A 130,490-nucleotide genomic window follows, 5' to 3' on the forward strand; every position below is an offset into this window, starting at 1 on the left:
CGAGAGCCAAGATATGATTAGATATGAGTTTCCTTTCATGAGACTTACCTACTGAATCACCCAGCCTGGTTCTCATTCTTGGAGTCATCCTCTCTCCCCACTGTCACATCCAATCAGTAGCCCTGTCTCCCCTCCAAACACACTACCTCGACCTGGATCAGTCTCCCATCACCTTTCCTCTGGAGAATCCCAGTGGACTCCCTGCCTCCCGTCCCATCGCCTCTCCAATCTCTCAGCCACACAGCTGCCAAACAGAACTTCCCTCAGAGACCTGATCGGGCACAAAAACTGTCCGTGGTTCCTTATTGCTTCTCAGATAATGCACAAAAGCCTCAGCCTCATAAGGAGGGTCTCCCACAGCCCAATTCCCACCCTTCTTCCTCCAGAAAGATTGCCTATTTCAAGCCCTCACACCCAATTGACTCAGGTGTAGTGAAACTGATCTGTTAGCAGTTCCTCCAAAGCTCCCATCTCTTACCTCTAGATCTGGATATGGACCGACTTCCCCTTTGAAATTCCCTCACTTCCGCCTCACAGTGTTCCCAAAGCTCCCATCTCTTACCTCTAGATCTGGATATGGACCGACTTCCCCTTTGAAATTCCCTCACTTCCGCCTCACAGTGTTCCTAGCTTCCTTTAAGGAACATGTTGCTCAGGTGAAGCCTGTCAGGATTCCTCTCCCTCCTCGATCCCTTGGCGATTCGCGTTCTTTCTCTAGAACCTGCTTCAAGCAGAAACTTAGTATTTGCTCATTCCCACACTCATTGGATTGTCTCTCTATGCCACCTCCATAGATTTTGGATTGATAGTAAGCTTCCTGAAGGTAGGGTGTGTTCTGGTCCCAGCACCAAGCCTTCCTAGCACACGAATGCTAGTTGATTTGAATAGAACCCTTCTGGAGAGTGTTCTTTCCAGCCCAGTCCAACTAGTTCCAAGCAGGTCTTTGCCCCCTGGGGTGCTCTCTTTAGCTCCCTCCTTCTACACAATGAGGAGGTTTAGATGGCTGTTTGCATTGTGACTGAGGACCTATTGCAACCATTCATGCAGTACTGATTAAGAATCTCCAACAGTTTAATCCAGAGTTAAGAGAAAAGACCAGATAGCAATTCCTTGTTTTAACTACTTTTTCTGCATCTGGAAGAGGCAGCTTGAGGTAAGAAGCTGACCTCAGAGCCAGGAAAGACCTGCGTTCTGCAGCTACCCAAGTGGCTATGTGACCCTAGGCGAGTCCCTTAATCTCTCAGCCTTTGAGGCAATTCTCTAAGGCTAGCGATGGCACAGAATGATGATTCCTTTAAAAGGTTTCCTCTGGGATTTCACCTTTGAAACCACAGACTCAGGCCCTATCTCTCAGCCTTTGTGTACATATTATCTCTCCAATTGATTCAGATTGAATACAGCTCCTCTCCCCTAGCCCCAGGGCTTCCTAGTCTTTCCTGGCTATGCCCTTGTCAAAGAAGCTTCAAGTCAACCCTTTTGCCCAGGCTCTCTTTTGACCTTTTTCATCTGTGTATTTTAGGTCTGGCTGAACAAAGCAGAAAGCTTCTACACAGCCTCTAGTTTACCTCTAGGCAGCTAAACATCTTGGTACCTAGGCATCCCGGGTTCTCTCAGGAGGGACCACAGCAGGCCTAGGTACAAGGAAGAAAACTGGGCTGATGTTTAAAACTGTAGTTTAGATACTGTCAACCTTGAAAAACACAGAACCACCAGAGTAGTGAGAAAGAACTAGTCTTTCACCAAGACTAGGAAGACAACGCTCCAATGGCCACCACACAGTCACACCCAGAATACCACACTGAGCCAAGCTCTGGGACTCTGGGAGCAATGCCTCTGGGAAAAAGCACCTCGAAAGAGGATTTTCCCATGAAGCTGTCTTATATAGGACAGGAAGGACACACTGAGTTGGTTACAAGGTTTGGGCAATAACCCAATGCTGAGGTTCCAAGGAATGGCTTGGGAGAGGCTAAGAGGGCAAAAGGGGTACCTGAGGTTTGAGTATTTCTATCATTCCTGTTCTGGGAGCCAAATGGATGCTCGATGGTCCAGGGTTCAGTCTGGGAGTCCCCTGAAGACAAGTTCCCAAGAGACAAAGGTAAATTTGGAGGTTCCATGAAACTCTTTACCAAGTTTCTTTTTAGAAATAGTTCTAAAATCTGGGTGGAAACAGGTAGAAGAAATAGAGGTGAAAAGGGGTACAGCACAAAGGCCTGGCATCTGGAGTCAGGACCCAACTTTGAGTCTTGATCTTACCCCTTTCTACTTGGGTGTCCACAGGCAGGTGACAACGTATCTGATTTTCAGCTCCCTCATCTGTGAAACAGGGTGAGAGGGGTGAGCTCAATCACTCTTGCAGCTCTAAATCTTTGAGCTAGTGAGTAATTTCTCCCAGCCCTTCCAATGAAAGCATCTCCAAGGACAAACATCTCCCCTCTTAGTCACTGGTGGAGCGTTGAAGAATCCTTACACCTGAGTTTTCAGTTCCTTTTCTCAAGGTTTTAAAATCCTTCTGCACCCCTCTACCTCTTCCTGTTTCCCAGCACAGAGCTTTTATTAACCCTTCCCTCACCAATAATAATTGAATTCAACAATTAAATGGAACTATAAAGCTACCCTAGGACAGCTATGTGGCACAGTGAATAGAGTGCAGAGCCTGCTGTGTGACCCTGGGCAAGTCAGTTAACCCTGTGTCTCAGTTTACTCATCTGTAAAATGAGCTGAAGAAAGACATGGCAAACTACTCCAGCGTCTTTGCCAAGAAAACTCCAAATGGGGCCCCAAAGAATGGAACACAACTGAGCAGCAACATCAAACTGTCCTAGCAGAAGAAATAAGGCTGTTGACTATCTGTATGTTTGGAGGGCAAGCCCCTGGCAGGCAGGGCTCTGTCCGTGGTATTAGCTTTCCAACCACTCCACATACACACGTTTAAAAATAAAACACCGTAATGCTGAATCACCACCACATGCTGGCAAACCTTCCAGCAGGTTCCCTCCTCTAAATCAGGTATATGCCCCACTCAATGACAAAAATCCAACCAAAGGCAGGGACAGGCTGTGGCTATAACCATTTATCAGAGGTCCTCCAGGAGGTAGATTTGTCACCTCAGAAGATGTCCCTGGAGAAAAGAGTGGGCATGCCTTAAAGGGGGTAAGGGGTAGAGGACGATTGCCCAGTTAGGGCTGGGAGGAAGAGGAGGAGGCGGAAGGGGGAAAGCATTTCTTAAGAGTCTACTGAGCCTAAGCACTTTACAGACACTCTCTCAGGAGGTAGGTACCTCATTGCCCCCATTTTATGTTTGAGGAAACTGAGGTGGGAGACAGTGCCATGACTTGCCCAAGGTTGAGTTCCAAGTTCACAGGTTCATAAAATGTCACCACTGGAAGGGATTTGGAAGGACTAAGGAGGCAGTGTAATGCACTGAGCTGGAAGAGACCATTGAGGACTCAAGCAGAGAAGAGGGAAACCTTTTGTCCTGGTCACAGAGCTAGCATGTATGGGGGTGAGGGGATTAGAACACAGGTCTTTCCCTGGGCCATGCACCTCTGGAGGCACAGGAACACCAGTCGATGCGGGTGGCTGCTTACTACCTGAGTCAATTCTCTTTCCCACTCTGTACCTCAGTCTCTTCATCTGTAAAAGGAGAAAGTAGGGTCCCCTGACCTGCGAGGTCGATTCCAGTTATAAATGGATAAACTCATGACTTCAGAGAGAATCTAGTCCAAGGGCTTCCTCTGACAGAGGAGGAATTGAAGTCATCCGCGGGGCTGTAACAAGGCCTGGATTCAAATCCCTCCTCTGCTTCTTACAACTTGTGTGGTCTTGGACAAGTCAATTGTCTTGCCTGAACCTCAGTTTCCATGGCTGTAAAAAGAGGGGTTAGGACCAGATGGAGTCTGGAATAAGATCCAGCCTCCAACGGAATGAGTGGCATCAGCATCAAGGCAGCCCAGGCAAGACCTTGGGTTTCCCAGAAGACCCTCCCTCAGGACTCCTGGCCAAACGCCGCAACCCCGCTCCCAACCCCCCAACATTTCCAGGCGGGATTCAGGTCCCCGGGGCCGACCAGTCCCGCGCTGCGGGGGGGCGGCCCACCAAGGCCATTGTGCGGGGGTGGCCGGGGCCGCCCGCCCCCCAGCAGCACCGCCCCGGCGTGGGGGGTGCCGGGACTTGTAGTCCCGGGCCGCCCCCCGCCCCCCGCGCCTGCCAGCGGGAGGACTCCAGGTCCCATCGGGCGGCGCGGCGACGGCTCTGGTCAGAGGGGCGGGGAGGGGAGGGGAGGGGAGGGGAGTGCAGGGACCGGCCCCGGCTCTTTAAATCCTTTAAAGGGCTGTTCAAAGGGACGGCGGCTGAGAGCAGCGCTTGGGGGGTCCTGCAGCCGGTAAGAAGGCAGGCCAGGGCGGGGGAAGCCCAGCCCCTCATGCCAGCCCATCCCGACTCTCTCGCGTTCCCCGCTTTAGCTCTCGGGGTGCAGCCTGGGGAGGTCCCGACGGGAAGGCACTTTGGCGGGGGGTCTGGGGTCCCTCGGGCAGGTTCCTCCGACCCTCATCGCGCAGCCGGCTCGGATCGCCCCTCTGGTCTCCCGCTATCTTGCCCAGCGTCCTTGCTCAGCTCTCGGCGCCGGCCTTCCCGGGCCTTTGTTAGCGGGAGCCCCCTCACCACCGTTGCGGTCCGGAAGGTCTCAGACCAAGTCTCCCTTTGCTCCTGGGCAAGTCCTGGGGATCTGGGGTGTTCCCAGAGGGGCCTTGACCCTGGGCACCAAGGGAGACCCTGTCCAGGTGCCGCGGGCCGCCCGAGGGCTGGAGGGGCGCCGTTAGGGGTGGGGGGCATGGGTGGGGGGCGCTATGGGATGCCAGGAGGCATGTGGGCTCAGGCTATGGCCGAGGCTCAGCCTGTTCCACTGGTCAGGCTACCCCCCCACCTGCTGTTCCGGCACAGTCCCTTGACCTACTTCACCCTTCTCTCCCCCAGGCTGATGCTTGTGGTTGAAGTGTCCTGAAGTAGCTGGGCCCCCTGCTTCACCCACTTCTGATCCTGCCCCCCCACCCCTTCCCCACCCTGGCTCCCCTCCCTCATGACCGCCTGGGTCATCCTCCCTGTCAGCCTCTCAGCTTTCTCCATCACTGGCATATGGATTGTGTGAGTAAAGGGAAGAGAGAGGCAAGGGGGAGGGGAGGAGAAGAGAGAGAGGGGAGTGGGGGAGAGGAGGAGAGGAGGCCGTGTGGCCGGATAGATGGGCCAGAGCCAAGGAGGAACAGGAATGAGGCAGGACAGAAGAACAGCTTGCTCCCACACACAAGGTCCCTTGTCCTGCTGTAGACTGTGGTGTTGGTACTCAGGACTGCTCGGGGTGTCTCCATAGCCTGGCCTAGTGCCTGGGCACAAATTCCCAACTACCCACCATTCTTGGGACCAACTGGCACCATCAGCACTAGGCAGGACAGCACTGCTTTCCCTAAGCTTGATCACCGAAAGGAGCCACTGGAGAGGGAAGACCAGTCAAGGCCAGAGCCCCCGGCTTTCGGGTCATTCCCTGGCCGGTCCTCCCACAGTGTCCAGCCATATGGTATGGGGAGGGTTCACCAAGGCCAGACTCCAGAGAGGCAGGCTAGGGGGGTGAACAAGGTCAGTCAGGTGAAGACGCCAGAGAGCCGGGCGGCTAATGCCCCTCTTCGTTCCTACAGGTATGCCATGGCAGTGATGAACCACCATGTGTGTCCTGTGGAGAACTGGTATGGGGAACAGTCCTGGCACCCTCCTTCTAAAGGCTTCCTCCATCTCTGCTCCTTTTTTGGGCTCAGGGGCTGGCAGGAGTCAGATGGCGACCCTGGGCCTTACTGCTGTCTGATATTGGCATCACCTGCCCCTTCCCCAGGCATGGCATCTTGCCTACCTACCTTCCCTTCCACCAAATCCCACTTCTTTCCCTTGTCCCCCACTGGTTTCTATCTCTTAAGGAGAGTGGAGAGGAAGGGACTCTTCTCTGCTTTTGGTGAGGGAGGGTTCACTGGGGGAGGCCCTGGAGAAGGCATACTCTAACCTGGCCCCAGGTGAAGGAGGCAGGCTGCCCAGAATCCACTTTGCCCCAGTCTACTCCCTGTCCCACCTCCCTACCAGGTCCTACAATGAGTCCTGCCCCACTGACCCCGACATACAGGGTGGTCCCAAGAGCTGCTGCACCCTGGAGGATGTTCCCCTCATCAGGTGAGGCCCCTGAAAGTGGGCAGGATATAGGTGGGGCCCCTCCACCCCAACACATAAGCGCCTACTTCCCCACGGTATGCCCCAGCGTGGTCTTCAGTCCCTTGCCAAGGTCCTAAGGAAAGCTAGACCATCTGGAATCTGAGACTGCTGCCTGCTGCTGCTGCTGCATGACCCCTGGGGCTCTTTCAAAAAACCCTGTATCACAGCTTCAGAGTGGCACGACAAAATACGTGCCAGCCATTGAGGGAGATCGAGGCCTGGACGATAGGAAGACGGGTTTTGGGAGGAATGGGTGAGAGTGGGGAAAGCCACCTGCCACTGCTGACTGCCTTTTCCCCCTGGGCTTCTTGGAACCCTTTTCCAGTAAATGTGGCACCTATCCCCCTGAGAGCTGCCTCTTCAGCCTCATTGGCAACGTGGGTGCTTTCATGGGTAAGTGCCTCCTCAACATTCCTTTCCCACCCATCTACGGCCCCTCTTCCTACCCCCAGCTCCCATGCAGAGAAGGGCCCTGCCCGAGACCTCCTGGCTGGAGGGATCCCCTCCACATTTGCTGCCACTTTGGGGGTCCTGATCAGGTGGCCCAATGCAGCTCAGATGTGTGAGGGGGGAGGTAGGGAAGTATTTCTTTTGCTTCACAAAAGCTAATGTTGCTCATTTACCTCATCCCTCCAGCCTAAGTCCAAGAAAGGGTGGTTTATTATCAACCCTTCAGGAGAGGGTTTATCATTAACCAACCACCCCTGTCCATCGCTATCTAAAAGAACTGATTGGGAACTCTTGGGTGGATCTGGGTCTCCTTGGAGCAGGGACAGCAAGGCCTTTGACCGAGGTGGTCTGGCCTTCCTTGGAGAGCCAAGGTGGATGTTGCCTGTGCAGGTTTGGTGGAGGGAGGGAGGAATTTGGGGATCTGTTGACTATTCTATATATCCATTAGACTCGAGTCCCTTGAGAGCAGAGGCCGTTCTGGCCCTCTCTACCTCCAGAACCTAGCAGGGTGCTGAGCTCACAGGATAATAAATGCTATTGGGCTGTCTGCAGCCCTGGCCCATCAATGCTCTTTGCATCCTCTCCCACAGTGGCACTGGTGTGTCTTCTCCGTTATGGCCAGTTGCTGGAGCAGAGTCACCGGTCCTGGGTTAACACCATGGCCCTCATTACTGGCTGCTTCAATGCTGCTGGCCTGGTTGTGGTTGGCAACTTCCAGGTGAGACTGTTTTCTCTTGAGCATTGATTGGCCCCACCTGCTTGCTCCCCTGCTCCTCTGAACCATCCCCTGAAACCTTGGGAGGGTGCAAATACATCATGGCCCTTAGGTTCTTTTGCCCTGGTCAGCCCTGGAAGAAAAAGCAGCATTTTGTCATGGGTCCCGCCTTTGGTGATGGGTGAAATGGGGTGGAGAAAGGGCAGCTCGGGCTAATGCCTTCTCTTCCACATTTTCTCAGGTGGATCATGCCAAGTCCTTGCACTATATTGGGGCAGGAGTAGCCTTCCCAGCAGGGCTCCTCTTTGTCTGCCTCCACTGTGCCCTCTCCTACCATGGTGCTGTGGCCCCCCTGGACTTCGCCATGGCTCACTTCCGCGCCGTACTTGCCGTTATTGCCTTTGTTGCCCTGGTCCTCAGTATCCTTCATTTGGCTGATCCTCAGAGAATGGGGGAACCCCAAAAGAATCATGGTAGTTAGGAGTTTAGAGGGCTTTGTGGGTCATCCTGATCCTCACAGCAGCCCTAGGACAGATGGGGAAACTGAGGAGAAGTGGCTGGCACCTCGGGTGGGACAGCTGTGGTCCGGGGCAAGATTCAGATGCATCACTGCTACCTGGCTTCTTCTAGGCTCAAGGGGAAATGAGCTTGAGGGGGATGGGTGGGGTAGGGGTGTTCAGCCCCGCAGCCTCAGTGTCTAGGCCATTCCTTAGCCTTGGCCCCAGGTGGCATCTTCTTCATCCACGAAAGCTCCCAGCTCCAGCACGTGGCTGCCCTCTCCGAGTGGGTTTTCGTTATTGACATCCTGGTCTTTTATGGCACCTTCAGCTACGAGTTTGGGGCCGTGTCCACAGACACGCTGGTGGCTGCCTTCCAGTCGGCCTCCAGCCGGGCCTGCAAGTCTTCAGGGAGCAGCAGTACCTCCACTCACCTCAACTGCACGCCAGAGAGTATTGCCATGATATAAAGCCGGACGGACGGCGGGGGACAGCTGAGCGCGCCCCTCTGGCCCCCATCCTCCAGCTTCCTTGGGTTTCTTTTGTACCAAAAAGATTATTTTTTAAAAAGAGAAAGTATTACTGATGGGGTGCATCCTCCCTTTGGGGGAGGACCCATCAGGTCCTCAACTTGACACCTGTGCCATGAAAGAGCAGCGCCCCCTGCTGGCTGCCTGGGGGACAACCCAAAGTCTGCTCAATCCCAGCCTATTGTTCCGAGTCCATTTCTGTGTCCTTGTTTTGTTTTGTTTTTTAAGACACTCCCTGTCCTCATTTATTCACCCATCCAGCCCTTATGGTGCCTTCTGCTCCCCACTGGTTCTGAGGCCAGGCCACTGGAGTCTTTCTGCAGGAATTTTGGGGGCTGGGACAAGGCAAAGGATATAGGAAGGAGGCAGCTAGTGGGCCCCCCTCCCCAGCGCTCAGCACATGCCTATATGGGCTCGGCCCTCCAGACTGCTGAGACTTCCTTCCCTTTGCTCCCTGCTTCCTTTAGGGCAAATAACACAGCAGAACCACACGGATATTTTAGTACTTTTTTATATCTATTAAAAGTCTAACTCTTGAATGTTTTGCCATCTGTTTTGAAGAACTGAGTGTCTAGCCGCACAAAGGACTTTTCCTCAGACCTCAGAATGGGAATAAAGAAACCCCAATGTCTTGGTTTTAGGAAGAACAGCGATCCGCTGAAGGATACTGAGAGCAACCAGGACAGCCAAGGACTCTGAAGATACCACATGAAGGTGGAGGAAAAGGGGCTGGAGATGTTTGGAGATCTCTGAGGCCTGGGGAACTCCAAGAGAGTTGTGTTCGATTAGCAAGGGGAGGAGGGCTCTCTTAGAGGGCAGAGCTAGGAACAATGGGAGGAAGTTGGATGGAGGCAGTTTCAGGCTTAAAGTCAGGAAAAGTAACCATTGGAGCTTTTCAGAAGTGGAATGAGCTGTTTTGGAGGGCGAGGCTTCCTTAGGGTTACCCACACACACTTTGTCTCCATTTCTGCTTGTTCAGGGCCTGGTGGGCCTAGAGATTTCAGCCCCACATCCAACTCTAAAAGTGTTGTGAGCAGGCCCACCCCCCAGCTTTATCTTCTAAGCTGATTGCCTCCTCCTCCTCCCATAAGGGTCATTTTCCTACTCTGAGCCTAGAGAGAGTAGGTACAAAGGTTGTCTGGAGAAGGGAAGTCAGGGATTCCAGACCTTGGCTGGTTCCCCAGTGACTGCTCTTGGAATGGGGCCTTAATCTATGTTTTTTTACTCTCTATCTGGACTGAGTCTTTCATATCTGCAGCTAGCTCTTGAGGAATGGGAGAGAAAAGAGCAACAAGGGGCCCCCAAGCTCCATCCCTCCCTCTGGTAGCAGGGATGGGATGGAATGAAAACTGCCCCCCCCCTCCCTCCAAGGCACAGATCCTCCCAAGCAAAGGTATGGCTGCTTAGGATAAGGAGACAGTTTAATGGACACGAGGAAAAGTATTCGGAGGGGGAAGCTAAGCCCATCATGTATACATTGCTCCATGGAGGTATTCAAGGCGATGCTGCTGCTGCTGCCTTCGAGCCTATGAGGGGAAAAGGAGAAAGTGAGGATGACCCTATATCACAGTAAGGTCTAGAAGGTAAAAAGGGCCTAAGGAATGGAGGCAGGGTTACTTTACCCAGACTCCCTAAGAGGGGTCTGTCGACAAGAAGTACAGCTCTCAGAACTTCCCTAGGAAGCTGAGGACTTGGTGCCTTGACAAGGCATGTTCACTGATCCTCACAAAAGCCCAAGGAAGGACCAAGGTGGACATCTTTATACCCAGGGACTCAGAGGTTCTACAATCTCAGACTCAAGATCTTTTGACTCTTAGATTAGGACTAATTGTAACCCCCACTGCATGCAATACCAGCCTGGTTCTGGCCTTCGCTCCCAATTCCTCTCCCCACAGTCTGTTCTTACTTTGTCTTTCTTATGTTCTTCATATTCTTCATTGTCTGTGGGCAGCTCACATCTGCACAGTGGGCAGGAGTTGGTCTGGGGAAACCGGGGGAGTGACCAATTAGATAAATATTAAATGCCAGGCACTGGGTGTAGGTGTCTGGGCTACAAAGACAAACAGTTCCTGGCCTTAAGGAGTTTGCATTCACTTGAATGAAATAAATACCAAGTGATTAGGAACTGGAAGGATTGGGAAAGCCTATAGCAAGGCAATCTGGGAGCAAGTTAAGGACTCCAAGAGGTGGAGGACAGCTTAGGCAAGCCATATGTACACTTCTGGGTATGATTCTTTTCCCCATCCCCCAATTTCAATTCTTCTGGCTATGGCTCATAAGCTATGGACATTCCAAGGATAAGACTTAGATCTGTGGATGTATGAAGTAAACAAGTGGTGGGTGAAACACATATGAAAGATGGCAGGGGAACAGACTCCAGAAATCTCCAGTACCTTGCCCAGCCAGGGCAGAATGCAGTCTGAATGAAAGAGGTGCTGGCAGGGCATCTCCAGGGCTGTCTGTCCCTCTTCAAACTCCACAAGGCAAACAGGGCACTTCAGGCCTTTGTCTGAGAGGAAAAGTCTTATTAGCTTTGCTACCCCTTCCCTTCCACATGTGCCCAAGCCTTCACCCCGAGCCATTTCGGCACTGTGGCCTCAAAAGCATTCTTCTCTCCTTGCCTTCATGAGACTCCACAGAAATTTCCCGGGGGAGGGGGGTGCAGGCAAGTAGAGGAAGAGGGGGTAGGGCTCTCAACTGGCTTAAGAGGTGGACTGGGAAGCAGAAAGGAATGGGGTGAAGGAGGGCCCTCACCAGCCTGGGCCCCTGTAATGATGGCTTTGGGCAGATTCTGAACAGCTCTCTTGGCAGCAGGAGGAGGCAATCTGTGGTCCCAGTCAGTGAAGTCAGCAGATGCCAACTCAATGTCCATTCCATTGAAAAGTGTCCTGGGGAAAGGATTTGGAGTGGAAAGCGGAAAGCTGTCAGATCGGGGCAACGATCCCTGATGTCTCCCAAAGTTGCCCCTCCATCCAGTACTTTGCACTCCAGTTGCCACTTACCTGATCCCCGGTACCCCTAGGAGGCTCTCGCTAGCCTCTGAAGAACATAGGGATCATCCCTCCTCGATTAACACCTCCTCCACCCCCTCCTCGGAGCCCCGCATAACGTCGGTTCCACCCCACCTCGGAGCCCGGATTAATATTTCCTCCACCCTTCCTCGGAGCCTCTATTAAAGCCTCCATCCCTTCTCGGAGCCCGGATTAATGCCCCCTCCACCACTCCTCCGAAGCCTCGATTAACGCCCCCTCCACCCCTCCGGACCCCGGGATGCCAGCCCCGGCGATGACGCCCCCGCGCACCGCGCCAACTCCAGGAGCGCATTCTGTCGGTACTGCTCTTCGGGCACTCCGGGCTCGCAGTCGTGCTCCTCAAAGTAGGACGTCATGGCAACCAAGAATCCGAGCCGGGCCTGGCCGGGCCCGGGCCTCTGACACAGCGAAGCGGCGCGAAACGATCCCACCCTTCTCTTCTACGCAGACCAATGGGAGACCGATATCCGTCCCAGCGTCCAATAAGTACTGAGAGAAGGCGGGCTCCACGCCAAGTAGGGGTTGCGAGACCCCGGAAATCCCAAGGTTTCTTTTCCATTCGTCGACGTGAATCAGGTGGTCTGAGGCCCCATCCAATGGAAGCAGCCCGCGATTCTAGGCATTCATTGGCTGCTGGCAGCAGGAGGAGGTAGGGCAGGTTTTCCGGTCGAGGCTAGGCCTTCTTTTGCTATCTCACTACTGCCCCCATCTGCTGGATGCCTTCTCCAGCTAATCTCACTGGGGATGGGGCTCGGGTCCATCTCCTTCAGGAAGGCTGCCGGGATTCCTCGTTAATGGCCTTTACGGACAGTGCCATTCCTTTCCTCCCTGTCTTTGGGTCGCACTTAGCCTCCCTCACTTCATGGCATCATAATATTTAGATGGAAAAGGAATTCCAGGGAACATCCAATCCAACCTCTCCATTGCTGGATGAAGAAACAAAGTAGCATGACTGTTATTTGAATTCAGTCCCTCTGACTTTTAAACTCTCCGATCTTTGAGGACTTCGGTAGTCTCTTCTGTAGAATTCCTAGCAGTCTCTGCCGAGTGCTTGGCACATAGGGGGCACTCAATAAATATCGATGAATTGATCTTTCACACCCCACTGACCCCTAAATTTGGCTACGTGGACCTCATCAGGGTAGCCTCTCACTAAAGCAGGAGCTGAGGACACTCTGCTCTAAGCACCTCTATGCCTAGGGTGCCTCGGGGCTCTCAGGGAATAAGAGAGGGAACCAAGAGAAGCCGGGAAGAAACCCTGCAGAAAATCAGATTTCCCATGCCACCTGGCTGAAATCCCAGCCCGCATTTGACATGTATTTGATAGGTGACTAATGCTGGCAGCTCTATTTGCCGCTCATCTCCCAAATATCTTTAGCTGAGGTACTAGCCCGTCATTCTCCACCCAGAGGTTGCCAGAGAAAGATGCCACCCCCACCCCCATCCCCCTGCCTCTTGAAAGACTGCTTTGAGAAGAATTGGGAGAGAAGGAAAGCCTGATGATGAGAACAAAGATAATTGCTTGTTTTTATTCAGTATGCTAAGCTTTTTGTTTGGAGACCAACCCTAGAGTCTCTTCCCTCATTTTTCTGTATCAGGTAAGGAGTAGCTGACTTACACCTCATGCTATTAGTAGTAGCATGTAGTAAGAGGCTCAGAAAAGGGGAAAGATCAGGGTTTAAGAAGGTGGAATGGGATTGCTGTAGGGGCCACAGGCCAAGCCTGAGAACTCTGTGCTCTACACCAGAGGAATCAAACCAGGTAAAAACGTACTTAGAGAATGTTTAACAAAATAAATTAAAATGTATATAATAATACATTTTAAAACTAAGTCAATATGTAGCCCTCAAAGCTCTTTCTATACTGATTAGTTGCCCTCCTTTCTATTTGATTTTGATACCACAGCTGCCCAGTGTGAAGGACCCACCCTCTAAAGCTTCCTTTAGAATAATAAGAGACCTCAGAGGCCATTTAATTCAACCTGCTTGTTTGAGACAAGTGACTTACCCAAGGTCACAAGGGTGATAAGCAATGCAGGTGGGCTTTAAGCCCTGGCCCTCATCTTTCTCCTGAGGAGGCTGTCTCTAAGTATGAGGATTGAGGGGAGAAAACTGGATCTAGAAAGTCAACAATGGAGACTACTGTTTGTCCAAGTTGGAGACCTTTGGGAATGAGAAATAGGTTTCCTAATAAATCTTGTTGCCCCCAAAAAGAACCTTCCAATGGCGCTTCACACAGAATACAGACTTTTATCTTTTACCCAAGAGGGGCTTTTATTCAGCTCTAAGTAGCAAGGGGTGATTTAGCTTGTACCCCTGGGGAGGGAGGGGGTCATCGTGCAAGGTACAGGTGGTGGAGTCAAGTCCACCTCAGAGAGCTCCCCAGGGTTTCTCCAACTCCAGCACCAACCACTGTTCCTTAGTGGGGCCCAATGGTTTGGGTGGGGGTGGCTTCTCTTCCCCTCAGGCTCGTTAGTCTCCAGGCCTTGGATCAAACCCCCAGCCTTTGGCTGTGGCCCCCTGATGCCACGCTGTTGCTGGGTTATGCAGGTTCCCAGGACGCTCTGTGGTGGCCACAATGATCCACTTCAGAAGAGGCAACATTAAGGCCGTGATGATCAGGCCCAAGAAGAGACGGCACCGAATGTTCCCGTCCAAATCTGCCCAAGGCTGCTTAAGGGCCAGGGCCTTGTTTGCCCTGGCAAAAGCATTCTGGAATGGCAGAAGCCAACAAAGGTTTATCAATGTGGATTTGAGAGGTGCTCAGTTCACCCAAACCCTTTCCCCCTGTAGCCACTAGTGCAGCCCTTCAGTCCCCAAAGTTCTCCCCATACACCTAGACTCCACCGTCCTCTTAAAACCCTTGAGGTGGAAGGGACTTCAGAAGGAACCTAGGCCAGCCTGAACTTGAACACAAATCCTCAACATGCCAGATATTTCAGATTGCCATCTCCCAGCATGGGAAACTCACTACCTCACAAAGGAGATGATTCTATCCCCGGAGAGGCCAAATTATTTCATGTTTGTCTTCTGTTGCACATCCTTCCCCCTCCCACCTCACTCCCTATCTTACAAAATTAGACCCAGGGGTCACCTTTCCAACCCATCTGGTTGGATGAGCTATGGGGGTAGACTCTGAGTGCCCTGGGGCTACCAAGCCAATCCCCCTTATCCACAATCAGCAAGCCTCATCCCCTTTTAAGCACTGGCCCTTTTTGATCTTGTACCCCCTACATCCTTAAGAAACCCCAATTTCACAGGCCTTCAGCAGCCTCAGAACTGCTAGATGGGGTGGGCAAAATGCCCAGGTAAGACACTGAGGTTTTTGCCCACCATGTTCACATCTTTGGGATGCCCACCCTGAATGGCTCAACTATTTACTCTAGCGTAGGGATCCCCTCTTCCCTTCTCCCACCCCCACTACTCCACAGTACAGACCTGATCTGAGAGGAGACGCTCCCTCCTTTCAGCTGGATCCAGGCACATCTCGGGATCCTTCCCACTCTGGGCAATAAGGCCCATGTTAGCTCAAGCCCCCACACTCTGCCCCTCACACACATACACACCCCACCCAGATTTACCATGGAGCCCTTTGGGGATTAGACTTCTTGGTGGGGAGGATATGACCAGCCCCCTCCCACTTCCACAGAATCAGAGATCATTAAAAGTGGAGATGAGCAAGCATTTCCCTCCCAAGTCTCGGAGTGAAGAGGTCCTTAGAATCAAGAGTTGTGAAGCACTCAAACCCTGGTCTTCTGACATCTGATCCAGAGACCCTCTTACCACTCCAGGGGGGAAGATTCCACCAGGGTTAGTTGTACTCTCTTGCCTACACTAGTGCTGGGACAAGGCCTGGTGAGTGGGAGAAGGTCATGCCTCTCTGGGGTCTCTCAGGTCTGGTAACAGGGGAGTCCCCCAAGTCTGGCCCTACCTTTTCTCTCCTGTAATCTTCATAGTCCTCATTGTCTGTAGGTAGTTCATATCTGCACAGAGGGCAACTGTTGGTCTGGGAAAACAGAGTGGGAATGAAAATGGCACAGGGTCCATTTCTCTCTCTCCTCTTAGGCCTGTGCCTTATGCTCATTTTTAGAAGAAAGCTTCAGGGAAGCCAGGAGCACCAGCTTAGATTTGGGAGAACTCAGGTTTAAACTGGGCCTCAGACACTTCCTAGTTGTGTGACCCTGGGCAAGATACTTAACCCCAACTGCCTAGCCCTTGCTGCACAGCTAGGTGGCTCAATGGATTGAGAACCAGGCCTAGAGATGGAAGGCCCAGGGTCCAAATTGGACCTCAGATACTTCCTAGCTATGATACTTTGGCCAAGTCACTTAACCTCCATTGCCCAGCTATTACCTTCAGCCTTGGAACCAATACCCAGTAGTGACTCTGTGATGGAAGGTATGGTAAACTCCCCCCTGATACTCATGATCTGTGGATGGACAGTGCCATATGGTAGTAGGGCTGGACACCAGGACAGTATGGAAGGCTGCTTGTGCTTGCCCTGGAAATGGTGGGTACCTTGCCTAGCCAGGGCACGATGCAGTCTGAGTGAAAGAGATGCTCACAGGGCATCTCCAGGGCAGTCTGCTCCTCCTCAAACTCCAGAAGGCACACAGGGCACTTAACACCTGCGTCTGTGAGGGAAAGTCCATCAAATCAGGCCCTGCTTCATCCATCTTCCCACCCCAAATCCTCCCAATGTTGCCTCCTTAAAAGCAGGCCAGTCTCCAGGGGTGTTTGACACCTTCATTTGATTTTTTTTTAAACCCTCCTGGTCTGGAAGATTGAACAGGGAGAGAATTGCATGCTGGGTAGAGGAAGAAGGGGAGGGGTAACATAGGCTAAAACAAGCTGACAGGAAATCGGCATAATTAACAGAGGTCCTTGGGAAAGGGGGCCCCTCACCGGCCTGGGCCCCTGTGATGGTGGTTTTTGGCAGGTTCTCCACGGCTCTCTTGGCAGCAGGGGGAGGAAGTCGATTTTCCCAGCTAAAGAGCTCACCTGTTGGCAACTCAATGCCCATCCCATTGAAAAGTGTCCTGGGCAGAAAGAAAGTCCCCAAATATGCCAATACATTCATAGCACCATTTTGTGTGTTTGTGATAGCAGATGGCTGAATGCAAGGCCCCCTGGGCAGGAACCGACTAAGTAATGTAATGGCTCCAGAGTGAAGCAGTCTATACCGCTTGCTCCAAAAGAAATGACGTCATGAGTATACAGAGAAACATGGGAGGATCCATGGAGAGATACAGAAGGAAGAAAAGCCGGGAAATGATGCACACAGTAATGACAGGAAGGTAAATGAAACCAACTCTAACACAGCTGTGAACTCGGATGGATTTCCATGATCAAGCTAACTCCCAGAAGACTGGTGAAGACACACCTCCCCCTCCTCTCAGTCTGGGAGGGGGAGAGGTGGCCATGGGTATGCAGTGTGGCTGCTACTGTTTCTGCTGGCTTTGCTCAAACAGCCTTCTTGGTGGCAGAGAGTTTAATGGAGGGGTGGGTGCGAATGTAAATTAGGAAATGACCGTGATGTATGAAAAATGACCAAAAAAATGTGCACTGCAAAAAGCAGAAAGGGAGGGCTGAGAGTCACACCAGGGCAGTGGCAGCCCAAACCCAACGATCCCTTGTCCAGCACCCCTTTTCCAGGTAAATCTCAGCCCTGGATCTTCTCGGATACCGGATCCTTCCCCGCCCCAACCCTGCCCTTCAATGCCCTTCTCCGGACATTTCACAAATGTACACCACCCCACCCCTCCCCTCCCCTCCTTCCTGCCCCGGGCAAGCTCCAGGATAATGCAGGGGCCCGGATAATCTTCAACCTGGAGATCACTACTCCCCCAATGAGCTCCCTCCCCAATACCATGGAATTTCCCCCTTCCACAACTCAGCCCCCAAATAATCCTCAGGCCCTAGCTCCCATAAACCTCTCCCTTGACAGAGACACACGCCCAGCCTCTAGACACACCCCCAAAGCACGCTCGGATGCACACTCTCCTCTCTCCTTTCCACACAATTCCCAGCCCGGATTCAATTAATTTCCGGTTTTGCACTAGGCAGCCCGCGCCCCCCGCACCCCCCCCCCCAATAATCTCTAATCTAGAAAAGGTGGCCCCTGGAAAATCCCTCATCCTTGGACACGGAAGCCCTTAACACTAACTAAAGGATAATCCCTAACCCTAAACCAAATGGAACCCCCCCTCCCCCAATAATCCCCAAACCTGAACTAGCCAGCCCCGGATAATCCCTACTTTATCTCTAGGCTGGAAAGGATGGACCCCCCCCCCCCATAATCCCCATCTCTGGATAATCCCTAAAGGATCCTTAGACTGGAAAAGGTGACACCCCTTCCCCCAATAATCCCTCATCTCTGGATAAGTTCCTGAATGATTCCTATCCCTGGTCTAGGCAGCGCCTGGATAATCTCTGGGCTGGAAAAAGTAACCCCCCTCCCCCCCATAACCTAACCCCGGGTCAGGTAACTCCCGCCGGTTCCCCCACCCCATTCCCGGATAACCCACAGCCCGGTTCAGCACCGCCCGCCCCGGATAATCCCCGCCCTGCCGAGGAGGGCCCGGATAATCCCCGCCCCGGATAATCCCCAGGGATGGCCGGCCCCGCCCACCGCGCCAGGTGCAGCAGTTCGTTCTGCCAATACTGCTCTTCATCCATCTCCTCCGGGAAGTTCTCCATGGCGGCGGCGGGCGGTGGGCGGCGGCGGCACCAGCAGCGACCCACCAGTCTGGCCGCGGTCAAGCCCACAGCAGCCCACAACCCCACCCAAGACCACTCTGCAGCAGCTGACTCAGAGCTCCCGCGACCAAACCTCCCTGCCACCCTCCCTCTCCGGCCGATCTGACCAATGGGAGGGCGATATTATAGAGCCAGACCAATAAGTAATGGAGAAGGGCGGGCATAGTGGTCTGTCCAGGCTGCGGATGGAAAAGGAATCCCCAGACGCGCGTTTCCATTGGCTTTTGGAGGTCAGGTGACCGTAGTTTTTTTAAAAGGAAGCCCCGGGGCGGGGCTTCTGGCCAATGGGAGGGCGAGATGAGCCGGACTCTGGTGGGGAGGCAGGGTTTCGGGTTTTGACAGCTGGGGATGGAGGGCACAGCTGCGACCCTCTCGCGGCGCTGCGCTGGGAAGGGCGGGGTACCCACCCGCCCGCCCCGGAAGGCTCCAGTCAGGTTGGCCACCTCTCCCTGGTCCTCCAGGGCAGTCCCCTTTAATGAAAGCATGCAAGCATCCTTGAATCAGTGAAGCAATTAGCCCCAGAATGCACGAGGAATCCATGAAAAAGCATTTAGTGAGCGCTTACGAGGTGCTAATCGCTGCACCACGGTCACTGCACACCCCACGCCCCACTGTAGAGAATCCTGGGGAAGGCGGCGTGGGTGTCCATTTCATATCAGGAAAGAGCTGAGCATGTCTGGTCAGAAGACTCAAAGGGACAGGACATCAGCTTTCAAGATTTTTAAGGGCTGATGGTCACCTAGATTTTGTTCTTCTTGGCTCGAGAGCAGAACTGTCAGACAATTAGCATTTATTGAGTGCTTTCTGTATACCAGGCACCATGCTAAGTAGGTGGGGGTCGGGGGAAGTATCTGGTGGCACAGTGGACAGAGCGGAAGACCTAAGTCTAAATGCACGCTTAAGCACTTACTTGTACTTATGGTACCCTGGGCAAGTCACAACCTCAATTTCCACAGCTGTTCAATAGGGATAATAATAGCACCCACCTCCTACATAGTGATTGGTAAAGAGTAGGCAGTACTGTATAAATGCTTATTCCCTTCCCTTCTCCTTAAGCCTTCCAGAAATATAAAGAAAGGCAAAAGGGGACTTGGTCTCAGGAAACTTACCATCCAAAAAGGGAGACAACAGGAAAACAACTATGATGATGGATAGAGGGAAGGTATTAGCCTGAAAGGCTTCTCATAAAAGATGGGATTTTAGCTGAGACTTGAAGGAAGTCAGGAAGTCCAGGAGGCAGAGATGAAGAGGGAAGAGTCAGGGCAGAGGGAATAATTAGCCAATTCATTAAGCACCTACTGTGTGCTAGGTGTTAGGGATACAAAGACCATAATGAAACACTCCTGCTCAAAGGGCTTACCTCGTATTAGGAGGAATCACTGTAGATTTAGAAGCCTTATAATATGACTTCATTTTACAGGAGATAATACTGACTTTCAGAGAAATAAGGTGACTTTCCTAAGGTCACAGGGTAGTAATCAACAGGAGGATTTCAGCTCTCTCCTCTGATTCTCTTAAAGTATTCTTTACTCTGCATATATTGACATACCCATAGATAAGTTCATATAAAGCATATCCAAAGTTCTATGCTGGGGAAAGCTGGATGGAGGGAATCAGAGAGGCAACCTTGAGAGAAGTGGCCATTCAACTGAGACTTGAAGGAACTAGAATACAAATCAAAGCAGTGGGGCAAGGACAAGTTTGTTTTTAAAGAGGTGGACAGCCTAAGGTATAGAGTGAGGAAATGGGATGGTCAAGAAATTGGGATAGGACATAGATTAAGCAAAGGGGAGTAATGGCTAAAGAGGGACACACTATCCCTACTGCCACCACCCCAGCTGCCACCAATGGAGCTAGCAAACTAGCTTAGCTGAGGCAGCAAGGTGTCCTAAGTGAGAGACAGGAGGAAGCATGCACAAAGTTAGTTAAACACAATCTCAACCACCACTTCCCCAGAGATTCCAGTGGAGTCAGCCCATTTCCATCCCTTTTGTGCCCAGAATCCTGCGAAGAAACAGCCTAGTCCCTTTTGCGTCCCAAATCCCTTGCTTCCAGGCCAACTCCAAGCCTTCATCCAGGAGAACAATCTCAGTAAAGAAGGGGACAGCCATTCCAGCTATCCCTGCCCTGAACTGCCACTACAAGAAGTTAAATTTGGGAAGAGAACACACATACACCTAACATGAGCCTAACATCCAGCCTGCCCTCTGCAGCCATCATTAAAAAAAAAAATAACCCGTGTCAGAGAGGAGACCTGGCAACTTCCTCTGCAGGTGCTGCAACCCCCTGCCTCACCCTACCTCCCCAGAGGGCACAGCAACCAAAGAAACAGGAAACAATGTTCTCATCATCAAAGTCCTTGGTATCTTTATACAGCTCAATGCATGGGGTTTTATCAATGGAAACAATATGCTAGAAGATACATTACCACCTGCCTTGTTACTTCTCCCCAAGGACCTCACTCATCTAAGGACCACATGTGATTTACAGCTGAAACCTGTATGTATGGGGGTGTCTCCCCCATTGGAACACTAGTTTCTTAAGAGGATCAACTGCCTTATTCTTCTATTTGTACTACCAGCTCTTAGCCCAGTGCACTAATTTTTTAAACCTTTATTTTCTGCCTTAGTAAAAACTCTAAAACAGAAGGACAAGGGCTACGCAAATGGGATTAAGTGATTTACCCAGGGTAACATAGCTAGGAAGTGCCAGAAGTCAGATTTGATATCAGATCCTCCAGACTCCAGGCCTGGCACCCTAGTCACAGTGCTACCTACTTGCCTACCCAGTGCACTATTCCTTTTCATTAATTCATGTAATAAGTCTGGAAAGACAGGTTAGAACAATAAAAGGAAACAGAGGGGCAGAATTAGACTTAAGATAAGAACAAGTTATAGTTATTTGGCTGTAATGGAAAACTATTGGGCCATAAGAAATGATGAACAGGATAAGTTCTGAAAAATCTGGAAAGACTTATATGAACTGATGCAAAGGGAAGTGAGCAAAACCAAGAGAGCAGAACATACAGTAACAGAAATGTTATAAGATGACCAACTGTGAAGGATTCAACTATTATCAGCAAAAGAAGGTTCCAAGATAATTCCAAAGAACTCATGATTTAAAAAAAAAACAACAGCACAACTTTATCTCCTACCTTTGTAACCCTGGGAAAGTCACAATCCCAACTGCTGAAGCCCTACCACTCTTCCACTTTGGAACCAATACTTGGAATTGATTCTAAGACAGAAGATAAGGCTTTTAAAAAAACTGTTATCCACAGTCTAAGAGGGATCTGTTGGAATCTGATTGCAGATCAAAGCACACCATCTTCATTTTATTTCCTTCATGAGTTTTTAAAGTGCATATGTGATATGTGTCTTCAGTCGTGACATGGGAAATAGGGAAATATGCACTGTACGAATGCACCAGTATAACCTATATCAAACTATTTACCACCCCAAGGGCATGGGTGGGGGAAAGAGGAAGGGAGTGAGGGAGAGACTCTTGATTGTAAAATGTCAGAAAACAGTTGTCCAAAATTGTTTCTACATGTAATAGATGTAGGGTAAGAAATCTTCCTAACCACAAAAGATATCCAAAATGAGATCTAATCCAAGATACATTTATTAAATGCCTACTGTATACATGGTGATGGAAGTTACAAAGCAGTGATGAAACCCAGTCCTTGACTTCAAGAGGATGAAGTTCTCCTGAGGGATCATCTTTAGGCATAGAAGAGTATGTACATAGAGGCCATATGTTTTAGGAGAAAGAACCCAGGTCTATAGAGTCAGGAGACTTAGGTTTAAATTCTGCTTCTGCTATATTCAAACTTTAGATTACTCCACCCTACTTAGTCTAACAAAATCAGGAATGTCTACACCCATACTTAAGGATTAAGTATCTAGGAGGATGGCCGATGATAGACATGTGCTAGCAAATGACAAATCAGAAACAGCTGACAGACCCCTGGGCTGTCCTAAGTCAAGCTTAAGCTACCATTAGTACAGGTGAGACGCAGGAAAGTGATGTAAAACCATCTATATATTTCATGTCCTGGGCTCTTTTGCAGTGGAGAGGTGGCTGGTGGCAGCTTGCTGAGCGTCTTGGCATCTTGCCACATGGCGGCAGCTATTGTCCGGTATAGCGGTAATACCATACTGGAGGAAGCCTAGTAACCTAGTTCAGGTGAGGCGTCTCCTCTGAGCTCTCTCGGAGTTTAGGCTGATTTTTCCTCCTTTACCTTCCAAACACTATCCACTTAGAAGCCTCTAATCTTCTTCAGAAACCTTGTGGGGGAGGACTTTGAACTCCCCCTGGCACAGGCCAGGCAAGTGAAATCCTATACCCTTTCCCTCTCTCTTCTCCTTGATCTTTTCCCTCTATATTGATTAAACCACCATAGCTTTCCAAACTGACTTGGGTATTTTATTTGGGATATTCCCTGGCGACCAAAAATCAAACTTAGATTAGGTTATGACCCTAAATTATCCTTACATATACCTATGATGTGACCTTCAGCAAGTCATTTAAGTGTCCTAAGCCTCAGTTTTCTCATCTGTAAAATGGGGGCAGGTAAAATCACCACTTAAGTTCATTCTAGCTCTAAATATATGGCCATCAGAGGAGGGAATGAGCACCTATAACCAAGAGAGCTAAGAAATGATCACTCAAGGGGCAATTAGAGAGCCAGACTTAGAGAACAGAGATCCTGGGTTCAAATGTGGTCTCAGACACTTTTAGCTGTGTGACCATGGGCAAGTCATTTAGCCTCACTCTTCCCATTCTTCTGCCTTGGAACTATAATGATGATTAAATTAACTCTCCCTTGATTGTGAAAGTGAAATTAATCCTCCCCTGATTCTGAAGATTAAATTAACTCTCCCCTGATTGTAAAGATTTAATTAACTCTCCCCTGCTCATTTTAAAATTCAATCACCAGAAGTGTAAACACCCTACTCACAATTGGATAGTGGGTGACGAATCAGAATTAATTGACTGTCCCCTGAGCAGTTCTAAGCAAAAGTTTTAGCTATAATTGGTACACATGAAATGAAGGAAGTAACAGGAAGTGATGGAAAGAAATGGTCTTTAAAAATGCCAAGAAACTTCCTGTGAGAGCTCTCTTCTCTCCTTGGTCTTTGACCTGACTTTGGAGGAATTTAGGCTTTGAGATCTCAGACTGCTTCCCTTTGGACTGACACATGGTGAATGAAAAAAGGCTGACTCCTTTCCTTGGATTTTCTGAAGAGTCTACCATCAGGAGAGACCTATCCTCTTGAGAGAGGCTCCCTGCATCCCCAGGTCCTCTGCTCAAGGCTGAGGCCCCTCCTGCTAAGGACTAACTAGCCCTGCCTGGGTTTAGCCAGGGCCAGAGCAAATTACTTAGTGTGTAGGCTAGATATCTTACCCTATCTTCTGTCTGATTTTTCTTACTTTCACTCTTTCTACATTTTATAGATAAATTGTTAAAATAAATCTCTTTGGAATTAATTAAATTCCTGGTGACCCTATTCTTAAATAATCCAGTCTAACCTTTTATAAAACCCCTCACATTTTCTACCCCTTACAGAACCAATACACAGAACTGATTCTAAGAAGGAAGTTAAGGGTTAAAAAAAGAGAGAGAAGAGAAGAAAAACAAAAACAGAAAAGATCTGTCTCTAGGAGCTGCACATGCTCTAAGCCTTGTTAGATTTATTATTGTGGTTGGACTGAATATTTAATTGATGGTCTCCAGGGATTTAATTACTAAATCCCAAAATGAATTACTAAAGTAAATGAAATTTATGGTAGTTTATTTACAATAGAGGGAAGATATTAAGGAAGAGAGTAAAGGGGAGAGAGACAGAGAGAGAGACAGAGAGAGAGAGAGAGAGAGAGAGAGAGAGAGAGAGAGAGAGAGAGAGAGAGCGAGAGCGAGCTCTGGCTTCCTCTGAGCCAGGTAGAAATTCTCAGGCCCCAGCCAGAGAAAAGGAGTCTCAAGACAATGGGCCTTTCTCAGAAGTTCATACCTCCAGAAAGGCAAGGAAACTAAGTCAGCCTTTACACTCATCATGGTGACTGACTAGAAGGAAAGCAGTCTGAGGTCTCCTGCACAAGCTCCTCCAGGGGTCCAGTTGCACAGACAAGTATCTTCACTCCAAGTCTGAGTGTCTCTCTTCCAGTCTCTCCTCAAGTGTATGTCTACCCTCCAACTCTGAGTGACTCTCTTCACTCCAAGCCCAAGTGAGTCTCTTCCAGGCCAACTTTGAGTGACTGAATCCTTCATTTTCCTCTCCATGTGCCTCTGTTTCCTCTATTTAAAGATCTTTTTCTCTTGTGTTACCTCCCCTAAATTTACATCTACCAATCATAGCAGACACTCCTCTCCATGACTGCCCACTCAATGTATGAAATGGGTGTTCACACCTTTTTTGTAGTTAGTTCACACCTTTTTGTAGTTAAAGTGGGTAGATCTACTTTAAATACTGGGTTAACACTTTTGGGGATTAAAATCTAAAAATAGGGGATTACAATTCAATCTTCACAATAAAGGAAGAGCTAAGTACCTTCATTGTTACAATCAGGAGATAGCTAAATCCAATCTTCACAGCCTTGAAGGAAGCTGGGGATTCTAAGAGTCAGATACTTGGAAGGAGTGAATTCTAAGCTGTTTAGACAGCCTGTGAAAGGTCTCAATGCAGAAGACTGGATGATCATTTGCCAGTTACAAGTGTGTATTAGATTAGATCATAACGGGGGCAGCTGGGTGGCTCAGTGGATTGAGAGTCAGGCCTAGAGGCAGGAGGTCCTGGGTTCAAATCTGACCTCAGACACTTCCCAGCTATGTGACCCTGGGCAAGTCACTTGACCCCCATTGCCTAGCCCTTACCACTCTTCTGCCTTGGAGCCAATACACAGTATTGACTCCAAGATGGAAGGTAAAGGTTATTAAAAAAAAAAAGATTAGATCATAACTCACATACCTTCCAGTACTGAAATTCTGGGCTTGCTCCAGGAGGCCTTCCCAAATCTGCTCTTTGGCACTTCATTAACAGAATATATCAACCACTAGGGGGCTCAGGGGATTTGGGAGGTCCTGGGTTCAGATGTAACCACAGACACTTCCTAGCTGTGTGACCCTGGACAAGTCACTTAACCCCAAATTTCCCAGCCCTTAGTGCTCTTCTGCCTTGCTACCAATACTTCATATCTATTCTAAGGGAGAAGGTAAAGTTCTTATTTTAAATAGAATATATCAACCATTTTAACTTGTTTCCCACTCTTCTCTAGTAAGTGTCTCTATCTTCAATTCAATTATATCCAACAAATGATAATAAGCACCCACTTTGTGCCAGGCTCTGGGATAGGCACCACAGGAGCAAAGACAAGAATGAAATGGTCCTTACCCTCAAGTAGTTTACATTCTACTAAAGTGGATATATATATATATATATATATATACATATATATATAATAGCTTTGAATAAATGAAATAAATAAATAAAATCTGATACACTATGCCCAAAGGGCTCCAAAACCATGTTCTCTTTGATCCTGTAACACCACTACTAGGTCTGGATCCCAAAGAGATTAAAAAAGGACAAATACCTACTTGTACAAAAATATTTATTGCAGCCCTCTTTGTAGTAGCAAAGAATTGGAAATCAAGGGAATGTCCATCTATTGGAAAATGGCTGAATAAATTGTGGTACATGACGGTGATGGAATACTATTGTGCTGGATGATTTCAGAAAAAAATGGGAAGACCTCCATGAACTGATGCAGAGTGAAATAAGCAGACCCAGGAGAATGTTGTCCACAGTTACAGCCAGAATTACTCTGAAGGACTATGACAAAGAATGCTTTTCAGTTCCAGAAAAAGAACTGTTAGAGTTGGAATGCAGGTCAAAGAATATGATTTCTCATTTTAGTCTGTGTTTTTATTTGGGGGATTTGGATTTATACAGATATTCTCTTACAACAATGGTCAATATGAAAGTAAATCTTACATGATAATACATGTACAACTCAGATTGAATTGCTTACCATCTCTGGAAGGGGACAAGGAAGGGTGAGAGGAGACAATTTGGATAATTTTGGAAACATGTTGTAGAAAATTGTTATCACATGTAATTGGGAAAATAAAATATCTCAAAAAATAAAATAAAATAAAAAGTTGATACAAAATAATACAAAAAGGGTTTCAAAAGGAAGAGAATTAACAACTGGTGAGATCAGATGAGGCTTCCTGCAGGAGGAGGCATCTAAGTTATCTTGAAACTGGAGAATCCAAGAAATGGAATTTAGAAGGGAGTACATTCCAGACAAAGAGAACCACCTGTGCAAAGGCCGGTTTGTAATAAAATATGCATAAAGAGGGGTCAGCTAGGTGGCACACGGGAGAGAGTGCTGAGTGTAGAGTCAGGATGACTCATCTTCCCAAGTTCAAATCTGGCCTCAGACACTTATTGGCTCTATGACCTGGGCAAGTCACTCAACCCTGTTTACCTCAGTTTCCTCATCTATAAAATGAACTAGAGAAGAAAGTGGCCAACCACTCCAGTAACTTTGCCAAGAAAGCCCCCAAAATGGGGCCACAAAGGGTTGGACATTACCGAGCAACACCATATACAAAGAAGAGTAATGGGAAGCGATACTGGAAGGGTATGTGGGAGCCAGATTGTGGAGGGCCTGAAATGTTCCCTGAAGATTTCAAATGTTATCCTAGAGGTGATGGGAAATGATTATTATCTAAGATTTTTGAGTTTTACAACAATTAGGAAGAATCTGTGTTTTAGGGCAATGAATTGGACAACTTAGTGGAAGATGGAGAGAAGAGAGTCTAGAAGCCTGGAGTCCAATGAGAGGCTATTCAATTAGTCCAGATGAGATGTAATAAGGAGGGCTTGAGCTAGACTAGAAGTAGAGGAAGTAGAGAGAAAGGGACAGACGCAAGAGATATGGAGAAAGAACGAACAAGACAACAATTGATTGGATGCAGGTCTTTGCGAGGGAGAAGAGTCCAATGTGACTCAAAGGCTAAACCTAGGTTACTGGAACGCTAGCTAGTGGTTGCTTCAACACAAAAGGGGACGTTTGAGAACACTATGGGACAGCCAGTTGGAGTTGTCCAGTAGGCAATTAGTAACACGAGACTGGCACGGAGGGAGAGAACTGGTTCTTTCTGATTGTGCAAAACAAAGAACTCAGGATCACAACAGATGAGTAAGCTTGGCTCCCCTTTGGCCTTCCAAGGCCCAGATAGTCATTCTGTCTGATCTGGGGCAGCCACACCTATTCATGGATCTTCTCAGCAAGTCTCAGGAGTGGCCTAAGGAGAAAGGCTTTCTTAGTAACAACTGAAACAGAAGGGCAAAAGCTAGGCAAATGGGGCTACATGGTTTGTTTAGGGTCACCCAGCTGGAAGCGTCTAAGGTCAAATTTGAACCCAGGTCCTCCTGACTCTAGGCCTAGCTATCTATCCACTGGGCCATGGGTCTTTAAGTTTCACTAGACTGCTGCTAAAGGGGACGAGGGTACAAAAATAGGTTTAAGAACCTCTAACTCCACCAAACTACATTGGCTGAGGAAGGTAATGACCACTTGGAGTATTACCACAGGAAATCTGGGTAAAGAGCACCCTTTGTTTGCAGCTACTGAAGGAAATTGGTCAGTTCTGGGATACTTAGTGTCCTCTGGGTTTATGAGCAGTCTCCCAGGGGTCAGAACCCTGAGGGTCTTCTATCCAAACTTGCTCCCCTGTGGCCTCCCAGCCTCACTTTTTCCAAAGAACTGGGAATTGGACTATCCTTTCCTCTGGTGCATTTTTAGGTTCTTTCTTGCCCAAGTAAAGAAGCTGTGTTCCTTGTTCCCAGGAAGAATTTATGGCACCTTCTCCTGCTATTACTCTTTGCAGGATTCTATTGGAGTCCAACTAGATCTGCCCAAACCATTGGCTCAGGAAGGAAATGGAAAAGGAAATGGCAAGTCGCTCCAGTATCTCTGCCAAGAAAACTCGAAATCGGGTCAGGAAGAGTCAGATATGACTGAACAACAACAACTGGACTTCAACTGGATGGATCTGCCCAACCATTGGTTCAGGAAGGCAGTCTTTATTGGGGAAAGGAGTCAACCCACTGATCAGTCCAGTAGAGTCATACTGACCTCTCTGTCCACTGGAATGGGGTTTACTCTCTCAGTCTGGGCTCTAGTCATTTGGTTTACTGAATTCCATTTGGTAGAAGGACTCAACTAGTCGAGTCATTTCAAACTCACTTTGTTCAATTTGCTCCACAGTCTGGAAGTGAAGGAACTAAGGGAAGAACCTCTCTCCTAGCACTGTTAGAGCTTGCTTTGGCATTATACTTACTGGATAGGAGGCTCTATACCTGGAAGGGCTCTTTTCTTTTCCCCAATGAGAGGCATTGCCCATTTGTTGGATTTTAGTTCCAAAGGCCATTAATTCCTAGAGACAATCAGATGCCTTCTCCTCGTCTATCTTCAAGCAGGGTGAACCCATCAGGGCTGGCTTATTTGTCTCCCTAGGATATATGGCTAGTCTTTCTTTAGGTCCTAGGTTCTTCCTGGTCCTTTTCCTTCCACATAGGAGTGAAGAGCAATCCAGAAGAGAGCATTTCAGCCAACCCTGAGGAATTATCACTTGGGAGAGGGAGAGGAGGCTACTTCTGCTTCCTCATTGACTTCCTCCATCCTTCATTCCTTCTCACCTTGGCAGAGAAGGATCTCACAAACTTTGGAGGACCTTAAATTTGGAGTGCTAGTAGCAGTTTCTTCAGGACAGCCTTACCTAGAAACAGAGCCAGCACTGGGAGCCAAGGACAGATTCAAGGCTCTACAGAGAGCCCAGCAGAAAAAGTATACCATACACAAGGGGAATAGCTTAAAAAAATTTTTTTTCCAGCTACGTCAGTGTAATTTTCAAGGACCATTTTCTAACATTTTGCAATCTGTGTTCTCTTTCTCCCTCCTACCCTTCCCCCTTCCCCAAGACAGCGAGTAATATGATACAGGTTGTACATGCGTCATAATATAATATATTTCCATGGACATCATGTTGTGAAAGAAGACACTTGTTTATGCTAGAGAAAAATGCATAGAGAAAATAAAAAAAAAAGAATGGTCTGCTTCAATCTGCATTCAGACTCCATCACCTCCTTCTATGGCAGTGGAGAGCCTTTTTTTTTTTTTAATCACAAGTCCCTTGGAGTTGTTCTGGATTCCTGCATTGCTGAAGTCATTGCATAATGAAGTCATTCACAGTTGATCATCATCTATGATTGCTGTAACTGTGTATAACATTCTCCTGGTTCTGCTCACTTCACTTCACTTCACATCACTTTATATGACTTTTCAGGGTTTTTTTTTTGTAATCATCTTGTTCATCATTTCTTATAGCATGATAATATTGCATTACCATCATATACCATAACTTGTTAAGCCATTTCTTGATGGTGATGGCCATCCAGTTCTTCGTTACCACAAAATGAGCTGAGATAAATATTTCTGTACAAGTAGGTCTTTTTCCCTATCTTTGATCTCTTTGAGACACAGACCCAGTAATGGTATTGCTGGGTAAAAGGGTATGGTGGTAGTAGTCTCTCGGTAACCGAGGATAACAATTGTCTTTGTGCATTTTCATCTATGGTGTATAGATGAGTGCACAAAGACACTTGTGCATGAAGGAGATTTAAGTGGAAAAGTCATTGCACATCAAAGGGTATATGTGCACAGTTTTTTGGCCCTCTGGGCCTGGTTCCAAATTGCTCCTCAGAATGGTTGTATCAATTCACAGTTCTACCAACAATGTATTAATGTCCATATCTCCATTTTTCCACATTCCCTCCAACCTTTGTCATTTCCCTTTTTTGTCATATTAGCTAGTGTCATAATAGATTCTGTTCCAGCCCTTTACCTTTATGCTATGTGTGTCTCCCTGCTTTAAGTGTGTTTTCTATAGATAGTATATTGTGGGATTCTGGTTTTTAATCCACTTTGTTATCCTCTTCTGTTTTATAGGTGAGTTCATCCCATTCACATTCATAATTATGAATACTAATTGTGTGTTTCTCTTTATCTTATTTCCCCCTAAAGCTTCCTCAGAGGGGAGAGAAGCTTTAAGGTAGGAAGATAGAGACAGGATAGAAGTTTTAGATACCACGGGGGGATGACAGAGTCAAATTAGAGATATGAGGTGGCAGGAATGAGTCTTTATTAATTTTCCATGAGCCACAGCTAAGCTCTGATCAAAGGACCCTTCCGAAGGCTTTTACCAGTCCAGAGATCCACATTTAATACCACATAGGTCGGAGAGATGAAAGAGAGATAGAGAAGGTTTAAACCAGGACAGCCATCAGCTAGCCTGAAAGAGAGAGAGAGAGAGAGAGAGAGAGGCGGAGCTTGCTGGGCTATATATAATCTTTGATATGCAAATATACATAGTACATAGGGATGATTCTCATTGGTTAATGACAAGGTATAGGTGTGGTTTCTCTTAACCAGGTGAGCACAAAGAAACCTGTGTTCCCGCCTAACCTGGAGGAAGCTGGGGTCAAGAGTCAAAGGCTTTCCCAGCCATGTGCAATACTGAGCATGCTCAAGACTGAACATGCTCTCTCTTTTTTTTTTTTTAAACCCTTACCTTCCGTCCTGGAGTCAATACTATGTATTGGCTCCAAGGCAGAAGAGTGGTAAGGGCTAGGCAATGGGGGTCAAGTGACTTGCCCAGGGTCACACAGCTGGGAAGTGTCTGAGGCCAGATTTGAACCTAGGACCTCCCATCTCTAGGCCTGGCTCTCAATCCACTGAGCTACCCAGCTGCCCCCAAGTATGCTCTCTTCTAAGACAATCTGTACATACCAACTGTTTCCCTTGCCCATAGCTAGGGGTGGACTGCTACACCCCCCAATTTAGCATTCTTTTCCTCTCCTCTCAGCCTTTCCTTGTTCACAAATATTTTTGTTTCTGACTATCACTTCCCCAAGTTCACCCTCCCTTTTTCGTGTTCCCCTTTTCTTATTCCTCCTCCCCTAATGTGAACATCTTGAGGATTCCAGAAATAGAACATCTAGAAGCTGTGAGTTACCCCTTTGTCACATGTACTCTCTAAAGCTGAGCCCACATTCACCTGGAGGCTACTGTCACTGATTTTGTTTACACCAACTATCTTTACTCCTTTGAAAAAAGCCCTTTTCTGAGGGAAGAAGCTACTTGTACAAAAATATTTATAGCAGCCCTTTTTATGGTGGCAAAAATTGGAAATTGAGGGGCTGTCCATCCATTGGGGAATGGCTGAGCAAAGTGTGACGTATGATGGTGATGGAATACACTTGTGCTGTAAGAAATGTAAGCAGGATGATTTCAGAAAGAGCTAAAAAGACCTAAATGAGCTGATGCAGAATGAAATAAGCAGAACCGGGAGAACAATATATATAATAATAACAATGATCAATTGTGAAAACTTGACTACTCTCAGCGATCCAATGACCCAAAGCATATTCTTTTTCACTTTCATTAACTTTATTTGTGTTTTTACTTGGGGGTTTTGGTTTTTTATGAACAATTTCTTACAAAAGGGACCAACATGGAAACATGATTGGCATTATAATAGCTGTATAATCCAGATCAAATTGTTTATCCTCTCTGGGAGAGGGAAGGCATGAGAAGGACGGAGGCTTCTTATAAGTTTGAAAAATATATGTTGAAAAGTGTTATTGCATGTAATTAGGAAAATAAGATCTTTTTTAAAAAAGAAAAAGAGAAATACCTTTTTCTAAAAGTGAATTGTCTGCTTATCTAATGGATATCAATGGATATCACGGAGGGAATGGCGATGGAGATGGAGGTGGTCAATACTGGTGGGGGCTTATGAGCAAAGAAGATCAACTCCCACCCCTCAGTGCTAACCCTAGAGTCCTTAAGAAATATAGTGGCCATCTCTGTGAACCCGATTTACTAATATGGTTGAGTGTAAACTGGGCTAGCTACCTCAGACCTGGTACTACAGGAAGCAAACCTTTCTTCATTTAAGACTGATTTGCATTGCACTCACTGCTGAACACTTCCAAAGGAGAGCCACCATCTGTCATCTTTGCAATTGGTAGTGGGTGAAGACTGTGTTAAGCTCCCCTCAGAGTTCCTGTGGTTGGCTAGTATAGTCTTTCTTGCCTCTTTTTAATTTTCTGAGGGATGCTATAAAAAGATCACAGATTTAGAAATATAAGAGCTCTTTGAGGTCAACAAGTCTGACTCCCTCATTTTACAGATGAATAAACCAAGGCCAAGAGACAAAAGCTTTGCCTGACATCACCCAGCTAATAATTTTTTTTTGAGGCAATATTCAAGCCCTGGTTTTCCTGACTCCAAATTGAGCAATCTACCTTTGATCCCACTGCCAAGTGTACTGACCTTGCCTTGGTTTCAATGGATGGATTTGCTCTTTTTTTTTTTTTGATTAAATGTCAATTTCAATTTGAAATTTGAAAAAAATCAATTTCAGTTTCAAATTTCAAGTTTCAATTAAATAAGCGTTGAGTATCAGTGGATATATACGATGGTTAATGTAGGGGCTCAGGAATTCATAAACATTTATCTAATCGAAATGAATGGAAATGTTGTGGTTTCAACAAGAGAATTCACCCCAGGAAGCCTTGGTTCTGTTTTTTAAAGAATTAATTACTCTCCTAAGACAGGGAAAGATTGTATTAAATCCTGCCTCCATCTTCCAGGGCTTCCTGTAACCGCGTAGGCCCCTCTCCGGAGAGGAAGAAGGGAGGGATTGAATAACAAACCTGGGTGGGGGGTTCACTTTGGCAAGGTTTACTGTGCATGAATGTTCTTGGTGTCATATTGCTTCCTATTTTTAGCAAACTGTCATCCTGGGAGAGGCGCAGAATAGTGTAATGGAAAGAATGCAAAACGGAGAGTGAAGACCATTTCAGTGCAAATCCTGCCTCTGACACCTGCTAGTTCCTTGTCTCTGGGCAAGTCTGTCAACCATTTTGAGCCCCAATTTCTTCATCCATAAAATGGGGATGATAACAACCTTCATACCTCCATCACAAGGCTGTGGCGAGATGATTTGTACAAAATACTCTCCAAACTTCTAAGTGTTAGTCAAGATCCTGAATAATTCTCAAATAGATGGGTGGTCTTTGGCAGCAGAGGTCTCACATTCACAGCCCCCCGGCAATAATCAGCCTTCAAAACTCCTGAGTGCCTTGAATCGGAATTGGGAAATGTTTGACAAAATAAATAAAAACAATTTAGATCATGTTATTAAATTGTGCTTTTTTTTTTTTTAAAACCTTTACCTTCTGTCTTGGAATCAATACTATGTATTGGTTCCAAGGCAGAAGAGTGGTAAGGGCTAGGCAATGGGGGTGAAGTGACTTGCCCAGGGTCACACAGCTGGGAAGTATCTGAGGCAAGATTTGAACCCAGGACCTCTGTCTCTGGGCCTGGCTCTCCATCCACTGAGCTACCCAGCTGCTCCCTAAATTGTGCTTTTTAAAGTCAAGGCGCCATCTTTATTTGAGTTTGACACCACTGGTCTTAGCAATATAGGATTAAATGGAAGGGGTCACAGGGTTGATCCAATCCAAACTCCCAATTTTATAATTGAGGAAAATGAGATCCAAAGAGATGGAGGGATGCTTAACGTCACACAGCTAGTAAGTGGCAGAACCAAGATTTGCACTTGAGTCTTCTGCTGCCAAACCAGTTAAAAATAATCAGTCCATCATAGGGTTTAGATGAAATGCAGAAAGTACTTGGTACTGGAGGATTTGGATAGACTAAGGAAATTGGGTCAAGTTCTTGGGGTCACCTATACACTAGTGAGTTGAGAAGGGAAAGAAGTTGGAACAAGTCTAGCTTTGTGATAAACCATCTGAGGAGTAACTGCTTGAGGCCAGGGCTTGGGTGGGAAGGACGGGTCTCAGCTTCAGGCTCACTCTACTTCCATTCTACTCCTTCAAAAGATTTATCATGCTTACAAGGTCTGTAAAATATTGGGGGGTTTTTGTTTTTCATTTGTTTCAGGTGTGTTTGACTCCATGACCTCTTTGGCATTTTCTTGGCAGAGATCCTGGAGTAATTGGCCATTTCCTTCTCTGACTCAACTTTACAGATAGGGAAACTGAGGAAAACAGGGTGAAGTGACTTGCCCAGGGTCATACAGCTAGTAACTGAAGCCAGATTTGGACTCAGGAAGACTGATCTTGACAAAGATCTATGCTGTGATTAGTAGCCCTTTCAATAATCTCATCACAGCAGAACTGAAAAGTATAGCCTGGTTTAAACCCTGTGGAACCATTTCAAGATTGCTGGGATAAGAACTCTGAATAGGCTCTTAAAGATTTAGTCAACTGCCTGAAGAATGTACCAGTACTGGTTTATGCAGATCCAAGCAAGTTCTTTGTGACACACCAATGCCAACCTAGAGCGCTGGGGAGCAATTTTATTCCAGGAGAGGGATGGCCAGCAGAAATCTCTTGCGTTTGCCAGTAGACAAATTACTACTAATGAGACTTCTTCTACCATACAGAAAATGGCATTTGGGGCTCTGACATAAGCTGTAATCGATAAGTTCCAGAGCTTTGTATCATGAGTCCCAATTTAGCTACTCCAAGTCCCAGGGACTTTGTGGATCAGAATCATCTTCAGATCATAGCTCACGAGCCCCTACCAATGTGCTCCTTTTTATTGGTTAACCGGAACACACACACTTCACTCACAAGAAAGGCATTTGATGAAACCAAAATGCAGTAAAATAACAACAAAATATTCCTCTTACACACTTTGAGCTCGTTCTCCCAGAAATGCATACATATTCACGGGGATCACGTATGGGGCAGACACATATAATGCCTCCTAAGATAGAAGGAACCTTCCTTTCCATGGCTCTGGTTTTCTCTAACAGCTCCAAGTATTGAGTGGATTTGAGAGCTGAGAGGACCACACCAACATTTTTTAAATGAATGGGATATGGTAAATGAGCCATCTTAATGGGTCATTCTAAAGTGCAGACTAGACTGTATGACCAAAGAGTATAAGAAAATCAGAGAGCCTCACAGCATCACCCTCCCTCCCCCCAAAGACAACCACCACCACCCCAACCCAGATAAACAAAACCAGATAGTTTTTAACCAGGCTACTCTATCAGACTAGGGATCCAGGTCATAAAGAGGGATGTGAACAATACAGTGATATGTGACTCCTCCTATTATCTACTCTGTCTCTCTCTTTCTCTTCCCTTGTTTCTTTCTTTCTTTTTTTATTTCATCAATTTCTAACATTATTCTTTGGTTTCTTCCCTTGTTTCCAAGAACTCATGGATTTGGGGGCTTACAGGTAGGAGCTGCCAGAGGGAAGCTAGGACACCTGGGTTAAGTTGACGGAGAATTCCTAGGGCTTGAGGTGGCTTGGCACCTGGCTGAGTCTGGAGGTCTGTGAGGGGCTCCTGTGTCTTTGCCCTCCAGAATTCATCAGTCGGCCAGCCAGAGATCACCGGCTGCATCCCAGGGGGTGAAAGAGGGCAGCCGTGCTGAGAGAATCCCTTCTCTCCCATCTCTGCTTTTGACTTGGGTAGGCATGGGGAATAAATGATAGTTCTCCTTTGCCAATGGCTTCCTGGAGTGAGTCCTTTGAGGAAGAAAACAGCCTAAACTCCCTCATGGTTCTCTTGGAAACAGAATATGCATTGCAAACTCTATATCAGATTGTTTCCTGGCTCAGGAAGGAGGGAGGAAGGGAAGCTGGGAAGCAGGGAGAGAATTTGGAACTCTATAACTTTAAAAAAGTGAATGTTCCAGGGGGCAGCTGGGTGGCTCAGTAGATGGAGATCCAGGCCTAGAGGCTGGAGGTCCTGGGTTCAAATATGACCTCAGACACTTCTCAGCTGTGTGACCCTGGGCAAGTCACTTAACCCCCATTGCCAGCCTTTACCACTCTTCTGCCTTAGAACCAATACACAGTATTGATTCTAAGATGAAAGGTAAGGCTTTAAAAAAGAAAAGAAAAGAAAAAGAAGCAAGCTGGATGGTGCCTATCTGTATTCATCAAGAATGAGAGGAGAGTGGGGCAGCTCGGTAGCTCAGTGGATTGAGAGCCAGGTCTAGAGACTGGAGGTCCTGGGTTCAAATCTGGCCTCAGACACTTCCCAGCTGTGTGACCCTGGGTAAGTCACTTGACCCCCATTGCCTAGCCCTTACCACTCTTCTGCCTTAGAACCAATACACTGTATTCTAAGATGGAAGGTGGGGGTTTAAAGGAAAGTGAATGTTCCAAAATTGTTTTTACATGTAATTGGGGGGAAAAGAAAACATTTGAAAAAGAAAAAGAAAAAGGGAAGAGAACATGTAAGAACCCAAAGCATCTGTGGCTCAGCTGCTGCTAGGCTTGCAAATGCTTGGCTCTGTTACCTATGTAACAGGCAGCTAGCTTGGGTGGCATCTCAACGCCAAGTTTCTTTTCTTTTCATTTCATACAAAAGAGGTGCTGAAAATTTCCACATGCCTATTGGCAGCTAGGTGGCGCAGTGGGTAGAGCACTGGAAGACCTGAGCTCAAATCCAGCCTCAGACACTTCCCTGGACCCCTGAGCGAATCACTTATACTCTGCTTGCCTCAGTCTCCTCATCTATAAAATGGGAATCATAATAGCACCTGCTTCCCAGGGTTGTTGGAAGGGTCAAATGAATTAGCCTCTGTCACGTACTTCTCAAACCTTAAAAGCACCGTCAAAATTTTTATTGTCTTTCTGAAACATGTCAGAATCTTCATGACCCCATTTGGGGTTTTCTTGGCAAAGATGTTAGAGTGGTTTGTCATTTCCTTCTCCAGCTCATTTTACAGATGAGGAAACCGAGGCAAACAAGGCAAAGTGACTTGCCCAGGGTCACACAGCTAGTGAAGTGTTTGAGGATGGATTGAAACTCAGTCTTCCTGGCTCCAGGAGTGGCACTCTGTTTATTGTGCCACCTAGCTATAAAAGTCCTGATCATTATTTACCTTCATGGTGACTCAAAATGGGGAAAGGGATAAGCATCTTAATGGGCAATGGGCCATAAGAGATACCTGAACTGTATTTCAGAGAATTTCTTGAAGTAAGCCTTCGGGGGGAGGGGGAGAGGAGAAGCTGCATCTGTGCTAGTTTTGAGTTAGGGGGATGGACATCTTCCCTAAGCAGATGAAGACGTCCCCCGGTGGAATGGGCAGATGAGAACAATTTGTTCCCAAGGTCATAGAAGCAGCCAAAGCGGGCACCATGGAGTCCTTAGAGCTTGGTCACGGCACCGAGGAAGATGCCAAGGACAGCCGAAGAGCCCCGGGTCATGGCCAGTCATCCTCTCGTGTGGCCAGTGGACGCTGGCGATTCTGGAAGACGGAGCGAAGCCGAAGACTTGGTGGAACTCCACCTCCCGGAAAGCCGATGCGTTTGCCAATCAAGGCATCATCCTATGCTGTCGTTGGTCCTCTTTGAAAAGAAGGATGAATCCCAGCTTCCCCCCATAGATGGAGAGCAGGAAGGGACCTGAAAAGCCATCTAGTCCAACCCAGAGCTTCTCAATGAGGAAACGGAATGTCCAAAGGGTTAAGTGACTTGTCCAGGGCTACCAAATGGACAGAGTATCAGAGATGGGATTTGAACCCTGTTCCAGGTTCAGCCCAATATCCGCTACACCAGACTTCCTGTCTAGAGAGATGGAACCAAGGGAGAGTCTGAACAATCTGCCATTCTACGATCTAGGAAAGCCCTGCAGAGACAATGCACTCCAGCTTAGCGTGACCCAGTGAGGAGTTGCTTAGATGGTCTGGTCTGATGACCAGGCTAAGAAGAATGATGGAGAGGCTCCTGGAAGCGTTCATCCATCGGCTCCAGCTGGACAGTTAGACTTGGGCAATGACTCATAGGGAGAAGATCCAGCTAGCAATCCAGAGGAAGAAGAAATGGCTCCAGAGGGTTTGGAAAATCAGTTGTGATTCTTCTTCCAAAGGAGAGTGAGACAGGGAGCTGTGTGAGTACTAGACCTGAGGTTAAAATCTAAGTTCAAAACTGGCCTTAGAGACCTACTCGCTATGTGACCCTGGGCAAGCCTCAGTTTCCTCATCTATAAAATGGGTTCATCACGTCCCAGGGGTGTGATGATTAAATGAGATTTTTGTAAAGCTCTTAGGAAATGTTTGAGCACCACGAAAGGGCATGTTGCTGTTGTTGCTGTTAATACCCCAGTTGGGGGCAGCTGGGTGGCTCAGTGGATGGAGAACCAGACCTAAATATGGAAGATCCTGGGTTCAAATTTGGCGTCAGACACTTCCTAGCTGTGTGACCCTGGTCAAGTCACTTTACCCTGTTGACCTCCGTTTCCTCCCCTGTGAAGTGAGCTGGAGAAGGAAATGGCAAACCATTCCAGTGTCTCTGCCAAGAAAACCCTAAATGAGGTTCCTAAGAATTGGACATGACTGAACAAGCACAGCTGGCTTCCTTAGCATGCCACTGATGGATGACAGGAGTACTTTGTGTGTAACCTCTAACACAGTTTGGCATGCATTATATATACTCCATATATCTGGTTTGGTCTGTGCTTTCTTTACTTCACTAAAAATATGCTGTAACTTTGTGGTTTGGTCACACTCAATTCTCTGTCTCCCCATCTTGGCAGAGATACTGGAGGGGTTTGTTGTTTTCCTCTCCAGTTTATTTGGCAGATGAGGAAACTGAGGCCAACAGGGTTAAGTGACATGCCCAGGGTCACACAGCCAGGAAGTATCTGAGGCTATTACCATAGGTGCATCCTATTTTTCCGAGAGCAGAAGAAAAGCTCAATTTTCCTCTCTTTGGGGCCAAGTTCTTCCAGGACTAAACTCCCGTCATATGAGTCCGGAACAGGAACTCCTTTTTTGGAAAAGGATGCTATGAGTGACTTTTTTTTTTAACCAATTACATATAATAACAAATTTCCTCATAAGTTTTTGGAATTTGTATGATCCAAATTGTCTCTCTCTCTCCTCCCCTGTGCTGGCAAGCAATTCAGTCTGGGCGTATTATCCTGCAGAATATATTTCCATATTGTTCATTTTTTCATGAGTAATCTTATAAAGCCAAGACCCAAATAACAAGTGAAAAATCTTCCGTTTTGATCTGCATTCTGACTGCAAGCGCTCTTTCTCGGGAGGCGGAGAGCATTCTTTGTCCAAAGTCCCTCGGGATTGTCCTGGATCTTTGCATTTCCAATAGTAGCTAAGAATGAGTGGCATTAAAAAATGGGGTCCAACAACCAAAGGGGCACTTTGATGTCCTGGGAATGCCAAGCTGTAGATCAGGAGACTAAGAGGGGAGGGAAGGTTTTCCTTTGATTTATCTGAGCAATAGAGCAGCCAGATCCGATATCGTTCCTTAAGTTTGTGCTTTATTTTATATGCAAAAGTATATTATTTGAGGGGGAGCCAAACATTTATTAAGCATCCACTGGGTGCTAGGCACTCTGCTAAGAGCGTAAAAAAAGAAAAAGATCTCATTTGGTCCTAACAACAGTCTTAGGAAGTAGATGCTGTTAGTATCCCCATTTTACAGATGAGGAACTGAGGCAAACAGAGGTTAAGTGACTTGCTCAGGGTCAGACAACTAGTAAGTGTTCATGCAAAATTAGGAAGAAGAATCTTCATGGGCTGGAGGCTCAGGAGACAGTCTTAATGAATTAATAAAATACTCTGTGATCATCTTCACACTTACAATCCCAGAGCAAACCAAGCAGAATCTGGGCAGTTACCAGAAAGCTGGCAGTGCTTCCTAGTGAATCCATCAAATCCAGGCTGCCAGCCTACTTTTGCTCATGTGTGAAAGAGGCCAGGGCTGGCAGCTCAAGCTTCAATTGCCATCTGACGGCTTCAGCAGAAATTGTTCTCTGAATAGCTTCTCCAGGGTACATCCCTGGGAGGCACGTGGATAGACCTGCCATCCGCCTCTGGGATTGCCCCTTTGGTGCCCACCGAAAGGCAGGAGCTTCTGCACAGAGAAAAATTACCCTTAGCTGGCTGGCCTGGCCCTGACGTCCTAATGCAATCTGCAAAGCCTCAGAAGAGGGGATGGCGTGTGCGCTCAGAACTGCTGTCTCTCTTGGTTGAGAAATTGGTTGAAAAATAAACCAACCCCGTCCCTAGTTTCATTCAGAAGAACTCAGAGAGGAACAAGCAAATACGGTGTGATACTGGCGACCACAGTCAGACACTCCAACAAAGGGCCGGTGTCTTGCTAAGAAGGGAAAAAACAAGAGCAAAGGCTGCTAATAATCGGAACTAGCATTTGGAGGACACTTTAAGGTGGCCTAAAGTATCTTTTAAACCTATCAATCTATCTGTGTATCTATTTGTCTGTCTGTCTATCTATCTATCCATCTATCCATCTAACTGTCTATCTATCTATCTATCTGTCTGTCTGTCTGTCTACTTGTCTATGTATCTGTCTGTCCATCTGTATTGATGTATCTATCTATCAATCATCTATCTGCCTATTTACCTATCTATCTACCTATCTGTGTCTGTCTATGTATCTATTCTATGTGTCTATGTATCTATCTGTCTGTCTGTCTATGAATCTATCTATATCTATGTATCTGTCTGTCTGTCAGTGTATTTATTATTCTCTCTATCATTTTATCTATTTATCTATCTGTCTGTATCTATGTATCTGTCTATCTAACTATCTATCTGTGTATCTATTATTCTTTCTTTCTATCATTTTATCTATTTTTCTATCTTTCTATTTTTCTAGCCATCCATCCATCCATCCATCCACCCATCTATCCATCCATCTCTTTCTCTCTCTCTCTCTCTCTATCTGTCTGAATCTATCTGTCCATCTGTATCTATGTATCTGTCTGTCTGCCCATCTATCTACCTATCTGTCTGTCAGTGTATTTATTATTCTCTCTATCATTTTATCTATCTATCTATCTATCTATCTATCTATCTATCTATCTATCTATCTATCTGTCTGTCTGTCTGTCTGTCTGTCTGTCTGTCTGTCTGTCTGTCTACCCATCTATCAAACCTGATACAAGTCTGTGAGATAGTTGCTATTATTAACTCCATTTTATAGATGAGAAAACTAAGGCTGCTAGAAGTTAAATGCCTTCCCTGGCTAGTAGGTATGCGAGGTTGCATTTAAATTCAGGTCTACCAGTGAGGCATCCCCTGGGGTGCCTACTTGCCTCCCATAGATTTAGAGCCGGAAAGGACCTTGGAGGTTATTTGGTCCTATCCCAATCAAATTAGGTAATAATTATAAAGTGCTTAGCACAGTGCCTGCACACAGTAGGTGCTCTCTATCTAAAGAGAGTGGGCCACTGGAGAGCTATGCCCTATGGAATAGTTGAAAGACTAAGGGGCCCTTCCTTACATGTGAGACCCATTTATCAGCTTATTGCATGGAGTCGTGAACGTCAAATGGAACCTGTGCATTTATCATACTATGTGATGTTCTTGGCTTGAATGCTTTGTAATCTACTTCTGCATGTGTTCCTAATTGCAAATACACTTCTAACATGGATGATAGCTGTATTTGTACTGGATAATTAGGACCCACTGCCCAATTTAGCAAATTAAAAAGCTCTTTTAGTGACCCCAAGCTCCCCTATGAAACAAAGACCCACTTTATCAGTACCAATGGCGTCCTCTGAGGTTGTATGAATGTATTATAATCTTGGGCAGCTAGGTGGCTCAGTGGATTGAGAGGGATGTCCTAGGTTCAAATCTGACCTCAGATATTTCTTAGCTGGGTGACCTTGGACAAGTCTAGAATGTTTTCCTAGCCTTACCACTCTTCTGCCTTGGAACCTTTTCCCAATATTGATAGTACGATGGAAGATAAGGGTCTAAAAAAAAGAATGTGTACTAATGAACACTACAACCTCTGAAAAACAAAGTTATTCTGCATGAACAAAATCAATGCAACTAGCATAAGAAAGGAATTTGTCAATTGGGAGAAAAATCTTTGCCTCACTATCTCTGATAGGGGTCTGATAGCTAAGCTATACAGGGCACAAGCATACTATAGTAGAGCCAATTTTCAATGCACATTAGAGGATTGGTGGTGGTGGTGGTCCTTCGTTTGGAAGAGGACTGATGATATCCCTGAGGTGATGCTTAACTTGCTTGTGATTTGGACTTCTGCTAGGCAGTTGCACGAAGTCATCAGCCTCACTCCCTCTTCCAGTCATCAAATTCCAGTGGTAAGACAAGAAGAGAGAGTTTTTCCAAAGAACTGTGAACTATGTGAAAGAGAGCCCCAAATCATTAGGCATAAAATGATCGCCAATCCAAACAACTCTGAGGTTTCCCCTCACACTCAGATGGTGTGATGATGACAAAGACAACAAAAGCTGGGACTAGGGGATGCTGAAGGTGGAACACTAATAGGCTGCTGATGGAGCCACCAATTGGTCTGACCATTCTGGAAAACAATTTGGAATTATGCTTAAAAAGTACCTCAAATGCCCCAGAGATTCCACCACCAAAGAACACCAAGACAGAAAGAATATCCATTGCAACACGCTTTCTGAGATTAAGAACAGAAAGCAAAGTCAACCTACGAAGCCTGAGAAACAGGTCAATAAATGAGAGAATGTGAATGTAACAATATTACTGTGCCACATTGGGGTGTATGGGGTGCTCAGGGAGGGGTAGCATCTCTGGTATGGAGGGCTTGTCGTGCCCTCTTAGGGCAGCTTTCCAGCCTCTGACCCTCACCTGACACCCAGCTCTCACGTGTGGCTCCCAGTAGCTGCTAGCATGCGGCAGTGGCCACACCCCGGGCAATGGCTTTGACAGGTCGGCTAAACCTTGTGAGGGTAGCCATTGGGTCGACGTGGACCCCTGGTGAACCAGGGCTTTGCTCACCCAGCATGTGAAGACTGCTTCGGCTGAACAGACGGAAGAAACCAACAAGAAGGTTCAACGGCTGAGAGGGCGACGCAGCAAAGCACTGTGAAGTGCTTAGGGCGTGTTGGAGCACAAAAGACAACACAGCCATCCAATGCCGCTGAGGAAGTCTCCAGGTGTAACGATTCTTTGTGCCACTGGATCCAGGCTTCCAACGCCGAGAGAGTGGGACTGTCTCTGTGCATCGACTTTTCCACTTAAATCTTCATGCACAAGTGTCTTTGTGCACACTCATCTATACACCATAGATGAAAACGCACAAAGACAATCGTCATCCTCGGTTAACGAGAGACTACCACTATACTACCGTACTACAAGGAATTATGAGCGTGGAGAATTCAGAGAAGTATAGGAAAACTTTTATGAACCGATGCAGATTGAAATAAGCAGAACTAGGAAAATAATAGACATTAGTAAACTAGGAAGACAATAATATACACACCAAGGATGACAGTGGAAATGGAAAGAACAACCAAAAAACATTCCAGAGTGAATTCTGTGGAGTTGTAACGACAAAGCTTGGGTTCGAACAATAGCTTTTAGAATTGACCTCCTCCCCTTTTTGCAGAGGAGGTGGACACTTGATGGGGAATACTGCAAATTATTTCAGTTGTGCTTAGTTTGTCAGTTATTTTGCTGAACTTTTCCCCTGCCCCTGCATTTTTTTATTCTTTGCTATAAGGGTTGGCTTTCTGGAAAGGGATTGGGGGGAATATGTTGAGAATCTAAAGTGATATGAACATTAAATATATTAAGAAAAATTTTATATAAAAAGATGAGCTGGTCATAATATGGTGAGGGCTCATAGACAGTCCTAGTGCTCCACTGATATCCCTAAAATTTTAAGAGGAAGCAAGGACTGTGCCCTTTCTCCCCCTACCCCAATTTATTGGATAAACTCTGTGTCAGACCCGCAGGAAGACCCAGACAAGAGAAACACAGGATGAGTAGGTAGGGATGTGTTGCAGGCTACCCTGTTGGGGACAAACCCTTAAGAGAGCTCAGATCTACTGGAGTATTGGGGAATTTTTGTGGAATAGTTTTTCACTTGGCCACGGTCATCCTGGTAACAAGGAGATGAGTTGGGCTTTAGATCCAGAGCCTTGGACTCCAAACCCTGTGATGCTTCCAGTGTACTAGACTCAGTTCCTTGAAGTCTGGGCTGGAGGTCCTTTGGTGTCACCAGCACGTTCAGTACCAGAGAGCTTGTCTAAGTCCACAATCAATGCTGGTCTTCTCCTAATGCTCACTAGACATCCACCTCCAAAATTTGCTTGAATGGTTGCTAAGGAGGCCCAAGCAAAGGCTCCAGGGCTGGGGATGGGCTTACTAAGCACCTCTCTCCTGGTTTTTCCATTTTTCTCTGCCCTCTGCTTCTGGCTTGCCCTGGCTCATGGATGACTCACAGATTTTGGTGGGAATTCAAGTCGCCCCGAAAGGCCACTTGACACCTTGAATTCTGGTCCCATCAGCTAAATCAGAGGAAAGGTCAAGCTTCCCATACCACCTGGCTGCAAGCTCAGTCTCCCAGCAACCGATATTGGATCTAGGAGCTAATCCTGGGTCATTCTGGCCTTCCACTCCCCCTCCCACCCAACCCCAGCTCATTACCCAGAAGCTGTAAGGGCACAATCCCCTTAAACTGGGCATTCAGCTCCTCCCAGACACTGAGAAAGTAGGATGCCTTTACTCCAGGCCACTCAGGAAATAATGCCTTTTCTGAAGAATTAGAAAGGGGAAAAAGGGCACCTAGGGGGCTCAGTGGATTGAGAGCCAGTCCCAGAGATGGAATGTCATGGGTTCAAATTTTACTTCAGATACTTCCTGGCTGTGTGACCCTGGGCAAGTCACTTGACCCTCATTGCCTAGCCCTTTCCACTCTTCTGCCTTAGCACCAATACACACGGTATTGATTCTAAAACAGAAGCTAAGGGTTTTATTTTTAAGGAGGGGGGATAGGATTTGCTTGATAATAAGGATGCCAATGAAGATAACTTTCTATATTTGTTTTGTTGGTTTTTTGAGCTGGGTCTCCTGTCTTAGCTGGGCTGGACAGACAGTGGGCCATTTAACAGCTGGACTAGATGGCTTCTGAGGTCCTTTCTAGACCTGAGGTCTAGCACTTCCCTATGGAAAAAAGGAGGAAGGAAGTGGCTGCCATTGTCCTTGGGTTCTCAGTAGGAACTTACGCACAGTTATTGAATCTTGGGAGTGGGGAAGAGTCATGTCTTGAGATCCTGGAACGTAGCCTGTTATGGTGCCAGAGAGAACTCTCTCTTGATTCTGTATATCAGGCCAGAGGACACCCTCCAAGTACCATCGAGGCAGGACTGCCTCTGAAGCACAAAGAGGAAAGCTCTGGAGACGAGAGATCAATAACCTGAGGTGGACCATACGTTCATAAATCTAGAGCTGGAAGACACGCTAGAGACTTGTTCTCACAAATGAGGAAAATGAGGCATATTAAGGCATTAAGCATCTCACCCAAACCAGGAAGAAAGTGTGTGAGAAAAGATTTGAACCTCCACTTGTCCTGTCTCCAAGTCCAGTACCTTATCTGCCAGGGTATGCTCTAGGAAAAGGCCATCTAAGTTGGAGAGACACTATGTCCCTTGAGGATGTGGGCTTGGAGGCAGTGGACTTCCTAAGCAGAGGGTGGCCCACCCTGGGGAGAGAACAAGGAGGGAACCTGCTCTGACCCTTTCATACAGAAACCAGACTTTTTACCCAACAGTGGTATTTACTAAACTCTGTACGGCTAGCAAGGGAGCAATATAGCTTGGACCCTGTAGGGCTCAGGGTCATCAAGGCTCAAAGCATCAATGTCTAGTAACCGTGCAAAGCGGTGAAACCAAGTTCACCAACGAAAAGTTCCCAAAGTTTTTCCAACTCCATCGCCATCCATGGTTCTCAGGGCCCTCCCGGCACATGAGGCTTGGCGGTCAGGCTGGGATTGGCCTCTCTTCCCCCGAGTTCTGGCCTTGGATGCCGAGGCTCACGTCTAGACGACATAGATGACCAGCAGCGTGATGAGAATGACTACCAATATGCTACCGATGACCACGCCCAGTATCACTCGCCACTGGATGTTCTCCCAACGCTTCTTCTGGGCCAGGGTCTTGGTGGTCTTGCTGAAGGCAGAGCTCTGGAATGACAAGTAGAGGAAGAAGCTTAATGGAGGGTCCCAGCATGGGAGATTTGGGGCTGGAAGGAGGCCTGTGAGGTTATCTTGGCCAACGCCCTCACGTTTCTCTTTGCAGCTTCCTAGACCACTGTTATTCCCAGGTAGCCCTTTTTTCAAAACTTTCTCTCTCTGTCTCTGTCTCTCTCTCTGTCTGTCTCTCTCTCTCCCTCTCTCTCTGTTTCTCTCTCCCTCCCCCCTCTCCCCCTCTCTCTTTCTCTCTCCCTCTGTCTCTGTGTGTCTCTCTGTCTGTCTCTGTCCCTCTGTCTCTGTCTCTCTCTCCCTCTCTCTCTCCCTGACTCTCTCTCCCCCTCCCTCTGTCTCTGTCTCTCTGTCACTATCTCTCTCTCCTTCTCTCTCTCTCTGTCTCTCTCTGTCTCTCTGTCTCTCTCTCCTTCTCTCTCTGTCTCTCTCTCTCCCCCTCCCTCTCTCTCCCTCTCTCTCTCTGTCTCTCTCTCTCCCTGACTCTCTCTCTTCCTTCCTCCCTCTCTCTGTCACTATCTCTCTCTCCTTCTCTCTCTCTCTGTCTCTCTCTCTCCCTGACTCTCTCTCCTCCTTCCTCCCTCTCTCTGTCTCTCTGTCACTATCTCTCTCTCCTCTCTCTCTCAGTCTCTGTCTGTTTCTCTCTCTGTGTGTCTCTCTCTCTCCCTCCCTCTGTCTCTGTCTCTCTGTCACTATCTCTCTCTCCTTCTCTCTCTCTCTGTCTCTTTCTGTCTCTGTCTCTCTCTCCTTCTCTCTCTCAGTCTCTGTCTGTTTCTCTCTCTCTCTGTCTCTCTCTCCCCCCCTCCCTCTCTCTCTCCCTCTCTCTCTCCCTCTCTCTCTCTGTCTCTCTCTCTCCCTCCCTCTGTCTCTGTCTCTCTGTCACTATCTCTCTCTCTCCTTCTCTCTCTCTCTGTCTCTTTCTGTCTCTCTGTCTCTGTCTCTCTCTCCTTCTCTCTCTCAGTCTCTGTCTGTTTCTCTCTCTCTCTCAATAATTTTTTGTAATTATTTTCTGACATTTTGCAATTCAGATTCTCTCCCTACCCTTCTCCCTTCCCCAAGGTGGTAAATAGTCTATTACAGGTTATATTAATATATTGGCTCTTACTTAACTCCTGAATTCCACCCTCAGAGAGAATCTAAATCTAAGAGGTACCTCAAAAGTTATACCATCCAAGCCCCTCATTTTTCAGGTAAGGAAACTGAGGCAGACACGCAGTTCAGTGCCTTGCCCAGATTCACTCACCTCAGTGACTAAAGCAAGTCACTTTAGATACTAAGGTGTCTAAAGTGAGATTTGAACCGGGTCTTCCTGACTGGGAGCCCAGTACTTTCTCCACAACAATAACATTATTGCACATTGAGCCCTGGCCCAGCGTTTCTTGCAGCCCTCTTGGACTTAAGAGCCAGAGAATCTCCTTTCATGTTTTGTCCACAACTTCCTTTTTCTGCCTTTGGAAAAGCTGAGGGCTGCAGGTACCACTAGTAAAGTGCCTGGAAAAGACACTGGTCAGGGTTCCTTCCCATCATCTTCCCACCTTAGGGACTTCCTCCCCAGCCCAGCCCTGCCCCCGGCCCCTCGCTCAGTTCCCGTCCTGCTCCTGGGTCATTCTCTCAGCTCCATTCCTCTCCCTGGTCCCCCATTCCTCATCATACCATATCTAGGAGCTGGTCAGACCTCTGCTCCAGTTCGGCTAGTTTGCCATCCCGCTCCAGGACCCGCTCAAAGTTGTTCAGCATGATTTCGGTCACTTCATCTGCCTGCCGCTGGCATCTCTCCAGGTCCTTTCCTGCCTGGGTACCAAGGCCAAAGTGAAAGCACGTCCCTTCTCCCACACACACTTCACCTTTGCCACCAAGCCTCAGAGCCCTCCTTCCCCTCCTCCTTCCATTATGGCGGACATAGAAGACAGGGTGGTAGAACCTCCCTTCCCATCTTTCCAGTAAGGAAGCCATGGCCCAGATGGGTTAAGCAACTTGTCCAAGGCCACACGCAAGGAATGGAACCAGCATTCAGACCCATATTCTCTGGCTGAAGTCATCACTCTCTATTGCACTACACTGGACCTCCTCCTCTTCTAGTCCGTCTCCTTAGAGGTCCACGGGAACTTAGAGATTGTCTAATTCAACTCCTTATTGGAGAGATGAAGAGAATAAAGGTCCAAAATGGGGAGTGATATTCCCAAGATCATACAGAAGTATAGCTAGGTGGCTCAGTGGATAGAGAGCCAGCCTAGAGATAAGAGGTCCTGGGTTCAAATCTGGCCTCAGACACATCTTAGCAGTATGGCCCCATTGTCTAGCCCTTACTACTCTTCTGTCTTGGAACCAATATTTAGTATTGATTCCAAGATGGAAGATGAGTTAATAAAAAGATGGCATTGAGAGCTGGAAGAAATCCTCCAGATGGCTGAGTCTAATATTCTCCTTTGATTTCCTCCTGTTCTCTTTCCTTCTTTCTCTTCCACTTCTATTAAAATTTTATCAATGCCTTTTGTTCTTCCATTGAGGTCACTTTCCAATATGTTACTCCGCCTCCACCACCACCAAATCCTTCTTGGCAACAAAGAAAAATGGCTAAACAAAACCAACCAACTTGGTGATCACAACTAACACCACCTACTATTCTGACTCATCTTCCTCCACCTGTCTCCCAAGTGGAAGGAGGAGAGGCTTATTATCTGTTCTCTGGGACCAAGATGAGTCATTATAATCCAACTCCATCATTTCATGGGAGATACTAAGCAGCACTAAAAGGAAATGACTTGCCCAAGATCAGTCCATTAGGCAAAAAGCAGTTATTAGGCACTCACAATGTCCCTGGGCAGCTAAATGGAATAGTAGAGCATTTAGCTTGGAATTAGGAAGACTCAGCATCATGAGTTCAAATCCAGTCTCAGACTCTTAAAACCTGTGTGACCCTAGACAAGTCACTTAACTAATCCTGTTTGCCCCTGACTGTAAACTGAGCTAGAGAAGGAAGTGGCAAACTACCCCGAATGGGCTCTTGAAGAGTCAGACATGATTGAAAAATAACTGAATCACAATTGTCTCTGCCCTTAGGGAGCTCACTTTTTAGTGAAAACAATATGAAAACACCTCTAGACAGGCACATATAAAATACATAGAGTGTAAATGACAGGGAAGTAACTGTAAGTGGGAATTGAGAATAGGTGGGTTGGGAAGGTCTCCTGCAGAAGGTCAGACCTGGAGGGGCAGCTGGGTGGCTCAGTGGATTGAGAGCCAGGCTTAGAAATGGGAGGTCCTGGGTTCAAGGACTCAGTCACTTCCTAGCTGTGTGACCCTGGGCAAGTCACTTGACTCCCATTGCCTAGCCCTTACCACTCTTCTGCCTTGGAACCAAAACACAGTACTGATTCCAAGATGGAAGGTAAGGGTTTAAAAAAAAAACAAAAACCTTCCAAGCTAGGACCAGAGTAGGGAGACCCACCAGCCTCAGGCCATTGCCCAAATCTAGGTGAGGGGGGATGAGGGCCTCCACCAGTGTGTAGCAAATGAAGGAAAGAACAAAGAAATATTCATGAATTAAATATTGTGCCAAGAGCTGTGGGGATCTTTGCTGAGTCATGTTTCAGCCTTGTCCAACCTTTTGTGACCCCATTTGGGGATTTCTTGGCAAAGATACTGGAGTGATTTGTCATTTCCTTTTCCAGCTCAATTTACAGATGAGGAAACTGAGGCGAACAGGGTAAGTGACCTACTCACGGTCCCACAACTAGGAAATGTCTGGGACCAGATTTGAACTCAAGCAGATGAGTCTTCCTGATTCCAAGTCCAGTGCTCTGCTCTCTCTACCTAACTGCCAGGAATACAAATCCAAGAAAAGAAAGGAAATATCTTCCCTCAAGGAGCTTCCTTCCTTCCTTTCTCTCTCTTTCTTTCTCTCTCTCTCTCTCTTTCTTTCTCTCTCTCTCTCTCTTTCTCTCTCTCTCTCTTTCTCTCTCTCTCTCTTTCTTTCTTTCTTTCTTTCTTTCTTTCTTTCTTTCTTTCTTTCTTTCTTTCTTTCTTTCTTTCTTTCTTTCTTTCTTTCTTTCTTTCTTTCTTTCTTTCTTTCTTTCTTTCTTTCTTTCTTTCTTTCTTTCTTTCTTTCTTTCTTTCTTTCTTTCTTTCTTCTTCCTTACCTTCCATCTTGGAGTCAATACTGGGTATTGGTTCCAAGGCAGAAGAGTGGTAAGAGCTAGGCAATGGAGGTGTAGTGACTTGCCTAGGGTCACACAGCTAGGAAGTGTCTGAGTCCAGATTTGAACCCAGGACCTCCCATCTCAACCTGGCTCTCCATCCACTGAGCTACCCAACTGCCCCCACGAGCTCACTTTCTAATGGGAAAATCAACCCATATTCAGGAGTTCAGGAGTGGCAGGATGGAGCCACCGGATAATCCGTTGACAGCTTTTGAGTTTCCCCCTCAGTGGATCAGAGACTAGACCACATGTGTCCATATTCCCAGCCCAGTCGGACCTGGCTAGGCATCCTCCACCCACCTAGGGAGGCTTCCTCTCCTTTGGGAAGTGGAGGGACTTTCTGCGGAGGACAATGGACTACCCTCAGCTTTTATGACAGGGAGCAAAGATGAGGCAAGCCAGAATCCCCCACTGGAATGGTCCGAAGGGATGTGCTGTGTAAGGCTGAGGACAAAGGAAAGCCCAGCTCCCCTTTCCAAGCAAGCTCTGAGACTGGCCAGACCAGTTCTGCCTCCCGACCCACCCACATTCTTAGGGAAGATGAAAGTTTTCCCTTTGCTCTCAGGAAAATCACAGCCTTCGCTTCCCCTGGCAGGGTTCTGCTTGAAGTGGAGCTCACTGAGACCAAAGTAATTTCATTTCAGCTTGAGCTGGCAGCCTGACCCATGGACGCTTGTTGATTTGGGAGACGGAAGCCAGGAGGGACCCAAGACTCCCAAGGCTGAGGGACCAAGCATGGTGTGATGGGAAGAGCCTTGGATTCTGACCTTCCTCTAAAAGGCTGTGTGGCTTGGGCACGTTGCTGAACTTCTCTGGATATTTCCTTATTGGAGCTTAGCACATAGTGGGAGCATAAGAAATGTCAGGGGCAGCTGGGTTGCATAGTGGATAGAGCACTGGGCTTAGAATCAGGAAGACTCATCTTCCTGAGTTCAAATCTAGCCTCAGACACTTACTAGCTGTGTGACCTTGAGCAAGTCACTTAACCCCGATGTTCTAGCATTTGCCCTCTGCCTGGGAGTTGTTACTAAGACAGAATAAGGATTTAAAGAAGAGAAAAGAAAAGAAAGAAGAGGAAAAAGTAGAAATAACTTAAAGATGGAAATGGCAAACCATTATAGTATCTTAAAAAAAATCCTTACTTTCTGCTTTAGAAGCCATCAGTTACAAGGCAGAAGAATGGTATGAAGGAGGCAAGTGGGGTTAAGAGACTTGCCCAGGGTCACCCAGCTAGGTCATATTTGAACCCAGAACTCCCCATCTCCAGGCCTGACTTTCTCTGCCTTGAATCATCTAGCTACCCTCTCCAGGATCTTTACCAAGAAAATCCCAAATGGAAACCCAGAGTCTGACAGGACTGAAACCAACAACCACTTCATCAACTGTTGACTCATTAGTGAAATCAGCATTAAAATACTTTCCCTCCCTTCATCCCTCCCTCCCTGGGTTGTGGGTAGAAAAGTACTTTGTTAGCCTTAAAAAGAAGAGAGATGGTTTCTGGGAAGGGGAGGAAAACCCCCAGCTCTAGAGGGATTGTGAAATAGGAACCATTAGAGGAAAAGGAGGGATGGGGAGAGCTCCAAAGCAAAGATCAGGGTCTGGGAACTTTAACATCCAAATCAGATCAGTTGCAGCCAGCACTGAGCAGATGAGCAGAACACCATCTCTAGCCACTCTCAGCCCCATCATGACGTTCCTCAAGCCTTCCCAACCACACCACTGACCCTTTCCCTTCCTGGCTGACCACCTCTTGTCTGGGCTATGCATATTACTGTGGACTGACTGGTCTTTAAAAAATAACCCTTATCTCCCTTTTTAAAAAGCAGTTAGGACACTTTAATTACATTTTTAACATTTTTTCCAAATCATAAAAACACTTTAATATATTCCTGTACAGTTATATACTTTATATGAAACAGCGAGGGCTGTTCTAGGACCAGGATCCTTTTTTTTTTTTAAACCTTCACCTTCCATCTTAGAATCAATAGTACATATTAGTTCCAAGACAGAAGAATGGTAAGGGCTGGGCAATGGGGGTCAAGTGACTTGCCCAGGGTCACACAGCTAGGAAGTATCTAATGCCAAATTTGAACCCAGGACCTCTCATCTCTAGAGTTGACTCTCCATCCACTGAGCCACCCAGCTGCCCACTGCCCCCAGGATCTTTTTTTAATTCATTAAGGACTTAAAAAATATAAATACTATAATGAACCATTGATTAGATCTAAATACAGTAGTTAAGCGTATATGCTGCTGGAAAGCGAAGCAAGGGCTAGACAATCAGGGTTAAGTGACTTGTTCAGGGTCACATGGCTAGAAAGTGTCTGAGGCCAAGATTTGAACCCAGGATTTCCCATCTCCAGGTCTGTTCCTCTACCCACTGTGTTACTTAGCTGCCCTTGTTGAATGCCTTCTCTTTTTCTTTCTTTTTTTTTAAAACCCTTACCCTCTGTCTTAGAACCAACACTGTCTATTGATTCCAAGGCAGAAAAGCAGTAAGGGCTAGACAATCAGGGTTAAGTGACTTGTCCAGGGTAACACAACTAGGACATATCTGAGGCTAGAGTTGAATCCAGGACTTCTCACCTCTAGGTTTGTCCCTCTATCCACTGGGTTACTTAGCTGCCCCTGTAGATTTCTTCTTCTTCCTTTTTAAACTTTATCTTCTATCTTAGAATCAATACTACATATTAGTTCCAAGACAGAAGAGTAGTAAGGGCTAGGCAATGGGGATTAAATGATCTGCTCAGGGTCACCCAGCTAGGAGGTGTTTGAGGCCAGATTTGAACCCAAGACCCCTTGATTCCAGGCTTAGTTCTCTATCCACAGTGCTGCCTAACTGTCCCTTTTAATTTATTTTCAATTCAATTCAAGAGGGCAACACACTCTTATAGGTTTCAAGCCAGAGAGGTCTGGCTCTAGTGCTAGCCCTCATTTTCACAGATGAGAAATTTCATCTTCACCAAGAGAAGGAAATTGATTTGTCCAAGATCACACAAGGAGGATAATACCAATAACTGGCATTTATGTAGCATTTTAAGGGTTGTAAAGCACTGTAGAAAATGTCTCATTTGATCCTCACAACAATGGGAAGTAACCAAAATTTTTATCATCTCCATTTTACAGATGAGGAAACTGAGGCAGGTTACCTGTCCCCTAGTGTTTGTGATTGGAGTTGATGTCAGGGCTTCCTGACTCCACGTGTGGCATCCTAGCATTGTGCTACCTCAATGTGGCAGATATAAGTGGAAGATGTAAGATTTGAACCCAGGTCATTTAACTACCAGTCTATTTCTCTTTCTTCCATGTCATACTTCTATTCTCATGGTTTCCTGGATGGGAAGTCCAGCATGGGGTTGTAGAAAAAAGTAGAAAGATGGCAGCTAGGTCCTGGGTTCAAATCTGGTCTCAGACACTGCCTAGCTGAATGACCCTGAGCAAGTCAACTAACCCCTATAGCCTAGGCTTTACTGCTCTTCTGCCTTGGAACCAATACATAGTACTGATTCTAAGATGGAAGGTGAAGGTAGAAAAGAAAAAGAAGAACTGTGACTGATTGCGAATATTCCAGAATATGTTTAAGATTCTGAAGTCATTACCCCTAGTGACTCATTTGCTCCTCTGGGAAGTGGGCAGTAGAGACATTATTCCACTGCTGGAGAAGACAGGGTTAACTCTGAGAGGGCCATTGATTCTCAGGTGGAAGGTAAAGGTTTAAAAAGAAAAAAGAAAACCCCATGGATGGACAGTATGGTGTGCGGGGCAACAGAGAGTCAGACAGTCCCAAACCACAACCACCCAGAGCAACGAAGGCTCTGAGTGAGAGACAAACTGCCGGGCTGCATCCAAGGAAGGAATTCCCATTCCAGAAGTCCTCTATAACCATCAATTCTTCACAGAACCAGTTTTTTAAATCCAAGAAACCATTTTAGATACTTTGTTACTGTCTCTGTTTCTCTAGTCCATGAAGACGTCTATATGGGAAGGCCATGGAGTAACAGTAAATAATAAATACTAACAATACTTTAATACTAAAGTATAAGCTATTTTTAAAAGTTGGTCCAGTTTTCCTGGGGTATTCATTTATCTATCATTTATGTATTGTATATACACTATTTTATAGGTTATAATATATAATAAAGATATCTCATTTATATTTATATTTTATTATTATAACAAATATATTATTTATCTAAAATTTATATAATTGTTTTACTATATAAAATATATTCGCATATTATAATAATATAATATATTAAGCATAAGTAAATTATATAATATCTATTTTATGTTATAGTAATATATAATAAATATATAGCATTTACTTATATTTAATATATATCACTTTGTTATAATAAAATATAATAATGCATATATTCTATCATTTATCTATATTTACACACATCATTTTATGTTATAATGATATATGTTATTTATCTAAATTTTATATACATCATTTTGTTATATTAATATATCAAATTATTATAATATAACATGTATATTATAATATAACACATATTAAGTATAGGTAAATCATATAATATATATCTTATGTTATAGAAATATGATAAATATATAGCATTTACCTATATTTAATATGTCACTTATAATAAATTATAATAATGCATATATTCTATCATTTATCTATATTTATATACATCATTTTATGTTATAATATATATTACTTATCTAAATTTTATATGCATCATTTTCTGTTATATTAATATATTGAATTATTATAATATAACATGTTATATTATAATAATATAACACATATTAAGTATAGGTAAATTATATAATATATATCTTATGTTATAGAAATATATGATAAATATATAGCATTTACCTATATTTAATATGTCACTTATAATAAATTATAATAATGCATATATTCTATCATTTATCTATATTTATACACATCATTTTATGTTATAATATATATTACTTATCTAAATTTTATATACATCATTTTCTGTTATATTAATATATTGAATTATTATAACATGTTATATTATAATAATATAACACATATTAAGTATAGGTAAATTATATAATATATATCTTATGTTATAGAAATATATGATAAATATATAGCATTTACCTATATTTAATATGTCACTTATAATAAATTATAATAATGCATATATTCTATCATTTATCTATATTTACACATATCATTTTATGGCATAATGATATATGTTATTTATCTAAATTTTATATACATCATTTTATGTTATATTAATATATCAAGTTATTATAATATAACATGTATATTATAATATAACACATATTAAGTAAAGGTAAATTATATAATATATATTTTATGTTATAGAAATATATGATAAATATATAGCATTTACCTATATTTAATATGTCACTTTGTTATAATAATGAATATATTCTATCATTTATCTATATTTATACACATCATTTTATGTTATAATAATATATGTTATTTATCTAAATTTTATATATATCATTTTATGTTATATTAATATATCAAATTATTATACTATAACATGTTATAGTATAATAATATAATACATATTAAGTATAGGTAAATTATATAATATATATCTTATGTTATAGAAATATATGATAAATATATAGCATTTACCTATATTTAATATGTCACTTTGTTATAATAAAATATAATAATGAATATATTCTATCATTTATCTATATTTTATGTACATCATTTTGTGTTATGATAATATGTAATAAATATGTTGTTTATTTATATATATTTCTATATTATCCCATATGTAATAATGATACCAAATCTCTATTGCTTCATTCGTGTATCTTTTTCAGGGCTTTAGAACTGGAGAATGGAGGCATCCTCAGGGCAGGTTTGGCTGAGCATCAGAGGCCAGAATGGGGAAGTGAGACTATTTTCTGCTTTCTCCTGAGAAAAGGCATTGCTGTCATTTCATTACTCATTTTGGGAATCTACTCTTTGTAACTATTTGTATCAATTTCTTTAAAGTTCTCACCTTCTCTCTCAGAATCAACACTGAGGCTCAAGGGTGGTAAGGGCTAGACAATGGGGGTTCGGTGATTTTTAGGGGGAAATAGTTTAGTTTTGCCCAGGGTCCCACAGCTAGGAAGTGTCTGAGGCCAGATTTGAAACCAGGACCTTCCATAGCCAAGTCTGGCTCTCAATTTACTGAGCCACCTAACTGCTCCCATCTGAATGAAATTTAAGGATAAATCAAAAGACCTGGGTTCCAATCTCCACGGGAATATTCTCCAACCTGAGTGACTTACACAGTAAGTTGCTTAACAGTCTGGGCCTCGGTTTCCTCATCTATAAAATGGGAGGGTAGGACCAGATGGCCCCTGAAGTCCCTTCCAGTTTGAAATCTGTGATCTTGTGACTTAAGGCTTATCCTATGTGGAGCTGGAAGGCATTTCGGAGAGCCTTCGATGGGACCTCATTTTCCGAGGGGGAAATCAAGGCCAGCACAAATCCCAGAATCCCCGAGCTGGAAAGCCATTCCAAGCCCTCTGGTGGAATCTGTAACTGACCAAGCATCCCCTCGGAGAGAACCTCCAACAACTGGCCAGGCAGCTTTTGCTTTAAGACGCCGGTAAAGCGGGACCCCTGCCTCTGCAAGCAGCCAATTCCATTTTTGGACAGCTCTCTTTGTTAGGAAGTCTCTCCTTACAGCAAGACCAACTCTGCCTCTCTCCCACTTCCCCCCATTGTTCCTGGGCCTGTTCTCTGGGGTGAGAAGGAACAAGGCTCTTCTGTCTGCCACTTAAAAATCCTTTAAATAGTGGTCAGCTATCCTGTTCCCCCCAAAGGCTTCTTCTCTTCTCTGGCTCAAAACAGAGTCATTTCCTTCAAATGCGCCTTCTGTGGCATGATCTCAAGCCCTTTCCCTTCCTGGCTGCCCTCCTCTGGACCCTCTCCAGCTTGTCAGTGTCTTTCCTAAATTGGGTGAGCTGCCCCTGCGACTGCCTATCGCTTCGGAGGGGCTATTTTTGGGCCCCACAGCTGTGCTCCCAGCTCACTTTCCCTCCTCTACCCCCTTGCCAGGCTCGTACCGTTGGAGCAGGAAAAGACCCTGGGGATCACGTCAGAATCCCAGAGAGGGGAAGGGGCTTGCTTAAAGGTGTCATAAATTTAACAACGTGGCAAAAACTCCAAACTCATTCCTTTTTTTTTTTTTAATCCTTACCTTCCATCTTAGAATCAATACCAAGGGCTAGGCAATGGGGGTCAAGTGACTTGCCCAGGGTCACATGGCTAGGAAGTGTCCGAGGCCACATTTGAACCCAGGACCTTCTGTCTCTGGTCCTGATTCTCAATCTCCTGAGCCTTTTCGCTGCCCCGATACTCATTCCTTTACAGGCTGCTTTCTCTTCTGCTCTCTACTAGCTTCTGGGGTCAAATGTGTGCCCAATTTTAAGGACCAGATTCTATGTAGGGATTATCTAGGAAGTGAGGATAACTTGGATAATGACAGAATTTGAATGGGTCACCCAGAGCAGGGTATATGGGGGGGGGGGAGGAAAGGGAGAGGGGGAGAGAAAGAGAGAAAGAGAGAGAGAGAGAGAGAGAGAGAGAGAGAGAGAGAGAGAGAGAGAGAGAGAGAGGGAGAGAGAGAGAGAAGCGAGAGAGAGAGAGAGAAGAGAGAGAGAGGAGAGAGAGAGGGAGGGAGAGAGAGAGACAGAGAGAGAGAGACAGAGAGAGAGAGACAGAGACAGAGAGAGAGACAGAGACAGAGAGAGAGACAGAGAGACAGAGAGAGACAGAGAGACAGAGAGACAGAGAGAGACAGAGACAGAGAGACAGAGAGAGACAGAGACAGAGAGAGAGACAGAGAGACAGAGTGAGAGAGAGAGAGACAGAGACAGAGACAGAGAGAGAGAGAGACAGAGACAAAGAGAGAGAAAGAGAAAGAGAGAGAGAGAGAGAGCGAGAGAGCACTCTACCCCCACTTTACTGATACTTTTCTGGGCTCTGTGCCTCAGCTTCCATTCAATCATGCTTTTTAATTAAAAGGAGAAGAAAAAGAGCAGCCAGGCTTGGAGTCAGGAGGACCCGGGTTCAAATCCTTAACTTGAGAATTAGATCAATTCTAAGGCAGAAGAGCAGCAAAGGCTAGACATTTAGGGTGAAGTGACTCATTCAGGGTCACCCAGTTAGGAAGTATCAGAGGCCAAATTTGGACCCAGGATATCCAGACTCCAGGCCTGGCATTATATCTAGTATACCACCTAGCTATCCTTGTAATAAATAGCCTTCTGATCAATACTAATACTGAAGGTAAGGGTTTGTTCTTAAAAGGGTAAGAAGACTCGAGCTCTCTGGGGAGGGGGAATGGAGGAGGGAAGGCTATATTTTGAAACAGAGTAGGGGCATGATATAAAAACAAAAGATAGTAATAAATCCTTTTTAAAAAGAAATGAAGAGGGGGCAGATGGGTAGCTCAGTGGATTGAGAGCCAGGCCTGGAGACCGGAGATCCTGGGTTCAAATCTAGCTTCAGACACTTCCCAGCTGTGTGATCCTGGGCAAGTCACTTGACCTCCATTGCCTAGCCCTTACCACTCTTCTGCCTTGGAGCCAATACACAGTATTGACTCCAAGACAGAAGGTAAGGGTTTAAAAAAAGAGAAAAAGAAATGAAGAGGGCAGCTGGGCAGCTCAGTGAATTGAGAGCCAGAGACAGGAGGTCCTGGGTTCAAATATGGCCTCAGACACTTCCCAGCTGTGTGACCCTGGGCAAGTCACCTAACCCCCATTGCCTAGCCCTGACCACTCTTCTGGATTGATTCCAAGATGGAAGGTAAGGATTAAAAAAGAAAGAAAGAAAGAAATGACTTGGCTCGAATATAACAAGGCTTTAAACATTCCTGCCTTCCATGCAATCTGGACCAATATTTTTTTTTAATTAAAAAACCAATTTAGAAGTGTTAATTGTTTGTGTAGAAATGGATAAAGACAGAAGATAGACTCCATATATGCATGCATATTTGCAATGTGTTTTCCAGTTATAGCTGTCAAAACTCCATCTTAATTACATTCTTAACCATTTGAAATGAGTGGTCTAAAAAAAGAACCGGCTCTGGGAATAGCGCCCAGGTCCCAGGAGAAGGGAATCTCCCAGAAGGAAGGCAGGGTCTCTCTCCAGTTTTTGTCCACTGCCTGGTCCAGGCACCTGCAGGCAGGAATGGAGCCTTGGACTGTTTACTGGATTGATTTCCTCTCTTCGCTGTGCTGGCCAGTAGAAGACCCTGCCTTCCCGAGGCATAATTAAGCCTGCAAAGTAAGGCAAACACCCAGGACACAGATCATCTGAAGGCAAAGCCGCAGGAAATGAATTATTTGCTAAATTGTGTGCTATGATGAGCAGGAGAATGCAGGGGAGTTTCAAGATGAATGAGAACTGAGGTTGGCAGCTGGATGAGACTTGATCTAAGTCTTGAGGGGTGGATGGGCAGGCAGGGGGAGGAAGGACATTCCAGCCAGGCCACCCATATGCAGGAAGGTCCAGTGGTTAGTGTCAACAAAGCTGTCACCTCTGAGGAGTAGCCCTAAAGGGGAGGAGCTGTCCAGGAATGGGAGTTGGAAAGGGAGAGGAGGACCAATTTTGAGGTATTCAGAAAGAGGAATGTAGGCTTAAAGTGGGAGGAAATGGGAGACTTTGAAAGTTTCTCAAGGGAGGAATATCATGAGGAAAACAATGTATGAAGAATAACACCAGCTGGCATTTACAGAGTTCTTCAAAATTTAAAAAGCGCTTTCTAGGGGGCAGCTGGGTGGCTCAGTGGATGGAGAGTCAGGAGGTCCTGGGTTCAAACCTGGCCTCAGACACTTCCCAGCTGTGTGACCCTGGGCAAGTCACTTGACCCCCATTGCCTAGCCCTTCCCACTCTTCTGCCTTGGAACCAATACCCAGTATTGACTCCAAGACAGAAGGTAAGGGTTTAAAAAGAAAAGAAAAAGCACCTTCTATATTGTCATCATGTCACTGGAGGGTCCAAGAGCCCTTCCTGGCCCAGCCACCCCACACTCTCTTCAAGCCCAGAAGGTAGATACACCAGTTATTTTACAGGTGAGGACGGAGACTCTAAGAGGTTAAACATTTTGCACCACTAAGAAGGGTCAGAGGTGGGATATTCACCCCGTCCTCTTGCCATTACTCCGCAGCCCTTCATCTTACACTCATCACCCCCATTTGAGCCTTCCAGAGGGGGGAGGAGGCTGACTGGGACCCACTTGTAAGCAGGAGCAGCCCCTTCCCCTGGGAGATGGATGGGCTGCCTGTCACTGCTCCTGTCCATTCTACCTGCCCAGCATCTCTCCTCTCAAGCCTGAATCACTTCGTGCTTTCCGGCTGATCTCCCTTCACTCCATCCACACTCAGCTGCCCAAAGTGATCCTCCTACAGTGCTTCCCAGTCACTCCTCACTGCCTGTGGGATCACACAGAAGACTCTGCCTCGCTTTCAAAGCCCTTCAGAGTTTCTTCCCTTTCTAGTCCCTTTTAATCTAATCCCTGCCACAGAATTCATGAGCTAAGTAATGCTGCCTCCTTGCTGTTCCTCAGTCAAAAGAGCCCCCTGTTTCCTCTGCAGTTCCCCATGCCTGGAAATCTCTCCCTTCCACCTCTGCCTCCTGGCCTGCCTGGCTTCCTTCAGGTCTCACCTAAAACCTCACCGCCTGCAAGAAGTCTTTCCTATGAGTTCTTTCCACTTCCTAACTGTGTGACCCTGGGCAAGTCACTTAACCCTGACTGCCTGGCCCTTGTCACTCTTCTGCCTTAGAACTGATCCTAAGACAGAAGACAAGGCGTTAAAAACAAGTCCTTTGCCTCTGAGATTTTTCCAGTTTATCCTTTATACGTCTCGTTGGTAAATAGTTATTCCCATATTCACTCTCCTATCCTTGCCATTAGATTGTAAGCTCCCTGGAGGCAGGGACCAGGCTTTGACCTTTCTTTGAATCCCCAGCCCTTAGCACACTTTCATAAAGAAGTCATTGTCACGGCTTAAAAGGAGAAGCTAAGTAGCACAGTGGACAGAGGGACAAATGTAGAGATGAGAAGTCCTGGGTACAAATCTAGTGTTCTTTTTCTTTTAGGGTTTTGTTGTTGTTGTGTGAGGGGTAGAGGAGAGAAATAGAGGAGCCTGAGAGAGAGTCAATATAAAGTTACTACAGGTGTTAAAAATTAAAGCAAGAGGGGGCAGCTGGGTAGCTCAGTGGATTGAGAATCAGGCCTACAGACTGGAGGTCCTGGGTTCAAATCTGGCCTCAGACACTTCTCAGCTGTGTGACCCTGGGCAAGTCACCTAACCCCCATTGCCTAGCCCTTCCTGCTCTTCTGCCTTGGAGCCAATACACAGCATTGATTCTAAGACAGAAGGTGAGGATTTAAAAAAAAAGACAAAAAAATTCTTAGTGACTAAGATTATCCTCCATTACCTTGCCTGTATCTCGTATATCCCTGGTTATTTTCACGGTTGACTTTCCCATTAGAATGCAATATGTTTTGCGTGATCATACATATATAACCCAGTCTGAATTGCTTGCCAGCTTCCGATGGGGGGAGGGAGACAATTTGGATCATGTGACTTTGGAAAAATTATGTGGAAATGTGTTATTAAAATAATTTTTAAAAAGAATGTAAGTTCCTTGAGGGCAAGAACTATTTTTTTCTTTCTCTGTGTACCTGGGACTTAGCACAGTGTCAGGCACATAGAAAGCCCTTAGTAAATGTTTGCTGACTGATTCAACGACTATTCCACTAGACTAAAAGCAAAGGAAATAACCCAGGCTGTGGGATTCTAAGGGCTGAGATAGTGGATTCTTCCTCCAGCTCCTTGAGTATCAAATATTCCTCCTCCTCCTCCTCCCAGGTCCCCTTCCTTTACCCCATCGCTGCTCAGGGGTCCTGACCTCTGTCTCCTCCGAATCCCTCATTTCCTGCCCCAGCCCCCCATCTCCTCCACTATCTTCTTCCTGCTCTCTTTCCTCTTCCTGCCTCTGGGTCCCTGGAGATGGAGTCATCCAAGCCCTCTGAACCTCGGGGCCAACACCACATCCATATCTCTGCCCATTCTGTCCTCCACCGCAGTCTTAAAACCCCAGATGATTTCCTGGCAGCCACAAAGCTCTCCATGGAGCACCCTCTGTGGGGAGGGAACGGGGGATGCTGGGAAGAATGGACAGCGTCCCAGTAACAGGGTGGCCTGGGGAATCTGGGGTCAGAGCTGAGGGGCAGTTCTACAAAGGGTTTTCAAGCTGGAAATGTTTGTAGTATCTCAGCAAACTCAGTGGGATCTCTTTTTCTGGCTTCAACTGAGCAAACCTCTTACTAAGAGGCAGCTCCATCCTTCCAGTCCAGCACGGCACCTCAGTGCACGTGTGACCCTGAAGAAGTAGACTACTTGGCCTCTCTGAGCCCTGGTTTCCTCATTAGTTCAAATGAGTATAATAAAATCACTCACCTCCACCCATCTCCCAGCCCCATAGAATCATGGTGCGGACCAAATGTAAGGAAGGAAATGAGGAGAGAGTAAGCACCTACTATGTGCCGGGCACCCTGTGCTCGGTGATTTGCAAATACCACCTCATTTGCTGCTCACAACAGTGGGAGCTGCTGTTGTCCCCATTATGCAGCTAAAGGAAACTGGGGCAGACAGAGGTTAAGTGATTTAAATGGAATTAAGTAGGGAAAGTGCTGTATAAATATAAGTTATTGTTATATCAAGGAGCTGGGATTGCTTTGGTGAGGAAGTGAATGTACTCCAGTGGATCTGATGTCAGAGGATCCAAGTTCTGCCAGCTACTAGCTGTGTAACTGGACAAGTCACTTAGAACCTCACTTTGGGGACAGCTAGGTGGTTCCTAGAGACAGGAGGTGCTGGGTTCTAATCTAGTCTCAAACACGTCCCAGCTGTGTGATCCTGGGCAAGTCACTTAACCCCCATTGCCTAGCCCTTACTGCTGCTCTTTGCTTTGGAACCAAATCACAGTATTGATTTTAAGACTGAATAGGTAAGAGTTTAAAAAAAAGGAAAAGCCCACCCCTCACTTGGCCTTGGGTGCCTACTTTAAATACGATGCCTCTCGGTCTGGCTGGGTCCTATGATCCCACAGATTCTCTCCATCTAGGCAGATAGCAAGCGGCTCTAACTTAGTCTCAGAGAATTGTCTGATGCCCTGCTTTGTCCTTTGTCAACCAGCTGGTGAAAGTCGGAGGCTAGAATCTGAACCCAGATCTTCCTGGCTGGAAGCCCAGGGCTCTCATCTTTATAGCCTGCCGCATACATCATAGGTGCTCGATAAATGCTTGGGGCTTCGCCTAGACTCGCAGCTACCTGTGGATAGCTGTTATCAGTGATCCTCGGGGCTATCTCCGGGGCTTTCCTGGTAACTTTCCCGCGCCCCCGCCGCGGTTGCTCTCAGAGGGGTCTCCTCCCCTTCGTGCCCTTCAGCCGACCCTGCCGACCTACAGATTCCTGGGGATCGGAAGGGGGGCTGCTGGGGCGGAGGGAACAATTTCTGCACGGGAAGCCCGAGTCCCATTTTGCTCTGGGTGGTTCTGGTAAAGTCTCCAGGCCCCCCCCTGCACTGTGCTCCTTCCTGGCAGGCTCTCACCTGCGCCAGTCCATCAGGAACTGGGACAGGAGCTCAGGCTGGCCCCCTCCCTCTGGGCCCTCCCCTTCCCCATCTTCTCCCGGAGCCCCCCGCCCCCCAGCCCCTCTCACCATGCTGGCGCTCGCAGTCCCTCTTGTATCCTCTCGTCAGTTCCCTGGTCTGGGACAGTGCGGGCTGGGGGTACAGAGACACACTAGGAGGAAGGAGGGAAGAGGCGGAGCCGGCCTCAGAAAGGGGGGCACCTCCTGGGCGGGTGGCAGGGCTGAGGAAAGTGTGACTCCGGGCAGCCCCTGGACCGCTGTAGGCAGAGGCGACGAAGCAACGCAGGGAGACCAAAGTGAAATCGAAAGTCCCCTGAGGTTGGCGGGGAGCCCCGAATCGACCTGTCCTCTTGCTCCACGAACTTCAGCCCCTCAGCCTCCTTCCAGGAGTTAAGAAAGAGCAACGCGAGAGCAGCGTGACCCTGGGCAAGTCCCTTAACCCCCAGTGCCTAGCCCTTCCCGCTCTTCTGCCTTGGAATAAATACTTGGTAGTGATTCTAAGGCGGAAGGTAAGGGTTGTTTTTTTTTTTTAAAGGAAGGAAGAAAGAGAGAGGGGAGAAGAAAGAGGGGGGGAAAGGGTGGTGGAGAGAGACAGAAGAAAGAGCGGGAGAGAAAGAGAGAGAGAGGAAAAAGAGAGAGAGGGGGAAAGACAGAAAGAAAATGAAAAAGGGAGAAAGAGAAAGGGGAAAAGAGAAGGAAAGGGAGATAGAGAGATGAAGAAGGAAAGGGAGAGAGAAAGCGGAAGGAGGAGAGAGAGGGAAGGAAGAGGAGAGGAGACAGAGACAGAGAGAGATAGCGCAAGGAGAGAAAATCATAAGGAGACATTTGGACTTTGTTGGGTGGGGAGTAAGGGCTGGGGCTATTATCCCACACCCTAGGGCACCTGAAAAAACAGGGTTCTGGACCACTGGCCAGAGCTGCAGCGTCATAACTGAACTAGAGGCTGACTCCCTATTGCCCCTAGGACAAAAGACAAAACTCCTTTGTCGGACAGTTAAGCCCAGGCTATGAGAGCAGCCTGCCTCTCCTGGCTGGTTCCTTCCGAGATGCCATCCCCCTTCCCAGCATTCTAAGGTCCAGCCACCCTGGCCTTAGCCACAATATTTGGTACCCCATCTCCATCAGTGCCTTCACACAGGTAGAGGCCGTCCCCTTTGGGCTGGGAGACACTCCTTCCTCACTTCCTGGCTTTGTAGAATCTCCCGTCAAAGCCAAGCCTAAGGGCCACCTCCTACAAGAAGCCGTTCTTCACCCAATATTTACAGATAGGTGTATCTGCTCTTTCCCCTGATTAGCTACTTGAAGGGAGGGTTTGTTTGGGGATCTCAGTGCCTAGCACGAGTGCCCGCCACAGAGGAGGCATTCAATAAATCCGCGTGGATTGGCCACAGAAAGGCAGCAGATTTGGGGGAGGGGGTCCTCGGGAAACCACTTCATTTGAGGAAGAGTTTCAGGACCTGGGGATGTTTGACTTGGAAAAGGGAAGACCTGGAGAGGCAGCCTGAGTCAGAAACCCTTCGGTCAAAGTTCTTTTGCTGACACATCCTCCCTGTTTGACCCTGGGCAGCTCTCAAGACTAAATTAAAGGGGGCAGCTGGGTGGCTCAGTGGTTTGAGAGCCAGGTCCAGAGACAGGAGGTCCTGGGTTCAAATCTGACCTCAGACACTTCCCAACTGTGTGACCTTGGGCAAGTCACGTCACCCCTGTTGCCTAGCCCTTACCACTCTTCTGCCTTGGAACCAATACCCAGTATTGAGTCTAATTAAAAATAAAATAAAAAGACTAAATTAAAGAGCTGGGGCTGACCTACACTGACAGATAGGAGGGCTTTCCCCACTCAGCATCCCTGAGGTAGTGAGTTCCCTGTGACAGGCGGAGTTCTAGTAGAAGCTGGATGATCCATGGTCCCTGGTGATGGGGAGGGGATTTATGCATCTGGTAGGTTAGGCAGGTGACCTTTAATATACTGCCCACCTCTAGGATTCTACAGTGGATATGACTAGAGTTCTGAAGCTGTTCCTGCTGCCTCTACTGCTAGAGTAGAATCCAAGCAGGACCTCAGTTTTTCTGCCTGTGTAATGGGGACATGACAAAGAGGGTGATGGTCTTGGGAAGGATTTAAATGAGAAATCTCTTCTCCAAACTAAATATCAGGTTACTTCCTTCCTGTCCTGGGAGGCTCCTTCTTGTGATTGTCAGGATGGGGAATCCCCATGACACATTCCCTCCAGAGGCAGATGGGCATTTCAACAATCATTCATAATCTTAAGAGCAGCCTAGCTGTGTGACCCTGGACAAGTCACTTACCTTCATTGTCCACCTCTTCTGCCTTAGAACCAACAATATACAGCATTAATTCTAAAATGGAAGGTAAGAGTTTAAAAGGGGGGGAGGTTGGATTAAACGATTTGCCCCCTTGACCAGCCAACAGGGGGTCGGAGGCCACCCTCCCTCCTTTTGAGAGGTGGGTCACTGCTGGTGTGGAATAGGGCAGACCCAGGGAGGTCCGGGCGTTGGATTAGTTGCTTTTCCCAACAGGGTTTTATTTCTTTCTCTGTTGACCCAAGGGAGGACTCAGTTTTTTTTTTTGGGGGGGGGGGTGTCAGTAATTGTTAGATACGCAGCTAGATGGCTCCATGGATGGAGTCAGGAGGGACCAGGGTTCAAACATGGCCTCTGACACTCACTAGTGTGTCTGTGTGACCTTGGACAAGTCACTGAACCCGTTTGCCATAAATCACCCGAGAAGGAAATGGCAAACCATTCTTTTTCCCAAAATAGGCCAAGAGATTATTTATTAACACAGAACACAGAACAGACAGTGACAGAGAAGCGCTCAAGAGGGAGTATTTGCAGAAGAAGAGACCGTCTTTGCCAAGAAAACCCCATGGACACATTCTGGGTCATGGGGTCAGGACCGAACAACAGACAACCATAAAGTCTGAAGAATTGATCTGGGATGGCCGGAGCAGGCTGGAGCCCGGCTGCCCGGTTCCGGACACCACGCCGGGGGCAGGGCGCGCTCCGATCACATCACACACATTGTTGACTCACATGCTGGAAAGCCACCCCCAGCCCCCTCCCCCACCTTACAGGGCATACTGGACAGGGGGGCTGCCCTCTGGGGGCCGGGTTGTCTCTAAGCCCCCCAAAAGCTCAGGCTCTCGTTCTCTAAGAGAAAAAGAATCCATCGTCACCCCTAACAACAAGACCCGGTCCGGGGCCGGCTGAGGCTCAGACACAGAAGCCATTGTCCGGGGGGGCCGTCCGGTGACACCGACTGTCCCCAGCCCGGATGAATGATCCTCTGGCCGCGGGGGAAAGCGGAGGCCACGGGCGGGCGGAGGGCTTTCGCCAGGCTTAGCCGCTCGTCAGAGGGAGGACCCAGGCAGACGCTCTTTGTTTGACCCCCCTGCCCGGCTCCGGGGACACAGAAGGCCATTGTCCAAGGAGAAGGAAGGAGGTGGGGGGCCCGTCCTGTGACAGGATGAAGGGGGAAAGAACGCTGACTCACTGCAGCAGAGGAGAAAAAACTCCCAAGCACCCCAAACTGGTGGGGGGCGAAGGCAGAAAGAGAGCTCCAGGAATAAACACATCCGTAGCGAATGTTATCCCACTTGATGCTCTTGGGATCCCTCTGAGGCGGGTCATTTTACAAAGGGGGAAACTGAGGCCCCGGGCAGACAGGGCCACCCCGGGAGCCTCTGAGGACCTCGGGGCACGGAGGAGATTGTTCACACCAGAAGGACACTGAGAGGTCTTTATTACCTACAGGTCACCAGCAGCATTCCAGGAGATGCCTGCCTTCCAGCCATGGAGAGGCCCCCTGAAACTCAGCCACAGTCTAGTGCATTCAGGCCCAGCGGGCAGGCGGGCACTCCCTCCCTCTCCCCCCCTCCCCGAGCACCCACGTGGTCCCAGGGGAGGGCTGAGCAGGACAGAGAACCCACAGAGAAGGACAGATGGGGTGGTTGGCTGGGCAGCATTCCACTTCTGGGAGGGAGAGAACAGGAAAGGAGACTTCCCCGGGCACCCTGGGGTGGGGGAGGCAGAGACGGGTCCCGAGGCTGAGGGAGGCCAGAGGAGGACCAGGGAGAACGAGGGCCCTCTAGATTGTGCCGGTGGCAAAGAGGATGATCAGGAGCAGGATGACGCCCACGATCACGCAGATGAGAATGATCATCTTCACGTTTTTCCACCAGAATTTCCGAGCCACCTTCTGGGACGTGGTCTTGAAGTGTTCTGACTGTCGGGGGGAGACAGAGCAAAAATTAAGGCTGGGAAAGGCCAGCGAGGGAGGACGTGGGTCCGTTCTGGCCTCAGATACTGCCCCCTCCGCAGCCCTGGGCAAGTCCCTTCGCTCCTTTGTCCAGCCCTTCCCCTTCTGACCTCGTTGCTCGGACAGAGAGCACAAGTTTTATCTTGTTTAAACTAGTGGTGGGTAGGTCCTGGGGGGCCCCCATCCTATGTGGGGACCCAGGGCCAGGCGTGCGGGGAGAGGGCTCCCGGGACTTCCCCTTCTTGTACTGCTGATGGGCACGAGACCCAGTGACGGAAGAGACAGCCGCGGCCGTCTTCCCCACCTCAGAAGCCCGGCTTTCCCTCCGGACCATCCACTCTGAGGCCCTCGACTTCCCTGGACTTTGTTCAGTGAGGAATTAATTTTAAACAGCTTGGAGAAAAGACATTCAGCTGAGGTCAAGGGGACAGTGCAGAGGACCCTGGAGCTCTTTCTGCTGTGCCCCTCATGCCCTCTGAGGCCATGCCAGCCCCTGTCCACCTCCTGCCCATCAGCAGACCTGTGAAGGCTCTAAAGAGGGGCTCCCCGGAGACGGAGGACCCCCTGGTAGGGCTGGCCCCAGAGTTTGAGGGGGCGACGTTCAGGCTCAAATAGAAAGGGAGGAAAATGCCCCAAAAGGACAACTGGAAAGATTCATGTGTGGAGAGAGGCGATGGCACCCTGTTCCCTTGGAGGAGAAGACAGGGCTCGCCTTGGGGTTGCTATGGCACTGGGACTGGCAGAGCCACTCCTCCTGGCAGCTGGCAGCCTCCCTGAGTCATCCCCTGACCGTCGGCCCAGCGGTGACCACCCTCATTCATGGTATCCTGGAGAGCTCCTGAGGCGGCAGCTCAGAAAGGCTCGAGTGGGGCACCCAGGAGGCACGCGTGCCACTTCCCAAGCTGGGAGGAGTGGAGCAGCATCCGGAGGTTTCTCCTTTCCCTCAGCCCCTCACAGCCCCCCCCCACACCCCCATCACCCCATCCCTCCCTCCCTCCACCTCACCGTGGCCTCTAGGTCTTCTGTCTTGTTCCGAAGATGGTCCAGGTTCTCTCCCCGAGCCAGGATTCGCTCCACGTTCTGGGTCATGATGTTCTTGACACCCTCCACCTCATTCTGGAGGCTCCTCACCCGATCGCTCCCACCTCCGCCGCTGGCCTCCTCCTGGAAAATGACACAAGGGGCTCTCGTGGAAAAGTCTCTGGAGCCCCGCAAGGGAAGGAACCCAGCCTGGGACAGACCCTTTGCCTCTTCCTTCTCTGCCTCCTCTTCCCTTCATTCGCTACGGCCAAGAGACTCCGGAGAATGGCTTCAGGTCAGTGGCAACTTCTCCAAGATGGAACAGAAAATCCCATGAAAACTGAGTCGCTGAGGGGGCCATTCCAGGGTTCAGATCTGACCTGAGACCCTTCCTAGCTGTGTGACCCTGAGCAAGTCACTTAAGTCCTACTTGCCCGAGTTTCTCATCTGGAAAATGGGGACACACTGGAGAAGGAAATGGCGAACCACTCCAGTATCCTTGCCAAGAAAACTAGAGTAAGGAGCAGTGCAAAATAACTTCAAGAGGGAGAGCCTCATGGCATGGGGGGCCTTGGAGCTGGAACCCCATCCTCCGCTTCCTGAGCCTCCCCTGCCTCGGTCCCCTCACGTCCTCCATTAGAGCGTAAGCTCCAGGAGGGCAGGGGCTCTCTTTGGACACTGCAAGGTGCAATTCATCAACATCCACCAGCTGATGAGTTGATTGCCTCTAGCCGCTCAGCTGGACGTTGTGGCTCCTTAGAAAGGGGTTCAACCGCTCTACATTGCCTCCCCCGACACTCCAGGTCCCCCCTTCCGTCTTCAGCCGTTGAGCCACAAACTTCTGCTTTTTCCGTCCCCCCGACCCCCCCATCCTCCTCCAAGGCATGGGGCCACCGAAGCCCTTAGTAATGGCGGTCAAAAACCGATGGGAGTGTGGGGAGACGAAGGGGGCAGGACTTCTTTGAAGCCTGGCTCTGTGGCTTCCTGTTCCCAAGTGGTTACAAGGAGACTCCCTGTTTTTATTTGGTCCTCACGGTCATGTCCAGAGGCAGGTGCTATTATTAAGCCCCTTTTACAGATGAGGAAACTGAGGCTGATGGTGAGGTGATCTGCTCAGGGTCTCCCACCACTATCTCAGCCCTCCCCGACTCCCAGTCCAAGGCTCTATCCCTGTGCTTGGTCCTGCTTCAGACCCTAACCCTGGCCAATGCTCTGGTTTTGGCCAGCCTCTGTTTGTCCATCTGTAAAGTGGGGACCCCAAGGCCAACGGCCTGAAGGACAGGAGAGAAGTCTCGAAAGGGTCCCTGCTATGACGATGATGACAGGGAGAGCAGCCCATCCCTCCCTTTCACACTCTAGCCGGAAGCTCCAGGCAAGTGACCGCCCCAGGGTCACCGGACCAGAGAACAACAACTTAGAGATAAGGAGATAAAGCTTTCCCAGCGGCCTGGAGGGGCCCTTCCAGGCCCAGGGAAGAAAGAAGGGGCTCCCCGGGCGTCCACACTGCCAGGCTTTGGCATTCCCATCAAGGCTGAGGAAGGAAGGTGGCCCCAGCCGCCCGAGTTCCAGGGCTGCGGCGGGCTGGAGGGAGAGGCCCAGAGGGCTGTGGTTCCTCTCTGGGGTGGGAGGCGGTCAGGCCCGCTCCCTGGATCGCCGAGCCTGCCTCCTCCTCCAGCCTCCACCCCCGCAGGAACTCGGCCCAGCGTTCCAGGAAGGATTCCTGACCTTTGAGGCCAGGAGGGAGGTCAGGGAAGGGGAGGCCAGCGGGGAGGAGGGAGGAGATCAGGAGGGGGACGGCCGGAGCCCCGGGCAGCAGAGTATTTGTCCGAGGCCGGGACCCCGGGGGCCTTCCCGCCTCCTCCCCTCCCCAAGCCCTCCAGTCGCTGGATCGCCCCCTGCGCGGCCTCCCTCTTCCTCCGGACCTGCCTCCCAGCCCCTCTCCCATCCGAGGCCTCCCTCACTCACCATCTCTGTCTCCCGTCCAGCTGGGGCCCGTCAACAGCTGGGAAAACAGCAGCCCAGGAACTGGCTCGGGGACTTTGCTCCCGGGGTGCGCTCGCTCAACTTCCTGCTTACTCCAACTTTTAGCCCGCCCCGAAGGCTGAGCTCCGCTCTGCGTCGGCCGGTCTGCACTCCCCGTCCCAGACTGGGCGGCTCTCCGCGCACACCTGGATGCCCAGCTTACCTTACCGGGAGGAGGAGGGGCCAGCTGCCTTGGGGCCTCCCCCAGCCTTCCCTCTGGCCGGCCTGGAGCCGACCTAAAGCCATAGGGCTCCCCAGAGACTCCAGGGGCCACCCAGGCCCTCCTCGAGACTCCAGATGTGATCCCGGCCCCTTAAAGATTCCAGGTGCCATCTAGGGCCCCCTAAGGACTCTGGGGTACCCATCTAAGGCCCCCTAGAGACTCCAGGCACAATTCAGGACCCACAAAATCTCTGGGGTACCATTTGGAACCCCTTAAAGACTCCAGGTGCCATCCAGGGCCCTCTAGAGACCCCAGATGCCATCCAGGACCCACAAAAACTCTGGGGTACCATCTGGGACCCCTTAAAGACTTCAGGTGCCATCCAGGGCCCCCTAGAGACTCCAGGCACAATCCAGGACCCACAAAACTCCGGGGTACCATCTGGGACCCCTTAAAGACTTCAGGTGCCATCCAGGGCCCCCTAGAGACTCCAGGCACAATCCAGGACCCACAAAAACTCCGGGGTACCATCTGGGACCCCTTAAAGACTTCAGGGGCCCTGAAAGACTTCAGGGTACTCACCAGGGGCATCCCAGGCTTCCTTGAACCCCCTAGAAACCTGGGGGAAACAAATGACAAGCCGGCTAGCTACCTCTACGTGGGGATGGCTCCCCAGGCCCTCAACGCCACCCTCCCCCAAACTCCACCTCCCCAAAAGAAGACCAGTCATACATTCATGGAAACATTTATAAGTTAGAACTGGAAGAGACAGTAATAGCCATTTAGGCCAACTTCCCAAGGCCAAGATAAGAACTAGGCTCCGAATCAGCTCGCTGGCTCCTGTCTGCCCCTTTGTGCTGTACAATCAAAACCATGATTTTTGTTTGGGCAGATAAATATGTGACAATAGTTAGACCGCAGGCCCAAGAGGATAGAAACCTGGCCTGGAAGGATCCGGGTTCAAGGGGCCTCCGAGGGCTCTATCTGCAAGCCTAGACAAACCACTCAACCCCTCTGAGCTCCAAGCTCAAAGGCAGGAGGTCCCAGAAGTCGAAAGGGAAAATAATAATGGAGAACCTTTATTTTCACTTCCCTCTCCTAAAAGGAGCATTTCCTTCAGCTTTAAAAACATTCTTGGGAGAAGAGATCTACAGGTTCTCACCAACCTGTGGAAGGGATCCAGGACAAATGTTGAGGACCCCTAGGCTGAGGCTCTAAATGAAAAAGGAGGGGCACCATGTAACTCAGTGGATAGAGAGCCAGGCCTGGAGATGGGAGGTCCTGGGTTCAATTCTGATCTCAGACACTTCCTGGAGGTGTGACCCTGGGCAAGTCACTTAATCCCCCGTTTGCCTCAGTTTCCTCATCTGTAAAATGAGCTGGAGAAGGAAATGGCAAACCACGACTCTCAGTATTTTTGCCAAAAAAAGACCCCCCAAACAGAAACAAATCCAAAATAAGATCAGGAAGACAAGATTGACCAGCAGCTGAGAAAAATAAGACCTTGGATTTGGGAGTTTAGAGATCTGGGTTCTAGTTCTTCTCTTTAGCTGGACAACCTTGGGAAAGTCAATTCACTTCTGTGCCTCAGTTTCCTATGTAGTCAAACTCTTAGAGATTAAGTCTAGATTCTTAGGCCCAGAATGCTCAGAACTAACCCCATCCAACCCCTTCTTTTTACGATGATAAAACGGAGTCTAAAGCAACTTTTAAAGACAATTTTTAGGTTGAAAATAATCTAAATAAAATGAGAATCATAAACAATATATATGATAAGTAAAATAAAAAACAGAAAATTATTTCTCTTTCTGCAATCTGAAGCCGTGTTTCTGTGTTTTTTTTGGGAAGGGGATCTGCAAAGCAGCTGGGGATGTTTCCAAAGAAGGGAGGATACTTCCAAGGAGGCCATGAGGACAGGAATGAGGCCAGGCAGCTGCCCACACAGCAAGCCCGACGGAGCTGAAAATGGGACAGGTGCTAGGCTTGCACACGGGACACACCACACTCCCTCTCTCTTTCCCCCTCTCTTTCTGAATCTGTCTCTGTCTTTCTGCCTCTCTCTGAATCTTTGTGCCCCTGCCTCTGTCTGTCTGTCTGTCTGTCTTTCTGTCTCTCTTCCTCCTGTTCTCTTTCTGTCTCTGTTTCTCTCTGTCTCTCTCCCTCTTATTCCCTCTCTGTCTCTCTGTCTCTGTCTGTCTGTCTCTCTATGTCTTTCTGTCTCTCTGTCTCTGTCTCTGTCTCTCTCTCCCTCCTATTCTCTCTCTGTCTTTCTGTCTGTCTTTGTCTCTCTGTGTCTGCCTGTCTTTGTGTCTCTCTGTCTCTCTCCCTCTTATTCCCTCTCTGTCTTTCTGTCTCTCTGTCTCTGTCTTTGTCTCTCTGTGTCTTTCTGTCTCTCTGTCTCTGTCTGTCTTTGTCTCTCTATGTCTTTCTGTCTCTCTGTCTCTGTCTCTCTCTCCCTCCTATTCTCTCTCTGTCTTTCTGTCTGTCTTTGTCTCTCTGTGTCTGTCTGTCTTTGTGTCTCTCTGTCTCTCTCCCTCTTATTCCCTCTCTGTCTTTCTGTCTCTCTGTCTCTGTCTGCCTTTGTCTCTCTCCCTCCTATTCTTTCTGTGTCTTTCTGTCTGTCTTTGTCTCTTTGTGTCTTTCTGTCTCTGTCTGCCTTTGTCTCTCTCCCTCCTATTCTCTCTCTGTCTTTCTGTCTGTCTTTGTCTCTCTGTCTCTCTGTCTCTGTCTGCCTTTGTCTCTCTCCCTCCTATTCTCTCTCTGTCTTTGTCTCTCTGTGTCTCTCTGTGTCTCTGTCTCTGTCTTTGTCTCTCTCTCCCTCCTATTCTCTCTCTGTCTTTCTGTCTGTCTTTGTCTCTCTGTGTCTGTCTGTCTCTGTTTCTCTCTGTCTCTCTCCCTCCTATTCTCTCTCTGTCTTTCTGTCTTTGTCTCTCTGTGTCTTTCTGTCTCTCTGTCTCTGTCTGTCTTTGTCTCTCTGTGTCTGTCTGTCTCTGTTTCTCTCTGTCTCTCTCCCTCCTATTCTCTCTCTGTCTTTCTGTCTGTCTTTGTCTCTCTGTGTCTCTCTGTCTCTGTCTGCCTTTGTCTCTCTCTCCCTCCTATTCTCTCTGTCTGTCTGTCTTTGTCTCTCTGTCAGTCTCCCTCTCCCTCCCCCCTCCTCTCCACAGGAAGCCCCGTAGGATTCAGGTGGCGGTGATTCTGTATCCCACTCCAGGGTTAGATGAGGTGACAAGAAGCGAGAGCCCCAGGGGCCCCCACCTCCTTGGCCAGGGAGGGCTCGTTCCCCATCCCTGGCTCCCTGCCAAGGGAAAAGGCCCTCATTAGTCTGCTTAGACTGTCTTGGTGGGAGGAGACAAAAAGGGATCTCGAGAGGCGTCAGGGAAGCCGCAGCTTGCCTGGAGCATCCGAGGCCCTTCTGGGCTCTTGTTGGTTGCCATGACACCCAGCCAGGAGGAGGCGATGGCGAACCTGCCCGCCTGCCTGGCTCAGAATGAGTGTGACCCCGCGCGGCCATGTCCTGCGCCTGGGGCGGCTTCGTTCAGAGGGGGAGATGCCGGGCATACCGGAGCGGGATGTGAGCTAGAAGGCCTGCCATTGACACTTTGGCAGGCGGCCCAGGCAGAAGACGTTTGGCCCCATCCCAAGGCTCCGGCAGACAGTCTCCAAAGGGCCTTCATCCGGGCCCTGTCCTACCTCCAGGAGCCCCTCATCTTCCTCCCAGGAACACGGTGCAAACGTGATCGGGCCGCCATGGAGCCTGGGGGGCCCCCAAGCAGAAGTTCTAAGGCAGATAATAATGACACTGACTCGCGTCCTGGGAGACTCGCTAACCTTGGCACAGCCACAGTGCAGAGGGCAATAAATGGGAGGAAGTGTTTGCATTACTTAGTAGGGATGCCTGAGCCATTCCCCCATGAAATTGTTTTTTTAAATAAAAGTTTGACAGCTGCATTTTTTTAAACCCTGACTTTCTGTCTTAGAATCAATACCAGGTATGGGCTCCAAGGCAGAAAAGAGGTACGGGCTAGGCAATGGGGGTCAAGTGACTTGCCCAGGGTCACACAGCTAAGAAGTTTTTGAGGGCATATTTGAACCCAGGACCTCCCATCTCTAGGCCTGGCCCTCCATCCACTGAGCTACCCAGCTGCCCCCTAAGTCAGTCTTTTATTTACTGTGTATTGGTCCCAAGGCAGAATGGAGGTTGTGTGACTGGTCAGGATCACACAGCTAGGAAGCATCTGAGGTCAGATTTGAACCCAGGCCTTCTTGTCACCAGGCCTGACGATCCACTGAGCCACCTTGCTCCTCTCTCCCCCTTTCTTTCCTGTTCAACAACCTATGACGATCTCATTTTGTTCCATTTTCCAGCACAAACTACCAGGGGACTGGCCAGAACAAATGGCAGCGTCTTGCAAGACTGGAATAGAATGAATTCATTGAAGTTGGAGAGCCTGGTCAAGCAGGGCAAGACCAAAGCAGACCGGCCTCTCCTGTCTTAGCAGAGAAAGTGATTGTCCTGTCCTGCCACCCCCTCTCCTGGGACATTACGGGTAAACTGCCTGTGGTCATCCAGCAAGAACAGAAGCAAAAGCGAGCCTTGAGGCGCCCGGATAGTTGATGTCATATGGCTTGTGTTTGCAGAAGATGGTGGGGAAGGAGGAAGGGGAGGGAATTCAGAACTCAAAATTAGAAAAGAATGTTCTATAGAAGAAGGAGCAATTTTAAAAAGAAGTAACATTTTAATGTGAATAATTTAACTTAGATTATATTTTGTACAGTATATAATATACAATATGATAATGTATATACAACATACATAAATAATTACATTGTAATTTAATTAATAATTTAATATAAGTTTATATTTTACATATGTAATATACAATATAATGTAATATAACAATGAATAGATAACATATACAACATATTAATTAAATGTAAACAATTATTTATATATGTTGTATATATTTGTATTTTATATATTATGTAATATGCTTAATATACAAAATAAAGTAATATAACAATAGATAATAGATAACATATACTTCGTATTAATTAAATTTAAACATAATTATTTATATATGTTGTATATATTTGTATTTTGTATATTATATAATTTGTATTTTATATATTATGTAATATGCTTAATATACAAAATAAAGTAATATAACAATAGAGAATAGATGATATATACAACATATAAATAATGCTTAAATTTAGTTAATAAGTAATTTAATTTGTACTTTATATATTATATAATATGCTTACTACAATCTAAGGTAATATGACAATAGATAACATACAACATATTAATTAAATTTAAACATGATTGTTTATATATTTTATATATTACATAATTTGTATTTTATATATTATATAATATGCTTAATATACAATATAAAGTAATATAACAATAGATAAATAGATAATATATACAACATATATAAATAATGTTTAAATTTAATTAGTAAGTAATTTAATTTATATTTTATATATTACATAATATGCTTAATACAATCTAAGGTAATATAACGATAGATAAATAAATAATGTATACACCATATTAATTACATTTAAATATAATTATTTATATATTTTATATATTACATAATTTGTATTTTATGTAGTATATACTATGCTTAATATACAATATAAAGTAATATAACATAGATAAATAGATAATATGTACAGCATATTAATTAGATTTAAACATAATTATTTATATATATTGTATATATTTGCATTTTGTTTATTACATAATTTGCATTTTATATATTATGTGATATGCTTAATATATAATATAAAGTAATATAATAATAGATAATATATACAACATATATAAATAATTATATTTTATTTTAATTAATAAGTAATTTAAAATTATATTTTTCTATGCTATATATGTTTAATATACAATATAATGTAATATAACTGAACATATAATATATAACATATATACAACATATATAAATAATTATATTTTAATTTAATAAGTAATTTAAAATGATATTTTTCTATGCTATATATGTTTAATATACAACATAATGTAATATAACTGAACATATAATATACAACACATATACAACATATATAAATAATTATATTTTAATTTAATTAATAAGTAATTTAAAATTAGATTTTCTATGCTGTATATGTTTAATATACAATATAATGTAATATAACTGAACGTATAATATATAACATATATACAACATATATAATATATACACCATTTCAACTCTTGGGCCTTTCAGCCTGCTCGTTTAAATCTTCCCCAAGTCCTACTTGGGAATTTCTTCAGAGCCCCATTTTTTCTCCAAGTAGCCTGGAGGACTAAATTCTTTGGAGGGTAGAAAAGAAATGTTCCCCTCATTAGAAAAGAACAAATTCCGAAGATTTCCTTCCGCCTTCCCCTTCGTAGGCCTGATGCCTTTGGCTGCTAAGGGCCCTGGAGGAGGCCTCCATCTGAAGGCAGTCTGATCTGGCTGGCTGGCTGGCTGGTGTTGAACGGCTTCCTGGAAATGATAAGACAGCTGAATCAGTAGCTCTTGGTCCAATTGCTATAGCCAGTCACTGAGCGGGACCCCAATGGAGAGAGAATGTAAACCAAGGCAAATCCCCCCAATTTTAAGATGGTTGAATGGCTGTGCTGGAAAACAAAACAAAAACGCCAACCCGGCAGCTCAGGGGTTTTGTTTTTTTATTTTGCTTTTGGGGTGATCTGTCATACGAGAGACCAACCACCATTTGGCCACAAGGATTTCGCTACGGTTCTCCCATGTAAGCCGCTGGAGAAGACATTTGAAAAAACAACGCTAAATTCTTCCCAGGCCCCCAGAGACTTTTCTGAAATTGGTCATAAGAAAAAAAGTACCAATCGCACCCCTTTTTATTAGCTGAGGGCCTCAGGGGAATGGAGCCCATTTAAAAAGCTTCCACTTTCCCTCCTGAACTCAGAGCTGTGAAGGCTAATGGCTGCTCCCTCTGGGAAAGGGCCCTTGAAGAGCTCAGAGCAGAAACCTCAGGACTACTTCCCCAATGACAGCAGACACAGCTTATGGGAAATAGAGCCAATGCACGGGCCTACAGGGTCCCCCAGCCCATCCTACCCTCCTAGCCCAGGAAGGCAGAGTCAGGCCCCAGAAACAGAGCTCAATTAGAGGTGAGGCAGGCCTCCAGTGAGGTTTGCTAAGTGGGGTAAGGGGAGACAGAGCCAAACATGCCCACATGAGGCAGGATCTGGCAGGAACTAAGGCCTACAACCTTGCAGGGTATCTAAGGCTAGTAGTGGTGGTTGTCTTGCCCTAGCACAAGGAGAGAAGCTGGAGGGGACATCTGGCAAAAGCACAATTAAAAATACACTAAAACGTGGGGATTATTAGGATTTAGAGCAAAGTCAACATGAAGCCAGGAGGGATCCTTATGAACTGATGCGTAGCTCCCTTTTCTGTTTAAGTTGGATGCTATCTTTCTAGGAGATTTTAGTACCTTACCACCAAGGGATGGAATGTAATAGGAGCAGTAGCTTAATCTCTTCTTCCATGCAAGGGAGCCTATTTTTTCCTTAAAAGTTATTGAGCCATAGATTCTTTATTATCTGGCTCCTTCTTACTGTAAGGAATTAAATTTTATGGTTGGACTAAATAAATGAGAATTTTAAGATAATAATGTATTTACAAAGAGGTGGAAAAAGTGAAAGTAGAGGAATGTAAAAGAGGGTAGAAAAAATGTCTAGCCTATCACCCCAATGTTGCTCCATTCCCCAGGTCAACCCAGGCAGGGCTCATTAGCCCTTCGGCCAGAGGACTTGGTGGTGAATTAAACAAGGGTTCAACCCACATGGCCTCCTCCAAGAAGGGGAGGCCTCTCCAGAAGCCAGGAAAGGAGGGTCAACTTTTCACTCACCCAAGCTGAAGCTCCAAAGGGAGAAGACCCAGGAGCAGTCTTACCAGAAGCAGTTCAAGATCCAGAGTCCCAGGTCCAAGTCATAGCTCCAAGTCGAAGTCCCAGTCTAAGACCCTCCAGCCTGAACATTCAGGAAGAAGACCTCTTGGACAGGAAGTTCATCACCTTTTATAGTCCTTTTTTATGTCACTTCCTGTCCCTTCCTCCACTTTACAGGTACCAATTGCAGTCTTTATATTTGCTTATCACTGCTCAGGGGGTAATCAGTCCTTTCTGAGTTATCACCACTTTATCCAGTGGTTTGTGAACCTTCCCTACATAGTGTTAAGTAGGGATGTCTACACTTTGGGTTGATTAAATTTAAAAGTAGGCCAAGGGAGAGTCAATCCCATCTTCACACTACCTTTCAAATTACACTTGACTCTCCCCCAAGTAATCTCTATTCAAACACACTGTTCTATATGGAGTTTGGTTGTTGTCTCCCCAATTAGAAGGGAAGCTCCTTAAAGGCAGGATCTGTGTTTTTATCTTTCTTTGTATTTCGAGCACAGTGTCTGGTACACCGAAGGTGCTTAATCATTGATGCTTATTGACTTGACTGGACTATTCATTACATGTAGGAGTATGTTGGTAAATGTTTAACTATCAGCTTTCTGAAAAGAAAAATTCTAACATACTTAAAAAAAAAGTTGTTCTTGTTGTTTTATATTTTTTTCCAATTACATATAAAACAATTTCTAACATTTATTTCCTAAAATTTTGAGTTCCTGTTAGAGTTGTCTTTCACATTAGTGTATTTATGGTTTTATTTTGGGGTTTGGGTGATGTATGAGTGTGCTCTTACAACAACGAGCAATATGGAAGTGGTTATGCATGACAATAAAAATTAAAATTTAAAAATAAAATTTTGAATTCCAAATTTGTTTCCTTCCCTCCCCTTTCTCTGAGATGAGAAATAATTTGATATAGGTTATTCATGTGCACTCAAAACTCACAATTATTTTCTCCATCACTTTCTTAAATCTAGACAATCAATAAAACAACAAATTAAGCCCCAATTTGGAGTTTTGCCTATTTCCAGCATAAATGTCACACTGAAAATTTAACAATTGGCTCTCAAACAGGTTAGAACATGCCCCAGCACAGCACAATAAACTTACTGGAGCCTTTGCTCCAGCCCTCAGCTGATGCCTGACACTTCATTTGTGTGGGTCACTTTTTGGGCCACAAACCAGGGGTTTCCCAGGGTTACATTCAGAGACAAGCTGTTGGCCCTCAGGCTTCAGAGTTCTCTTCTTCCTCACGCATCCCCTAAGTGGAATTCAGGCTTCTGAGAAAGGGGAAGAGGGACTTTTCTTTTTTAATGTCTTTGTATCTCCAGGACTCTGCAAACTTTAAGCACTCGGGGAATGCTTGCTGGACTGAAATGGGTCCTAGTGAGTGGCAGAGCTGGGATATGAGACCAGCTTCTCTGACTAAATCCAGGATTTTCCCCTTGCACTAGATCTAACTGCCTTTGTGACTTTGTAAGCAGCTGGGATGGGGCAGGATACACTGAATAGACTGCTGGACTTGGAATCAGGGAGACTCAAGTTCAAATCCCACATTAGGTACTTCTGAGCTTGGTGACTCTGGACAAGTCCCTTAACCTAGGTCTGCCTCCGTTTCCTCATCTGTAAAATGAGGGTCATAATAGTACTTACATTCTAGGAAGCTAGGTAGGTTAGCAGATGGACTGCTGAACTTGAAGTAAGGAAGACCTGAATTCAAACCTTACTTTAGACACTTATTAGGTCTGAGACTATGGGTAAGCATCTAATCTCATTTTCCTCATCTGGACAGTGGGGAAAGGGCACAGGTAGGTAGCTCAGTGGAATGAGAGCCAGGCCTAGAAACAGAAGGTTCTGGGTTCAAATTTGACCTCAGATATCCTAACTGTGTGAGCCTGGGCTAGTCATTTAACTCCCATTGCCTGGCCCTTCCTGATCTTCCTCCTTGGAACCAATACTCAGTCTTGATTCTAAGAAGATAAGGGTTAAAAAACCAACCAACCTTCTTCCCAGTCATCAGCTCCAAACTGTGCCCATTCCCCTACTTTCCCCTACTGTTGTTTCCCTCATCAGAATATAAGCTTCTTCAGGGCAGGGTTTGGCTTATTTGTGTTTATTTGTATGCCCAGTGCCAAGTTGTGCCTGGCACATAGTAAACACTTATTAGATGCCCAAACTGCCCTGATCTTGGAATCATTTGTATAGAGATGATCCTTGAACCTGTGAAAGCTGATGAGTTCCTCAAAAAAAGAGAGAAGGGGTGTGGGGGGAGGGAAATGAAAGCAGGAGAGAGGAAGGGAGGAGAGGGAGAGACAGAGACAGAGAGGGAGGAAGGAGGGGAGAGAAACAGAGAGAGAGAGAGAGAGAGAGAGAGAGGGAGGGAGAAGGAGGGGGGGAGAGAGAGGGAGAGACAGAGACAGAGAGAGAGGGAGGAAGGAGGGGAGAGAAACAAAGAGAGAGAGGCAGAGAGAGGGAGGAGGAGGGGGAGAGAAACAAAGAGAGAGACAGAGAGAGGGAGGGAGAGGGAGGAAGAGAGAGACAGAGAGAGAGAGAGAAGGAGGGGGAGAGAAACAAAGAGAGAGAGACAGAGAGAGGGTGGAAGGGAGATAAAGACAGAGAGAGGGAGAGGTGGGGAGAGAGACAGAGAGAGAAAGGGAGGGAGAGAGACAGAGACAGAGAGAGAGGGAGGAAGGTGGGGAGAGAAACAAAGAGAGAGAGAGACAGAGAGGGAGGAGGAGGAGGGGGAGAGAAACAAAGAGAGAGACAGAGAGAGGGAGGGAGAGGGAGGGAGAGAGAGACAGAGAGAGAGAGAGAAGGAGGGGGAGAGAAACAAAGACAGAGAGACAGAGAGAGGGTGGAAGGGAGATAAAGACAGAGAGATGGAGAGGTGGGGAGAGAGACAGAGAGAGAAAGGGAGGGAGAGAGACAGAGACAGAGAGAGAGGGAGGAAGGTGGGGAGAGAAACAAAGAGAGAGAGAGACAGAGAGGGAGGAGGAGGAGGGGGAGAGAAACAAAGAGAGAGACAGAGACAGAGAGAGGGAAGGAGAGGGAGGGGAAGAGAGAGACAGAGAGAGAGAGACAGAGAGAGACAGAGAGAGGGAGGAGGAGGGGGAGAGAAACAAAGAGAGACAGAGAGAGGGGAGAGACAGAGAGGGAGGAGGAGGGGGAGAGAAACAAAGAGAGAGACAGAGAGGGAGGAAGAAGGGGAGAGAAACAAAGAGAGAGAGACAGAGAGAGGGAGGGAGAGGGAGGGAGAGAGAGACAGAGAGAGAGAGAGAAACAAAGAGAGAGAGACAGAGAGAGGGTGGAAGGGAGATAAAGACAGAGAGAGGGTGAGGTGGGAAGAGAGACAGAGACAGAGAGAGGGAGGAAGGTGGGGAGAGAAACAAAGAGAGAGAGGCAGAGAGAGGGAGGAGGAGGGGGAGAGAAACAAAGAGAGAGAGACAGAGAGAGGGAGGGAGAGGGAGGGAGAGAGAGACAGAGAGAGAGAGAAGGAGGGGGAGAGAAACAAAGAGAGAGAGACAGAGAGAGGGTGGAAGGGAGATAAAGACAGAGAGAGGGAGAGGTGGGGAGAGAGACAGAGAGAGAAAGGGAGGGAGAGAGACAGAGACAGAGAGAGAGGGAGGAAGGTGGGGAGAGAAACAAAGAGAGAGAGAGAGACAGAGAGGGAGGAGGAGGAGGGGGAGAGAAACAAAGAGAGAGACAGAGACAGAGAGAGGGAAGGAGAGGGAGGGGGAGAGAGAGACACAGAGAGAGAGACAGAGAGAGACAGAGAGAGGGAGGAGGAGGGGGAGAGAAACAAAGAGAGAGAGACAGAGAGAGGGAGGGGAAGAGAGAGACAGAGAGAGAGAGAGACAGAGAGGGAGGAGGAGGGGGAGAGAAACAAAGAGAGAGACAGAGAGGGAGGAAGAAGGGGAGAGAAACAAAGAGAGAGAGAGACAGAGAGAGGGAGGAGGAGGGGGAGAGAAACAAAGAGAGAGAGAGACGAAGGGAGATAAAGACAGAGAGAGGGAGAGGTGGCGAGAGAGAGACAGAGAGAGAAAGGGAGGGAGAGAGAGAGAGACAGGGAGAGAGTGTGTACACTGTAGACTTTTCTTATCTGGGTTTTGCTTCAGTTACCAGAGATTAACCTTGAATTCCAGGGGCCAGAGGGAGGAAAGAAGGGGCTGCCACTTGATGAGGGAGGGGACCAGCACAGGGTTCAAGGACATGGGGAAGCCAGGGTCAGGAGGTCATATAGATGGAAGGCAAATATGAAGGGTGGAACAGGACAATCTCCTTCCATGTCAGTTCTGCTCTCACTTGGAGTGTTCTTTTTCTTTTAGGGTTTTGTTGTTGTGTGTGGGGTAGAGGTGGGAAATTAAGGAGCACTGAGCAGAGGAGCAGGAGCTGGTGAGAGAGTTAATATAAAGTTACTACAGGTGTTAAAAATTAAAGCAAGAGGGGGCAGCTGGGTAGCTCAGTGGATTGAGAGCCAGGCCTGGAGACCGGAGATCCTGGGTTCAAATCTGGCCTCAGACACTTCCCAGCTGTGTGATCCTGGGCAAGTCATTTGACCCCCATTGCCTAGCCCTGACCACTCTTCTGCCTTGGAGCCAATACACAGTATTGATTCAGGTAAGGTCTTAAAAAAAAAAAATTAAAGCAAGGATTGTCTGTATGAGGTTTGTGAGATTTCTGTCATCCACCAATGTCTTAGAACATATACCTCTTGGATATGGGGCCTTATTGTAGAGAGAAATGAGAAGAGGGGCCAACTCAGAGCATGCCTATGGTTAATAGGCATGACATGGATAAAGATCCAGCCAAGGAGACCAAGAAGGAGCAGCCTGGTGGGGGAGAACCAGGAGGGCAGAGCTATGAAAAGCCACAATCTAAGAGGTGAGGGGATTTACTGTTGAGGACCGAGAACTGGCCATTGGATTTGGCAAATCAGTGATTCTCGGTAACTATGGAGCAAGCAGTTTTAGTGGAGGAATGATGTTAGGAGCCAGATTGCAGAGGATTTAGGAGAAGTTGAGAGAGGAAGTAGGGACAAATGAGTTGGTGGCTTTTTTGGCCAATTGTGGGAGAAGAAAATAGAATGCTGATTAGAGATTTTTTTAAGAGATGGGAGAGCCATGGAATGTTCGTGGGCACCATTAGGAAGGGAGAGATTTAAGACTGGAGACAGAGATGGCATAGTGGTAGTGGATTGAGCTTTAGACGGTTCTGGTAAATGGCTCCAATTTTGGTGATTAGATGGAGTTTGGGGAGGTGATGCCTTGGGAAACTTCAGGAGAGCAGAGAAAGTTTTGGAAAAAACTTCATGAAGAGTAGAATATCGTTGTTCAGTTGTTTCAGTCATGTCCTGCTCTTCATGGCCCCATTTGAGGTTTTCTTGGCAAAGATCTAGGAGTAAGGTTCACCATTTCCTTCTCCAGCTCACTGGACAGATGAGGAAACTGAGGCAAACTGAGGGTGAAGTGACTTGCCCAGGGTCACACAGCTAACATCCTGGAGCAGTTTGCCATTGCCTTCTCTAGCTCTTTTGACAGATGTAGAAACTGAGGTAGAGCGAAGTGACTTGATCCGACAGCCAGGACATATATAGGTGGTCAGATTTGAATTCCAGAAGAGGAAGAGGAAGAAATGGCTCCAGTACTAGGACCCTCCCCACCGGAAGACGGATGTCTTCCTTTCCAGGGGAAGGAGTTAAAGCTGAAGCGAGAGTCCGGTGGAGATTAGATAATAAACTGGAAAAACTTCTTTGTTCCAAGGATTGGCGCTCTGGGAGAAACGTGGGGGACGACCAAGGGAAAATGTATTTAGTTAGTTTATTTCCCCGGCGAGCCTCAGTAACACTTTTCCACCCGCGATGGCTGATGTGATAAGATCCAAACGGCGTCCCTCCCTCGCCTTCTTCCCGCGCCCGGAGAGGTTAGCCGGGTGGCTCCGTGATATCCTCGTTATCCTCCGAGACACACTTCCCTGGGGGCCGAAGCTGTCAGGTATTCAGGGAAGAAAGCGGGAAAGCCACCAAAACACTAACGTGCCCAAGAGCGCGCTCGGGCTCCCGCAGCGCTTTGCCCCTCAGACCTGTCCGGAGGGGAATTGAAAGGATGTAAATAAAGTTTTAAGATGACATCAGCTTGGTAACGGGACTTCCTCCCGGTCCATTCAGCCACCGCAGCGCGAGAGGGAGAGGAGGCAGCTGTTGGCAGGACTCTAGAACTTCGGTTCAGCCGGCCATAATGGGTCCCCGGGACAAGGGAGCAAAGGGATTTAAGGGATGAGGAAACTGGAGAGCGGCATCCCCTCACTCTGAGACCAAGACTGGGAAGGGAGAGGGGCCGTTAATGGCTCATTGTCCAGGGGTTTTCTTGGCAAAGACCCTGGAGTGATTGGCTATTTCCTTCTCCCGCGTGTTCCCATTTTAGAGGAAGAAGTGAGGCAGAGGGGAAGTGACTCCCCCAGGGTCATACAGATAGGAAGGGTCTGACTGCGCCTCCTGGCTAGCCAGGGCTGGGGGGAAAGGGTAGATTAAGTCTGTAAAGAAAAAAAAAAGTTATATTTGAATTCTGAATCAAGGTATCTGAGTGCTAGGTACAGGCACGGGCACAGGCACTAGGGAGCCATGAAAGTTTCTTTAGCAGGGGAGGGACCCAGTAGCGCCTAATCTGAGCTCCTCTCCTACTCCTGGCCACTAAAAGAAGCAGATTCCTGGCGTTAAGGCCCAAAGCTCTTGGGTGACCTTCACTGAATGGTTCCCCCTCTCTCTGCCTCGTTACGGGGAGTTGAGGAGGTTGGTTGTCTGGAAGCCGTAAAGCGCAAACACAAAGCTGAGGCTGAACGTGAAGGGTGGAGCACGCTCCCTCGGACCTTTTGCGACATTCTCAGCGTTTTTCGCTTTGCGGCTTCCCGGGAGGCGGGGCGAATGGTGACGTGTTTCGGGGCTCCTGTTCCCAGGCCTCATCCCTCCTACTGCGCATGCACGCACTCTTCTTCCCCGGGGGCAGTGGCACAGCCCGCGGCGGCGGCGGCAGAATCACATCCTGAGAGACCAGAGAGACGGAGAGACGAGGCCAGAGGCTAGAGCGGTGGCGGCGGCAGCGGGGGAGCATGGAGGCTGCGGCGTCCGTACCGCGAGCCCGGCTCTCTAGAGGTGGCGCCCCCTGCCCACCCGGGGGATGTGGGGTTCGAGGGGAGGGGCCAGTGTTGGGGAGCGCTTTAGGAGGGGGGGCAGAGGTTGGAGGAACCCTAGAAGGAAGGAGACCAGGGGTGTAAGGGAGCCTCCAGGAGGGGAGGTTAGTGGTTAGAGGGATTCTAAGGGAGAAAAGGTGCTGTTGGTTAGGGGGAGTCCCAGGAGGAGAGGGTAGTAGTTTGGGGGAGCCCCAGGAGGAGGGGCAGTGATTTGAGGGGGCCAGTGGTTTAAGGGAGTCCCATGAGGAGGGGTGCAGTAGCTTGGGGGAACCCCCGGGCAAGGGCTATTGGTTAAGGGGAGTCCCAGGAGGGAGGGGTGCAGTAGTTTGGAGAAGCTGCAGGAGGAGGGGGCAATGGTTTCAGGGAGCCCCCAGGAGGGAGAGGGCCAATGGTTGGACCGACCATTCAGAAGAGGGGCTGTTGGTTAGGGAAAGCTCAGAAGGAGTCTCATTGGTTGAGAATGGTCCAGAAGAAGAGGGGCCACCAGTTAAGGAGGGTGGGGGGAGGCCTCATCTACTTGGCCAGTGGTTTGAAGGGAAAGCTCTGCCCCAGTGAAAGAGGACAGGTTTTTAAGGGGAGCCCCCTCCCCCCTGGAAGTGACCCATAGTTTGAGGGAAAGACCCCTGAGGCAGAAGGGGCAGTGGTTGTGGGGGAGCCCCCTCCTTTGTAGGAAAGACTAGTATTTTAAAGTGGGGAGCCTCCCTTTGAGTGAGAGGTATCCATAGTTGGAGGGGAGACTCCTGGCCTGGAAGGAGTCTATGGTTCTCTCCCTCTGAAAAGAGCCCTTTGGGTTGTCTTCCCATCTTTTCTTGGTCACCCCTGTGACTGCAGGGCATCCTCAGAAGAACAAGGCTGGGCCAAGGACCACAGAGCCCAAGCCAGGCAGCCGAATGGCTAAACTGTTTGGCTTTGAGTGGTCTCACGTGTCCAGCTGGCAGAGGCTGGTGACCCTCCTAAATCGACCCACTGACCCTGCAAGCCTTGCAGTCTTTCGGTTCCTCTTTGGTGAGTTCTGATGCGAGTGTGGAGGAGGGGAGCAGGGGCCTTGACCCTCTCTGCAGACACCCTTTACCGGTAAAAGAGAGATTCCCAGGGCACGAGTGGACCTTAGTGGCTCTGTGTGACCAGGAGGACTTTGACCTCATTGGAAGCGAGCGGTGGGAGTATTGAATGGGAAGAGCCACTCTCCAAGCTAGCTTAGTATTTGGGTAGGTAGATGATTACTTAGCAGAGATTTTGTGGACTTTGGGGGACTCTGCTCCCCACCCAGATAAGCAGGGAAGATTCCTTTCATACGGGGTACATTAAAAAAAAAATTCCGTACATTTACAAATACCAAATAACATGAGCTTTTCCATATACAGAGTAGAACAGAAAAAGATAATTTTGTGTGATCCCAAATCTCTCTTACGTACAGTTGTTTTTTCTTTCTAAATATACAATAAATTTATCATATAACTCTGAAAACTTTTCTGCTTGTCTGTGATTCTTTTTGCCCTTCCCCCTGTTCTCTTTGGCACATTTAAAAAAGGGCTTCAATGACCCTCTCTTCTGTCCCATTCTCATCTCCTCCTCTCTGTCTTCCCTTACTTTCCCTCCTTCCTTTCTGTCTTTTTCCTTTTGTTTCTTTTTTGGCCACCTTAACTCTAGCTCCATAAGCCTTCTCCTTCCTTCCATCTCCCCCACTAAAAAAAAAAAATTAAAACCTTGTAACAAATATGTGTATTTAAGCAAAATAAATTCCCACATTTGTGATGTCAGAAAATGAATCTTCAGTCCACAGGGGCAGATAGCATGCTTCATTGTACGTCCATTGGAATTGAATTTGATCTTTGCAATGATCAGAGCTCTTGAGTCTTTCAGAGCTGTCTTTCTTTTTTTTTTTTAAGCCCTAGCTTTCTGTCTTAGAATCAATATTGTCTATCAGTTCCAGAGCAGAAAAATGATAAGGGCTTATCAGTTGGGGTTAAATGACTTGTCCAAGGTTACACTAGGGAGTGTCTGTGGGCACATTTGAATTCAGGACTTCCTGGCTCTCTATGGAGCCCAAAGAGTTGTTTTTCTTAATGATGTTATTGTATATATTGTTTTCCTAGTTCTGCTCATGTTACTCTGCATTGGTTCCTATAAATCTACCTTTGTCCATCCTTTTTCTCATCTCTTAATAGCACAGTAACATTCCATTACTTTCCTATACTATCATTTGTTTAGACTAGGAATATTTTCTAAATGCATTCAGCCATGGTTTGCCCCCCTTGTGAAAACACAAGGATAGCTTGTCCCAGTCCTGTGTCCTTGGCTCCAGGGACCAACCCTGGGCATAGTGCAGGGCCTGGAGTCAAGAAGACTTGAGTTTAGATCCAACCTCAGAAATGTACTAGCTGTGTGATCTTGGGCAAGTCACTTAACCTCTGTCACAGTCTTCTTAACTTTAAGCTCATCTTACCCTCCAGCATTGTTGGGTGGTTCAAATGAGATCATAATTGTAAAGTGCCTGACATATAGTAGGCACTATATAAATGTTAGCAATTTAAAAAAATTTTTTAAATTTATTTTTTATTTCCACATTGTTTATTTTTGTAAGAGAATGATCATATAAAATCAAACCTCCAGAGCCAAAATCGTAATAAACAAGTGAAAAATCACATAATGTTAACAACTATTGACCCAACTGAACACCACCTTTCTAGGGCTGCTAATGGTACTGGACATTCCCCAGGAGCGAGGTCTTAGCTTCTTGGACCACAGATACCTGGATGGACTCGAGGTGTGCCGTTTCCCCTTGATAGATGCCCTGCACCCACTGCCACTTGACTGGATGTACCTTGTCTACACCGTCATGTTTTTGGGTGAGAACTGAGGGATGAAGAGCAGCAGTCAATGCCTGGGGAGAGCTAGGACCCAGGAAGCATGCTGGGGAATGACTGGGCCTCTGGAGTGCTCACCTTGATGGGCAGTAACTTCAGGCACTGCCAATCCTTGGGGTCGATGTTGGGAGCAGTAGAGCTGTGGCCTTCTGACACCAAGACTCTTCCCCAACATCCCCCTCCCCACAACTTAATCCCAGGGGCACTGGGCATGATGCTGGGGCTGTGGTACCGCCTGAGCTGCCTTTTGTTCCTGCTACCCTACTGGTATGTGTTTCTGCTGGACAAGACCTCATGGAACAACCATTCCTATCTTTATGGACTGTTGGCTTTCCAGCTGTCGTTCATGGATGCCAACCGCTACTGGTATGAGGTGGTCCTGGGGGTGGATGGAACGGGATACGCTGGGGAGGGTGGGTGGGGGAAGGACTGTCACAAGCGGCTTAGACATCTGAAGCACATTTCCAGCAGTTTTTCAAAAAGGCCTTGAAAATCCAAGCTGCAGTTTGAATGGATTCTGAAAATATGTGATGTTCCCTAGAAATGGAGAGGGCCAATAGAGAGTGAGGCTCTCCCAGTTATCCTTTGGGCTCTGCAGAGACATGGGTCTGGTCACTTGTTGAAGCCCTCCTGAAGAGAAGACCAAGGGTAGATGTGATTCCTCTCCATTGATCTCAAGGGCTGCTCTAGAGTGCAGAAGTAGCAGATTTCAGCTCAACCCAAGAATGTCTACCTACTGCTATTCCGTTAGCTAGTGAGCTTCCTGTCCTTAGAAATCCTCAAGAAGAGGCCAGGTGACCATTTGTCAAGGATACTTGAAAAGAGGTTGATGTACTGGGTGGGACCACACGGCCTTTGGAAATGGGCCATGCTTAGAATAAGCAGGGGGGAGAGAGAGGGAAAGAATCAGATCCAAAATATAGAACTAGACAAAAACTTGTCCCTTAGCCTTTATTTCTTCTCTGAGCACAGGTCCCTGGATGGCCTAAGAAATGCCTCCAAGAGAAATGCCCACGTGCCACTTTGGAACTACACGGTCCTGCGTGGACAGGTAAAGGGAATGCACTAAGCATGGCGGACTCATTGGGGTCAACATGGCTGCCCCTCTTGCTCCCTCTCTGTCCCCAGCTCATTTCATGGCCCTGGATTTCATTTTGTCTCAGCAAACAATCCCCTTTCTGTGCCCAGGGGTACAAAGGTTCTGTTCAGGACCCTCTTCTCCCTCCAGACTCTCTGGCTAACCCCATCACTCCCATGGGGTTTCCGAGCTCCATCCTCGAGGCGCCAGTTGACTTTTGGATACTTTAGACTTGTCTGTTTCAGAGACATCTTCAACTCTATAAACTAAGTCTAAAATAGAACTCATCCTATTTCTTCCTAACCTCCCCTCTTCCAAACGTCCCTGTCTTCACCATCCTTCTGGCATCCCAGCTTTGTAGCCTCAGCATTCTCCTGGACTCCCTCCTTTCTTTCCCCCCCATCCAATAGTTCCCAAATCATGTTCTTCCCACCTTCGTGACGCCTCTTGCATCTGGCCCCTTGCTCTTAACCGAGCCCTTCCTTATTAGTGCAGCCTCCTGGCTCTCACTGCTCTCGCCGTCGTATGCCCTGCTGCCTGTGGTGGATGTCACTTCCAGTGCCTTCTTAGGGCTCCTGGGATAAAAGAAAGGTCCCATTTAGCTTTAAAAGCCCTCGGGGTCTGGCTCCAGCCTCTCAGAATCAATATAATGTCCTGATTTTACTCAGGCAGAAGAGCAATAAGGGCTAGGCAATTGGTTTAAGGGATTTGGCCAGGGTCACACTGTTAGGATGTATCTTAGGCCACATTTGAACCCAGGACCTCCTGTCTCCAGGCCTTGTTGTCTATTCACTGGGCCACATTGACTTCTCTCTGGGCCTCGTGTGTCATTTCTAGCCTCCCTGCTTTTGTAATGTCAGACTGGCTTTTCATTCTGGAATGCCTGGAATTCCTTCTCCTCTCTCTGCTCTGTAGACTTCCTTGAAGTCCCAGCTCTCATCTCCCTGTCTGCCTGAGGCTTTTTCCGTACCTTCTGTTCCCTTGCTTCCCTGCCAAACTGCACAGCCACATGCATCCCTAACTAGAGGTGAATGTATGGAGGCATCTTTGTGTATGTCGAGGAGATAAATACAGCGTGTTTGTATTTATTCACTTCTTGTTGTCATGTTGGTGACGCCATCGCCCACCACTATGTCCTGTCCAAGTTGGGTGTTCCCAGGGCCCCATCCGCGCCTCTCATCCTCTGCTGCCCCTTCTCCTTTCGCCTTCAGTCCTTCCTAGCATCGTGGGCTTTGCCATTGAGCCCCATCTGCTCATTCATTATGGGCCTAAAGCATTTAAGCTTCAGCTGCAGGATTTGACCCTCCAAACCCTGAATTAGTTTAAGTATTCACTGATTTGATCTCTGCTGGCCGAGGGACTCTAGAGAATCTTGAGCACCGCCCTCTCGTCTCTCCTCTCCTCCGTCTGCCTTCCGTAGGGCTGCCCGACGGATACCCCTAACGTCCGCCGACAGCCCGGCATCCCTTTTGCTCACGAAGCTTGGCGGCTCCCTACTGCTCTGCGACCAAGTGCTGATTCCCCTTCATGGCGCTTCCAGCCCATCCCAATCAGGTCCAGCCTTTCTTTCCGGACTTCTGCACGTTCCTCTTTCTTATTCCACCATCCAGCCCAACTTGCCAGCCTGCTGTTCCCTGTAAAGGACACTCCATCCCCCCCTGCCTCGAGTACAGAGCGCTCCCTCTTCGCCTCTGCCCGCAGCCTGAAGTCCATCTCCTCCAGGGCTCGCTTTCTGTCGTCGGGCTCTCACAGCCATACACCGATAGCGGGAAAGCCACCGCTTTGAGCCGATGGACCTTTGTCGGCAAGGTGTCTGCTTCTTGGCACGCTATCCAGGCGTGCTCTAGCTCTCCTTCCAAGGAGCGAGCGTTTTCTAATGTCATGGCTGCAGTCACCATCTGCCCAAGAATATGAAATCCGACACGGCCTCCGTGCCTCCTCCATTTGCCGGAAGGGAGGGGACCAGGTGCCAGGATCTTAACATCAGAAAAACTAAGTTTCATGCCAGCGTTTACACTGAGTGTAAGCTTCTAACAAGCAGGGATGCTTTTATTTATTTTTTTGTGCTTGTGTCTCCAGCCTCTCGTAGGGCCTGGCACACAGTAGGCACTTCAGTCCTTGTTGATTGATGGATAGTTGCAAAAATAAAACAAAACAGACCCTTCCCCCAAGTAGCCACATTCCACTAGAGTGTATGTATGCAGAAAAGTGGCTCAGAAATGTCCAATGGACGTTTTAGGCAGAGATCACAGGTCACCAGGGGATCAGCACCTCTTTCCTGCAGGAGGTGACCTCTGGAGTTCAGTCTGCAGGTAGAGGTGAAGAGGCAATGACGGCTCTGTACTCAGGGAGCAGGGGTGGGTGGAATGCCCTTTACAGGGAGCAGCCAGCAGGCACGTTGGGCTGGATGCTAGAATGGGGAGGAGGAATGTGCAGGAGCCTGGAAAGAGAGAGGGGACCTGATTGGGGTGGGCTGGAAGAGCCACGAAGGGGAATCAGCACTTTGTCGTAGGGCAGTAGGGAGCCGCCAAGCTTCGTGAGCAAGAGATGCCAGGCTGTACGGCATGTAGGCTTTGGCAGTATCTGGCAGCCCTCTGGAAGATAAACTGGGGACAGGAGAAAGGAGAGGCTTGGAGGCCAACGAGGAGACTTTCTTTCCCCCTCTACAGAGAGGTAGATCCAATATAGGTTGGTCAGACCACTCATCTCCCTCTGAAATGTCTGTTCCTCCTTATGGACAAGGGACTGCTTTGTGTGTCTAGAAGAACAAGCTATCCTCTTCGAGACCGAGAACTTTGAACCCCTGACTAGCAAGCACGGAGCTGTGGTCCTCATTTGTGCGTTGGTCTCCGGTTTTGTGTGTGCAGATATTCATTGTGTATTTCATTGCGGGAGTGAAAAAGCTGGATGCAGACTGGGTCGGAGGCTATTCCATGGGCTCCCTGTCCCGCCACTGGCTCTTCAACCCCTTCAAGTAAGAGGGCAGCTGGGAGCCAGGGGTCAGGGACGTGGAGGAAGGGACGGGTGGATTTTGTTTGGCTTCCCGTCTGTTTCCCGACATGTTGGCTTCTGTTTTTCTCGTCTCCTCTTCCTCCTCTTTGTGATATTGAAATCGCGCTAAGGCAAGAATCAGCAGTCTTTATCCCTGGGGGTCACCAGCAGGGCCCGCCAGATGTGGCTGTGACCACTACCGGCAGGCCTGAGATAGGAGAGGAGAGGGAGGGAGGAAGAGAGGGGAGGGAGGGAGAGGAAGAGGGACAGAAGGGGGAGGGAGGAAGGAGAGAGAGATGGAAGAAGAGACAGCGCAGAATGTGAGCAGGGCAGTGCCCAACAAGCGCCTCGTATCGCTGTCCCTCCAGGGGATCAGGCCCCAGCCATGGCAGGGAGCCCCATCAGTGCCTAGAGGGGGAGGCATGGCCAGTTGTTTCCTGTTCTTCTCCTGGCTCCTTGTTTATCAAGTTCATTTTTTCCTCCCTCATCCTGTTCTTTCTATCAGTGGCTTAGCCCCTAGTTCTGTTCTGTGGACTTTTTTCCTTTTCCATCCCAGCCTCCAGAACACGCTCCATTCGGTTCACCCGACGCCGTTCTGAGAGAAGTTTGCGGCCCATCATAGGGCAGTTGGGCACCTGAGGCTGTCTGGGCAAGCGGGAGGGCCCGCAGTGTTCTTTCCTGCTCCCTCTGCGTCACTAGGAACTTGACGTTTTGCCGTTGTTCCCTAGAAGGAAATAGAGGGCAGAAAGCCTTGTGCCCTCAGGGGCCTAGAGCCCGTCCTCTGTGTTGATAGGCTGGTGCTCTCGGAGGATATGACCAGCCTGCTCGTGGTGCACTGGTGTGGGCTGCTGCTGGACCTCTCAGCGGGCTTCCTGCTGTTTTTTGACGCTTCAAGAGCCATTGGCCTCCTCTTTGTCTCCTATTTCCACTGTATGAATTCCCAGCTCTTCAGCATTGGTTAGTGCTTGGGTTGGAAGGAAATCACGGAAGGGTCGGAGGGCACAGACACCCTTTTTGGGGGTGGAAGGGCTGTGCCACAAGCAGGGCCAGAGAGGACTCGAGGGTCTCCTGGGGGGCTCTGTGGGGAGGGACTGGGCATGGCGGGGAGGTGGCTCCTGACTGAACACCTTTCTTTATCCCGCCAGGCATGTTCCCCTTTGTCATGTTAGCCAGCAGCCCCCTTTTCTGCTCCCCTGACTGGCCCCGCAGGCTGCTTTCCTGCCTTCCTCAGGGGCTTCGAGGCCTGCTGCCAGCCACAGCGGACGCTCAGCCCAGTCTGTCCTGTGTGTATAAGAGGAGCCGGGCCAAAGGCGGCCACCGGACCCGGCTGCGGCATCGGCTGGGAGCTGTCTTCACAGTGCTCTATCTTCTGGAACAGCTCTTCCTGCCCTATTCCCACTTTATTACCCAGGTAGAGGGCAGAGGTGGGCGTGGAAGGTGAAAGTGGGCTGGTGCCAGGGCAAGAAGAATCAGGGGCTGCAGCTGCTGGGGCCATTGGGCTTGTCCGGCATCTCCTTCATCTCAAACTGGGTTAATGTCACAGACTTCCCACTCCAGAAGTGATTTCCCTGTCACCCCTTCCCAGGGCTATAACAACTGGACCAATGGGCTCTACGGCTACTCCTGGGACATGATGGTGCACTCCCGCTCCCACCAGCATGTCAAGATCACCTACCGGGATGGCCACACCGGGGAGTTGGGCTACCTCAATCCTGGGGTGAGAGACAGCCCTGAACCCTCTGACCACTTCTGTGAACTTCTCAGCCCACCCCCAGAGAAACTTATTTGAAACTTTACCCTTAAATTAACAAAAAATCTGTTCAGTTCATTTGTCCACGGTTAGGGCATGGTGGATGGAGCATGGAGGTGAGGCTGGAAAGCAGATGATTGGAAGGACCTGCCAATGAGCTTTGGTGAATCCAGAGCTTGGAATGAGCCAATAAGGGGTCAGAGAAGCTGTCTGTGTCTGTCTACACATGCATATATGTACCTATATAGAAACATACACGTGTTGGGTATGTGGAGAGAGACAGACACAGAGGGAGGGAGAGAGAAACAGGAAGGAAGGGAGAGAGAAGGAGGGAGAGAGAAAGGAAGGGAGAGGGAGGGAGAGAAAGAAAGGAAAGGAGAGAAAGGAGGGAGAGAGAAACAGGAAGGAAGGGAGAGAGAGAAGGAGGGAGAAAGGAAGGGAGAGGGAGGGAGAGAAAGAAAGGAAAGGAGAGAAGGAGGGAGAGAGAAACAGGAAGGGAGGGAGAGAAAGGAAAGGAGAGAAGGAGGGAGAGAGAAACAGGAAGGAAGGGAGAGAGAGAAGGAGGGAGAGAGAAACAGGAAGGAAGGGAGAGGAGGGAGAAAGGAAAGAAGAGAAGGAGAGAGAGAGGAAGGGAGGGAGAGAGAAAAAGAAAGAGGAAGGGAGGGAGAAAAAGAGAGGGAGGGAGAGAAAGAGGAAGGGTGAGAGAGTGATGGAGAAAGAGAGAGGGAGGGAGAGGCTTCAGTCCTCTCCATCTGATGCCCAGATTATTTCCAGGGATATATCCATCCAGTGTACTCTGCTGGTTCACTCCTTCCCTGAGGGATGGCGACCTGAATGCCACCTTTCAGGAGGGCTGTTGAATGCATGGAGCATACCCAGAAGAGAGGACCAAGGAGGATGAGGGAACATGAAATCATGGCACAGGATGACTGCAGGTGTTTAGCCTGTAAAGGATAGGATTTAGGGGGGGATACAATTACTGTTTTCACCTACTTTAAGGCCTTCATGTGGAAGAAGGAATTAGGCTTAATCTTCTTTACTCGCAAGGGTGCCCCCTTCACAAGTAGAATCCAGAGATGGGAATTATGGGGAGGTCCCCATGACCCAGAATATGAGAGAGGCTTCCCCAATGACTAGTCGTCCAGAAATGGCAGGGGCAGCTTTGTGAGGCAGAGTTGGAACCTGGCAGGGCTGGGCACATTAAGCCGGGCATTCCTATTTCAGGGTCCATGAGAGGACCCCCGAGACCCTTTCTCAGCTTTAAGGTTCCCTTCTGTTTGTGGTAGCCCTCGGCCAGGTGGGCAGCTTGAGCTCCTCTTCCTGTGGTATTAGCACATGCTGGATTGATGTGGGGGTTGGGGGCAGGTGTTCACACAGAGTCGCCGCTGGAAGGACCATGCAGACATGCTGAAACAATACGCAACGTGTCTACATCGCCTGCTGCCCAGCTACAACGTCTCTGACCCCCAGATCTACTTCGACATCTGGGTCTCTATCAACGACCGCTTCCAGCAGAGGTGCACAGGGCAGCTACCAGCAAGCAGATAGCGAGGGGTGGGAGGAAAAGGCCAGGACTCTGGGCTCACCTTTGTCTTCTCACCTTGCTCTCTGTCCCAGTGTCACCTCCAGGGGGCACTGCAACCTAGGGAGGAACCACGTTTCCCCAAGGGTACAAGAGGTGCTGCTAGCTCCTGGCCAGGCCCTTGACCTCCCTGAACCATCCAGGGCCAGGAGGCAGGGCTTGTGGGTGGGAGGGCGGCCTTCAGAACGAGGCCTACTTCTGGAACGTTACTGGAACTTTTCTGCCCAAAGGCTCTTTGACCCTCGCGTGGACATTGTGCAGGCTGCTTGGTCTCCCTTCCGTCCGACGCCCTGGCTACAGCCCTTGTTGCTGGATTTGTCTCCCTGGAGGGAGAAGTTTCAGGAGATTGAGAACAGCCTGGACAACCACACTGAGGTGGTCTTCATTGCTGACTTCCCTGGTATGGAAAAGCGGGGGCAGTTCTGCCTCCCCTGGGCAGTGGGAGTTTGTGCTTTTGTGGGGAGAGGGCAGGCTGGGTGAGACGCCGGCCGGAGCCGAGGGGCAGAGGTGACCTCGGGGCCAGGGTGGGGTGGGGGCCATAAACTCTTTGCCTCTCATAGGGCTACACCTGGAGAATTTTGTGAGTGAAGACTTGGGCAATACTAGTCTCCAGCTGCTGCAGGGGGAAGTTACCGTAGAGCTGGTGGCCGAGCAGAGGAATCTTTCTCTTCGGGAAGGAGACAGAGTCCAGGTAGGTACTCGGAGGCGGAAGGGTCAGCGGAAGCTTGCGTGTCTAGACCACCGATGCTGTTGTAGAGAACCCTGAGGTGTGATGGGTTCTCCGAGCAGAAACCCTGCCCACATTCTCAGGCCTGTTGAGCACTGGGGAGCAGTGGCCGGTGAGGTGGAGAGGGCAGGGATGGATGGCCCACCGCTCTCTTTTTCCTTGGTAGTTGCCGGCTGGCGAATATCACAAGGTATATACCATATCTTCGGGTCCTTCTTGTTACATGTACATCTATGTCAACACCACAGAGCTGGCCTTAGAGCGAGACTTAGCACGGTTACAAGAACTCAAGGAGAAAGTCGAGAATGGGAGTGGTGAGTGGTTAGCCTGGGGAGATGCACGGGCTGCCATGTTTTCCTCTACAGGTGTCCGCTTTAGGTTCCACTTTCCTGAGTTGGGGTCCATAGCAGGGGGCTCCCTTGGCATTTTGTGTAAAAGGGGTTTTAGTGCCACAGGAGAATATTGGCTGGTGAGCTCTCTAAGTTCCAACAGGGGCTCTTTTTATTCTTTTGTATTGCCAATACCTACAACAGCAAGTCCCTGGCACACAGGAGGTGCTTGATGGTAAGAAGAAAATAATAGCATTTATAAAGTGCCTACTATGTGCTGAGCACTGTGCTAAGCATGTCCTGGATAGTCGTTTTGGACACCCTGGGAGGGAGGTGCTTTATTATCCCCATTCTACATATGAAGAAACTTGAGTCAGACCATGATGGAGCCCCTCACCCAGGGTCACACAGCTGGGATGTGAACTGATATCTTTAATAGCCCAGATTATGGAGACTACTGAGTGCTCCAAGTGACAAGGTGCTGCTGGTAACTGGCTCCCAAGGGACAGATACTGTTCTCTGCTGCAGTGATCAATCTGAAGGGGGTAACCATCCTGTCGCACCAGTGACCGCTGTGTTTCCTTGGACAGAATCGGGACCACTGCCCCCAGAGCTGCGACCCTTGCTGGAGGGGGAAGTGAAAGGAGGACCGGAGCTGACTCCTCTGATGCAGACCTTCTTGCGTAGACAGCAGCGTCTCCAGGAAATCCAACGACGGCGCAGTTCCCCTTTCTATGAAAGGCTTTCCCGCTTTCTACTTCGAAAGCTTTACATCTTTCGCCGAAGGTCAGAGTTGCCCCCCACATCTCCCTTGCCCTGATTTCTACCCTAAGATTGCTGTCATCTTCCTTCAGTTGAGAAATGGGAAGCTGCTCACACAGAAGTGGAAACTGAGTCTAGAGTTTTCCCCAAGCAAAGCCTTTCATGTAGCCAGAGAGCTGTGAGGCTTCATCCTCTTCAGCTTCCCGAGGGTGCTGTGGCACAAACTGCCCAGCTGGCTCCCCAGGGCTTGAGTGGCAGCGAAGGGAGAGGGTCCTTGTGTAGCTTAGTCTGTGCTGGTCGAGGATGCCAAGTTTCATGGATATAGTCACCTATGCAGCCCTCTCTCTCCTCAGCTTCTTGATGACTTGCATCTCTCTTCGGAACCTGATCCTGGGTCGCCCTTCCCTGGAGCAGCTGGCCCAGGAAGTGACCTATGCAAACCTGCGGCCATTTGACCCCCCCACAGAGCCCCATTCCTTAGATGCTCATCCCACGGAAGCTAGCCATACGCCCATCCGCTCAGAGCTCTGAGTTGTCAAGGCCCCGGGGGTTCAATGCAGAGCCAGTCACACAATTATGTACTCAGTAGAAATTTGTATACAATAATTTTTCCAAGTAATTTTGAAAAAGTTCTGTTTCTGCCTATTTATATACCGAGGACTGAGTCCAAGCAGTCATTGTCAATTTGTCTGCTGTTTCTTAGTGTGGGGCTGGGAGTTCTAACCGGTTAGCGGACTTACTCATCTCTTCCCCATCCCCTTCCTTAGACCTCTTAAAGCCTCAGAAAGGAGCAGTGCCAGACAGCTGTTGGCAGCTGGAGCTAGTTTCAGACTCACTGGACCTTTGTTGGCAACCCTATGGCCCATGTGCCTGAGGGTGCTGCTCCCTTTCCCCCTCTCCACTGTGCCTGAGGACATTTCTTTCATCATCCACCCTTCTGCCCAGAAGGCCAATGGTAGTACTTCCTCCCTCCTGCCTGGGGTAACATGGGTGGGAGTGTGCAATTTTGGCACTTCATCTCTAAAAGGTTTGCCATCACTGCACTAGACTCAATGTTCCCTCTCTGGTATTTTCCCAGGGGTCTCCAGCATCAGCCATAGATAGGGCTTATCCTACTTTCCCTTCCCAATTGCTATTAGTTACAGGAAGTCCCTTTTTTCACTGTCCTTACTAATTTTAGGGTTTGCCCTCCTCCCTAGGCCAGCCAGAACATCAGAAGGGGGAGGTCTTGTCCTAAATGAGCACCACACTTAATTGATCATGTGGCTGTATCTTTTACATCACCCAGCCCTGTCATGCCCATACCTGCTGTCTAGGGCACATGCATTTTGGATCCAATTTGAAGCAAACCAAAGTTGAGGCATTTACAAGCACTTCCACCTCCAGACCAGTGTGCCACATGCTGAGGATGCAAAGGCCAACCACTCCCAGCTGTCCCTCAAGGAACTCCTGTTCTTTGCTGGAAAAGTATTGGCAATGGACAAAAGGGCATTCAGCCTCCATGCTTAGCTGTTTTCTGGGGTGTTGGCTGTGGCAACAGTATTTTGGGATTTGCTACAAAGAAGCCCCTGATGTCAAACCTAGCAGGAGTCTTGCCAACTCTCCACAGGAGGTACCTGAACCATTTAAGCTTATAGGGTAGGGTCTGGCTAGTACTGTTCAAATGTGCAGTGCTTAGGGGGAACCAAGTTAAGCACTTCCCAGTGAACTCTGTGGAACCACTGCAAATCCACCTAGCCCTTAAGATCTGGAGCATCAGCCGAGGTCATTCCTTTTGAAGAGCCATGTATTTCCCTAGAAACAAACTCAGCTGTACCTCCCTTCTCTGCTCTTCCATAGCACCTGGAGCCAACACGGGGCCTCACCTTTCTAAGGGTTATATATATATTTAAAACCCTTACCTTCTACCCTAGAATCAATCCTGTGTATTGGCTGAGGCAGAACAGTAAGAGTTAGGAAATGGGATTGGGGGGGGGGGGGTGTCAAGTGACCTACCCAGGGCCACACAGCTGGGAAGTCTGAGGTCAAATTTGAACCCAGGACCTCCAGGTCTCCAGGTCTGGCTCTCAATCCACTGAGCCACCCTGTGTCTATAGGATCTGGAGAAGTCTGGTGCAGCTCCAGCCAAATGGCTCCTCCTATCATTCTTGGGAGTGGCATTCCTCATCATTACTGGGAAATCAATTCTGTAACCACCACCACTCCCATCTCACCAACCCATAATTCAGATTGCTGTGAAGCTGTGGACTGCTGGAACAAATGCCTACAGGCAGACAACTTCCCAAGCCGTTTGACACTACAAATCATTCGAGGCTTACCAGGTCGACCATTTCCTTTTTGTATCCCAGGTTTGGTAATTAAAATCCAATTACGAGACAGTTTTGACTAGCACATCCCTGCCAGAGGGAAGGTCAGAGCACAGCTCTCTAGGCTACATGGGAAAATGTCCCATAAAAACTTACTGCATCCAGACCCAACAGATCTTGACCAGGACACCAAGTGAAATGGCTTCTCATTTGTAAAGTGCTGGTGGTTTAGAGTTCCTGCCATCATTACAACCAAGATTGTCACATACCAGGTTCTCTACATGCAGTTCAATTACCAGCTGTTGTGAGGCTGGAATTGATTCATTAAGTCATGGCTACCAAGCCTTCTGGAGCTTCTATATCTTTTCTTTTCCCTCCAGCCACTGGGAGTGGATCAAATGCAAAATCCCCAAACTAGCCTTGCACTTCTGTACCTGGAAGGAACCTCAACTCACTAGTCGCAAGTGGTTTGTCTTCTTGCATGTAAAGTCCACACTTTAGAGCAGGCAAAGTTGGTGTTTTAAACAAGGTGGCTGAAGTGTTGCTCCTATCCAAGAATGCCTCATCTTTTCTCAGTAGTGAATGGACACAGAGGTAAGGTAGAACCTAGCATTTTATTGAGATCTTCATTAAACTGTTGGAATTGAGAACCAGACATACGTAATAAACCTCCAAAAAATAGATCCTGAAAGGCACTTTCTGCTGAGGGCAGCAGCCATGGAGTAGGCATGTAAACAAGCTGGCTTCTCTGTACCACACCAGCCAAGTCAGCTTCCTCCATGGCCAGCTGCACCAGCTCTGCCCTCCCTTCTGTTAACACCAGCCAGACCCCCTTGTAGGTGTGACCCAAGGTTCTTCTGTAGGACACCTTGGCCTACCTGGGAATGCTGGAAACATATCAAAGGAATCATGGTGTCAAGGATTTTTTCTTTTTTCTTTTTTTTTTAAAAGCTGCCCTCTGAGGTGATAGCTTCTCTGTACTCACGCCACACCCCAGAATACAATAAATAAGCAATTAGAAAATGTTCAAGTATGAAGGGATTTCCTTCTCCTCCCCGCCAAAAGCATTGCTCTCTGAAGAAAGCTGGTTTCTCTGTATCTACACCAGCTGCTCAGAAAGCTCATTGGACCTGGTTTTGAAAATAAAACAAAGTTAAAAACCCTGGGAGGAGTTCTTGTGCAGTGTGGAATACTCAGTCTTTCTTATAAAGAAAAAGTTAACCGGTACCAAAGTGTGCAACCTACAGACCCTCAGATACCGCCCTGTGACTTCTCTGTATGACATCACAAGGCTGCCAAGTGCCCGCGTAACTAGAGCTAGGAGTTGGTGAGGTTTGGCTAGTGCTGAAACCATGCATAGGATTGGTTTACTAAAGAAAACCTTATTACGTACGTCCTCCAAAAGACAGCCAAGTGGAGAGAGTTTAAGATTTGGTGCCGTTTAAGAGATGGTCATTAAGAGCATAAGCACCAGAAGGTGGTTTGACTAGTAACTGCCTTTTTCATGAAGTCAGGCTAGAGCTCCAACTGGAACTTGCGTTACATGCAAGATTGATCTGGTAGGGAACACTCCCTGACAAAAAGCTACATAATTAGAAGTGGATCAGGTTACAGGGAGGATGGGGGAAGCTTCACATTCATAATAGAGCTCAAGACATTACAAAATCATGCTGACAGGGCGGTGGCATTGTTGGACAGAGGCTATAAATGGAACTACAAGTACTTGACGTGCACATTACAAGGACATTTTTCAGCATTTGATGGAAAAGTCAATGCAGTTAAGATTTGGGGAATTGGGTGGTAGGACACAAAGGTTCAATCTTAAAGCATCATTTACTAGACAGTGCTGTCTGCTCATCTCTAGGCAGTTACATGGATCACCTATGCTCACTAAATCCATTATAATGGTGAGCAAAACACCAGGGACAGAATAGCAGAGCCCAACTTACAGTCCCCACAAAAACTAAAATTCAGATCATTGGACAAGAGTGACTGCAACTGGTCAAGAGCTGAAAGAGGACAGGAGAAATTTAGGGAGAAGGGCCCTTTCCCTCAGAGCTTGAAGGCTTCTCTGTAACCTACGCCAACAAGTCTGGGGAAAAAAGCCTAACACTTTCAATATTTTAGCTTTCTGGGCACTTCCCATGGGAAGCTGTCCCTACCAAAGTGGCCATAGGCTGCAGTCCTCTGATAAATGGGCTTCTTCAGATCCAGATCCCTGGAATATACAAGTCCATAACTTAATATGTAGCATTCAAATTAAATAAAAGCAAAATAATCAGTAAGACTCATTTTCAAGAGTTCTGGTAAATGAGAAGTTCAGTTCCCTGGGGAAAGCTAGGAAGAAAACGTAGGGAAGAAGGGTCACGTCCCTCGCACCTTGTTAATCACAGGCACTTACTTTCCAGCTTTCAGATTAAAGTAACTACAAATCTTGTTCCAGTCACTGGCTCAACAGACCTGAAAGCTTGTCACCATCCTGAGAAACTCCAAGGGTCAAAGCTCATTTGAGAATCCAATACTTACCACCCCCCTAAGGTACAGACAGGCACCATCCCAGCGCTCCACTTGGCTGGAAGCATTAATGGTTTTCTGCTCTTTAATTAAGCCTTGTCCCCCCCAAGGCTGGCTGAGGAAGGCAGCTACAAATGCACACACCAACTCCAACTCAAATCCAGGATTTCTTGGGCTCAATTCAGCCAACCAGGTTCTGCACTGATTTTCATCCATAACAATTTTGGAAATTAAAAGAGGAAACCTCTAACCTTTAGTATTCTTTAAGAACTATTATGACTGATGACAACTTAGAAATAACTATCAGGATGGAAGGGCTGCTTGTGTTTTTTCTTATCTTTCTCCACATATAGATCTTAGGTTTTATACTTAAGAGTGTGGAAATCCCCCCCATTTAATTCTGGTTAGTGACATGCATTACCATCTTTACCTGACAATGACCCCAGGGCGGAGGTCAAAGTTCTTCTTCACAATATCCAGTAGTTCCCTTTCACTCTTCTGAGAAGTGCCATAATGGAAAATGGAGATGGACAATGGATGGGACACACCAATTGCATAAGAAACCTAGAAGCAACAATGAGCAAATAATCACTGAGTCATCACAGGTCACTCAAACCCTTCTATAGTGCCCGATGAGCATGGTTGTTTGTTTTTTAATCCCCACTAGATATTATTCAGGCCTGGAAAAACCTACTACAGTCCAGTTCCAAGAACACATACCTGAACAAGTACCCTGCGACACAGACCACCTTTAACCAGGGATTTTGCCACCCAACGGGCAGCATAAGCAGCTGAACGGTCCACCTTAGTATAATCTTTTCCTGAGAAAGCACCACCTCCATGAGCACCCCAACCACCATAGGTATCCACAATGATCTTCCGTCCAGTCAGACCAGCATCACCCTGCAAGTATAGTTTCTCTTAGATCCATTGGATGACAAAGAATGGACCCAAAGACCATCATCAACTGATAAGATATGTTGAGAACCCATACTGATGAATCACATCTCATGTTGGAGAATGCACATTTCCCAGATAAATCCTAAAATCCTTACCTGAGGTCCACCAATGACAAATCTGCCACTAGGTTGCAGATGGTAAATTGTGTCCTCATCCAAGTATTTGGCAGGCACAACAGCTTTGATCACCTTTTCCTTTAGAGCATCCCTCATTTCATCAACACATACATCTTCATCATGTTGAACAGATATCACAATTGTATGGACCCTGATGGGGAGGACAGCCCCACGATCCTGCATGTACTGCACAGTGACCTAAGACACATAATTGTACCAATTAAAGACACCAGAGAGAAAAGAGATTCCCCCAGTCTCTACGTAGAATAATTTGCAGGTAGCAAACAAGCAAACTAATAAAGCTGAACACCCAAGCCAACATCACCCTCATTTTTCTATTAGATTAACTGGTTAAAAAGTTACCCCTTCCCCCCATTTATAAAGCATCAAATTTAATAGTCCTATTTTTCATCATTGACTTTACATGGCACTAAGCCCATCCCTTACTTGAGTTTTGGAATCGGGACGTAACCAAGGCAAAGTTCCATTGCGCCTCAATTCGGCAAGTTTGGCGTTGAGCTTGTGAGCTAAGACAATAGTTAAGGGCATGCACTCTTCGGTTTCATCAGTAGCATAACCAAACATCAATCCCTGTAGAAGAGAAATCATAAAGTTTCAACAGCTCAAAAATTATACTGCATTTTAAGAGACCAAAAAACACACATATAACATACCTGGTCTCCTGCACCAATATCTTCTTCATTGCGATCCAGATGAACTCCCTGAGCAATGTCTGGTGACTGCTGCTCCAAGGCTACCAGAACATTGCAAGTCTTGTAATCAAACCCTGAAAGCAATTAAAATACAGACTTAAACTCAAGAGTAAAACAGGAAAAAAGAAAAGGAAAGCAGTCACAGTCCCTTATCCTGTTGGGCCAGTCACTCAATATTAATATTGCTCCCCCAAAGGTATACAAATGCTGTCATGACCAATGAACTGCAAGCTCACCTAAGGGCATTCTACATATAGAACAGCTATTATCATGGAGTAGGGGAGGAGGGGGAGGGAAGAGAAATAGTACACTCACACAAAAGATTGAGGATTACCAAAAATGGCTCACTTATAACATTAGCAGGTAAGTAAATTCAAAGCAAAAAAAAAACAACTATCAAAAATTCTACTGGTTCTAAGAAATCAATTCATAAAACCCACCTTTAGAAGAATCATCATAGCCCACGTGCTTAATTGTTTCTCGAACCACTTTCTGGTAGTCAACAGCAGCCCTGGATGTGATTTCACCAGCAAGTAGAATCATTCCAGTCTTAGCAACTGTTTCTAATGGGGGGAAAAAAATCAAAAATTTAACATCATTTTCTGAAGCAAACAACAAAAAACCCTATCGCCCAGCAAATTCACATTACTACACAAGCTTAACAAAACTGATATTCCTGATCACTTACCACAAGCAACTTTGGCATCAGGGTCCTGCTGAAGGTGGGCATCAAGGACTGCATCACTAATCTGATCACAAATTTTATCTGGAAAAACAATTCAAAGCTATTACAACTTTTGACCTTCACTAGGCAATTAACATAAAAGACCTACCAAGTGATTTGCCCAAATAATTGAAACCGATTTGTGAATTGAAAACTCAAATTGTGAAAACCCAACACCATGATCTGAATAGAACTCTTATCTTCAAAGAGTAGAACCTAGTTATGTTCTTGAAAGCTTTATAAGAAATTTGAGACTATTCGAAGAGCCAAAATAGTAACTTTCTAATTTTTTGTAGTTCAGATACTAAGCCACAGAGTAATTTTTATTATTGTAAAAAGTCCAAATGTGTTTCTATGGGAGAGGGATGGAGAAGTTATTTCAGAATTTTAGAAACAAAGTGACAATCTCTTCTGAACAACCCAACTAAAAAAGCACACTGTTTCTTAAGCTACAAAAACTTCAGTAGTTATTTAGTATTAATTCCTACCAGAGACAATAGGTCTTTGTTTCCATTTTAATCTCATTTTTGAGAATTGCTTTGAAGCCATTTAGAGGATGATTTTCAGCTTTAACTTCGATTTCTCCCACAAATGAGTTTTAAAAAATGAGCACTATTCTCCTGGTAGCATGTGTTTAAGCTTCATATGTCACCATGTGATTCTCTAAAGAACTATTTGGGTTTCATTAATTGAATTAAACGTGGGTTTGCATGTGCTCAGTACTGCTCCCCTGGTGGCGACTCCCCGGTACCGGTAGAGTCAGGGTCCAGCCCTTAATAAGGAGTAACATCTAGTCACCTCGATGAGCTGACCGACCTCCCAACCACAGCAGAAGTCGGGAGAGGGGCAATTTACGGCTCACCTGGAAACTGAGATGAGACTCCCACCTCCAGACTGTGTTGGAGCCCCTTTCAATTCGGCCCTTGGGTGACACCCCTCAACACTGGCCCTAGATTGAGCTTTGACTCAAGTTGACAGGTGCTTGGTAGCCTACAGAAGCCCGGTTCGGGGAGGGACCTCTGCGGGGGGGGGGAAGGTGGGGCCTTGGGATCTAGCCCGAGATCCCCAGGGTGCCAAGGACACACCCAGACCTCCACAAAGGGGCCCAGACACCCCTAGTTTGGGGGCGTCAGTGGGGGGCTTTTGTTTCGTCGCTTCTGCCCCAATCATGGCGCCCGGACAAAGCCCCGTCCGGTGGAAGGGAGGGGACTCCGGGCGTCTCCGCCGGACACACGGCCGGCCGGCTCGCCCAGAGCTTTTCTCCAGAAAAGGGGTGTCCGGCTAGTGGGGCTATATTTAGAGATGGGTGGAGGAACCCAGGCATTCCCGCGGGGAGGGCCCCCAACTAGTACGCGCCCCCGGCTCCGGAGCCCCACGCGGTGGGCACGTGGTTGCGGCTGCAATGCGGGGCGCGCGCCCCCGCAGCGTGGGCACGCGCCTCCGCCGCGGGATGGCGGGCAGGAGGACGACGCAGGGGCCGGGCCCCCCCACCCCCGTCCTCTTCGGGGTTTCTGGAATTTTCCGGATACCGGGGCGCGCGACTGGGGCGGGGCCGCGGGGGAGGGGCGCGGCGGGGTGGGGGAGGGGCGTCCACGCGCTCGCACCGGCAGCGGAGGCGGAGGCGCCCGGAGAAGCCCCGCGCTTCCCGCCGGCGCCGGTAACCAGGGCCTACCCCGCCCGGTCCTCGGCCCCAGGCCTCCCAGCTCTATAACTCACCGGGATGCCCTTCGCCCACAGACTCTGAAGTGAAAAGAAAGGTGCCCTCCTCGATGAAGGTCTCGTCGAAGCCGTTGAGCTGCCCGTTCATAGCGGCGGTGAGGACACAGGTGCCGGGAAATGAGAGACGGAGAAGACGGCAGCGGGTGCGCGGAGGGAGGCGAGGACGCGAGCGAGAGACCGAGCGAGCACGAGCCTTAAGACCCGGACAAGAAGATCCTCTCCGTGGCGCAGGCGGAACGAGCCGCTGGGCGGTGCTCCGCCCTATTTATAGCCGCGCCGCGCTCGCGCCCCACCTCGGGCCCGCCCCTTTCCGCCGCGCGCCAATGCGCCACTGGTGGGGGAGGGGCAGGGGAGCAGAGCGGACCGTACCACTGGGAGAAACGCGGGGGGGACATTGGGACCATGTGGTCCCCTTCGCCCCCTGTTGGGAGTTCTCGCCGGAGGGAAGGCCATCGAGAGATGGGAATTACTGAAGTGTCTGGGTCCCCAGAGTCGGAGAGGGGAGGCGATGAGAGTGAGGGAGCACTCGCCTCGCCGCCGCCTCGTCCCCCCTTTCTAAATTGGGCCGCACTGCTGGCCGTTAGCTAGCGGCTCCTCGCCACGCAGAGCGTCGTGACGTTACGGAGGGGCGCTCCCGGAGCCGGTCCGTTTTTGTTGTAGTGCTTCTTGTCTGCCCTCCCCGGGTCGTTTCAGTCCCTGGGCCTGGCTCCAGGGCGGGGAGTGCGGGGTAGGTCAAGCTTATCCTTCGGCCCGCCCTCGGCTTCGTGGGCTGAGCCCGGGCCCCCACCTAATGATCCCCCAGGCGTTGACGTTGTAGGGGAGAATGGAAAACTCCTCTAGGACTGGGCCCTGTTGTCTCCCTTTTCTTTTTCTAATTATCCTATTAGTCCGCTGGGGCTCTGGCCTGGGAGAGGGAAAAGCGAATTAACAGGAGCTACCCCTAGCCCAGCTATCCCACTTCTGGAAGCCCCCTCCCATCCCACACCCTTTGTTAAGGGACCTGCGTACACCGCAGCCTTGGGAATCAGCGCATGGGGCGCCGTCTTGGGGGTGTGGGGTGAGAGCAGAGCACATAGTAAGGGCTGCATTAATAAGACTCCGGAACCTGAGGAACAGCTGGGGTAGGGGTGGGCGTCGGAGCCGCGTTAGGGCGGATCTGAATACACCGCAAGCGCAGCATTAATGCTGTGGGGTCTGAGTATAGCCCCTGGAGGTCAGCATTTGGGACGCCCTTGTTCGAAGGGGGCTCACACACGAGGTTCTTTCTCCTTAAGGGACTGGAGAGAGTTGAGCAAGTTTCTTGACTTACGGGATGGGCCCATAACCTATTTGGCTACGTGGACTGCGAGACGAGCTCTACAGTGCTCCCCACTTTGAGAAAAAGGAGGAGATGGAGTCTTTCTACTTATTTTATTTTTGGCTCCTTAGAGAGGAAGAGATAGAGAAGAGGGAGGAGGGGAGTCATGAAGTTCTTTATCAGGCTTGTTCTAAGGGGGTTCCCTGGAGACCTTGGGCCTGGATCCTCCGTTCATCTTAAGCACTTACTCAGAGTCACATGAGCAACTGAAGCTCCCTGCTTGGGGGGGGGGAGGGGGAGGAGGGGGGCGCCGTGGCTACGGAAATAGCGTTAGCATGGCACCAGTCTCTCCTTTGAGCTGAATGGGATGACGGGTATCCTCCGGGTGACCTAAGAGGTTAGCTGGATTCTGGGCTGTAATCCTCTCCATAAGGACTGGAGAGAGGGTTGGATCACTCCTAATCCCTGCCCATCCCTTAATAGTTTACTCTAAAGCACCAGCCACCCTAGTTATGGTTTGGTGACTATTCAAGGATGGGAAACAGGTTAAACAAAGCATAGATACATTTCCTGCTCTCCCTTCTCCAGTGCTGACACATTGCTGCTGATACAACAAAGGGCCATCACCAAATGGATACAGTATTTTGTGCTTTGATTTTTCAGACATGATAGTCAACTCCATACAAATGCTTCTAAAAACATAGGATATTGATATTGGACCTTTATGGGGTTCTTTCCCTTGTAATTTTTAGAGAGCTAGATAATGGTAAAAAGATATTACATAATGAGAAGGGAGGGTTTGGAAAATTACTTGATAGGAAAATCAGAGAAAGAAAGAGACATCCTATGACTAAGAAAGTCACAGAAAACATGTCCTGATTATTTAGGTTATGTTACCAATAAACCATGAAGACTTTGATTATTTTTATTAAGGAAAAAGAAGATGGCTAACCTCATTAGAACTGTGCCTGGTGTGTCTGATAGGCCATCCAGGATAAGCTATAATCATATTTAACATTTAATGGGTGCTGACGCATGCTAAATGATAATAAGAACATAGGTGATAAGATCACTGGCTGGAGGCTCCCATTCTCAACCAGAAAACCTTAGGACATAAAATATTTGGCTATTCTTAATGGGGGGAGATGGAATAGCCAACTATAATAGGCTATCATCAGATCCTATTAGACTGGTGGTCCAGCAAGCCTTCCTGAAAGGAATGACAGATTTTTTTTAAGGGGGAAGAAATAGTGATATTGTTTGGGGAGGGGCAAAGAAAGATAATTCAAGATATAGAAAAATTGTGGGAAAATGTGTGAGATGAGAGTAAAGAAAGTGGAGAAATAAGATGAACCAGAGTAAGTTTATTAGTTAATATTTCTGTTTTCATAATTAGCTCTATTTTATAGAAGAAAGACAAATGTTAAAGTATATTCATGCTCTTAAATTGGATTTAAATAAGCATATGGCATTTGAGGGAGGATTCTCTAAGCCCTGCCTTGACCTTTTTCTGTCCTTGAACAACTCCCAGTCTCAATTGGAAAAGTACTGCTTCAATTCAATGCAAATTCATGCTCTCTGACTAGTTGGATCCTCCATATTGCTTTGCAATCCTTTTATTCATTTCTAGTTGGCTCCCTTTGCCATGCTATAAGAATATCCTCATGGAGAAAGGCCTAGTTTAAAAATAGGAATTTGCCTTTCTTCAAACAGGAAACCCACTATTTTATTTCCCTTCTCCATCAGCCTCTAATACAAAGATTTCTCTTCTCCTTGGGAGAGAAATAATACCAAGGGAAAAGGAAAGAGGACTTACCAAATTAATCAGGGCAAGACATCCCTCAACCACATGGCCATTTTGACCATCTCCAGGCCTCACCTCAGATTTTGATTAGAAAGCTTTTCAAATCTATACTGCTCTTAGATGGATCTGAGATCTACTGAGAGGGCAATTCATTCCCGGTGATGAGATTGCAATTCAGCCAGGCTTGCCTGGGACTCCTTGTCCCTGTCCTCCCAGAATTTGGTCCTAGCAAATCCAATCAATATGCTATTTTCCTTGCATTCCCTTTTTATCACACTGGGGTGCACAAGTTGTTCATCAGTTATGGGCATCATGTGTCCAAAATGATACCATAAAATGTTGGCATGCTTTTTACCTAGGGGCAGAATCTGGCCAGGTAAGTTGGCAATGAGTTTTGCTTATATGTGTTCAATAAACTACAAAAATGTAGTCCTGCAGAGGAGACCCTAAGTAAACATAAATGTTAATAGGCTATTAAGTAGGGTATCTGAGATTTGCTTTTTTTAAATATTCCTGAATTTTATATGAAGCTTTATTATATATAGTCCCATCACATAAAGCTATGTGCATATTTAAGATAAAAGGCTCTTTGAAATAAATCCATTTTAGGCACAAGACATAAATGTGTGCTATGATTGATCCCTTATTGGTTATTGAGATCCTATAAACTAGATCTTCAATACCTCAAATCAAATATCTAGTAACACTCCCCATTCCAAAACTGTCCACCTGGATAACAGAACCTAAGGTGTCAGTAAGTTCCTCACCAATGTGCTTAATTTTCCTTAAACTGCAGGCCTACTTAAGCCTTTCAATCTCAACAGAGGAACTGGTAGTCTTCATTTACCCCACCTCAGTAAGAAATCTTTTTGACTGTACTATGGTTTTGATTTCCTTCCTTTTGCTGACATTCCAAAAAGCAGGTAGCTGGGTAGAACAGTGGATAAAATGCTGCACCTGGAGTCAAGAAGACCTGATTCCGGTATCAGCTGTGTGATCATGGGCAAGTTGTCCTTCCCCAATTTCCTCATCTGTAAAATGGGAATATAAAAGCACCTACCTTCCTGGGTTGTTATGAGAATCAGATGAGATTCATATACAAAATGCTTTGCAAACCTCAAAGCACTATATAAATGTGATTATTACCCCTTCTCATCCACTTACAAACTTTGGCCCCTACCAATCTAGACAATTGTAATTAATACTACTCTAGAGCAATTGTATTTGCAATCAAGGGTCACCAAATCAAGTGCTTTGCTTAGCACTACAACCCTTGGCCTCTGTTCTGTAGAGGGTATCTTTTGACCATAACACTCTTTCCTCTTGATTATCAGACAAAAAATAAGTTGGCCAGTGCTTTGCCTCAAAAGGCCTGTGTCTATGAGACGTGTTTCTTAATTGTGAGGGTTTACTTCATGAGTCCTTACCCATCCCTGCAGATGCATGGCCATGCAGTACAGTGAGTGACCCCTCTCCTCGCTGAACATCACTTTGCAGTCAGACTGTCTTATACCTCACTTCTCCCTTCTGTAAACCTTAAAATTTCTTAGACTTATAAATGTTGGAAATTTCACCATTGGGAAATTTCATACTTGAAAAATTTCCTATTGATAGTGGGTCTTGGCTATTGGAATGTGAACCCCATTGGCATGGGAGGTTCCTCCTCCTCCCTTCTTAAGATTACTTTAGGATAGAAACCTTTTGCTGAACAATGGAAAGGACTTTGACCTATGCTTAAGCATAGAACAGGAATTTCTTTGAGTCATGATTGATTTTAGAATTGATACAATGGAGATACTTGGAATGACAGAACCAAGTCTTGGAAATTGCAATCTCCACCCTACTCAGTCCTAACAGGATTTAGGAAGGGCTGTAGCAAAAGATCAAGATTTAATTATTTGAGAATATGACCTCCAACAGACATGTGCAAAGCCAGAGACCTCTGGGCGGTCCTGGGTTAAGCTAGAGCCACCATTGGCACAGGGAAAATGATGGACAGTGATTGGTAGATGTGAGAACTGAGGGGAGGGAACTTGGATGGTTTCCTTAAAGATAGAGGGGGCTGAGGGCTGAGGGGTGGTTGGAGAGTTTTGGCTCTGAGTGGTTGGAGAGGTTCTCTGAGAAGCTTGCTCTGAAGGAAGCTGAAGGTGGGGGCCTCTGAGACTGTTTCTCCATTTTGGTCACGTGAGTAATAGGGACTGATCTCTTTTCTTTGCCCCAGCTATCTAAGGGCTTGGGCCTTATGGCCCAGCCTAAACAGAGGGGGTATTTAAGCCCTATTCCCTTCTCTCCCCTTTCTCTCTCTCTCTCTCTCTCTCTAATACCTTTCTTCCTCCTGTTTGTAATTAAACTCTATAAAAGGTTGACTGCTGATTTGAGTTTTCATTTAGGAATTACATAGCTGAATTCCTTGGCAACCTTAAATTAATATATATCAGTCTTTTAAAGTGATTTCCTTGTCACACTTCCCCAAATGATCCTTTTTGTCCCAGGTGAAAGAACTCATGATTCTGGTGAAAACTATTTGGGAATTTTCTTGCTTTTCTGACTACCCCTTTTTCTGTTTCCTTCTTTGGCTTTTCTTCCTCCCCTTCTCTTTTCATTAAAGGTAGACGTTTCCCAAGGCTCTGTCTGCCCTTTTGAATTCCTTAGGCAAGGTGTAGGTTCCTTTTGACCTGAGTTGCTCCACTGATGAAGTCTTCTTTCTGGTTCTAATTCCAGTTCATGACTAATTTATGTACCTCATTTACACCCTTGAACTTGGCCTTTAAGATACATTTTCAGGGACTTGGAGAGAACTGGAGGGAGAGAAATCATACAGATTCAGGTCCCTGAAGAGGGGCTTAAGCATCCATATAACTTCTCCAAGGAATTATGCAACTATATTTCATATGGAAACTCAGATTGACAGATACAAATGAAGACATGTACAGTAGGCCCTGGACAAAGGCCAACTCAACCATGCAGACCTCCAAAAATCCACACTGTTCTTGTTGGAAATAGGAAGCCTGAAGAGTGGAGGAATCATCAGAGTACTGAAAAGGGAAGTAAAATTGGTGGTAGGGACAGAGGCAATGGATGTTGGGTAATATAGTAGTACTGACAAGTTCCCATACTAAGGCAAGAGATGCAGTAATTCTACAAAGCAGCAAATGAGAATAACTGGTTGAAATACAAGCCTCTAGAAGTACCTGAGCCACAAGAGGGAGCTATAGAATATAGGGGGTAGAATGGTAGGATCCTAACCCCAATGGCAGTGGCCTTGGCCAATGCCAGGAACCCAGATAGAGAGATGGGAAATGTAGGCTGCCCAGGGTTCCTAAGCACTGAGCCTTCCCCAGACTTTCCCAACTACTGTTGAGAGTTTCTGAAGATTGAGAACCATCCTATTATGAGAAATGGTGTCCATCAGGAAATGAGATATGTTTCTTGCTGTTTCACTAAGTAGGTTGGGATTCTAGTCCCTTCTTTACTCTCTTGAATAAATATTCTTTTAAAATGCTGATTGGAAGCTTCAAGTAGTTTGAAAGGATGGAGTCTATTACCTGAAGCAGAAAGTTCACAGAAGCCATATTATGGTTTTTCTAAAGAGACAATTGGGGGTAGGGAAAGTCTTGGAGACATCGAAAATATTCTTAAATATCGATCATGTGAACAATTGAGCCTGTGAATCCCAAGCTAAGGTAATGAGCGGCATTAACATATATACATTTTGCCTTATATTTCTTATATACTTGATTAGATTTGAAGTTGGCAAGCCATCCAGCCTTATCCCTTCAGCATAAAGCTCTATGCTTTGTACTTAGCAAGCCCTTAAGAAATGTTTGTTGAATTTGTTACCAAGCTTTGGATGGTTATTCTGACTTGTCTCAAAACTGCTCATAGATAATATCTACTTTGTATTTAAGAAGGACCCCATTAGTATTATTTGCCTACTGTGTGCCAGGTATCATACTGTGACAAGGAAATCACTTTTAAAAGACTGATATATATTAATTTAAGGTCGCCAAGGAATTCAGCTATGTAATTCCTAAATGAAAACTCAAGTCAGCTGTCAACCTTTTATGGAGTTTTAATTACAAACAGGAGGAAGAAAGGAATTAGAGATAGAGAGATAGAGGGAGAGAGAAAGGGGAGAGAAGGGAATAGGGCTTAAATACCCCCTCTGTTTAGGCTGGGCCAAAAGGCCCAAGCCCTTAGATAGCTGGGGCAATGAAAGGAGATCAGTCCCTATTACTCACGTGACCAAAAATGGAGAAACAGTCTCCGGGGCCCCCACCTTCAGCTTCCTTCAGCTCAAGCTTCTCAGAGCACACCGCAACCACTCCGACAAATTCCTCCACCCCCCCAGTCTTCAGACCCCCCTATCCTTAAGGAAAACCCTCCAAGTTCCCTCTCCTCAGTCCTCACATCTACCAATCACCTGTCCATCAATTTCCCTGTGCCAATGGAGGCTCTAGCTTAACCCAGGACCGCCCAGAGGTCTCTGGCTTTGCACATGTCTGTTGAAGGTCATATTTTCAAATAATTAAATCTTTGATCCTTTGCTACAGCCCTTTCTAAATCCTGTTAACCTGAGTAGGGTAGAGATTGGAATAATTAAATTTTGATCTAGGCTGCAGCCCTTACTCAATCCTGTTAGGACTGAGTAGGGTGGAGATTGATTCCAAGTATCTCCATTGTATCAATTCTAAAATCAATCATGACTCAAAGAAATTCCTGTTCTATGCTTAAGCATAGGTCAAAGTCCTTTCCATTGTTCAGCAAAGGGTTTCTGTCCTAAAGTAATCTTAAGAAGGGAGGAGAAGGAACCTCCCATGCCAATGGGGTTCACATTCCAATAGTCAAGACCCACTATCAATAGGAAAATTTTCAAGTATGAAATTTCCCAATGGTGAAATTTCCAACATTTATAAGTCTAAGAAATTTTGAGGTTTACAATACTAAGTGCTTTACAAACATTTAATTTATAGATCCTCCAGACCCCAGGCCCAACAGGTAAGGTTTCTGCCTTGCTGGCACTGAGCCCTACAGAAGCATTATCATGGGGTTGGTTCAATGTCCACTATCGTTTGAGTTTGCTCAGAATGTGATCAGGAATAGATTGTGTAGTGATCCCTGAGGGTGTGAAATTTAGGGATCAAATGCCAATAGAGTCACTTTATGGCAATTTCATATCCTTTTCCTTGAACAGGCCCATCTACCTGCTGTACCCTCTACAGCAAAGAAGAGGCTGAAAGTATAAAGGAAATGATTTGCACAGTTGAGCTAGGTTTTAGGGGGAAAAAAGGTGAAACTTGTTCCTAATTGTATTGTTTCTCAGAACAGAAAGTAATAGGATAGTCACTACATAACAACTAGGGTATAAAGGCTAGATCAATCAGGAGGAACAACTGAGGACGTGAAAATAATAAGAATCAATGCTTGTTTGTTCCTGATGCTGTGGCCTACTCTCCATGCTGCTACTAGGGCTGCCCTTACATGTGGGTAAAGTTGAAAATATAGCATCCCAAGCATATTCACATCTATGAAATATAAATGACTGTATGGCGACTGTGTCTCCAAGCATAAGGTTATACCAATGAGGCTTGTGAATGTAACCTTGAACTGGCCATGCGGCCCTTGGCTAAGACAAACTCATTAACATGCTCAGACTCAATTCCCTGGGAAAGCACCACGGTTTGCAATCTACGCGCCCAAAGGTGTTCCCTCTACCCTGCCACCCAATCTTAATTGTCTATACTTTGTGATGTGGTTACTACGTCCTTGGGAGTACCGCCCAAGCAGGACAGGATTAAATTCAGAGGCAATCCCATGAACTTCCTCTTGGCCTTTCTCCCCTTTCATAGAGCTCCACTGGGCTCCTCAATGACTGTCTCTCTCTCTTCTTGACCTTCTCCTTCCCCGAGGCTGTAACCATCTCGGCCTGCATTCCCTATCTTAGTCTCCTCCTCCACCAAAGTATGTACTCATACTTTCCTACCAAAGGGAGTATCATAGGGATTGCCTGCCCTATCCAACCACTGACTTGTCCGTGTCTTTTATTTCCACCCTGGTTCTCGGTTCCTACCTCTCCTCGGGTCCCATCACAAAGGTGAGCCCCTTCCCTTGTGGGACCCTGCTGGTCAGGGAAGTCCATTAAGGAAAACCCCACAGAAAACTAACAGAATGATAGAATTGAAATGGGATTGGTAATACCTACCTTTTTACCTTTCCTACTGGCTGAAATTCTGCTATTAGAAATTAACTGCTCTGGGTCTTTGTAAACCTCAAATTTCCTTAGACTTATAAATGTTGGAAATTTCACCATTGGGATATTTCATACTTGGAAAATTTCTTACTGATAGTCTATTGGAATGGGAACCCCATTGGCATGGGAGGTTCCTTCTCTTCCCTTCTTAAGATTACTTTAGGACAGAAACCCTTTGCTGAACAATGGAAAGGACTTTGACCTATGCTTAAGCATAGAACAGGAATTTCTTTGAGTCATGATTGATTTTATAATTGATACAATGGAGATACTTGGAATAAATCTCCACCCTATTCAGTCCTAACAGGATTGAGTAAGGGCTGCAGCCTAGATCAAAATTTAATTATTCCAATCTCTACCCTACTCAGGTTAACAGGATTTAGAAAGGGGTGTAGCAAAGGAGCAAAGATTTAATCATTTGAAAATATGACCTTCAACAGACATGTGCAAAAGCCAGAAACCTCTGGGCGGTCCTGGGTTAAGCTAGAGCCTCCATTGGCACAGGGAAATTGATGAACAGTGATTGGTAGATGGGAGAACTGAGCGGAGGAACTTGGATGGTTTGCTAAAAGATAGGAGGGTCTGAAGACTGGAGGAAGGGGTTTTTTTTGGGAGGAGTTGGTCGGTGTGGGTCGTGTGGGCTCTGAGAAGCTTGCTCTGAAGGAAGCTGAAGGTGGGGGCCTCTGAGACTGTTTCTCCATTTTGGTCACGTGAGTAATAGGGACTGATCTCTTTTCTTTGCCCCAGCTATCTAAGGGCTTGGGCCTTTTGGCCCAGCCTAAACAGAAGGGGTATTTAAGTCCTATTTCCTTCTCTCCCTTTTCTCTCTGTCTATCTCTAATTACTTCCTCCTATTGTAATTAAACTCCATAAAAGATTGATGGCTGATTTAAGTTTTCATTTAGGAATTACATAGCTGATTCCTTGGCGACCTTAAATTAATATATATCAGTCTTTTAAAGTGATTCCCTTGTAACATCTTGGATACTTGGGTAGCTCTGTAAAAATTGAATGAGGATAAGAATTTGATGGGGAGGAAGGAGAAGAAAGAGAGCAATTAAAGAACCTTCACCTCCTCCACTGTTGCACTCATGATCTGTCTTGGTGGGGATCATGCCTGGCCCTTCTGTTGCCTTAAAGTGACTCTAATGGCATTTTAGCCCTTAATTTCACACCCTCAGGGATCACTACACAATCTATTCCTGATCTCATTCTGAGCAAACTCAGAAGATAGTGGACATTGAACCAACCCATGATAATGCTTGGGTAGGGCTCAGGGCCAGAGAGGCAGAAACCTTACCGGAGTCATGGAGTCCCCTTGAGGGTCTCTAGAGAGCTTGCCTGTGATGAATCCCTCATTCTACTCCACCACAAATTGCCCAAGTATAGACAACCTTCACTATTATCCTTGTGTCAACATTGAGGTCCACTAGACTTATCACTTTGGCACGTATGTGTTTTAAGTCTACAAATGTTAAAAGGTCATTGTTAATAGGTAAATAAATACTGTGTTGTCAGTTCTAGGAGAGACCCAAGAGGATGAGTTCATTGAATCACATAGAGTTCCAAGGGTCCTTAGGGATCATCTATGTGAACTCCTACCCACAGGATACATGCCATCTATAAGATCCGGCCAAATGCTCATCCCACCTCTATTTGAAGACCCTCATGGTAACCATGAACTGACCTCATCACTCGCAGGTGGCTTACTTCATACTTGCTTACTGTAGAGTTCTAATTTTTACCAAGAATTCTCCCCCCACCCCCATATTGAGCTGAGTTTTATCTTCCTATGAGGCCTGCTCATTGGTTCCAGTTTTACCCTGAGGCTAAACAGAAAAAAAATTAAAAATAAACTAATGATATTCCTTCAAATAGCTGAAAACTTCTTTCACATACACTCTTTTCCGTTGTCCAGAAAAAAGCCTCCCCCACCCCCAATTCTTTTAATGGGGGGGGTCCATGAACTTAAAAAAAAATTCTATTTCAATAGTATTCTGCAATCTTCGGTCCCCCCATTCTAACAAATCTTGCATGCAAGTGGGCTTCCCTTCTACCACTTTGTTTTTAAATGACTGGTGTTCTTCAGAACATTCTCTACCAACTGGAATCCACACTTGGTGAAACCACATCGAGTTTATAGACAGGGAGGGAAAATCTAGAAACAATAACAATTCCTATTTCTATAGCACTTAAAGATTTATAAGGTGATTTCCTCATAACTACCCTGCCAGAGAGATGGTGCAAATGTTGACCCATAATCCTTTCAAACCATTACAACGCATTTCTATAATTTTTTTAGAGGTTGAACATTCGTTGAAATTGTGGCCTTATGATTTACTAAGCTACTCTGACTACTAAAACAATCCTCATTTTACTTTATTTGGATTAGCTACAAGTCTGTCATTCTGAAGAGCAACTCCAGCTTCACATTGTAACTTTCCTCTTTAACTTGATGAGGCTCAGAAGGAGAGGTTACCTTGATTTAAAAAAAAAAATCTTTTTTCAGTGTTAAAAAGCTCAAGAGGGAGAATTCCCTTGGGAAATCCATCAGGGTTTACACAGATGCAATTTTTAATTACGTTCTCATAATAGCCTGCCAGCTGTTTGCAAAGTTATATTTTAAGTTCTTCTTGATAGATACAAGGGCCCATTTGAGGAACAAGTCCCTAAGGGAACAGAGGGGCTGCCAACGCAGCAGGAATCCTGGCTGGAAAGAACTTTCCCAGGAGCCCTGACAGCTGTTGCCAAGGTCTTTTAGAAACTCTCAGTATCTGGACATCGTTGTGTGTGTGTGATTGGCTTTGTAAAAGTGACCATGTGGCCAAACAACTGCCCCCACCTGACCTCTCTCCTCCCCATCACAACCTCTTTCCCTTTCCTCCCAATCCAAGCCGAGCAATAAAGCATGAATGTTCTTGGTTGGGTGGATCCTCTATGCTTTATGGAACAAAAAAATGCAACTACATGTTGCTAGTAACTTTAGTAGTAGTCTCTCGGTAACCAAGGATGACGATTGTCTTTGTGCGTTTTCATCTATGGTGTATAGATGAGTGTGCACAAAGACACTTGTGTGTGAAGGAGATTTAAGTGGAAAAGTCCTTGCACAGAGACAGTCCCACTCTCTCCGCGTTGGAAGCCTGGGTCCAATGGCATGAAAAATCGTTACACCTGGAGACTTCCTCAGCTGCTAGTAACAAATAAACCTTAAAAGGACTCTGAGCTCGACAGAAAGAGGAACCCAAGACTTCCAAGATTTTTCTTTCTTGCTTCTTCTTGCTAGCCAGAGGCAGGTCTTCCTCTCAACTGCCAGCTATCTTTTACCTTTCTTGTTGCATTTCAAATTTTCTATTATCCTTATTTGGATACACACAGGCTCCCAAAGAGTCCCATGAAGATGAGACTGTGGTTTATTCATCTTTGTATACTTGAATTCTCCATATCCCTAACTCAGTGCCTTGAACATATGAATGGGTGGATGGATGGAATATATTTTCCTGTTAAACACATTTGGTTCTAATATATATTTTTGTTTATATATAAAATATATTTTTATTTCATGTGCATGTGATATATGTAATACATGTTGTTATGACTTCCTTCAGTGGAGTGAGTAGATGAGAACAATTTGTTCCAACAATCATGAAGGAGACTGAAGCAGGCACTGTGAAGCACTTCGAGCTTGGTCAGACATCAAGGATGCCAAGGTTATCTGCTACATCCTAAGTCATCACCAATTGTCTTGACTTTTGTCTTGCCATTGCACTTTGATGACCTTGAAAGAGAGTAAGGCTGATAACTTTGTGCAACTCTGCCTCACTCAAATCCGATTCATGCATAAGTTAAGATACATCTTTGGTTTACCATTGGTCCTCTTCAAAAACTAAGGATGAACAATAATATATATATATATACATTGTGAAGATTGGATTTGGCTCTCACCTGATTGTAACAATACTTAGCTCTTCCCTATTGTAAAGATTTATATTGTAACTCACTTTTATTTTTAGATTTTAATCCCCATAAGGGTAAACATCCTACTTAAAAGTTAAGTATGGAGACCTGCCTGCCTATTTTTAGATTCAATCACAAAAAAGTGCAAACACATACTTACAGTTGAGTGGGAAGATCTGCCCAATCACCAAAAGTACAAATATCCCACTTAATCATTTAGTGGGAGGTCTGTGACCCATATGTGAAATAGTGGGTAATGAATCAGAATTGACTAACTGCCTTTTGGACAGTCCAGTGTCAGCTGTGTTTGGTAGACATGGAATTAGGGGAAGTGACGCAAGAGAAAATGTCTTTAAAAGTGGAGTTTGACTTGGGACTGAAACTGGGAGTGGAACCTCCTGTGAGAGGAGTTCTGCTAGACTTCTGCTGGAGGCTACTGGCAGTTCTATGGGAGTGGAGAATAACTTCATTTAGAAAAGTGCTGACTGGACCTGTTTCCTGGTGACCCCATTTCCTTGGCCTTCTGGTAAGTGCAAAGGCTGACTCCCTTTCCCTTGGCCTTTCTGGAGGCAAAGGCCCATCATCTTGAGACTCCTTTCCCTTGGCAGGGACCTCTGAACTCCTGCCTGGCTCAAGAGGAGGCCAGAGCAACTATCTCTCTCTTTTCTTCTCTTTCTCTCTTCCTTAATATCTTCCCTCTTTGTTGTAAAATAAACTACCATAAAATCCATTCAGACTTTAGTAATTCATTTGAGATTTAGTAATTAAATCCCTGATGACCACACTCTTAAATAATCAAGTCTAATCCTTTAAAAAATAACCCCTTCCTCCCCTTATAACATATATATATATATATATCTACAAACATACACAGAGAGAGGAAGGAAAATAGAAAGAAAGAAAGAAAGAAAGAAAGAAAGAAAGAAAGAAAGAAAGAAAGAAAGAAAGAAAGAAAGAAAGAAAGAAAGAAAGAAAGAAAGAAAGAAAGAAAGAAAGAAAGAAAGAAAGAAAGAAAGAAAGAAAGAAAGAAAGAAAGAAAGAAAGAAAGAAAGAAAGAAAGAAAGAAAGAAAGAAAGAAAAGAGTCTCCAAGTTCCTGGAATATAAGATGAAGTTTAATGATCTGTAACTCATATCGCACTTATCTCCCAGGAAAGTATAGGATAAAACTAGTTCCGAGATTTGTTGGTGTGCTCATTAACATGTTCTGTGATGGATTTGCCTTCAGGGAGAAAAGGAAATGACTTAATGGGGAAGTTTCACAAATTTCCTTGTATTTTCTTGTCTGGTCTTGTAGACCAGGTTGTATTCCAAGGGGCTTGTGTATGTATTATTGAGAAGAAAAATGCCAGAAAGTTAATGCATCGTGGACTCTGGGATAGGATCTGTCCTTGTCTTTCCTTTGGATTCTTCAGAACTGTGTAGATGTTCTAAAGAAATCTGGCAAATATTGGAGGCCAAATAGTGGTGATAGTGACCCAATTGGCTGGAAGCACACAATCAGCTTCTGATAGTAAAGGGTGGAAAGTGGCAGATATGATGATATCAGTTAAAAAAACTGTTAATAACCTGTGTGTACATCTTTATTAGAATTGTTCTATCCTAGGTAAGGAAATAGAACCTTTAAGGAAACAGCTTTGGAAACTATCTATGGCAATTTGTGAACATTTTGAACCATTTGCTGCTGGTGGCAACAGATTTTGGAGTAAACAAGCCAAAGAATTAGGACTATTGCTCCTGGACTTAACTTACCTCTTTGTTCCTTTCTAGGTTCTGCTTCTGACTCTGGATTCCTTTATTCACCATGTCTCACCCTGGAAAGTCTTACTGCCCTGTAGCATTCTCATCATTCTGCCCCCTTTACCCCTTCTAATTGGCCGGTTCCTTCCAGAACATCCATTTTAAGGAAGGGTGAAGGCCAGCCATGTTCACTCCTTCATTCTTTTCTGGATTCCACACCTGAGACTTCTTTCCCCATCATGACCTTAGTAGATATCTTCCACTCCTCTCCCACTTCCTCTTTTTCCTTCCTTTTCTATGTTGTCTTTAGCATCTTCAGGACAGGGACTATTATTCTTTTTACTTGTGTTTGCATTCTGAGCACTCAGTACAATGCCACGTACTTAAAAAGTGATTAACAAATGCCCCTTGATTTGACTTGGACCCAAGAAGCTAGAATATTCTACCCTCTTCCTCCTCTACTGAGAGGCCATCTACTCTTGACTTACTCTTCATCACACATGGTGACTCAAGGAAAATTGCTTAAAGATTAGATTTAGCTCATTTCTAAGAACCCCAAAGAGGCAATGGAATCCAAAGGTATTCAATGTACCCAATGACTTGGGTATCAGCAGCCATTTATTTTCTCTACACAAAAGAAATGAGTAACACACAAAACTCACAAGTGTATATTGACAGACAAAAAAGGATTCATTAATTTATAACTACTATTAAATTTGATGTATATTGACAGAAACTTAAACAAGCAGCAGTAATAATCACTGTTACAATCTCCCTGGAGGTTGAGACTTAAATCTCAGAACACAAAGCAATTTGAAAGATTGCTGATAACACATTTTACATTTCACCTTATTTTGCATAGTCTCCCTTAAAAATTCACGTTTTCTAGCAAGCCTGACCAGGAATTTGGCTCATCCTCTGATTAGCAGTTAACTTCTCCAAGGGTAGAAATTTTCTTTACTTTCCCTAAGCTTCATCCCATTAAATTCATGATCTCAAATTCACTTGTTTTTTTCTTTTTTTAAAAAAAATTTATTTATTACCAATTTCATGTTATAACAAATTTCCATACAAGCTTTCCTAAGTTACATTATCTAACTTATCTACCTCCTTCCCTTCCCTTCCCTTCCTAGTGCTGGCAGATGATTCGATCTGAGTTATACATGTATTATGATGCAAAACATATTTCCATATTGCTCATTTTTGTGAATAATCTTATAAAATCAAAACACGATTGGAATATTGTATGCTTCCAACTCTTAACAGTTCTTTCTCTGGAGGTGGAGAGCATTCTTTGTGCTTCAGGATTGTCCTGGAACATTGCATTGCTATTAGTAGCAAAGTCTGTTACATTTGATCGTCCCACAATGTTTCAGTTACTGAGTACAATGTTCTCCTGGTTCTGCTCATTTCACTCTGCATCAGTTCATGTAGGTCTCTGCAGCTCTTTCTGAAATCATCCTGCTCATCATTCCTTACAGCACAATAGCATTCCATCACCATCATGAACCACAAGTTGTTCATCCATTCCCCAGTAGATGGACAATTTCCAATTCTACTACCACAAAAAGAGCAGCTATGAATATTTTTGTACAAGTCAGTCCTTTCCTCATAAGGTTATTTCTCAGGCTGGATTTGTCTTTCTCAGAATTAATAACTTCTATCAGTTTGGTCACTTTTATTGAGGAAAGAAGAAAATTCAAATGGGGACAAATGTAACCAGCATTCACCAAGTCCAGGCTTAGTAGGTCCTACTACAAGGACAGCTGCTGCCATGTAGGAGTAGTTGACATGTGGCCAGGGTGAGGGAAGGGAGACTGCTCCTCCACTCCATAGTGGGACAGGCTCAAATAATCCTGACATGAGGAGAAGCTGACAAGAAAAGAAACTACGAAGGGCAGATATCTCCCTTTAGAAAATCTCCTCTGTCAGCATCTCTTCCAACTCAGTCAAAGAATGAATTGCTTCATCATCCCCAAGGCACTGAGGAAGCAATTAGGAACTTTTTCAGCTCCCACATGGCCAAATGTTGAGTTAACATCAGTTATCAGAGAGAAGCAAGCAGGGGGCTGTGCTGCCCACCCTGTTACACATGTGTTAAATATACCTGCTCATCATCAATGGATTAATATTAAAGACAGAGAAAATGCAGAGCTGCTCAACTTGCCTCGTTTTCTAGTTTTCTCTGTCAGGGAGAATGACCACTGGACTGGAAAAGACAGAGCAACGATGTCAAATAGCAAGTGAGTGCCTGAGATATGTGGGAAGATAGCTTGGCCTTGATGAGTTCCAGCCACTTGAGCCAAATAAATTACATCTTGCAGTACTGAAAGAACCAGGATATGGGATTGATGAGCCCCCATCAGTGATTTTTGAAAGAGCATAGTGAACAGGAGAGGTACTGTGCAACCAGAGAAAAACAAATATCTGTTTGTTTGTTTTTTAAACCCTTTCCTTCTGCTTTAGAATCAAGCCTAAGTATCAGTTGCAAGGCAGAAGAAGAGTAAGGGCTAGGCAGTTGAGATTAAATGACTTGCCCAGGGTCACACAGCTAGGAAGTGTCTGAGGGCAGATTGAAACCAGGGCCTCCCATCTCTATACTTGGCTCTCTCTCCATTAGCCAACTAGCTCCTCCTTTCTACTAGACATTTTTAAAAAGCCCTCACCTTCCATCTTGGAATCAATATTGTGTATTGGTTCCAAGCCATAGGAGTGGTAAGGGCTAGGCAGTGGGGTTAAGCAGCTTGCTTAGGGTTACACAGTTAGGAAGTGTCTGAGGTCAGATTCAAACCTAGGACATCCCATCTCCAGGTCTGGCTCTTGATCAACTGAGCCATCTAGCTGTCTCTTTTCTGATTTTCTAAAAAAGGGGAGATGAGAGTTGGCAAATGATATGCCATGTAGCTTGATTTTGATTCCCATCCACACTCTAGATTGTGTTACTGAAGAGGTAGTTGGAGAATATCTAGAAAAGGAGTAGTGATCAGAAGAACCAGCAAGGTTTCATTAAGTCTAGATCCTGCCAAAGGTAGTTTCCCAAAAGCCTTTCCATTCACAGTTCAATAAGCATTAATTAAGCACAATAATCTAGTCTTCCCAGAGCAAATTGAGGCTTTACAAATATCCCATTTGGTCCTCATAACATCCCTGGGATACACATGCTATGATTATCCTCATTTTACAGAGGAGGAAACTGAAGCAGACCTCAAGGAATTTGTCCAGGGTCTCAGAGCTAGTAAATGTCTGAAGCAGCATTTGAACTCAGGTCTTCATGACTCCAATCCAGAGCTCTGGTGACTGTACCAAAATATCTAATGTTCAAAGCATTGTGTTAGGATTTGGGGACATAAAGACCTGAGATAAAAAATAATCCAGGAGCTAACTAGGTATATGCAACACATAGATACGTGAATTCAAAATAATATAGAGTATAATTTCAAGAAAGAGATGATGAAACATCTCACCATTCAGTAGAGATATGGACTATTTCAGATATAGACAGTCATACAAACTGTCAGATGAAGTTTTGCTCCACCAATTTTTATTTTATTAAAATAGAAGGTTTGGTTGGGCTGGGGCAATATATTGGTAAGTATCTGCTATACAAAACAAAAGGCATCAAGAAAACTTTTTTTTTAAAGAAGCCTAATGCATTTGAGAATTATCAAATAAAGACTAAATTGTGTTCATTCCTGTGAAATGCATTTTACTAGATATTGTTTTAAAAGTTGGTCTTTTTCTTTTTTTTTGCTAAGGGAATAACATCCTATTGTAAATATTCACAATATGTTGTTTATCAAACTCAGCACTGAATGTAGGATGTAAATTTCACAATTGCTAAATGAAAGTCAAATCTAAAAAATAGACTTCAATGGGCCGCCTTTCCCTCTTAAATAAAAAAGTCATTAAATTTTAGAGAAACTTGAGAAGACTTGTGTAGATGGATATAAAGTGAAGAACTTGGAACCAGAACAATGGCTACATTTTATTTTTACCTATTACATGTAATAACTTCTACATTAGGTTTTCAAAGTTCTGATTCAAATTATCTCCCTCGTTCCCTTCCCTTCCCTCTACCAAAGCTGGCAAGCAATTTGGTTTCCATTATACAGCTATGATAATTTAAGTGTTAAAAGGTAAATGAGTTCATATTGAATACAAAGACCAGAACTGGTTCCAGAAGAGAGATGACAAATGCATCTCCCTCTTCTCTGTAGAGATTGGGGAGACTTGATCTGCTAAATGTTGCATACACTGATGTATACAGCCTCTGTACCATATCTACTGGTATTGTGTAACTGGGTATCTAGGTGGCTTAGTGGATAGAATACTAGAAGACCTGAGTTCAAATCCAGCCTCAGAAACTTACTAGCTGTGTGTCCCTAGGCAAGCCACTTAACCCTGTTGGCCTCAGTTTCCTCATCTGTAAAATGAGCTGCAGAAGGAAATGGCCAACCACACCAGTATATTTGTGAAGAAAATTCCAAATAGAGATGGACACAACTAATTAACTAAACAACAAATTGTATAATAATTTTTCTCTGCCTCAAGGAAAGGGCATATTAGAAGTGGAAGGGAATACCAGAAAAAAAAATCACTAAATCTTAAGACATCATACCAGCCTAACCTCATTCCTCGTCCACCACCAGATTAATGTCCGTAAGACACTTTTGCCCATGCCCCCCCCCTTCCTTCTCACTGCCTGCAGGGTAGAGGCTGAATGATGGTATGTGTGTTTGTTATTCACCATAGGATAGAAATAATCCAATGAGTGCTGGAAATTAGCTTGCATCAGGCAACTGGCCTGTGCCAGGGCAAGATGGCAGAACTGGCCAGGAAAGGGATAATATGGCATCCCCTGACTCCTGAGGCAGTGGACTGCAGTGGTCTCAGCAGAGTGAGCCAATGTCCTCACCCTGGCATTCAGTGCTACTACCCTGGGAACAGCTGGAGAAGAATCCCTTCCCTCATGCTTGGCATCTGGCAATTTCGGTAACTTGCCAGAAAGGCTAAGACCAAGGGTGGGCGATGCTTGGGTTCATTCAGGTTGCCCTCAGTCATCCTGGCTTTGTCTTATGTAACTGGCTGGGTGTGAGATCCCTGATTTTTATGGTAGGGAGTCATCTTAGGGCGTTGGAGGGTAAGTCGTCAATTCCCATTTCTCCAAGTTCAGCACAGCCTCGAGGCTATAAGAAAAACCAGTAAACCGATTACAAGAACAATAATAACCCCCAAACCTGGTAGCTGAGGCGAGGCCAAGGAGGCCGTGTAATGAGAAAGGCCAAGCTTCCCATTCTCACAAGAACCTGCCCTGGCACAGAGGTCACAGGGAAAGAATGTTTAGTTCCTGCCCTCGCAAGGTTGGGTAAAGATAAATGCAGCTGGAGTCAGAAGAAGTTTATGATCTGAATGTTTACACTGGCCAGGACACCCACCAGCCTTCTGGCTAGCTGGCAGCAATGCCTGAAAAGCTGATAAAAGCTGTATCCTTCATTTCTACAGATAACACCACTGACCTTCAGCAAGGACTGGACAGGGTTCAATCCCGAGTTTACCACCTGCAAGACCCTGGGTGAGGCACTGGAGAGACAAGAGGGGAAAAAACCAGTCCCTGCCCTCAAGGAGTCCTCCAACTCCAGGACATGTAATGAAAAGTCAATTCAAGTAAAAAAAAAAAAAGTATTTCAAGAAGAAAGAGCTTTGGTGGCTTTGGGTTCAAATCTAGCTGTGTCATCCTGAGCAGGTCCTTACTACTCTTCTGTGTTGGCACCAATAATACCTAGTGGTGATTCTAGGATGGAAGTAAGTGTTTTAATTTTTTTAAAAGAAGTATTTCAAGAAGAAAGAGTTTGGGTGGTTCTGGGTTCAAATCTAGCTGTGTCATCCTGAGCAGGTCCTTACTACTCTTCTGTGTTGGCACCAATAATACCTAGTAGTGATTCTAGGATGGAAGTAAGTGTTTTAATTTTTTTTTTTTAAACCCTTACCTTCCGTCTTGGAGTCAATACTGTGTATTGGCTCCAAGGCAGAAGAGTGGTAAGGGCTAGGCAATGGGGGTCAAGTGACTTGCCCAGGGTCACACAGCTAGGAAGTGGCTGAGGCCGGATTTGAACCTAGGACCTCCCATCTCTAGGCCTGGTTCTCAATCCACTGAGCTACCCAGCTGCCCCCGTTTTAATTTTTTTAAAAGAAGTATTTCAAGAAGAAAGAGTTTTGGTTGTTTTGGGTTCAAATCTAGCTGTGTCATCCTGAGCAGGTCCTTACTACTCTTCTGTGTTGGCACCAATAATACCTAGTAGTGATTCTAGGATGGAAGTAAGTGTTTTAATTTTTTTAAAAGAAGTATTTCAAGAAGTGAGTTTTCGTGGTTCTGGGTTCAAATCTAGCTGTGTCATCCTGAGCAGGTCCTTACTACTCTTCTGTGTTGGCACCAATAATACCTAGTAGTGATTCTAGGATGGAAGTAAGTGTTTTAATTTTTTTAAAAGAAGTATTTCAAGAAGTGAGTTTTCGTGGTTCTGGGTTCAAATCTAGCTGTGTCATCCTGAGCAGGTCCTTACTACTCTTCTGTGTTGGCACCAATAATACCTAGTAGTGATTCTAGGATGGAAGTAAGTGTTTTAATTTTTTTAAAAGAAGTATTTCAAGAAGAAAGAGTTTGGGTGGTTATGGATTCAAATCTAGCTGTGTCATCCTGAGCAGGTCCTTACTACTCTTCTGTGTTGGTACCAATAATACCTAGTAGTGATTCTAGGATGGAAGTAGGTGTTTTAATGAAAAAAAAAAAAAGAAAAGTATTTCAAGAAGTGAGTTTTGGTGGTTCTGGGTTCAAATCTAGCTGTGTCATCCTGAGCAGGCCACTTAACTCCCATTGCCCAACCCTTACTGCTCTTCTGTATTGGCACCAATAATACTTAGTTGTGATTTTAGGATGGAAGTGTTTTAATTAAAAAAAAAAAGAAGTATTTCAAGAGAGAAAGTCTTACATCTAATGCCACTTCTCTCCATTTCCAATCCAAGAAGCTTGGAATCTGTCCATCTTTCATATCTCCCACCAGAACTCAGACACTTTGAAATAAATTCCTAATTTGGACTTATCATAGAGGTAACTAGTGTGCTTGTCTTTTCAGAGACAGGGATGACAGGCTCTGATAAGTGAGTTTTTGTCTTCTCGTGCCAGGACCCAGGCCTCTGTACCTATTCAATGTTCAGTTTAATAAATGTTGATTAAGCACCTACTATGTGCCCAGGCACTGTGCTAAGTGCTGAAGGTAAAGGAAGACAAAAGACAGCATTTCAGGGAGAGGCAGCCAACAAATATAAACAACACTAGCTATATATCAGACAAATAGGAAATAATTAAAAGAGGGAAGGCACTGAAATTGAGAGGTTGGGGAAGGCTTCCTGGAGGAGGTGGGTTTTAGCTGGGACTTAAAGGAAGCCAGGAGATCAGTAATCAGAGTGGAAGAGGGAGAGCCTTCCAGGTATGGGGGACAAGTAGAGGGA

The 130,490-nt window shown here is 46.6% G+C and overlaps 7 protein-coding genes across 9 annotated transcripts; 2 read left to right on the forward strand and 5 right to left on the reverse strand.

Moving 5' to 3' along the window:
- Positions 1 to 4,249: 4,249 nt before the first annotated feature.
- On the forward strand, positions 4,250 to 8,974 carry TMEM150A (transmembrane protein 150A). 2 transcript variants are annotated; one of them, XM_001363979.5, is made up of 8 exons: positions 4,250 to 4,381; positions 4,972 to 5,139; positions 5,685 to 5,732; positions 6,118 to 6,204; positions 6,569 to 6,636; positions 7,284 to 7,411; positions 7,650 to 7,827; positions 8,134 to 8,974. In XM_001363979.5, exons 2-8 carry the CDS (start codon positions 5,075 to 5,077, stop codon positions 8,373 to 8,375), a joined length of 816 nt encoding a protein of 271 aa, XP_001364016.1. In that variant the 5' UTR covers positions 4,250 to 4,381; positions 4,972 to 5,074; the 3' UTR covers positions 8,376 to 8,974. The 2 variants fall into 2 exon arrangements, with proteins under 2 accessions (XP_001364016.1, XP_056669359.1); XM_056813381.1 differs by lacking the exons at positions 4,250 to 4,381; positions 4,972 to 5,139; positions 6,569 to 6,636 and having other exon boundaries at positions 5,711 to 5,732.
- On the reverse strand, positions 8,931 to 11,924 carry RNF181 (ring finger protein 181). 2 transcript variants are annotated; one of them, XM_007477772.3, is made up of 5 exons: positions 11,738 to 11,924; positions 11,190 to 11,323; positions 10,829 to 10,944; positions 10,342 to 10,416; positions 8,931 to 9,961 (listed from the first exon to the last, which is right to left on the reverse strand). In XM_007477772.3, the coding sequence occupies exons 1-5, from the start codon at positions 11,821 to 11,823 to the stop codon at positions 9,902 to 9,904; spliced, it is 471 nt and encodes a 156-aa protein (XP_007477834.1). In that variant the 5' UTR covers positions 11,824 to 11,924; the 3' UTR covers positions 8,931 to 9,901. The 2 variants fall into 2 exon arrangements, with proteins under 2 accessions (XP_007477834.1, XP_056669369.1); XM_056813391.1 differs by having other exon boundaries at positions 8,931 to 10,416; positions 11,738 to 11,917.
- A 1,790-nt stretch (positions 11,925 to 13,714) lies between these two features.
- On the reverse strand, positions 13,715 to 18,398 carry LOC100030007 (E3 ubiquitin-protein ligase RNF181-like). Its single transcript, XM_007477773.3, has 6 exons — positions 18,098 to 18,398; positions 16,372 to 16,505; positions 15,985 to 16,100; positions 15,398 to 15,472; positions 14,905 to 14,970; positions 13,715 to 14,178 (listed from the first exon to the last, which is right to left on the reverse strand). Exons 1-6 carry the CDS (start codon positions 18,163 to 18,165, stop codon positions 13,939 to 13,941), a joined length of 699 nt encoding a protein of 232 aa, XP_007477835.1. The 5' UTR covers positions 18,166 to 18,398; the 3' UTR covers positions 13,715 to 13,938.
- A 25,111-nt stretch (positions 18,399 to 43,509) lies between these two features.
- Positions 43,510 to 65,204, reverse strand: VAMP5 (vesicle associated membrane protein 5). The gene is made up of 3 exons (XM_007507830.3): positions 64,255 to 65,204; positions 47,983 to 48,120; positions 43,510 to 46,311 (listed from the first exon to the last, which is right to left on the reverse strand). The coding sequence occupies exons 1-3, from the start codon at positions 64,255 to 64,257 to the stop codon at positions 46,168 to 46,170; spliced, it is 285 nt and encodes a 94-aa protein (XP_007507892.2). The 5' UTR covers positions 64,258 to 65,204; the 3' UTR covers positions 43,510 to 46,167.
- Positions 65,205 to 67,931: 2,727 nt separating this feature from the next.
- VAMP8 (vesicle associated membrane protein 8) lies at positions 67,932 to 71,651 on the reverse strand. Its single transcript, XM_007477774.3, has 3 exons — positions 71,450 to 71,651; positions 69,470 to 69,628; positions 67,932 to 68,431 (listed from the first exon to the last, which is right to left on the reverse strand). The coding sequence occupies exons 1-3, from the start codon at positions 71,450 to 71,452 to the stop codon at positions 68,294 to 68,296; spliced, it is 300 nt and encodes a 99-aa protein (XP_007477836.1). The 5' UTR covers positions 71,453 to 71,651; the 3' UTR covers positions 67,932 to 68,293.
- Positions 71,652 to 86,513: 14,862 nt separating this feature from the next.
- GGCX (gamma-glutamyl carboxylase) lies at positions 86,514 to 99,518 on the forward strand. Its single transcript, XM_007477775.3, has 15 exons — positions 86,514 to 86,765; positions 87,635 to 87,808; positions 89,494 to 89,652; positions 89,871 to 90,036; positions 90,643 to 90,721; positions 93,616 to 93,722; positions 94,533 to 94,696; positions 94,885 to 95,150; positions 95,325 to 95,456; positions 96,855 to 97,006; positions 97,302 to 97,471; positions 97,632 to 97,762; positions 97,965 to 98,112; positions 98,718 to 98,913; positions 99,243 to 99,518. The coding sequence occupies exons 1-15, from the start codon at positions 86,723 to 86,725 to the stop codon at positions 99,418 to 99,420; spliced, it is 2,265 nt and encodes a 754-aa protein (XP_007477837.1). The 5' UTR covers positions 86,514 to 86,722; the 3' UTR covers positions 99,421 to 99,518.
- A 2,272-nt stretch (positions 99,519 to 101,790) lies between these two features.
- Positions 101,791 to 108,203, reverse strand: MAT2A (methionine adenosyltransferase 2A). Its single transcript, XM_001364060.5, has 9 exons — positions 107,939 to 108,203; positions 106,187 to 106,264; positions 105,939 to 106,061; positions 105,460 to 105,572; positions 105,233 to 105,376; positions 104,765 to 104,983; positions 104,430 to 104,612; positions 104,140 to 104,273; positions 101,791 to 103,413 (listed from the first exon to the last, which is right to left on the reverse strand). Exons 1-9 carry the CDS (start codon positions 108,027 to 108,029, stop codon positions 103,311 to 103,313), a joined length of 1,188 nt encoding a protein of 395 aa, XP_001364097.1. The 5' UTR covers positions 108,030 to 108,203; the 3' UTR covers positions 101,791 to 103,310.
- Between the last annotated feature and the right edge of the window lie 22,287 nt (positions 108,204 to 130,490).

The sequence above is a fragment of the Monodelphis domestica genome, chromosome 1, assembly GCF_027887165.1.
Source record: "Monodelphis domestica isolate mMonDom1 chromosome 1, mMonDom1.pri, whole genome shotgun sequence".
Taxonomy (NCBI): Eukaryota; Metazoa; Chordata; class Mammalia; order Didelphimorphia; family Didelphidae; genus Monodelphis; species Monodelphis domestica.

Bases quoted from the DNA above. Each gene is read 5' to 3' on its own strand.
- LOC100030007 (XM_007477773.3), bottom strand. From the start codon at position 18,165: ATGGAGAACTTCCCGGAGGAGATGGATGAAGAGCAGTATTGGCAGAAC. The intron at 14,971-15,397 runs GTAGGGCCAGAC...CTTATTGCCCAG, and splicing joins AAGATTACAGGAGAGAAAAG to AGTGGGAAGGATCCCGAGAT. The intron at 14,179-14,904 runs GTCTGTACTGTG...CTGCCATTCCAG, and splicing joins AGCGTCTCCTCTCAGATCAG to AATGCTTTTGCCAGGGCAAA.
- VAMP8 (XM_007477774.3), bottom strand. The intron at 68,432-69,469 runs GTGAGGTGGAGG...TCCCCCCGACAG, and splicing joins CAGAAGACCTAGAGGCCACG to TCAGAACACTTCAAGACCAC.
- GGCX (XM_007477775.3), top strand. From the start codon at position 86,723: ATGGAGGCTGCGGCGTCCGTACCGCGAGCCCGGCTCTCTAGAG. The intron at 89,653-89,870 runs GTGAGAACTGAG...ACTTAATCCCAG, and splicing joins CTACACCGTCATGTTTTTGG to GGGCACTGGGCATGATGCTG. The intron at 93,723-94,532 runs GTAAGAGGGCAG...CTGTGTTGATAG, and splicing joins TGGCTCTTCAACCCCTTCAA to GCTGGTGCTCTCGGAGGATA.
- MAT2A (XM_001364060.5), bottom strand. From the start codon at position 108,029: ATGAACGGGCAGCTCAACGGCTTCGACGAGACCTTCATCGAGGAGGGC. The intron at 104,984-105,232 runs GTAAGGGATGGG...TATGTGTCTTAG, and splicing joins GTCCCGATTCCAAAACTCAA to GTCACTGTGCAGTACATGCA. The intron at 104,274-104,429 runs GTATGTGTTCTT...TGTTGCTTCTAG, and splicing joins GTCGCAGGGTACTTGTTCAG to GTTTCTTATGCAATTGGTGT.
- RNF181 (XM_056813391.1), bottom strand. From the start codon at position 11,823: ATGACGTCCTACTTTGAGGAGCACGACTGCGAGCCCGGAGTGCCCGAA. The intron at 10,945-11,189 runs GTGAGGGCCCTC...TTTTCCTCTCAG, and splicing joins CATTACAGGGGCCCAGGCTG to ACAAAGGCCTGAAGTGCCCT. The intron at 10,417-10,828 runs GTACTGGAGATT...CGGTTTCCCCAG, and splicing joins TTCTGCCCTGGCTGGGCAAG to ACCAACTCCTGCCCACTGTG.
- VAMP5 (XM_007507830.3), bottom strand. The intron at 46,312-47,982 runs GTATGATGAGGA...TTGTCATTCCAG, and splicing joins CTGACCAGCTCCTAGATATG to AGCTCTGCCTTCAGCAAGAC.
- TMEM150A (XM_001363979.5), top strand. From the start codon at position 5,075: ATGACCGCCTGGGTCATCCTCCCTGTCAGCCTCTCAGCTTTCTCCATC. The intron at 5,140-5,684 runs GTGAGTAAAGGG...TCGTTCCTACAG, and splicing joins ATCACTGGCATATGGATTGT to GTATGCCATGGCAGTGATGA. The intron at 7,412-7,649 runs GTGAGACTGTTT...ACATTTTCTCAG, and splicing joins TTGTGGTTGGCAACTTCCAG to GTGGATCATGCCAAGTCCTT.